The sequence below is a fragment of the Eubalaena glacialis genome, chromosome 8, assembly GCF_028564815.1.
Source record: "Eubalaena glacialis isolate mEubGla1 chromosome 8, mEubGla1.1.hap2.+ XY, whole genome shotgun sequence".
NCBI classification, from domain to species: Eukaryota; Metazoa; Chordata; class Mammalia; order Artiodactyla; family Balaenidae; genus Eubalaena; species Eubalaena glacialis.
The window spans coordinates 98,830,107-98,938,430 of NC_083723.1; the positions used below are offsets into that span (position 1 = coordinate 98,830,107).

A 108,324-nucleotide genomic window follows, 5' to 3' on the forward strand; every position below is an offset into this window, starting at 1 on the left:
TATATTATATCAGACAGCTACATTATCAATTAGCTCAAAAACCAAACTTGAAATGTAAATGGGCACCTCTTTGTCATTTCTCAGTGAAGGCACATACTCTTATAGATTACTGTTGGATTTTGGAAATAGTTATTATTACTTTATTCAATCATTTCTTCTCATATTTTCCCCGTTGCTAATATTTTTGAATGGTGAAAGGGCTTACAATGTATAAAAATTAGACACAGACAAATTTTTACTCTCTAGAAAATATTTATTGACACGTTTTAATTTTCTTTCCATTTTCTGAGAAATAAACATAATACACAAAATACAGTAAAATGCACTTTTCCCATTTCAAATAAATATAGTTTACTCTTATAAAAAATTTAATAATCTGTGTAATTCACCATAGTATCTTAATCAGTGAAATAAGGCAAAGAAAATCTCTAGCTAAACTGTCACTTATTTTTATGATTCTCTCAACTTTTTGCTGGGGAAAAGGAAAACTATTCTCTGTAGAATTATATTGAGACTTGGAGACTGCCACTTCTTGTTTGGAGAAAGCAAAGATAAGTTCCTTTACAAAGTGTTTAGTGTCAAAAAGAGTGTCAGTTTGGCAGAAAGATAATATCCAGGTCTTTGCTGAATGAACTAAGTTATATGTAAACTTTTTTGTTAATACTTCCTAGAGACCAGACTACATTCTGAATTATAATGATTCCTTTGTATCACACTAGTCATTTTTCAAAATTAGTGGTTAAGTATTTAAATTAACAGTTATGCATGTAATATAAACCCAAGACAGAATTTTAAAGCTCTATTAACAGGAAAGGTTAAAAACAATGCTTCTATACAGGACGAATGTATCCATTTCACAATTATTATGCTTAATGTTATAAGAACTGAAATCTACTGAATTATACAGACTTAACACAGACTCATATACACATATATCCCTGATCAGTTTAAGACAATGTTGAAGTTTGCTCTTGTAAGTAGTAAGAATATTTTTATTAACCAGCAAAAATCACGTTTAGGTAGTCACCAATCTTCAGAGTGTACTTATGTATAGTCTATTTACCCTCAAAAGAATATATCACCAAGTAATAAAAGTCATTAGTACTGTCTAACTTCCTATGTTAGCAGTTATTTGGAACTTTATATACTAGCAAGCTTATGGAAGTGAATCAAATTTACTGTAGCTCCAATCCCACAATAGCATGGCTCGTTTACATGGATGCAGAAATGCTGATCAAACTATGCCAAAGCATAAACCTCAAAGCATAACTGTGTCCAGTAAAAATCTTACACAGGCTATAAAGTGGGTATTAGATCAGTCCTCACCATTATAAAGGGCATCAACTATTGTCCAGGTGGTGCCTTATAATATATATACTTTTCCCACTTTCTTTTAAAGGCTGGAACATTATGTGCTTGGGTATCCTTTTATGGCAACATTTTTATTTCTACACATTTCTGAAACAGTTAAGTGTGTGCTCAAAAAATTCACAAGTCCAATAAAATAAATTTGTGGTTTCCTTCTTTGACAGTCTCTATAATTCCTCCATCTCAAAGTGTGTGTTAAAGCTGTTTGCCATGGATGTGTGTTCAAAGATCCTTGACAGGCTTGGTTTCAACAGTTCCACTGAGTGACAAGGCAGGTGCTGAGTGGTGTCATTCTTCAGGGCCGTCATTTGGTCTGTCCCAGGCTCCCTTCTATCATAGTAGAGAGCCCAGAGCAGAGTAATGGTGAGAATCATGGCCAGGATCTGTGTCACTCCAATGGAGATCCCCAGAAACCTGAGCACCTGCAGCTGTTTGGTTCCTCTCAAAAAAGAATACATCTTCTTCCCACAACCCTGTAAAAGAAATAACACAGTCAATGTTACTTTGGATGTGTTACAGTGGGTCAAAATAGTGAAAGCAAGTCATCTGTATCAGTTAGTGGAACCAAACGACTTGAGTTATAAACTTGAAGACAGCGACTCTCAACAGGGAAACCTATGAGTAGCTGGAGGAGAGATAGAGGTGTGCACTCTTTGAAAAGCCTGCCCATGTGATTCTGAAGAGTCTACTCCTTCTGCTGGCTTCCCCACAATCTGAAATTGAGAACCACTGGTATAAAATACAACATCTAGGGCAGGGGTTGGCAAACTTCTTTTTGTAAAGGGCCAGACAGAAAATCTTTTAGGCTGTGCAGGTCACACGGTCTCTACTGCTACCACTCGTCTCTGCCACTGTAACAGGACACAGCTATAGACAGTATGTAAATGGATGGATGTGCCTGGGTTCCAATGAAACGTCACAGATAAAAAGACAGTAGGCCAGATTTGGGGCTTAGGCCACATAGATGGCTGACCCTCTGATACAGACTGATCTGAAATTTTTGAAAATAATGTGTCATTATTATTAATATTTGTATTCACTGTTTGATTATAGCTCATCTGGTCAGAGATTTTTCCTCAAAGATCAAGAATGTTTCCCCAGTCTGTTGCTGAAACTTGCCAGTGAGTGGAAATCGATCTGTTGCCTTCCTCCTACTGCACATGTGTGCACACACTTCTGTCCACTGCCTGTAGCAGAAATACACATGGGGGGATTTCTGTCATGACACCAAGTTTTAATTCTACCAGGTAGGGGTTTGAAAGGTATCTTTAGCTCCCCTTCAGGCTAGAGACAGCTGACTTCAAAAGATTAGCAAGGTTTCTGTTTGTGCTTAGTTTTAAGTACAAAGGCTAAGGAGTGCCTATGGTAGATATAGAAGAGAATTCTGAAAGAAGAGGAGAGGAGGGGGAAAAAAGTAAGAGAAAGAAGAGCCATGACTGAGGAAAATGGGGGGCAGGAGGAAGCAAAGAAAAGAAGGTAGAATGGGACTAACAATTGCCATAAGTTACCTATTAGGTGACCAATGCATGGGCTACTTGCCCTGTCTCTAGTGAGCCCACAGCATAGAAAAGATAATTCACCCTTCAAAAGGGAAGCTGACTTTAAATTAAAGTGAAAAATCTAGAAAAAGTTAAAATTATAATAAAATTCAAGAACTCTGAAGATTCTGAGATTTTTCTCTATTTGGATGGTAACAAATTAGCCTGCAACAGTTTCATGGATGCTGCAGAAGACAGAGACAAAGGGCTTTATTACTTATAGCAATAGCAATAGCCAGGGTACATGCCAGCTCCTCAAGTCCCAAGGGCAACATGAAGAAGGCCAGATGATGCCTGCACACACAGAGGATTACATTATGGGAAAGGAACCCTAAGCTTAGGGAACCCTAATATTTTATAATGGGCAGTAAGTGCACCTGCCCCTCATATTGGAGAGAGACATTATCTTCATTATACTAGACAGTAAACAAATCTGCCCTCTTCTCTGAAGGGAGACACTGTCTATCTTCAAGGCTGTTTTCTATGCAAACACCCTTGAAAAGACAGTCCAGAACAAAGGCAGCCAGTGTCTCTGCTTGTAAGGCACACAGAAATGCAAGAGACCCATGGAAAATTATCTCCCAACAAGAACTCGACTTTTTGAAGCTTTTATTCTGAGTTTGGGGTAAAAGTGACTCAGTGCTTACCCTGCTGAGGCAGCCACATGAATAAAAGGAAATTGATAATTATTAAAATAACTGCCTCCTTGTTTTATTCCCCAGATTCCATAAGTAACTAAATCAAGGAAAGCAAGACTATTGAATCAGTTGCTAATTTGTGCATTATACTGGAGGAGAGGAATGAATAATATGTAATTCTTAGATTTCCAAAGACACTGATCAGTAAGCGTACCCTAATAAGCCATTACTCTCAAGAAATAAAAATCATGTAGAATTAGTCACAGACCCATTTCAATAACTACCTTTTTTGGTATACTATGTAATGCAAATTAACAGCAAAACATTAGCAAAGTTTCATCAATTTCACCAAAAAGGAAGTTAAAATATTTATAATTAATACTACTTAACACTGGTTTAATAAAATCACTTCTCTGGTCTTCATACCTATTTAATACATACACACGTGCGTGCACACAGGCACACACACACACTGTGGGAAACCAAAATAGATATCACAATCTCCGAAGTTCAAATATTTTTCAAAGAGTTCCACTCAGGTAGTCTATCAGAGCCCATTCACTCTTATGCTTATGTGTAATTCCAACAGGCATCCTTATAGGACACCATATAGATCATGACCTGCAGAGTCAGAATTGTGAATTCAGATCCCTCCTCTGCTACTTATAAACTATGTGACTTTGGGAATGTTACTTAATCTCTCTGTGCTTCAGTTTTCTCATCTGAAAACATGAATGATAATAGTGCCTACCTGTTTGGGATGTTGGGAGAATTAAATGAACAAGCACATTTAAACATTTAGAATGTGATCTCCTATATGCTAAGAGCTCAGTAGGAATCAGATGTAACTGGTACGTCAGCCCACAGAAGATTAGAAAGCACAAATTAAAAGAGATGCAAAATCTATGAAAAGCAGGTATTAAAGGACAAGAAGGAGTACAACACCTTTTTAGAGTATAAAATACCAAAAGCACAGCATTGTGTCACCACCGAGTATTAATGAAACAGTCCTTGCCCACAAGAGCCAACGTGGTGGTCACTGTTTCTCAAGACAGTGACGTAACTATCCAAAATGATTTTTGCCACTGAGATGATAGATCATGAGCCTCGTCATGAAGCAGAGAAATCTTTAACATAGTTTGAAAAGAGACACACCAAAAATACTTAATTAAAAGGGTTTAGCTTCAGACATTTGGGAAATTAATTTATATTAACTTATCATTTAACATCATTGCTAAGTAATGCAGCACCAGATCATCAAATCCATCTTTAAAGAAATTGATATAAAATGGCTTTGCATTGTTTAGTTGATTCCTTAACTATGTTTTCAGTATTTATTACAAAGATGGTTCTTTAATGAATAAAGAATCAGCATGGGCATACCAATATGTTGGTAATAATAATAATAAATTCCACAATTAAAGCTAAACTACTCATGAAATACATATGCTAATGATTCAACCCTGTGAAATGCTGTAAGTCAATTACTGTTTGATTTCTACCTTTTCAGTAGTCCCTGGTGCTTAAATTTTACCCATATAGTTCTTCCTATTGGTATAAGATCCCCACCCCTTTAGACTAATTCACTCTAAGCTGAATGTGCAGAAAAGGTAATTTTCTTTTAATCTGTGACTAAAACAAAGCAGAGATTGATAACTAAGCTACAGTCTACTGTGTTTCATATTTTGGCATCAGGTAAAGTCTCCTTCAATTTTATTTTAAACAATCACATTTACCAAAAAAAAAAGGTACAGTAAATTATATCATCTAGGATGGTTTGGGAATGTGATCTATTAGATAACACTGAATGTTCTAGAGTGGGAGGGGAACTTGGAAGTCAATAATTCAACTTTCTAACTTGTAAAAATATGGCTAAAAAGCACTTCTACAGTGCCATCCACAAAACTGGCAGAGAAATGACCTCTGAATAGCCTCTCCCCTATATAAACAATGAAAGCACTAGCAAAAATTGTAAGAATCGACTTTTTTAGAACTCTGGAAATTAACCAAACACTTGCAGCAATCTGGGGAGCATTTATTCAAGAAAAGCACCTGAACCTCAGTAAGAACAGCACGCTTTGTGGCATTTTAATTTGCCTTACTCCCATCTCCCCTCCCCAGCTCTGCAGGAGCCTTGAAAATAAACAGCCGACGATTATGGTAAAAACCCGTGGTCTGGCAGCCACCAAAGGCAACAGAATAGGGTTGGAGCTCCTTCAAAGCCCCATTCGCAGAGAATTGTCATTATTTGTCCTATCTGGTGGTTCCCTGGAAGAGCTCACTTGCAAGGCTGTCTTTATTTGACTTGACTTGCAGCTCAACCAGGGCGACAGCCTTTTCCCCTGGGAATATTTGTCAAAAGCATTTAGAGGTAACTGTTCAACACTGAGGCTGCCTGAGGTAGTGGATAACAGTTGCACACAATGGGCTAGTCAGAAGTTTAAAAGGAAAAACTGGAGAATGTGAAATCCATAGGGGGTTTGGCAGAGCTCTAACATGTTTGTGGGGATCTAGAAAGTTCCACATGTGAGTAGAGCTCTGCTCAAGCCCAGGGCTGTGCACAAGCTCAGGAAGGACCTAAAAAGGCCCAAAGATCTCACTTCTGGTTAACCTTGAGGCTCTGTACACCCTTGGCAAAGTCTGGGAGATCTACTGGTTCCAGGTATCTAAAGGAAACTTCAGTTCGTTCATTAAGTGACCACTAAGCTCAGTGAGCCGAGATTTCAGTGGTCACACAGGACAGAGAGTACAGACTTTACAGAATTAGTTCAGAAAAGTAATTAATGAACAAACACAAACAACAAACTTTGGGGAGGGGGGAGAATCTGATTTCCAAAGTTGCCACATTATATTATTTTAAATGTCCAGTTATCAACAACAACAAGAATTATAAAACATGCAAAGCAACAAAAATGTATGGCTCGTACACACACACACACACACACACACACACACAAGCCATCAAAAAAAAAAAAGCTCTTCTAAAGAAAAGGACTCCCTGCTTCTCTAGACAGCCCTTTCCACACGTGGACAACACTAATTCTTAACAAGCATTTCCCTGTTGAAAACTGTCTTCCTAATAAGGATGCACTAGTCCTAATTCTGCTCTTAAGTGACTTGTTTTCCATAAGGTAGAGAGCCGTATTTGAAGTGTCATCACTTTCCCTTTAACCACTCACTTCCCTAAGCTAAATATTCCTAGCTCTTTCATGTTTTCCAAATATATACACTTCATCATCCTGATGATCTCTTTCTGGATGGTGTTGATTTTGTCAATGTTTCTTTGAAAATAAAACTGATTTCTAACTCTAAAAAACTAGAAAATGCAATGAAATATTAAGACAATCCAGGGTGTTGTGAATGGGTTTGGATGCCAGTGAAAAAAGCTTTTCAGTTCCACCAGAAGAGTGGACATGGGATTGTATCAATATTGCTCACAGTCAGGACCTGGCCTCCTTAGAGATCACTGGGCCCGAAGATTGTCTCCATGTTGAGGTGGGCAAGGGTAGTTTATTCAAAGCAAAGGTTCTAGCTAGACTCCTCTATTTTTATAAGTAAGTCAGTCTTATTACTTCCTCATTTAGTTTACAAAGATAACCCCCAAACAAGACAGAATTTTAGTATTTAGTTTAGTACTAAGTTTGTTATCAGAATTCATTACATTATATTTTATTATTCTCTATCAGGAACTCCTCAGAAAGAGGTGTTATCTACAGATTATTTAAAATAAATGAAATCAATTGATGTCTCTAGGTACTCTAAATTGTATCCAAATGTCAAACCAGACCACCAAATTCTGCCACGCTGGAATGTATTAACCTGTGCCCTTGCATATTGTTTTCCACTGAAGTGTATTTTAATGTTACTGAAGAACACCATAAGAAATTTCTCTACAAAATTTGTGAAAAATAATATTGAAGATATTTTCCTAGATAACTTAGAGTAGTAGATATAAAATCCCACTTGAAAAAAATATTTTCGGATTTTGCTCCCTTTGAAAAATCAGAATACTTGCCCTCCAAACATTAAAATGATGCAGGTGATTATGTGTCATTTCACCTGGGCTTTCAGAAAGCTCAGGGGCAAATACGAAAGTCAACCACAGTTATCCCATTTGCCTTCACATTAAGCATGTCTAATTACTCTTTCCTTAATCCTGACTTTCCATTGTTATTTATGTAGCTTTCCCTTCCAGTTTTATCGAGCTATAATTGACACACAGCACTGTATAAGTTTAGGGTGTACAGCATAATAATTTGATTTACATACATCATGAAATGATTATCCCAGTAAGTTTAGTGAGCATCCCTCATCTCATATAGATACAAAATAAAAGAAAAAGAGGAAACATTTTTTCCTTGTGATGAGAACCCTTAGGATTACTCTCTTCACAACTTTCATATATAGCACACAGCAGCGTTAATTATATTAATCATATTGTACATTACATCCTTAGTACTTATTTATCTTATCCAATGCTACTTATTTGTATTATTCATCCATTGTATCCTTTTGTTGTATGCTGCATTAAATCCTTTAATAAAAACAGATACAAAGTATAAATATATTAAAAAAAGCACAAATTTCTCTACACGGCACACAATTTAATATTTCTTTGGTAACTTAGGAGGCATTGTAGAAACTTGCAGCATACTAGGTATCATGCTGAATTCCAGTGAACTATTTGCACAATTACTTAAGGATTAACTTTCCAAAAGAATACTCCTCTTCCCGAGAAGACAGTATTTTTCCAGATTTCTGTGTATAAAATAATTGTCTGCCTCAGCCACTCTTTAAATTCTTCGTAGAAGCAGCTTCAGGGTTTACTGTCCATTCTGCATCACCCTCTTTGAAGTAATTCAGTCTGAACACAAGTTGTGAGCTTATTCTGAGCCAGTGAAATAATCATGCATAAGGTTTACACTTTTCAGTGTAAACTCGGATGTTTTTGTTGAAAAGCAAGACACTAAGTCTAGAGAAGAAAAAATGGAAATATGTCTCTAAAATCTATTGTACTGTTCATAGATATTTAGTTGCATAAACAAACATTTCTGTTGAGTGGGTCAAAAGGGGAAATAGAAATGTTAGAGTTCAAAACTGCATTCCATTTCACAAAGGTTTTTTTATTCAAAATAGGAAGGAACAGAATTGCATTTATTTCCTTTTCTCAAAATAAAATACTCTGAGTTGATTTATCCTGAATATGTTTTCTTCCTAGATAAAGCCACATTAATAACCTCAGATAATTCAAAGGTACGATTAAGACAAGTTAGCTAGTCTACTTTACTTGCTGCAATATTAAAATTCTGGTCAACTGTAAATAACAACACTACCTTTTTATCAGAGAAAAATCACTAAACCCCATATTTCCTGGAATCTAGTTGAAGGCATGTCAGGATGCCTCATTTCACTTGAGGAAATTATACACTTGAAATTATTCTCTGATCTGTCTCCAAAATGAGTTTCTAAAATTAGAAGAACCCCCGTGGCTTTTCGGTACTCAATATTCACAAGCCACATCAAAAAATTAGGCAGACTTCTAATGTGCTTATGAAGATAAAGTATAAATAAAATCTAGGTGCCAATATATGCCAGTATTGATATTCCTGTCATTGATTTTTCATAATAAACATAACTCCCAAGTTTGAAATGACTGTGTTAATTATCAGGTACAAATATATAATATTCAGACCTATTTATTTGAAAATTGAAAGCTGAGTGAGAGCAGTTCATGAGTTCATGAGCTTTAAAGAGGTTGGAACAAAAGTCCTCCACTGATAATCATAAGCTCTGCAGGGAAATAAATCCTTCCTTAAAAAAAAAAAATTCAACAGCAAGTAATAAAATTCACTACAGGATTTTCTGTTCTCTTAAGAGCAAAGTTAGTCAAACCCATACATAAGAAATGCAGTAGAAAAAGTCTTCATGTATCTCAAAAAACAACAGGCCCTCACATCTCATTTAATCCTCACAAGTTCCCCATTAGAGAAGCACAATCCTCAAGTTTAAATGACTGTGTTTATTGAACATTTGTCATTTTCACCAAAGATATGTGGTTATAAAGAAACTAGCTTCAGCAAACTCAAAAGGTGATATTCTCCCTAGGGAGGTGAGGTCCAGGGGCAGGCGTTCCCTGCCTCACTGAGCAGAACACGTACAAAGCCCTCATCAGACGTCTCTCACTGCGCCCTTCTGGCCCCTAAATATTTGTCCTTAAGAAGTGGGAAGGTGTGAAAACAAGCAAAGTGGGAAACCACGTGAAGTCCCCAAAACCTTGACCTAAATTCTACCTTCAGCCAACACAAATAGAACTAGAAAATGCGTATTTTCCTGCATTACTAGCAAAATTCAGGGCAATTTGGTTAGTTAAAAATCTAATCATAGATCACTAATTTTTCTATTTACTCTAACAAATAAGTTAATAAGTTCCTGTTATTGTCATTAGCTACCACCATGCATTGAAGATTTGTGTTTATTATGTGCCTAGTGGTTTGCTAAGGGTTTCTTAAGTAGCTCTATTTTTATAAAACCATAACGAGGTAGGTACTATTATTATCTCATTTAATAGACAAGAAAATTATTGAGGTTTAGAAGTGAAAAAAATCTATAAACACTCAGCTTGCTCCTCACCATGTACTCCACATCTTGAAATTTTAGTGCCTAACTGAAGTATGGGCTTTGGAATCAAACAGATCTGAGTTTAGACACTTACTACCTCTATGAAATTGGACTAGGTACCGAGTCTCTTTGTGCCTCACTTTTCTCATCTGTAAAATGGAAATAATAATACTGTACCTTCACAGAAATGTTTTAGGGCTGAAATGATGTAATGTATGTAAAATGCTTGCTCACAGAGTTGTGTATGTGTCTCCTATTTGAAAAATCCAATGTGTACTTTTCAATCCCTAATTTACTTTAACTCTCAGCTATTGCTGTAGTAGATACTACAAACCCGCACTATTCTAAGGGTTGTAAACATGCTAATTCACTCATCAAACAACCTGAGATGGGTACTCTGGTTATCCTCACTTTACAGGTAATAAAAATGAAGCACAGAGAGGTTTAAAACTTGCCCAAGGTCACACAGCTAATAAGGAGTAGAGGGAAGATTTAACCCAAAGAGTCTAGTTTTGGAACCTAGCCTTAACGTCTGAACCACGTTTCCTCACTAAGGAAAACTCATTCTTAGAATCCTCTCCTTTGACTTTAAGGACACTGCTTTCCATTTCTTCTCTACCTACAATAGGTGCCTTCTCCACTGCCCTTATGGGTTTCCATTTCCCAACTTCTGTCCTCTGCTGCATACCTTACACCATCTCTTTGTGTGGTCTTACCTCCTCCTGTGCGTGTATTGCCTCGTACACACTGATAACACCTGGAAACTGTCAGTCCCCCCACCTGCTCTAGGCTGTTCTCTGCTCTTCACGGTAGGTAGCATTTTCTAGGGGAACACAGTCTCCTAGCCAGAGACCACATTTCCCAGCCTCCCTTGCAGCTAAGCACAGCCATGTGAGCCAAGAGAATGTGAGCAGAGGTGCTGAGGGCAGAGCTTCGTGCACTGGACGTTCTCCTTCCTACTTCCTCCTCCTCCCAATTGACTGGATCTGGAGGAAAACAGGGGCAACTTTGGAAGACAGGTGTCATAAAAGGTGACGCTATCTCACCCCTGGGTCCCTGGGTGAACTTGTGCAGCAGGGCTGTCTGGCAGCCTGGACCAGCTGAGTGGTGCATGAGAGAGAAACAGAGTCCTACCTCATCCAAGCCATTGTATCTGGAGTTAGCACTTTCCCAATTAGTGCACACAAAACCCAGATCTCTGGCTGAGTTCCGTCTCCTGAGCTTCATACTTCCTACTGAGTTTCTGCACATGGAGGACTTGACAGGAACCTTAAACCCAGCATTTTCAAAATGGAACTAATCAAATCCTATCACTCCCCTCAATGAACAGCTTTCTCATCTCTCTAGGGTCCAAGTCAATGTCAGGTGTCCTTGTCCTTGCACCTTCCCTGTCACTCGCTCCCCACACCCACCCCAATCATCATTCAGTTCATTCTCCCTCTTAAATATCTTTCATATTCATCTCCTCCTTGCCCTCCTCAGTGGCACACCTGAATTCCAGCCCTTATAATCACTCACAATGAATTACCTGCACAGTTTCCTACCTGATTTCCCCCACCCCCCGTCAAGACCCAATTCTCACCTCAACTCATGCTCCACAATGCCGACCTAATGACTTTTTAAGCACAAATCTAAAATTGTTACTTTGTGCAGTACTTTTTCAAGTCAAAATATTATAATGGCTTTCATATCAGTACCTTCTAAAGGCAAAGTTTGCAAGTCTCTACTAATAAAGCACAAGAGGAAAAGTTGTTTGAATACTGAATAGGTAACAGGAAGCTCACAACTGAACTATGTTGAGAAAGAGAATGAAAGAAAAGAAGGCATTTGTATACCTGAAGCAAAACGGGCAGAATAGTTCAAGGCCTGATTAGATCAAGTGAAGCTTGAATATAAAAGGGATGCATCCCCCCTCCACCAAGACCAAACTCGTCCTACAGGGCTTCAGATGATAAAACAGATATCACCCCAGGTCTGAGTCACCCTGATCCCTGCCAGCAGTTACGCAGGAGATAATGAAGTCAGCAGAGAGGCACGAGGGAGGGTCTTTGCCTTTATACAAAAGAACCCTGAGAATGGAACTTCTTAGGTATATTCCATCTAAATAACCACTGGGCTTGAAAGCTGCCTATAGTTCACTATCTGGGCAGGAGATTCTTTGTGTGTTTATCTGAGAATGGAGCTTCATTATTAATAAATCAGAATCCCATGACAACTCCGTTCTCAGTTTTACTTTCCTAACAACGTCTCAAATTTGTGAACCTGTTTGTCGCTCCATTCGGCAACGACTCACAGACTTCAGGATAAAATGCCTGCGTTAGCAGGACACACAGGGCTCTTCATAAGCCAGCGTCTGCCCTGTCCAGCCCTCCTCACGCCTGTGCTCCCGCTGTGCTGTCTTGCTTCCAGCTCTAACTCTGCACCATTGCCTCTGCCTGGAATGCCCTTTTGGGCCCCATACCACCCAAATGATTTCTGCAACTGGCTAACACCTGCTTAGCTTTAAGATCGGAGGCCCAGTGAACTACTACCCGCTCTGTGTGCTCCCCCGCACATCTCAATCACAAAGACAGCGGCCATGAAGGACTGCCCACCCAGTGTCAGGCTCCTTCCTGTGTCCCAATCAAGATCATCTCATTCCTACCTCTTCTTTTAGCCACTGATGTGAGGATCATTTCTATGCAGATGTGATCAAGCTCACATCAGTGCGACTGGATGGTACCTGGCCAGGGGCCTAAGCTGTTACCTCTTGCTTCCTGCCTTGGGCTTCTCTTTCAACACTTGCCCCTAATTTTGTTTGTTTGGGGTGTGGAAATTTACTTGGTCCCAAGAAGAATCTCACTAGCAGCTTAAGAGCAGGATTCCCTGGGAGAAAAATAATCCGTCCTACAACTAGGTAGAGATTGCCATAAGGCCACACCCCCATTTCCCCACCATGTCCTTTTGTACCCACAATACTCTGTCATGTTTCTTCCTCTGGCTCAGAAGTGCTGAGATAATATTTCTACGTGTAGGATGTTGTGTGTGAAAATTATAAAATAAAAGTTGTTTCTATTAGTCAAAGCAGACATATAGTACTGACTCACCTTTCTAATTCTAACAACGATGTTGACAGGGGAAGAGTATTAATAAAAAGTGTTGAGGGCTGAGATACTTCCCCCCAAAATTGTACATGGATTATAAAACAAATATCATTTGCCAAGGACAGTAGCGTGCAACGGAGATGGGTGAGGAAGGACCTCCAATCTGGGTGAGGGCTGAATTCTTAACTCTCAGCTCACAGAAAGGTTAATACACAACTGAGAGAATAAAAACCTCAGACAAGCCATCCCACATGGTCACCATGAGCTGCCCCAGCTTTAACCTGGGGGAGCACCCCTGCATGTCCATTTACTATCTGTGAGCATTGGAGACCTATACACACCATCACCATCTGGGTTCTTCATCTGGCAAGTCAGGACTCAGAAAGATCGCATCCCCTTCACATTCATACCCCTGCCCTCTTCCATCTCTTTATTTGTATGTAGAGGTTTTCTGTTACTCAGAAAAGAAATAAACAGCCTTCTAAAGAGGCAGAAATGGTGTGGAGCAAAATCATTTGCCGCAAAGGAAATTATTAAGAGTATTTGATATTCAAACCCAATACACCATGGAACATATCAAGACTAAGCGTCCAAAGAAAAAGTGTCCCAAAGGCACACAGCTTCGTAGAAACCATCTTTCTGTCCGGCCCTTACATAACCTCTGTGAATAACTATTCTGAAGAAGCAGTCAATCTCTTTTAACAGTAGTTTTTCTCCTAACTACAAAACAAAGAAATGTGGTTTTGGAAGTATATTTTACTGGACTCTCTCCCTCTTGGTTTTACATTTTGAGTTGGTCCATTTGAAGTAGGGCCTGTTGTGAGCTTGTTTACATCCACTTATTTTTCTTGAGATGGCATACAGAGGAGGAAAATGCCATTTCAGTTTCTTTCAGGAGGTGTTTTCGCTTCATTTCCTATCTTAGAGCAAATACTGTAACTTCCCTACAACTGTGGTTCTTCACACTTTTAGGTGTGGAGCCCCAAGAAAAGCTGATGAAAGCTGTGGGTCCTACTCACTGAAAAATGCATATAAAATATCAAAAAACAAGTTCAACAATACCACTTTTCTCTTGAAGCCCATCCAAGAACACAGGTCCATGGGCAAGGGGTTAGAAGTCCCTGTTCTACCAAAACTTTTTTTCTACCAGCCTTCTTTATTCTTTCTCTCTTCTTATTCTCCAATCAAGTCTAGAACTTTAGTAACTGATAGGATGGAAAACTCGGCAGGTGAAAGAAGGAAGAGACGCATCTCAGTCCTGTATTTTACCAACTTAAACTCTGAGTCTGAGGTTTTCTGAAGCCAAGTCTCATACCCACTATTTAGAGAGTGTGGTTACACAAACAGTCCCAAAAATTGCAGGGTAGGAAGCAGTCAGGAATCATTGGTCCAGGCCACCTCCAGGGGGGCTTTTACACTGTAGTTCCCTAGGCTAAAAAAATACTCTTCAATGGATCTTTGCATGGCTGGATCCTTCTCACCAACTGGTCTCGGTTCAAATGTCACCTCCTAAGAGAGCCTGTTCCTAACATCCTATCTTAAATAATTCCCTCACCAATAAAGCCATTCTTTAGCACATGACCCTGTTCAGAGTCTTCAAAGTGCTTACCGCCACCTGAAATGATTTTTTATTGCTGTTCTTTTCTTGTTAAATGCCTATATGCCTAACTAGAACATAAGTTATACTGGAGGAGAGTTTTTTGTCTGAAACATTCTCCATTGTATCTTCAGCGTTCACAATAGCACTTGGAACCCAGTAGGTACTCAAAACTGTTTGAATGAATGAATGGGATAGAACCAAATTGAGGGTCAGAGATAGTTTTATCTATGGATTTTTAAATCTGTACTTTTAAACAAGTGGATAGCTCACTATGGATATTTGAGGAGCTGTGTGCCAAACCCAACAATACCACTGATGGAAATGTTTTTAAAATGTGCGATTGTTGCTATATTTCCGCTCTGTCATTTTTCACAGATTTCAAATATGTCATAAAATATGACATATGGGTCAGGGACCATGCAGGCCACCAGATGGTTGAGAATGATTTATTTCCTTGATTTCAGACTACTGAAGAAAGACTGCAGGAAGAAAGTCAGTTCTTATCTCTAAGCTTACAGAATATGAAAGATAAAAGGGACCTTGAAGTTCATCTAGTCCAGACTCACTCTTAATTTAAAAATCCATTCTACCCACCAATGACATAGTTATCTGACCTTGACTTTAATATTTTTAGTGATGAGACACTCACGATTTTACAAGAGAACCTTTCTCACAACTGGAAGGATTTTGATGAGCAAGGTCTTCCGTCTATTGATTCAAAATTTCCTTCCTGTAACTTCTGGCCCTTGGAGCAACAATGAATAAGTCTAGTTCCTGTTCGGAATGATGAACTTTGAAATATTTGAAGACCTCTAAAATATCTCCTTTCAGTGCTTGTTACTTCAGAATAAATTTCCCAAATACCAACAGCTGTCCCTCACTTGTTCACCCTTTCAGACCCCTCATCTTTCAGGTGGATGATCTCTGGGCACACTGCAATGAGGAAACGTAAGTTCTCCTGAGCAAAGTGGAATTAAGTCTTATTTTTAATGATGGATCTAATTGTACTTCTGCCATAAAGCTACTAAGTGATCCACTTTTGTAAGTCAGCTGTGCATATAATTATGCACTATGTTACCAATATCAGCATCTGTTATTAGTTGTAAAATGCAAAAGCAGATTACTCTGATATAATGAACCTCTGTCTCTGCTGGAAGTCTGTCTAAAGAACATCTCGTAACTGATAATGTCAGCTTGCTTTTCAAAATCTTTTGATGAAAATATGAGAAAACTTTTAAAATAATATGGGCCATCAATTTGTACTTGCACAATAGTGCGGTTTCTTTTCATCTTAAAATTCATGCAACAAGCAATTATAGACATCCTGAAATTAAAGTGTTTCATTATGAATACTACTAGCAAAAGTGAATTGCATTTTTAAACAAAAAAATTTTATTAAATGTTTAATTGACTGCTTTTCAACTAAATAATAAAACTGAAGTGAATCTGTCCACACTCAGACTTTGTGGGAAGATATGGTAAATTCATTCATGTTTTGTCATTCTCAGGATCAATGTTGGTTATAATCATGTTACCAGTATTAATCACTAAAGAAAGTAGAAATTATTATATATGTAGCCCAATAATTCCCCATATTGACTTGCCACCCCTAAAAACTAACAAACGGATTAAGTTCACACTAGGAAAGTGGATAGGTTTCAATTCACATGTCTACACTTACATCTATACTGTAATCCTCTGGGGTTTTTTGGTTTTGGATTTTTCTGCAAAATGGTTTATTATCCCAGGAGGAGGCTCTCTCTGGGGCTTACATCTTAATAAATAAATGTCTGTCTGCAATCATCTGTTTTTTAAAACCTAGTGGTAAGTTATAATGTATTTGAATATCCACAATTACATCTGCATCTAATATTATCTTAGAAATATTAAGCTTGATTTCCTGTTTTATGAAATCAATAGGACTTTAACTGGTGAATTGTTAGGTGACCATCCCTACTACAGACACCAACCAATATTTACCTTTCACTCAGAAAAAAAAAATGTAACATAATCACTGAGGAACTCAGAGACACTGACTCAATAATTCTTCGTTTAATATACAATATCTTGTATATTCCTTTTCATTCAAAGCCAAAATGCTACTAAGCATAATATGTTTAAAATGATAACATCCAAACACAATACTTCCCAGTAGTGTGAGGCATGACTATAAGTATTTTGATTATCTTTTAAAATAAACACCTGAGTTATTCAGTTGCTTCAACAATTCTTGTTATGAGATAAATTTCATCCCCTCTAAATTCATATGTTAAGTCCCTAATCTCCAGTACCTCAGAATGTGATCTTATTTGGAAATAGAATCCTTGCAGATATAATTAGTTAAGATGAGGTCATACCGGAGAAGGGTGGGCGCCTAGTCTAATATGACTGGTGTCCTTATGAAAAAGGGAAATTTGGAGACAGATGCAAACAGGGAGAATGGCATGTAAAGACAAAGGCAGAGATCTGGGTGATGCTTCTACAAGCCAAGGAACACCAACGATTCCCAGCAAACCACCAGAAGCTGAGGGAGAGGCATAGGCATAGATTCTTCCTCATATGCCTCAGAAGGAACCAACCTTGCTGACACCTTGATCTCAGACTTATAGCCTTTAGAACTGTGAGACAATAAATATCTGTTGTTTAAGTTACTCACTTTGTGGTACTTTCCTGCCCTAGAAAGACTAACACAATTCTGAATCTCTTAAAGATATTTGGCACTCCTCTTTGTGGCCTGCCTTCAGAGCCCAAAGCACTTTATTTTGGGTATCCTTAAATGTAGCAAAGGCTTGTCCTCTAAGATGAATTTTTTAACAGTCAAAAGTTATTCATCTCTAAGACATGAATGAAATGAAACATTTGTGTGGGTAATCCAGCATCTTTTTCAAATTCATTAATTTACACTATAAATTAATAAAACTGATTTTCGTGCATCTCTACAACTGACTTTGGCAGGCAGCCTGAAAGATGTTTTGAACAATAACAGTATTTCTAGGGAAAAACAGATGTGTGTGTGTGTATTATATTATGAATGGTGTAAATTGTTACTTTATGTTAATATGATTTGTGGTACCCAGATACTTGACTGGTGATGTATCTGGGAAATGATCCCAGCCCATCAGTCTGAGCAGCTTGCCTTCCACCTGATGTACATTTTGAGCTTCCATTCTAGATCAAGACTACAATAAAACCTTCTATAATGATGGAACTGTCTTATATCTGTGTTGGCCTACACAGGAACCGCTAGCCCCAAGTGGCTGTTGAGCCCTTAAAATGTGGCTAGTGCAACTGAGGAAATGCAATTTTTATTTTATTTTATTTTAATTGAAATAGCCACTTGTAGCTATTGGCTACTATACTGGAATGGTGTAGTTCTAGATTTTAATTTGAAAATAGGATTCCCCTGCTAACAAAGTTTGAAAATCACCATTAAAAATGAAGGAATAGGAAAGCTTCTGCTAACAAAGGAATAATGGATGATTCTGATGAATTCTCCCGGAAAACATAAATATGCAAGTTTCTTAGCCACTTGATAACTGACTTTAATTCCACTGAGCATCTAACTTCATTAAATCAGCTAAAACTAACATCACTGATCATTAGCCAGCAGGGGGACCTGAAGAGTCGAGGACAGCATTTTCTCTGGAGAGTGGAAGGGTTTTTTGGGGTTTTTTTGGGTTTTGGTTTTTTTGGTTTTTTTGTCCACCCCCCGCCCCCATGTTTTAGTCTATATGGAAGCCCTAAATACACATTCTGCTCAAGAACTGCAAACCTTGTCTTCCCGAATGTCCAGAGTTAGTCACACACTCTGCATGTCTGTTTTTAAAGCGCTCTTAGGAAGTGGCAATAGGGCTTGGTTCTAGACAATACAGTTCAAAATCCAATTAATTCTAAAACCTAGTCTTTCCAAATTTACTTTGTTAAAATGTGATTAGTATTCAGATTTTTGTATTAACTTTTAGCTTTGTCCTCTTTCTCCACATTTCAGAGGAAAAAAATTTTCGGGTCCCTCATATTTAGACAGAAGAGGAAAATTGCATTGGCATGTTGTTGATTCTTTACTGCCATGATAAGCTAATGACACATGGCCTTACCTCTTGATAAAGGTCACTGAGATCTTCCTGGTGGGCCTGTTTGGAACATCCTGGGAATTCCCTAACACAACAGGAATCTGGGGGCCAGTCCATTTCTGTCATTTCCAGCCAGTCGGTGAAATAGACAACTCCACAGCACTTGAACTGCAAAAGAATGACTGGTCAGGCTCAGAAACAACAAAAATATTTTCTTAACTTATGGGAGACTGAACGTTAGATTTCTTAAATATTTGCACCCAGAACTAAAGTCACTTCTGTCATCACCTAATGATATGTGCACATTTTATGTTGACAACAGAAATGTAAGAGAGGACTCCATAATGGAACACTTCTGAACAATAATGCCCATAACACATGAAGACAGATCAGGCATGACTGAGTCTTACCTCCCCCCGAATGTAAAATCCTCTATAAGTGATCATATAGCAGCAAAGTTAATACACACTAACAAAACAAATAGCTGAAATCTTATATTTAACATTAAACCTCTAGCTACTAGGGAATAGTTGATCAATCTATTTGCATATTGCCTAGTTACCAACTTAACCGCTTAACAAATTCAAATATTATATTAAGTTTCCACAATCTCTGTAGAAAGATTTTTGGCCAACAGCCCACATCACAGAGATTACCCAACTTGATTCATTAACCAGTAAATTTCCAAAAATTTCTGAGATGTAGACATAGGTTTGGTCAACAAATTTTTATTCAACTGAGTGAGAATCTTGAAAAAAACTGTCATATTCTATCACCATAATCTCAGAAGAAATGATGTGTCTTTAGTGTCAATAAAGTTGGATTTAAGACAAACTATGTTGTCTTTGTTTCTTTTTAGTCTCATTTCACCAACTATTAACAAAAACCTTCTCTGGCCAAAGTTTAGAAACCCTGCTTAAGGACATATGTAGATTAGATTCAGAGTAATTAACTACGAAAACTTTCTGTCGTTGGGTAGAGGGTGGTTACTCTTCCATATAGTCAAAAACAAGGGTTATGTATGGGCAGTCACTGAGAAGAATTTTGCCAGGAGTGACTGGCTTTGCAAATTACGTAGCCTAACAAATCAACCTGTGTTCAGGATTAACACTGTATTGTAAAATATCACAATCCACCATTTCAAAATTTCAACTAAAATAAACTTTAAAGAATTCTGAACTTCTTATGTAAAATGAAACAAGGAAATACAAAAAATGATTTTACATTTTTTCACTCGCTTAAATATCTAATTTTTAAAGAGAAAAAAAAAATGGTCATGAAGAACCTAGGGGCGAGATGGGAATAAAGACACAGGCCTACTAGGGTATGGACTTGAGGATACGGGGAGGGGGAAGGGTAAGCTGGGACAAAGTGAGAGAGTGGCATGGACATATACACACTACCAAATGTAAAATAGATAGCTGGTGGGAAGCAGCCGCATAGCACAGGGAGATCAGGTCTGTGCTTTGTGACCACCTGGAGGGGTGGGATAGGGATGGTGGGAGGGAGGGAGACGCAAGAGGGAAGAGATATGGGGACATATGTATATGTATAACTGATTCACTTTGTTATAAAGCAGAAACTAACACACCATTGTAAAGCAGTTATACTCCAATAAAGATGTTAAAAAAAATAAAAATAAATAAAAATAAATAAATAAAGAGAAAAAAATCATCTTGAATACTATAAATGATGAAATACTGATGCTATGAGTAATACTAAAATTTTCCAAGAAACTTAAAATAATTTTAGTATTTCCCTCTTATAAATTTGTTCTAAAATCCACAAATATACCACAAACATCACCAATTAAGTCCAACATAAGTTAACATCATGTATTTTACATAAGTCATTGAGTATCCATAAAAAATACATGTAGTAAAACGACCACTTTCTAAAGATCATAAACTACTACCTTTCCAAGCCAGTCTTTCTAAATCCTTGCACACAGAAGAAACCTACTTCTCATTTCCTAATGTCATGTGTTTTTCTGTGTTGCTGACGGAAGGACAGTTCTTGGAACACGTTCACTCCGTCCACAATAGAACAGCCCATTTATCTGGCCTTGTCAGGAAGTGAGGTGCTCCACACAAATGACTTTTCCAAATAACTTATGCATAGCATGTTCTGTGCCAAATGCTTTTTTTATTTTAATAAGTCACTGAGATATTGTTGCTTTTTACATGGTTGTTTTCCTTCATCAATAGAAGATACTGAATTGATACTGAAAATTTTCCTGGAAACTCACTTAAGCAAACTCATTCTTCAGCCACACATGACTATGGTCTACATCTCCTTGGAGTCTTGCTGCCTCCTTTTAGAGCCACATTGTGAGATGGCGCCACTCTTCTAACATGCTGTCAAATCGGAAAATTCCACCACCATTTTACCTAAGCAGGACCTGAGGCTCTAAGGAACAGCACAAGTAAGTTGCCAAGATCACAGAGCAGCCAGCGGTGGAGGCTATTTGTTCTCAAGCCTATACTTCAACCTCTATGTTAGAATCAATAAATAAATACAGTTTTTAGCATCAGTTTTTTAAAAGGTATTAAATAAACATCACTAGGGCTTAAGTGAGAGTCCACTAAAGTGAAGTACATGCCCAGAACTGCACCAAATGAGGAGTCAGGAAAACTAAAGCCTGACAAGGCTGCTCTACAATTTATTTTGGGAGAAGGTGGTTAGCTGAATTGTGTCCTTCCGCCCCATCACCAAAATTGACGGTGAGGTTCTAACCTCCAGAATGTGACCATATTTGGGAAGAAGGTCTTTACAGAAGGAATTAAATTAAAATAAGGTCATAAGGGTGGTCCTAATCCCATCTGACCTATGTCCTTATAAGAAGAGGAAATTTAAACACAGACACAGAGGGAAGATGACGCAAAGACACAGGGAGACGACTTCGGCTGTCTACAAGCCCAGGAGAGAGGCCTCAGGAAAAAAGCAATCCTGCCGACGCCTTGATCTCAGACTTCCAGCCTCCAGAGTTGTGAGACAATAAACTTCTGTTGTTTAAGCCACCCAGCCTGTGGTACTTTGTTATGGCCGCAGCCCTAGCAAACTAATACAAGGGGCTTTTAAAAACTCTTTCAGGAGGCCCGGAGGTCCTCACCACCTCCTTTGGAGTGAAATAAGCCTACGATGTAGAGGAGGGAACTTACCATACAACAAATCTAAAAATATGTGCGCTATCATTTGTAGCGCTGTACATTGTCTACCTAGGGTGGCGCCCTCTTTCTACCATTAGAAAAAAACTCATTTTGTTTTTTAACCTGGATTATCATGGTCCACATCACAATTGTCAGAAAATAAAGAGCTCTGGGAAGCTTCCACTCTGGGCAGTAGCTGAACACAGCTTATTATAAATTCCCTAATGCTTCACTTATTTTCCCTTCACGTTGTTTTTAGTACAAATGAAGAGTAAACAAACAAAGTCAGGAAGCAGTTAAATAAACAGGAAATCTGTGCTGTAATGATAATTTTCACCATCTCAACAACTGTAACACAAAGAGCCAGATTTGGAGATTATCCTGGACTTGAACCTCTGCCTGTATCCAAGACAGAGTAACTGAACAGGGAGCAGGACATCTATTGTGCAAGACCCTGATTCTCAAATGCTTTGGAGCCCAGCTTTAAATGCCAGTAAAAGAAAGAGATAGACTTGGTCATCTGGGAATGTCACTCCAATCGCAAGGAAACTGCTTGGGAGAAGAACTTAGTCTGAATCAATGGTTAACTTCAAGTCACCAGATTTTAAACATCTAAATATAGTCCCTGTTTGAGAAGATAATGGGATGCAGTGCTATATGGAAGGTGGGTAAGAAAAGCCAAAAGTACTTAACTTTGTAATGTTACTGTTAATAACTATCAGCTAAATGAGATCAAACTTATGATCCCATTTAATCTTCTCAACACCTGGAGGAGATAGGTACTTTTATTATCCCCGTTTTATAGATGAGGAGACTGAAGCTTAAGGAAGTTAAGTAAATTACAGAAGCTCATGTAATAGTAAGCAGCAGAGCCAGAATTTGAACGAAGGTCTTTCTGACTAGAAAGTTCATACTTTTAATGATATACTGAGTCCTAATTCCCAAATGAGACCCATTATTTTAAATTTTCAAATGATGTTTAAATTACAGATAGCTCTAAAAGTCATGAAAAATTATCCATTCAAATAGACCTTGGGTAATTATCAAGGAATTCTCATTAAAAAAGGAAAATGTAGTTTAGCAAAAGGGCTTTTAAAAAATTCTAAAATATATGTGAACCGTGGGAAATGAAGCGGAAATGGTGGAAGAAAAGCAGGGCATAGAGCTACTTAAAGTATTTCTCAATAAAGAATTACACCAGTGGTAACTGAATCATCGGCTTAACTTTTCAGCACAGGGAAAATGACCAAAGCCAAAGCTTTGAACACTTGTTTTGAAAGTGTGCCATTTATTCCATACCCTCTACCTCAGAAAAGGTAGCACTTACCTCTCTCTGAAAAAAATTCCAAGCATGAGTAAGCCACCGGTATCTCGGTAAGCCATAATTTGTCATTCTGGCTTTCAAAGTGACCATGTCTGACCACTGTACTGGAACCTAGAGATAGAAAAGACAAAGTATCAACAACTGTAACGTGCAAACAGCCACATTCAGACACAAATACATTCACACAGACACAATCACTCATAGACTCATCCACATACTCACACTTACTTGGAATGTACTGCCATTGCCAAACACTACCTTATATTTGTATTTGTTTGTGGCTTAAATTAAGCTCAGGGTTATTAAATACTTATCAAACAATCTCTACTTGTAGATTTTTGTACTAAATGAGGAGGTACTTCATATTAAGCAAAATAATGCGAAATCACTTAATGCCGATATCAAGTTCAAGGAAATCACAAACAAGTAAGCTATATGTTCTATAGATACACCTGAAGAGCTCCTCATAACAAGTGATCCCTGCTGCAAAATGCCCTTTCATTTGATTTCGTAATGCTATGAAATGGTTCTTTGAAGTGACTGCAGATTATGGTACTAAAATAAAGGGAGAAGAATTAAGGGAAAGAGTTCAGCTCAAGCCAAGCCTCACTCTAGAATAAGTCTGTAAACTTTTCAAAAATTGGATTTTAGAGGCATGCTAGAATTCTAGAAAAATTGTTCTGAAATTAAAGCATTTTTTTGTGCTCTGCCTCTCAAGGCACCTAGCACCATGTCCCTGAACAGTGTTTAATCATGACAGAGTTTCAGGTACACAACACAACAGTTGGCAAGAAATCTAATCAGCATATCATGCTATGTTTTATGTACAGTGCTACAGGAGAAATGGGGTCACACAAATCCTAGTCTCTCCACACGTGTGGCATTTATTAAAGTAACTCTTGGGAAACTAGACAGACATCCACACCTGATCTATGGAGCAATACTGACTGGGTTAAGTCAAGCAAATTTGACACTAACTTAAGATTCATATTATTTTGAAATCTTATTTTTAAAAATAGTAATATCAATAGTAGTTTAAAAATTCCTGGCCACAGAAAGTCTTCATTTTGTTCCTTTGTTAATTTTCTTTTTCATTACTTGGAAATGTACAATACAAAAGAAAACACCCCAACGCCTGGGCACACAACTTTGTTCCCTAAATAATGGGCTGACTGGGTATACTGTGTGTTCATCTGGTTCCAACAAAGTTCAGAGAACTAACCAAAGTTCAAGCTATTCACTATAAATTCTTATTATCTCATATCCTTTTGAACATAAAATAAATAGAAGTGAAATAAATTCTCTAGAAATTTATAATCTGAAACAGTTAACATTATTGACAGATTTCATCTAGAGAAGGAATGATGAATGGGAGGTGAACATGTATACAAAAAACAGAAATAATGGGAAAATAGGCTGCCTGATGCCCAATCTCTTGATTTGATTACTAGAACAGTCTTATTTTTAATTTATTTTCCAAAATAAATATAAGTTGTTTCCCACTTGTGACCACAATTGATCTGAAGCCAAATATAGCAAGAAACACAGGCAGTCACTGAGGTTCTGGCACAAAATACAGTGCTCTGGCCATAAAGGAAAACACACATGTATTGGCTCCTTGCATGGAACAGAGAAGAGCACAAAGCCCATTCTACGCAAAGGCTGGATTCTGCAAAATTTGGCAGCTCATAAACTTTAACGGCACTTTTCATTCACGCTGCTATTAGCACAAAGGCAACAACAACGACAAAATTCTGACAAACGTTTTCCCTAAAGGACTACTTTCCACATTTCACTTTTAAACAGCCCTTGTTTTATCCTGGTGACTTAATGGGGGAAGATTTACACAAGCAAAACAGTGATGTATGCCTTCAGCGGGCACGGCAGTGTACACCCATCTAGTACCACTATGATACTAAAAAAATACTTGCAGATCGCCCCTTCACAGAATAGAAGCAAGTATCTAAAAAAGTATCAATTCCTTTCTGTTTCCTCAAGTTCCTTAGAATTATATTAGAGTCAAAATATTTCCTTTCAAATACCTTAAATTAATTCATTTCAAACTTGTTATAATTTAGGAAATTTATCAAACATTAGTATGATATAAACACTGTTCAAGCCATTTTTTAAATCCACTAGAAAGTAAACTCATTTTTAAAAACCTTTTAATTACCAAAAGAACACAAAAGCTGAGATGAGGAGATCAAGAATTAATTATACAATTTACTACTCATTGCTTGAATGTTAGGGAGATCCATGTGTTTATTGAAATCAGAAAAAAGTAATAAGACACCGAAACTGAGTCCCTGGAATCAATCATTTTTCATTCCCTTAATATACCAAGTTTCTAGGGATGGTGTGAAAATATGATTCTCAAAGACAACAAGAGCATTCCTATTGTAATAGGAGATTTTGTTTTAAAGATAGTGTTTAACTTTATATTAAACTAGTTAGAACCTGCCCTGACTTTTCAATTTTTAATAGAGAAAAAAATAACCATAAATTCTCTCTTCTTACTAAGAGTTGTCACACATTGAAAGCATGAGTGTTTTCAGAGGGGTCCAGCTGTGTAGCAGTGCCAAAGCATCGTTTACATGTAAACTGAAGTATGTAGAGTACCCACTAGTCTGTAATTACCACTTAGTATTCAAAACGGTGTCACAGTGCAGTAGCAGATTCACCGTAGAATCTTTAATAACTGCATCAGTACCAGAGATGTCTTCAATTTTCTTACACAACTGCCAAAATGTAAAAGAATCTGCTTCATGGGTGGTGGTGATGTGATGAATTGGGAGATTTTGATTGACATATATACACTAATATGTATAAAATAGATAACTAATAAGAACCTGCTGTATAAAAAATAAATAAAATAAAATTAAAAAAAAAAAAAAAGAATCTGCTTCGCTTCTTAAGAGCTCTTAAATTTTAAAATGTTGAAGACTGACCTGGGGAACTTGCCACAAATGCAAATACCCAGTCCCTGCCTTTTCCTCTACTCCGATCTAGCAGCTCTGGCCTAGAGCCCTATAATGTGCGTTTTAAAGAATCACCCTGGTGGACTCCTGCTGTAGACAGTCCGAAGACTACATTTTGGGGGAAAAATAACATCGTCTTCCTGAAACAGAATTACTCTACGAAGCTCACAGTGGAAAAGTCTGACCTGCCACCACGAAAACAGCCAGACTTCACAGACATGCAAAGGTGCTCGACCTCATTGATAATCAATGCATCAATTTTCACCAAAGAAGTGAGCAAACATTAAATAAGTAATAATGCCCAATAGAGCAGAGGTGAAGTGTGAGTGGTAAACCGAACATGACTGGTAAAATCTTAAGATTAAGAAACTCTTATTCTCATTCATTCTAACACACACTTCTTAATTTGGAAGATGGTTCGGCTTGCTGCAAACAGAAGGTACATGTTTCCTAGTCATCAGTGTACAGCTGCAGTCAGCATTTTATAAGGTTTTCATGTAGATTTTCAACTTTTCTCAAGTCCTGTTGCAAATGTGAATATTTCCTATTATACACTCAGAAGATAGTAAAATTATTTTAGAACATATATTATTTTTAGTCTATTATATCCATGTTTAAGCAATCTGTGGAATTAAAGATATATATAGGAATAGAGGAAACAAAAAATTACAAATTATGCTTTGGAACTATGCTTCAGACACAGAAAAGAAAATGCTACATTTCAGAAGTATTGGGAATATTCATTGTTACCAGATAGCATGAACATTCAAATTAATAATCATGTGCCTAACAACTCCAGAGTCTCTGATTTAAAAGGCTGAACGAATATTGTTTCAGACTGTGGTTATATCCCATTTTGAACTCACCATAATTTCCTGCTCATATGTCCAAACACCACAAGCCAGTTCTACACAGAAAATGACAAGTAAACTTCCAAAATACTGCAGAAGAACAGAAAATGAATGCTGTTAGGATAGAATCAAAGTAAAATATGGTCATCAGAGACAAGCTAAACATTATTCAGTGTTGTTTATCCAAAGGACCAGAAAACGGAGGCACATATTCAAGAAGCGCCCTCCCTTGGGAGCAGATGGGGAAAATTTCAGCAAATTTTGGGACATCGGCAGACGACATTCAATACTCACCTAAGTGGGTCGTTTGGAGAGTGCTCCATTTATCCAATGCTTTCATAACTAATTCACTCAATGGATAAGACCACCTCATTTTACAAACGAAGAAATTAATGTGAAAAGTATACAAGATGACTTGTTCAAGAACGTGCATAATAAATTTTAGAGCCCTAAAGTGACCACTGCAGCCATGTTCTTTGTGCTCTCCCTTGCCACTTCTCCAGTCGTGGAGGTCACTTTCCAGAAGTAAACAGTAAAAGGGTGAGAAAGAACAGGCTCTCTGAAAGTTCACTAATTCCAGCAGAATTAAAACAACTCCACTGCTGTCAGGAACCCTCCACTCCATTTATGGTGCCAGTCAGGGTGGGAGGATCGGGTAGTGATGATTATTGATTATTCCTCTTCACTGGAATGACAGCTCTATCAAGGGCAGAAATTTACTGTGTTCCTTGTCACAAAGTAGGTGCTCAATAAATTTTTTTACATAATATATGAATAGATAAGAATATATGAAAACAAAAGCAGAATGAGGTGTGGAGAAAAAGGAACCCTCCTACACTGTTGTGGGAATGTAAATTGGTGCAGCCACTATGGAGAACAGTATGGAGGTTCCTTTAAAAACTAAAAATAGAGTTGCCATATGATCCTGCAATCCCCCTCCTGGGCACATATCCGTAGGAAACCATAATTTGAAAAGATACATGCACCCCAATGTTCATAGCAGTACTATTTACAATAGCCAAGACATGGAAGTAACCTAAACTTCCATCGACAGATAAATGGATAAAGAAGATGTGATATATGCATACAGTGGAATATTAGCCACAAAAAAGAATGAAATAATTACATTTGCAGCAACATGGGTAGACCTAGAGATTATCATACTAAGTGAAGTAAGTCAGAAGTGAAGTAAGTATTTGTCTAAAGACAAATATCATACGCTTATATGTGGATTCTAAAAAAAAATGATACAAATGAACTTATTTGCAAAACAGAACTCGACTCAGAGACATAGAAAACAAACATATGGTTACCAAAGGGGAAAGGGAGGGAGGGATAAATTAGGAGTTTGGGGTTAAAATATACACACTACTATATATAAAATAGATAACCAACAAGGACCTACTACATAGCACAGGGAACTCTACTCAATATTTTGTAATAACCTATAAGGGAAAAGAATCTGAAAAAGGATAGCTATATATACATATATATGTATAACTGAATCACTTTGCTGTACACCTGAAACTAACACAACATTGTAAATCCACTGTATTTCAATAAAAAATTTAAAAAAGAAAAGTTTAAAAAAAAGCACAGTGATACAATGGAAAGAGACTGGGAGCTGCCTTGGACTGTGTGATCTGGAAAGGCCTCCTTATGAAGGTGATCTTGAAGATGACTCAGTAGCGTCAAGGAGAAGGCAAAGCTGATAAGATGTGTGGCAAAGCAATCCAGGAAGAGGAAAGATCAAGACCAAGGCCACCTTTCAGGTGAGCTAGTTAATTTAAGAACTCAGTGGTAACAGAAATGCAGAAGCAGGTGGGATGGAGACAGTGGGTGAAGCACAGGACACTGAGAGGTCCAAAGAGCCAGATCTTCGTGGGCCAGAGAAAGGCTTTTGGATTTCATTCTAAGTGTATTCTACGCGAAATTCACTAGCAAGTGACATGGTGTGATGTACATTATGAAAACGTAATTCTGGCTGTTTTGTGGAAAATGACCTGTAGGAAAGCAAGGGTGTGATCAGTGCAACTAAATAAAAGATTGCTGAATTAGGATGGTAGCAGGGAAATGGGAAAAAATGGACTGATTTAGGATTGTGAGCCATCAAGACTTGAATGTCGTTTCTTTGCTCATAATTTTTGCCAAAGAAGGGGAGGGAAAAATAAAAGAGACAGAAATTTGAGCCGATTTTCTACTACTTCCATGATATATCCCTTCTGATTTAAAAATATAAATTACTGTTATTAGTTTTAATATGCTTCCTTCATATAAAAAATAAAGAATATATAGCTATAAAATCTCTTAGACAAAAACATGCTTAAAAATTATAATTTGATACAAAAGATAAAGTAATATTCTTTTTTTTTCATATTTATAATCCTTGTATTATTTAATCTAAATGCGTAGTTACATGAACAAACGTATATTTTTCCAAGTATATTTTCGAAAAGTTTTCTGTGAACTACTTTTTTTTTTTTTAAACATCTTTATTGGAGTATAATTGCTTTACAATGGTGTGTTAGTTTCTGCTTTATAGCAAAGTGAATATCACTATCCCACCCCTCTAGGTGGTCACAAAGCACCGAGCTGATCCCATTTTACAAGCCCTTTTACTTTCAGCATATGTAGTACTCCTGGTCAGCTTCAGTCTACTCAGATCTTGTTTCCAAGTATTGCCTTATTTTGAAGATTTTAGCCTTAAAATAATTAGAAGAAATTTCGTGAACACAGTACTCCAAGTCAGTTTTTCTCCAAATTCACCTTAATACTTAAGAGATGTCTAGACATGAACAATACTATATCTGCAACTTATGTTACAAAAAGTCCAAAATGTTCAATAACTATATGCTAGATAAATGTTCTTATCTTTGTTAAGACCCTAGGAAAGAGTGAGACTCCAGAAAAAAAAGTTACACTATGGGATACTTTTGCTTTCTCAGATCTCCAACCTAAATTCTTTTCAAAATTGACTTCTGATTACAATGAAAACCAAAGCAGCCTGAAAAGGCAAGATGTCTCTAAACATGAAACATGGACATGGGTGAGAATTATGTGTGCTACTAGTAGAAAAAGGTAGGACATACCCTGACTTTGCCTTGGGGATAACCATGCAGATTTCTGGATTGACTTTGAATCCTTTTAAATCCCATTTCGGTCATCTCTCTCACTTCTTGCCTGCTGGAGTTACTGACTGGCTTACAATGCCTGTGCTACACCGCAGAAAGGCCCCCAGCACAGGGTAAGTGCCCTGATGTACACAATACATGCAATACCTGAGTGGCTCTCCAGGCTAGTGGATGCAAACAACAGTATAATAACTACAGGCATGATGTCACCTTGACTTCCTAGAGTGAGCTTTACAATGGACTAGCAAAACCATAACTTAAGTATCTCCAGGGATGTATACGTAAAGCATGTATATCTAAAACAATTTCTCATTACAAACTCAAAACTGAGATTACCAATCATGGGAGAGAAGGGGTAAGATCCATCCGAGTTGGACACTACTTCAACTGGGGAAATGCATCTTTCAGATTTGATGGTCTTATTTGATACAAGTTCTGCCATATAAAACAATTCCTCTGTCTTTATTCCACTTATACTCGGGGCACAGATCTATTTGACCTTGATATTGAAAATACAAGTTTCATCAACATTAGAAAACTTTCTTGGAGCAAATTAAATCTAAAATGTAATTCAAATAAAATATTTTTTTTACAGATGGTTCTGCAGCTTCCTGGTCAGCTGTCTTTGCTTTGTTGTCACTGTATTAGCCTCCTACATCCAGTCTAAGTCCAAGGAAAACTTTAATTGTCAAATCTATCCTTAATACAAGACACACAGATCAACTGCATTTACGCCTACATTTTCTTTTTCAGTGAGCTCTGAGTCCTAGTCATCCTCACGTTCACCACTGCACAGAGAATCACTCAGTCACTAGTTTAAGAGCTGGATCTGAGTGAGGCATCTATAAAACTTGGTGTTAATCCACAGTTTAAATAAAACAAAGCCAGCAAAGAATTAAGCAACAACTCCCGTTGAGCTCTGTTATGGTAGGTAGTGTACATACATATCACATTTCACTACAAAACCGTCTGCTGTCTTCAGCATTATTGAAACGTGTGTATATCTCTCCTAATGCTGTCAGTATGTGTCTGTCAAGTCCTTACTTTCCCAACACACGTGGTTTGCTGAGATGGTCTGTACCAATCTAGTCTGCAGAGCAACTCACCCCTCTCCTCCATGATTGCTGTCCTAGAACAGTGGAAAGAGCTCTGAATTTGGAGTCAGCAGACTGAAGTTCAAAGCCAGCTCTGAAACACACTCTGTGATCTCTGGAAAATCATTAAACTGCCCTGACTTCAGTTTGCTCATCTGTCTGATGAAGATAAAAATAAAGTCTTCTTCACTGTTATCATCAAGGCTGACTTGACACATGGGAAATTGTTTTGGAAAATTTAAAATTTTGAATTTGTAAAGCATTATACAAATGCAATTCTGAACTAGTTTGTGAAATACAATCCAATATGGACTTGTCCTTTCCTCCTGAATTTGACCTTCATTCGCTGCCCTGTGCCGCAGTTTCTTCTTCATCGTTTTCCAGTATATCATCTCTTGTTCTTTACCATTTTACCCTTCTCCTTCCCCTTGTGTGTCAGGGTATCTCTGTCTCCTGTATATCAAGCTTCAGAGGCTTCAGCTTTTAAACCAGTTGGCTGCCTCACACACAATTCACTGCGCTCACTAACCTGCCAGACCATCGGTTCTGACTGGCAGGGATCTTGTTCGTAAACATTATTTTATTCCCAGTGCCGAAGCAGGACCTGTCACACAGCAGGTATTTAATAAATGTCAGTGGAAATAATGATCAGCTTACCAACTGAAAAAACCAACTTCAGATTTCCTTGAATTTCTCTGACTAATTTGAGCTCTGAGTTTCTTGTTAACATTTGACTCCCCTTGACTTTGCTTACACATTTCTGTTCTATATTGCCTCTCTGTTTTATTATGTGTCTTTCTGGAGGATTATAGTATGATGGTTCAGTGTGCCTTTAAACATATAAGACAATTTACATAGTTAAAGAAAAGGAACAATATGCAGACTCTCCCCATCTTTCCTGAGCTACTATCAACTGAACATTTTAAATAAATAAAGCCTGAGAAAGTGTGTTTATACAAGGGACTTAGAATGCAATTATTTGCATTAACAATTTTATTTGCTTTAAAAATTATTTGATACAGACTTTCTTAAAATAGCTAAGTTCTTCTACTGTAATTAAACTAAAATTTGTGTTCTATGAATAAGTTTTATCCCTAAACATATGTTCATGAAAAAACTGCATCAAGTAAGGCAAGCTGATAATAAGATATACCTTCAAAATGATGCAATTAATTAGTGATTTTTTTTTCACCAAATCTCTCAAGCTGAGAATAATTACCTTTCAGTTCAAAAATGAGTGTCCTCACTGATTTAGATAACAGAAGATTAGATAAAACACTGTAGGTGAAATTTCTTTGTTGACTTTTTTCAACTATACAAATGGAAGAACATGAGCTTTGAAATAAAATAGACCTGGCTTCAGATTCTGGCTCCTTTACATACCAGTTGGATGACCTTGGGCAAACCACTGAGCCTCAATTTCCTCATCTGTCACATGAGAATGTTAAAATTACCTTGCTGTGTTGCACTAAGGATTCAACCAGGTAGAGTGCTGTCCCACAGGAAGCATTACCTAAAGGGTAGCCGCTATTAACCATATCGTAGTATCTATTAGAATATAAACTCCATGAGTACAAGAGATATTATGTTTTAAATACTTAACATACTGCCTGGCATAGAACATGTACTCAGTGAATATTTCTTGAATGGATGCAACTATGACTGGAGGATGACAGCAAGTAAAACTGTTCATTTCTTCCTAAAGACTGTTAGTGTCACTCACGCTAAAGAGTCATCTAAAGCCACAAGTTATTTGGTAAAATCTTTAGTAAAATCCTTGTCCAGTGAGAAAATAGCTGGTATTTTTCAAAAGATCTTTATTAGGAAACTAGGGCAGGAAGGGCGTGGAGGGTGGGAAACCAAATTCTTTTTTAAAAATACTGAAATCAATTCGTCTGTTATTTTAAATAAAGGTTGGCCACAGAACGGCAAGAATGGCATAGCTTAACTAATCCCTTTGTCCCCTGGATGTATTTGAGGAGGAAGGTAAAGGCATGAAATCCCACCTTCCTATTTAACCCTTGGTGACTTGTAAGTCAATGCATCCTCCAGTAGAAATAAGGGGGATTCATTTCCAGTATTAAAGATTATTTCATCTCGTTATATGTGTACAGACAAAATAATAAAATCTCCAGGAGGTCTTTTCTGAAAGAAACGTTCATTTATAAAAATGAGCTGCTTCCCTGACACCTCCCCCACTCCCCAGGATTTCCCACTAAAGAAAGCAGATAACCAACAAGGACTTACTGTATAGCACAGGGAACTCTACTCAATATTCTGTGATAACCTGTATGAGAAAAGAATCTGAAAAAGAATGAATATATGTATATGTAGAACTGAATCACTTTGCTGTACACCTGAAACTAACACAACATTGTAACTCAACTGTACTCCAATAAAATTAAAATTAAAAAAAAAAAGGAATTAACCTGTAAGGGTATTTAAAGCCATTTTTAGGCATGCAGGCTTTTTAAAAAATGTATTTCCTATGTGTGTTTTTCAGGAAACTACTGGAAGATACGCTACCTCAAATGAGAGACTAAACAGAGTAGGACAATGACTTGGATTCCAGGAAACAAGGGATCTAAAACAAAAGGGAGGCAAAGGAAATCTCAGAATGGTAGTAAAGGGGATATCGCATGACGGCAGCAGCGTCAGCAGTCTAGACTGCAGAGGGTCTAGAACGTGCTGAGAGATTTCTTAAAAAAAAAAAGAAATCATCGATAGAATACCCCAAATATTTGAATATATGAAGCGAAAACGTACACCAGGGGAAGTTTAGAGTTGAAAGGAGAGTTATGAATTCCAAAAAAAAAAAAACCCAAACCCAAAGTATTATTCCAGAAAGAAAAAAGTAAACCTGGTAATTTACCTGGCCCATCTGTGAATAACATTTACATAGTCATGAGCACGTAAACACTGTTCTAACCAAAATGATAATATATCTGTGTCGAGCTGAGACAGGAAGTATGCATGGGGCGGGGCTGGGGGGTGGTACGGCACTGAGGGCAGGAAAAGATACCAGTTCCTCATCTTCCACAGACGTCAATGGATAGGGCTTAAAACTAAAAGAATGAGAAGAGTTAGATAAATATGTGATTTAGAGATATGGAAGTAAATTCCAAGGGAATCTGCACAAAACAAAAATTGAAAGCAGTTGCCTCTTTCTTAGCAGTGGAAAATGATAAAGGTGGAGGACTACTATTTTTCATAAGAAGTATTTTGGAATTAAATTTACTCTACATTTTGTGTATGAAGCACTCTGATAAAAGTAAAAATAAAATTAAAACAAACAATAGCCCTGCCCCAAAGACTCGACAATCAAGAGAAAGACGCTGGTAGCTGGAGGATTTTATATGTTTTACACAGAAAAGGGTATTCAAAAAGGCTGAAAATTATAAGTAGCCCAATTACACTTCATGGTTATTGGGAGTAAAGGAGGGGGGTGGCAATTGGAAACTTATACTCAGGTGCTGTCATCCTTTTGCTAAATGTACCTTCACTAGCTGAAAATAGGGATGCCATAACAAAATACAAAAAGTTGATACTTAAATGTGATTTACAGACCCGCCCCCCCCGCCCCCCGCCGAGGTCTCTTTCACTAGACCCTATTTGGAAATTTGAATGTCTCCTGCAATATTGCTCATAAAACCACACATGCAGTCTGCTCAAATCAATGTGAGCTAGATTATTTTCCAACTTGGGGAATTCACTTCAGTCACAAAATTTTGAAGTTTAGAACTCTATGTTATGGGCAATTTCGTTCAAGGAGGGAGGCTTGGATTTAGTTTACTTGCTCAAGAAACACACATGTTTGTATATATAATCAAGTATTGTGAGTATACAAAATTAAAAGTATATAAAAAGTATGTAAAAAATCAAGTATTCTTATAGGTATATATGTGTATGTGCAAATGTATGTATGTGCGTTTATTATGTCAAAGATATATATACATTGTATAAGTTATTCCTCAAAACATATTACAAAAATATCATTAGCTGTATTTTTGAAAAGAGAAAATGGAGCTAGGTACATTGAGAGGCAACAGAACACTAAGTTTTTGGGAGCACAGTTCCTGGAGCCAAGCATCCTGGATTCAGATCCCAGCTCTACCACTTCGTAGTTGGGCAAATCACTTAATCTTTCTGTGTCTCCGCGTCCTCCTCTATAAAGTGGAGATAACAATCGTGGCAACCTTATAGTATAGTTGGGAGAATTTAATGAGCCAATACATGTAAAGCACATACAATGTGGCTGGCACATAGTACATATTATATCATGGATGTTGGCAGTGGTGTTAGCAACACCTCATGATCCATCATCTATAGACCCCCCCCCACTACTGAACACAAATGCACACAAGTACATGTTCACATGGGTATTTACAAAACCTTCCTTGTCTTTGAATTAAAACACCTACATTCCCATCTTTGACCTTTTCCAGTAGGAAAAAAAAAAAAAAGACTACCAGTAATATCAAAATGTTAAGGATGGCAAAAAAATTCCTTTTTCCCTCCTCCAAATAATGCCTAATTAAAGGCACAAATGCTGCTTTAACTACTATATCAAATTCTTTGACACTTTATCTCAATAATTCCATCTCTTTTTATGTTTTGAACTTACATTAAGTCAGTCAGATCAGCTTCTTTTAAAGTTAATAGTAAAATTAACTTTTGTTCTTATTCATATTTTACAATTTTTAAAATGAAATATAATGTCATATAGCCAATGAGTGCTTAACAGTTCATTAAATTGAACTTTCATAAAAACACTAATAAATGAAATAAGTATTACTTATGTACTGTTAATAATTGATTTAATAAAATTTCAAAGAAAGTAATATTTGTTTTGTACAAAATATTTCAAATAATTTTCACTTTGGGGAAAATAGATTTATTTAAAATTTTTCCTTTCTAACTTCTATCAATCTAATGAAAAGAAGAAAGCAATCTGCCCTAACAAAGCCAATCAATTTATTGAGAATATTAAACTTTATAAGCAGTTGAGAAATATAGGAAAAGATACCTTCAATTACTAAGAGCTTTTTAATAGGCACTATGTTCTATTGATATAAAACTTATCCTCATCATATCCAGCTTTATGGATAGAGGACTCTGAGATATATACCATCTAAAGGAAACAAAAAATCCTATATCCAACCTACGATAAATAGACAAAACAGTTATTCTCCAAACTGTTTTCCTGTATAAATGCCAACTGGAAAAGAATTTTTACATTAAAACAAAATTGTAATGTCTTCCATGAAACACTTATATATATAAGTTTCTCTGTGCGAGCAAAGCAGATAATAAACCACATATCACAGTACCTCCTCAGTGAGAATATATTTCACTGGGTGAGAAGTAAAAAGTATAAACACTGTAAAAGTTATTTTAATCCTCTAGTCTCTTAATTCATAACTAAAAACTCAGATTGTTTTTTCATAAGTAACATTCAACATAATTTAAAACCACAAAAGTCAGATTTGCTTATCTTGGAACATTAATACAACCTGAGACTCACCTCTCCACAAATAAAAACTATTTCAAAATATAACATACTTTACTGGACATTTGAATATTTTAAAAACATGGTGCCTTTTGACTCCTACCTACATGCTACATAACCAACTCTTTTAATAAACAAAAAGTTTGATGAAAGGCCTGCATTCACTAAATGATAAATGATAAACTCCAGTCTCTACCCTGTCAAATGCTAAACTCTGCAAGCTTTCAGTGCTATGTATCTCTATGTCAGTTGTTTATTTTTCCTTTCCCAGTGATTGGAGGTTTAAAAATATTATATTACTTAAAGTTAGTAAATAAGAGAATTCCAGTGCCAAATATTTGTACAAGATAATGGAACGGCTGACATTCTGTTAAGAATCCACCGGGACTAAACTACTAACAGTCCAAGAGCACTTGCGCTTAGAACACACACCCACACAAAGCCTCTGTTTTAGCCAAGTCTCAAAACGATGTCATAGCAGACACAGGCTTGGTACTTTCTGAAGGCCAATTATTTACCGTGTTCTGTGTGTCTTTACAAAATTTTCCAAGAAAAGGCAGCATTAAATTTCCTTTCTTTTAAGAATTATAAATGAGATGAGTTCAGTCTAATTTAGAAAAAGCTAGAACTATAAACCAGTTTTTGAAGAAACAAAGTCTTGTCATTCCTGAGCCCATGCAAAAAGGTGAGCTAAAGTAAGAAAGTATCGGTATGCTGTGGTCCTTTGTTCATGCTTACATTTGAATCAATACATAGAAGAATCTTTGTAATAATGTATCTTAATTTACTCCCCTTTTCCATTTTATTTACACTGGTAATTTGCTGAGCTAGTTTCTCTATCAAAGATGGTGGTGAAGTTCAGATTAATAAGCGTTTGCTTCACACGCTGTTCAAACTCTGAGACAGAGAAACGTATTATGCCAAAACCAGAGGGACTTAGCCAAGGGCTACGGGTTCTCGGGGTCAGTGATGTATATCGTGATAGGTAACACATTAAGGGTGAGGCAATAAAGCAACTGGACACGCTAGACAGGTCACCATGTATATAGCTTCTGTTGCTTTGTAAGCCAGGTCAGCTAAAGTCTGCATGCTCGGCCCCATTGCAAAAGAGTTACAGGGTGTTTCTGGTCTCGGAAGAGGTTGTCTCTATGTATTACTGGGCTATTCCTCAGAACGCAAGACAGAAGTCCCCATCACCAGAAGCTCGGCAGGAAAGTACAGGGGAAGTATCCTAAGCAACACAGTCAAAGAACACCAGACTCAATTCTGATCTAACTCATGCCTCTCAGACGCAAACGTGGCCAGATACCCCACAAACACAAGAGCGTGAGTTCATTACCACCGGCGTCTTTAGGACAACATCATTTACAAGACAACAGGTTAGGGAATTGGAAATTTTAAAGGATTTTATTAGGTAGAAAGGGAATTCATACTTTAACATCTGCAATAACTTTTGAATCATTCTATATTTGTGAAAGTATCTTCTAAATCACTTTCTTTTGTTTTACCTTTATTTTCAGACAAGATATACATTTTAACTTACCTTTGTACATTCTCCAGAAAAACCTCAAACCTATTTGTTAAAAGAGTATTAAAGGGAAATGTTTCCATTAAATTTTATAAATCCACGAATACAAATATTTATTATAAGTGAAGAGGTTTATTCTTTTCTTTTTCTTCTTGATAAATCTATTCAAGCGAAAGCACTTTCTTCCTGAACCAAAAATATGTATTTTCTTTTTTAAAATAATAAAGTAGAAGAACACAAGCCGATCCACAGTCATGCTTAATGATCAGGGAAAGAAAACCATATGTGAATAATGATAAAATCACTAAATTGTCACCAAAGTTGCCCAAACATCAGTAATTCAGTCTAATTGGTAGAAGGAACAATTTGAATTAAATAGCATGAATTACAGATCAATTTTAAAGAAATGCATGTTTGTTACAACAAATATTTTAGCTATAAGAATATTGAAAAGTAGAGATCCTTAAAGACCTGCTTTTAGAAACAGATTAATGATGATTTGAAAGGAGCATATCCATTATCTGCAGGTAAGTGCTTCTAACACGCTTAAAAAGTTTGTTCTCAAACAAGTTAAGCAGTTCTACAACAATCCTCTGCTACTAGTCAATTGTTTATGGAACGTTTTTTTCCCCTGAGTCTGGGAAATTGTGGCAGCATTCCAAAGAACTACTGTTCTAACCATTCCACAAGAGCCCTTGGCTGGCTGGTCTCCCTAAGGGCATCCTAGCCCCACACCCAGTTTCCTGGTGCCTACTTCAGCTTACTAACTATAATTTTGCTATTAAACCTGAATTAAACACATCCAGATTAATAAAATTTTGTTTACAATGTACATCTGGGAAAAAAATTCTAAAGCATTAGCTAGACTGCCCCACCTGAAAACCTTTATTCCTTCATCAGTAAAGGCACATTGTTAGAATAAAATACGTCTTCCATTCTCTCTTCCATCATTAAATAGGGTTCTCTAAATGTGAAGCCCCCTTAGCCCAGAGTGGCAGGACCAGGTAGCTATCTTCTCCCAGGTAAATGAGAAAAAGGCCCAGAAGAAAGCAAGAACAGACACTGCTTCCTGGGTTATGTAGCAAAAGAGCATATCACATCACTCTGCAGCTCCCAAAACTTCACACTGCAGAGTATGTGCACAAGATATATTCAAGACATCTCCACAATTTGGCCCTAGGTCACACAGCCAAGTCTCAGCCCTGCAAGCCTGGCACACATCTATCCAATGACCTATACATGCCCTTTGCCAAGCACTCCATGAGCTTCTGAGTCTTATCACAACTGCTCCCTCCACTAGCCTTTCAGTTCCTGAAAGTCCCTTGCTTCCCCTGCAAAGGCCCTTCTCCCACCTCTGCCCATTCACCAGCCACCCAAATTCTGCCCTCCCCCTCAGATCTCAGTTCAAATGATTCCTCATGTCCCTTTATTAAATGCTCTTGGTAGAACAAGGCTATCTATTGTTCCTTCCAGTTCTTTTAAAGTACTTTAATAACACAAAAGAGAACTTTTAGAATTAAAATATTTTAATCACAAAAGGCAAACTTCTCCAAGTCTTGTTAAAAGTTATCAGTCCGTGTCTTCAACTCAGCTGTGTAAACCCTGCACAGAACCTGAAAATTTACAATATTGTAAATGCTTGTTTCCTAGAAGAGGCACTGAAAAGATTCATATTTTTACTTAACTAGCAACAATTCTTACATTGGCACGTATCATCTAATAAAATTCCAACTTTCTTAAAGATGTTTCTAAAATGTCTTCATAGTTGTAACCATATTGCGGAAATTTGTAGTTTCCAAATTTTAAAGTTTTAAAACTAAAATAATGGTAATCTAAAGAAAGTTCAGGGATAATCACTTATTTCCAAATAATTCAAATGTAGTGCTTAAGAGGAATACTAAGTGATACAACTACAGTGTTTATACATTTTAAATAAAATTTAAATTAGTGTTTCTGTCATGTGAGCTGAGAAGATTCATCTTAATCTGAGCATATAATTGGAGCCTGTAATAACCCTTTATCTGAATAAAGGGGGAAATGGGGACTTCCCTGTTGGTCCAGTGGTTAAGACTCCATGCTTCCACTGCAGGGGGCACGGGTTCGATCCCTGGTCAGGGAACTAAGATCCCACGTGCCACGCAGCGAGGCCAAAAAAAAAAAAAAAAAAAAAAATCCCTTCTATGAATAAAGGAGGAAATATATGGATCACAATTCTGAAAAAGTAGGTTTTTTTAATTTATGAAATTTCATGGAAAAAACCTTTAATTCATAAGCTATTATTTAGTCATCAAATTCATCAGATATTGCATATTAAGTAAATATTCAACATCATTTTTCTATACAGGTTTTCTGAAAGCTACTTTCCTCATTATAGCTTAAACGACTTAATCCTCTCGTCTTTTACATGTGTCATTTGCTTGTCTATTGATTTAACTCTGTTTCCTGAGTCATCTAGACACCGATATGATTTTGAATGAATAGCTACTGTTTTACCTTGGCCAAAGGAAGTCAATAGACGCTGGACCCAGATGTGAAAGCAAAAACTCTACACAATTGCTGAATTAACCTCAAGGTAGCATTTGCTGAACCTGTAACCAGCATCCACAGCAGAATCACCCTTTCAGAGCACGTGCTGCCAGAGAAATATCTGTCACTGAACTCTGCACAGACTAGGTATATTCACCAAATCAGTGGGTATAGATTTATATGGCTTATATTTAACCAAAGCTATCGCAAATGTATATAATAAGAAACAATATATAACAAAGCTTAAAATGCTTACCATGACAGAGTATACCTAAATTATACCAAAGTCAGAAATACAAAACCTTAAGCCATTCATACTTCAAACCCTAAAGTAAGCAAAAAGTCCAAAGAACACTCAAGATCCTGTCATAAAGACCCACCACTAAGGGCATGAATATCATGACATTTCCTTTCAGAGACATCTGCTTATGTGCTTTTCCGGGGTATAATTAGAGACAGTCAAACCAACATCACTTAAGAAACAGAAAGGTTAATGGAACTCTGTCCTGGGCTTTGTGTGCATACAAAACCGAGATGTGCAAGCTGAGCCTCCGGATGCAGAAATGCCTACATCATCTTCAGTTTCCCCTGCTTGTAATTTTTGTGAGTTTAACAACTCAATTTTAAAGCTATAGCTCTAAAAGAATTCTAGTTAACATGTCAAAATAAAATGCATATATTGAAGGGATATGTTTCTATTAGATGAAAAACACATAAATATTGAATAATACCCCGTTTCCTCATGTCAAGTAATACAAACATTACTATCATGTGCAAAAATTCTATCTCAGCAAAGTCTGCTGAATTCAGCTGCCTTCCACTCAGTCCCCAAAGTCTTAGTCCAGACCCTGTGCATGGCTTCCAAAGACTAGGGTATAACCACTAACCAGCCTTCCCAATGCCTCCAGCCCTTAATGTTATCATTTCATTAAACGCTGGAAACACCTGTTGACTCTGTATAGTCCAAGGGAGAACATCAGACTCTCCTACAAAGACCTTCATGGTTGGACTACCTCATGCGCTTTTCACTGACACCATAGCTACACGGAACTTCTGAGTTTTGCCTAAACTTGCCATGTTCTTTCACTCTTCTGTATCTTTGCACATACTCTTCACGTGGCTTCCCTCCTCCACCAGAAAACTCGTACACATTTTCAACATCCAGCTCAAATAAAGACTCTCCTGCAAAACCTACCGGAAATCTCCAACCGCTCCTTGTTCCGGGTTCCCACACTAATTTATTTATAACCTTAATACTGTATCGTGCTGTGATATTTTCTTTGCAGTCTCCCATTTCATCTTTGTATCTCACGTCTATCACAGACTGAGTACTCAGTATATGTTTACAGAGGGAAAAAGGAAAGAGAGGGGAAGGAAAGAGGGCAGAAAGGGAAAGAGAAGTTGTTTGATTCTTGGACAGGATAAGGGAGAACGATGGTCGAATTTTTAGAGTTCCTTCCTTAATAAGGACATTAAAAGATTATATTTTTAAAAGTTGAATGACTACTGAATACCTTGGATTGCAGATGAAGCATATTTAAGTTTTATAGAAATAGTGCCAGTAATTAATTAAATGTATTCCAGTCATTGGGTGGTGGAATGAAACACGTATAGACTTGGAGCATAAATTGAATCTGAATGCTAATGAAAGCAGCTAGCAGGTGTGTATCTTCAGGCGTCCTACTTCCCCTCAGGTGTAAAATAAGTCTAACCATAAGAAGTTGCTATAAGTATTTTCTGAGAAAACAGAGTGAAACTCTGGGCAGATGCTGAACATGCAATCAATGATATGATGGACTTTGATTTAGAAATAAAGGTGCTAGGCTAGCAACCAAAACTATAAATAGCAAATAATAAAGATATTTAACTTAATAATTTAATTTTAACTTAATGGGTTATAAGGAGCTGTATAATTATTAAATGTATAACTACTTAAAAGAAAGACTTAAACAGAGTCAGTAGAAAATTAACTTCTATTTAAAGATATTCCCATTTTGCATTATGATTTTAAACAACAGAAAACTGAGGATGGTTAATTTCTCCATGGCCATTAAAAACGTACTTGATTTCTCTTAAGAGAATCATTTCAAATCTGGTTCAACCACTGGATATTTTAAGAAAGCTTTAAAAGTGCTTCCACACAATCACTAGCTATGTGCAAATTCTCTGGGATAATAAAAGTGAAAAAAAAAAAAAACCTTCCCTTTTAAATACAAGGTACTGATCTTAAACATATAAGGCACAGGCAACTTAATTTCTGACCAGTGCCTGACAAGTTGTGGTTTGCTGGCAGCTGAGCATATATTAGCATCACACTCTGACAAATGACGATCTCCTGACGGTGACACTCAGCTGTTGTCGATATTGTAAACATGTCTGTTCAATCTGTTTACATTCCCCCTGAGCTGGCACTGCTTTCCTAATGCCTCTGTTAATAGCAAGGTAGAATTGCGATAACAAATGAATTTCATTTAGTCTACAGCTAAAAGCCTTGGGAAGTACCCATCTAAAGCTTGAAACCAATTTCCATTTAGCTTCAATTTCTCTTGTAAAGAGAAAAGGAATTTCTGTTACCAAAATTACTTTGAAAGTGATGGCACATTCAAGCTTATCTTCCTATTCATTTTGGCTTGTTTTCCCAATATAATTAGAATTTAATTACTTGTAATATCCTCCTATATGTATACAAAAGTTTCTGTTCTGTGACAGTTTCATATTTATTAAGAACAAATCTGGTTAGAGTAGGGTTGCCAAATTCAGCAAATAAAAATACAAGATGCTCATTTAAATCTGAGTTTCAGATAAAAAATAATGTTTTAGTAGATGTATATCCTAAATATTGCATGGGACATACTTATACGAAAATATTATTTGTCGTCTATCTGAAATCCAAGTTTAATTGGATGTCCTGTAGTTTATTTAGGAAACTTAAATTAGGGTGTTTTAACAATCGGCATCTATAATTCAATAAAAGGGTCAACTTCATGACCAAGATTCACCAGAAATGTTTTCCTACAGGTGGTCTCTTAGCCTGCAGTTGTTTTTTTGGAGGGGTGAGAGTGGGAAGGCAGGTCGGTTATAAAGATCTGTTTTCAGCCTCTCTCACTTTTTCTTGATCAGTCTGATGAATAATGGCATTTTGACTTTTGCTTAAACAGCACCACAGCCCAGTTGCCAGACCTTTTCTTAGTAATCATTCAAGAGCTGTGGCAGCTCTCAGAGATACTGGTGGTCTTTAAAAAAAAAAAAAAAGCTTTCTTCTCTAATCTGGTTTACAGGTCTTAAAAGTGAAGCGCAATTTTGAGTACAAGGAAATGGACCAGTTGGATTGAATGCATTGGGCTTATTTAAACATTTACATCCAAAATTAAGGAATCTCCTAATTAAAAAAAAAAAAAATTAGGATAAAAAGCTAAAGGACACAAAGGAAGAAATCATGTGAGTTGCATTGCAAATATTTGCCAAAGACCTAACATCCTGTCATAGCCTGCCTTAGTGCTCACCCCTTTAACAGGCCACTGTTGTCGAAACCCATGTAAGAGCCAGGCTCCTCCCTTAAAATCTCACCCTCTTCACTGCCTTCCAGACACCATCCTCCCTATCTGATGTGCTGGCCACTTCTACTCACACTGTTCTAATTTCCTGTCTATTACTCGATTTCATAAAAAGTTATTAAAGCAATAGGCAAGATGAATGGTTCATATTATCAAGTTGTTTGTAGTCTGGCAGTTTGGGCTGGTTATAAAAATAAGGGAAATTTATAATAGGAGAAATGCACTGGACTTCAAAAGTTGAGACATGTCTGTTGGAGACATCGGCAAAGGCCCAATGAGAATGGGCTTGGCAGTCAGAAACACAGAGGTCTGAATCAAAGCTTTACCTGCTAGTGTTGAGTGACCTTAGACATATTACTGAACCTCTCTGAACCTCATTTGTAATCATCTATCTTAGATGATTGTTGTTGAGTTTAAAATGAAAGATCATAGGGAAAATGTTTTATACAATGTGAGATACCTAATCCTTAAGATATACTAAGTATTAATAATTAAATAATACTAAGACACTTAAGCATTTAAGAAAAGGCAGCAATTACAGAGTAAAATAGTGAAGTTGTTGCAAACATGTTGTTCGAACTAGACTGTGATGATCTGAATACCATATACTCCGTTTACTAGCTACGCAAACAGGCAAATCACTGAGCCAATCTGTGCTTCATTTCCTCATCTATATTATGGGAATAATAATAGTATCTATCTCGAAATTGATTAACTAATGTAAAGCCCTTCATATAAAAATCTCATTTAAACCTCTACGAGTCTGACAGCATTACAGTTTGTAAACACATGAGAAATGTTAACTACTTTGATTATCATCATCATCTTTGTCATTATTACAATTTCAGGAGGTAGTATTTCAGGCAAATTGTAATGGGCTGGTAGTACTGAAACAAAAGCATTGAGAAGAAATTCCCAGCTAAGGGACAGCAGGAATAAGAGCAGGAAAGAACAGTCAGAAAATGAAGTAGGTAAGAAAGCTAAAAATGGCAGATGAAGGTTTGATTGCAGAAGAGCTTGATGCAAGATTGAAGTGTCTCTAAACACTTCATTACCCAACCAGAAGTCTTTCAAGGTTTCAGAACAGAGGAGTAATGTGATCACTGTTGCATTGTATTAACCGGCCGCACTGGTTTGGGGTAAATTAGGAGACAACAGAGGCAGGAAGTTTAGTTAGGGGGCTCTGCACTGTTTCAGGAAGAAGTCAGGAGAGGGACCTCCCTGGTGGCGCAGTGGTTAAGAATCCGCCTGTCAGTGCCGGGGGCATGGGTTCAATCCCTGCTCCAGGAAGATCCTTCATGCCGCAGAGCAACTAAGCCCGTGCGTAACAACTACTGAGCCTGCGCTCTAGAGCCCGCGAGCCATAACTGCTGAAGCCTGCGCGCCTAGAGCCCCTGCTTTGCAACAAGAGAAGCCACCGCGATGAGACCCTTGTGCACTGCAATGAAGAGTAGCCCCCGCTCACGGCAACTAGAGAAAGCCTGTGCGCAGCAACGAAGACTCAACGTAGCCAAAAATTTAAAAATAACTAAAATAAATTAAGGGAAAAAAAAAAAAGTCAGGAGAGCCTGACCCTGGGCATTCCAAATAAGAAACGAAGGGATGGGATCCCGAGATTGTAGAACTAGAACCTACAGGATTTGACAACTGTTTAGAGAAGGAGGCTATGGAAAGAAAGGCAGAGAAAAAACTGCCTGAGAAGCAGATCAGATGCAGATCAGTTACGAACAACAGGTAATTGGGAGCTGAGACCACAGATCATTCTTCAAGCAAAGGAAAGGCTGTGCTGGGTTTAGACAGAGTAACATCTAGGAACTTACTAGGAGGAGACAGGCAGCCCGATGGGAATGGGGAACAAACTGCCACAGATAGTCAACGGGAAGGAACAACCAAGAGCTGATGGCAGCCAGGGACACATGGAACAGCGATTCACCAAAAGCTGCTTTGGAAAAGAGTACATCCACCAAAAGGGGTGGGGATGGGATAAAGCAGTATCAATCTATGCCAGTCATCCTCCTGGAGGAGAGGCTGACCCCTTGGGACTGAGCTTGGAGCTCTTCTCTAGCCTCAGTACTCAGAGTAAATCTCATTAGAGGTCTTGTCAGACAGTAGTGAAATTGTCTGTCTATCCACTGTGTATACACTGGTCTGATGGCAAAGGCTAATAGTGCCTATAGTCTCCATAAATGTTTGAAGAATGAGTGAATGAACAAGTTTCTGGCCCTTAGAACCTCAGTTCTCCATGTCACCTTTGCATCATAAGGTTCTTTCCAACATCACAAACTAGCTCCCATGCACAAGTCTCTATGACTCATCCCGCCCCAAGGAGAGCCTAAATTACCTCCGTTATTTGTCAAATTGTTTTACTTGCATTCAAGCAATCTAATGGAATGCGTAAATGGTTTTCAAAATATGTTCCTAAAAGTCTTCGAAGTTCCATGAAATACGCTATCCTACCCCACCCCACCTCCACAGTCCAGGGACCATCCAGAATCATACCAGTTGGGAGGAGGAAGAAGAACAGCAGCCATATTTAAACTGGTTGTATACATAGGACATCATTGTAAGATTGTGGTTTTAAAAAAGGATTCTGAGATTTTTTTTTTGAGTTTCAATACCATATCCATCCTTTAAACTGTAAGTTTCATATAAAGTAAGTCCTTTAGTTTGTTTAAATTATTGTCCAAATTTCTTGAATTGCAACATAGGATTCCAAACCCTTCCACCTCCTCTCCCCTGAGAGAAGAAAATTAACGACATATTATAAATAAAATACAGTCCAAAGCATTGTATACCAAAGTGAACAGAAGTAAGGCAATGGGCATGTCCCCTTTCTCTGAGAGTGGTTTATTTTCTGCAGCATTTTCTGTTTTCCAATCATGGACCTGAAGAGCTATCCTCCACGAAGCCAAGTAATACATTAACACAGGTTGCTCCTGTGAAATGCAAAGCTTTAGCTCAGCTTCACACTAAGAGTCTGTTTTAATGGGCTTGGGACGGGAGCTAGTCGAGCCCTGGTGTGCAGGAGCTGGCTCCTGAGAGCCAATCTGTGCTCGTCTCTCCCCAGCTCTGCATTCAGTAATGGCAAGTTGGTAGCCTGAAATCGACCATGCTGGGAGTATTTACATCGCAGAAATCTTCAAATGCTACAAATCAGGGCTTTTTTTCTGCTCAGATATCCAGCTTATCAGCACACCATAAAAAAACCTTTTTTTAAGTTCCCTACAAGAAATGAGCGCACAGATACCATTGAGAACTACTGCGAAGAAAGGAATATACTCAATGAATTACTTTTTAGGAATCTGATATGTCTGCAATTACATGTTAGCAGCCTCAACCCCCTGGTGCCACTAACATATAATATTTTATACACGCAGTGAGCTTCAAAAATCTATATGTAAACTGTATTTTTAATTGACTCAAGTTTTTAATGTTAAAAGAGGGTTTGCTAATTTTTGAATTAAACGCATAATCATAGATTTTGGAATCATAGAGTTTGAGTGCTGAAGGGAATTTAAGAAGTAATTTAGTCCAACTGTTCCAGAATTTTTAAAAAAACAAAACACTAAAACTATAGAAACTGAGACTCATATCCACTAACCTAGGTAAAGGCAGTGCCGGGATTATGATGTCTGTTTGCTACCTCACCACCTGAATTTCCACATGGGTTTAAGTGGTGGGTTTGCTTAAAACAAGAAAAGAGAGAAAGAAACAGAGTTCCATTATGACGTCTCAGTTCTAGTCCCGAGGGGTCTGTTGGAGTGGTAATAAGGTCCGTGACACTAGAAAAAATTCGTACTTTCAAATGAAAATGTCAACACATGGCCTGAGTGAAATAATTAAATAGTGTACATATTCCGCACCTCATTTCTGAGTACAGCAAATACCTGTACTGAAATCGTCTCTCATGGAAAGAACACTTCCCTTCTCACAGGATGTTGAACAATGACCACAGATTAGGGAGCTGCTATCACAGTTCCCTAAGCATGTAATCTTGTGCACTGATGAACCAATAATACATTACTGGTTGGTCTTTTTAACCACAATAAAGAGAAGATATGAACACCGTACCCATGCAAGAAGCAAGAGATTTCTTTTTACTGTTCCGCAGTATCCTAACATCCCCACGATGATCAGGAAACAGCAAACAGCAATCATGACCGGATGAACCACAGGAAAATAAGTCAAGATGACAGCCTCCTCTACCCTGAAAGAAGAACAATAATGTCATATTATAAATAAAATATAACCAAAATGCACCCAAGACACAGTACAAGACACAACTGACTTGTGTTAATAATCCTTTAAATCATCGCGCCTCAAAGCTGATGACTGGATTTCTATTTTCAAAATCACTGAACAATCACCAATTTGCTTGCTTGTTTTATTTTTTGTCTTGTTTGGTTTAGTTTTTTATACAGGTGGTAGCCTTCCTACCTCAGCTCATTTAAAATATAAGATAGGGGTCGTCAGTAAAAAGTCGATCTAATATTTGCTCTGAAGCCTTAACCTGAGGAAACCACATGAGACTTTTCACTATTTCTTTTTTTGTTTATAAATTTATTTATTTATTTATTTATGGCTGCATTGGGTCTTTGTTGTTGCGCACGGGCTTTCTCTAGTTGCGGCGAGCAGGGACTACTCTTCGTTGCGGTGCACGGGCTTCTCATTTTGGTGGCTTCTCTTGTTGCGGAGCACGGGCTCTAGGCGTGCGGGCTTCATTAGTTGCGGCGCACGGGCTTAGTTGCTCTGCGGCATGTGGGATCTTCCTGGACCAGGGCTCGAACCCGTGCCCCTGCCCTGGCAGGCGGATTCTTAACCACTGCGCCACCAGTGGTTTTCACCATTTCTTAACTGAGAAGACTCTCCCTACTCTTCTGTGGTCTGGGACTCCATATGCAGTGCGCACTTTCTCCCCAACAAATGACCATTCCCAAAGATGTGAAACACTGCTATGGAAGGGAAATTGGTCTGAATTAAAAGGAAGGGAGGAAGATGCTTTCTGCTAAGACTATGAAAAAATTATTAACTAGAGCCATAACAGTAAGAGTAATAATTAAGATAACAAAAAACAACCATTACAAAGTGTTTACTAAGCTCCATCGTGTTAAGGACTTTATAGAAATGTATCTCAGTTAATCCTTAGGAAAATTCAGAGTGGTATATAATACAATCCCCATTCAGAGATGAAGAAACTGAGGCTCAGAGAAGTTAAGTAATTTGCCCCTTGAGATGTCAGTGGGTCAATCCTTGAAACTGGGTAAGAAAATGACATTTGGGGTTTGGTTTTCACTAGCTCAGGAATATGAAGGCAAGAAGAAGTTGGCGATCATTTTCTTAAGAAAAAGTAGCTGTGTCGTCCTTTATACACAAATATGACATGGCTGGCACACTGTCAGAAGGACAGGCGAGCGGTATTACCATAACCAGAAGTGTGCTCTAGAACCAGTGGCACACCTTAATGAGAATGCTGGAAAGTGCAAGTGTTGCCATGGGCAGGAAAAACTTTCCAAACGATCGTGGATGAACACTACCATCTAAACAGCCTAGGGCAGAGTTACTTAGAAACTAGTGTCTGAGGAAACCCTGATGAAAGAAATCAATCATTAATTATAAAGCCTACCTTGTTTCTGCAGTTAAAGTCAGAACATTATTTAGGTAGTCCCTCATCCAAGCGGAAACTGCCAACACGCTGATGGACATCAACTGGGGGGAAAAAAATACAAACTGGTGACGAAGGATTTATGCACCATGCTCTGCAGGACTCACAATAAAAAATTAAGGATTTTATTTGCATAATCATTATGTTTTTTCCTAATTACCATTTACCACCTGTTGAAATTTACTATTACTATAAATATCTGCCATTCTGTTTTGTAATCATGTCATAGCTACTAAATAGAATGTCACTAAACAGTATACAGATAGCGGAACTATTAGATACAGTAGTTCAGGACAGGAATTGTACAGAACAACTAAATTATCCAATGTACAACATGAGCTTAAAACACGTCATATGTAAAAGCAAGGGAGCAATCAAATACTACTGATGCTGTCCAAAAACGTCACAGGACCTAACTTCAAGAATATACCCAGAACTGGGATGGCTGGGGCGTAAGATATAGGTTCATTTGATAGAATTAAATAATGCCAGCTTGCCCTCCAAAATGCCTGTATCAGTTTCCATACCCCCACATAGGCCAACATTTGACCTTTTCCAGCTGTGACAGGTGAAAAGTGTTATCTTGCTCTTGCAAATAGCTCAATTTGTCCTCTCTCTGTTAACTTTATCACAGTGTTATTTTTTGATTAGAAATCTTCAATTCATTAATCAAATTAATTTTTCCATATGGTTCCTCTTTGGGGATTTAGTTTCAGAAATCCTTTCTTATCTCTAAGTCACAAAGGTGTGCTTCTCCATTTTTTTCTATTACCTTTATAATTTTCCCTGGACATATAAATATTTAATTCAACTAGAGATCACCTCGGATCCAGTTTTTTTCTTTTTTTCTGAATATTCCATTCTCACGGGCTAAAAACTCATCATTTCCTATGAATCTGACATCACTTTTGTTGTATAAGTTTCCATATGTATATGGAGCTGCCTCTGATATCTCTATTTGGTTCCAGTTGGCCCACTCTTTTTTATTATTTTGGCAGTATAAGTGTGTCTTCATGCCTGACACGGGAGGTGCCTCTTGTCTACTTTTTCTTTTCAAGATTGTTAACTATGTGGTGGGCATTTATTTCCTCATAAACATTTTAGAATATCAATTACACTTTTAAAATCCTACTGGATCCACCTGCTAGAGTAATGGAAATAAAAACAAAAATAAACAAATGGGACCTAATGAAACTTAAAAACTTTTGCAAAGCAAAGGAAACTACAAACAAGATGAAAAGACAACCCTCAGAATGGGAGAAAATATTTGCAAACGAATCAACGGACAAAGGATTAATCTCCAAAATATATAAACAGCTCATGCAGCTCAATATTAAAAAAAAAAAAGCCCAATCAAAAAATGGGCAGAAGACCTAAATAGACATTTCTCCAAAGAAGGCATACAGATGGCCAAGAGACACATGAAAAGCTGCTCAACATCACTAATTATTAGAGAAATGCAAATCAAAACCACAATGAGGTATCACTTCACACCAGTTAGAATGGGCATCATCAGAAAATCTACAAACAACAAATGCTGGAGAGGGTGTGGAGAAAAGGGAACGCTCTTGCACTGTTGGTGGGAATGTAAATTGATACAGCCACTATGGAGAACAGTATGGAGGTTCCTTAAAAAACTAAACATAGAATTACCATACGATCCAGCAATCCCACTATTGGGCATATACCCAGAGAAAACCATAATTCAAAAAGACACATGCACCCCAATGTTCCTTGCAGCACTATTTACAATAGCCAGGTCATGGAAGCAACCTAAATGGCCATCGACAGATGAATGGATAAAGAAGATGTGGTACATATATACAATGGAATATTACTCAGCCATAAAAAGGAATGAAATTGGGTCATTTGTAGAGACGTGGATGGATCTAGAGACTGTCATACAGAGTGAAGTAAGTCAGAAAGAGAAAAACAAATATCGTGTATTAACGCATATATGTGGAATCTAGAAAAATGGTACAGATGAACCAGTCTGCAAGGCAGAAATAGAGACACAGATGTTGAGAATAAACATATGGACACCAAGGCGGAAAGCTGGGGGGAGGGGGTGGTGGAATGAATTGGGAGATTGGGATTGACATATATACACTAATATGTATAAAATAGATAACTAATAAGAACTTTCTGTATAAAAAAATAAATAAAATAAAAAATATTGACATCATAAAATAAATTATTGTTTATTATTTTAGATATGACAATAGTATTACTTTTTTTTAAGAATCCTTACCTTTTACAGATACATGCTGAATGGCTTAATAAACAATCATGATGCATGGGGGTTAAGTGAGAAGTGGAGGCTGTGTTGGTAACTGGGGATTAATTATACTGTGCTTTCTACTTCTGTATGTTTTTAATTGTCCATAATTTAAAAAAAAAATTTTTTTTTAAACAGCAACTATCTAGAACACATTCAAAATGAGTCTTCCTGGGAGGCTTTTCTAAAAGCTGCAGGTTAACCTTAAGTTCTGAAGGTCTTTCCTATTTTGATGGAAATTTTTCTCAAATGTGCCTTATACTTATCTTCTTAAGTGCAGTATAATGAATTTCATCTTAATTTGATTTTTAATAATTTCTGGCATCTTAATGAGCATTGATTACCATTATGTTACAGGTTTTCTGTAAATGCTGAAATAATGAACATACAGGATAGGAATGAGTCTTTACTGACTCAAGGAGTGGCTGTAAACATGTTTTCTGGATAAGGGCTCCTAGGTCAGCAGAACACGTGGAGCTCTGTGACCTCTTGTACAGTGAAACATGGCCACCTGCCTGGAAAAGCAGCTAGTGAATTCCCGCATCCTTCATCCAGTTGCAAATACAGTAGATCCCCCCCTTATCCGAGGGGGATATTTTCCAAGAACCCCACTGGATGCCTGAAACCTTAGAGAGTACCAAACCCTATATATACTAATGTTTTTTTCTATAATAATGGGCGGGTAGCATCTACACCTTGGATACAGTGGACAAAGGAATGATTCACATCCTGGGCCTGACAGTGGGAGATTTCATCACGCTTCTCAGAACTGCACACAATATAAAACTTACAAATTGTTGATTTCTGGAATTTTCCATTTTATATTTTTGGAACACTGTTGACCGTGGGTAACTGAAACTACAGAAAGTGAAACCGAGGATAAGGGGAACTACTGTATTTACTCAGCACCAGCCATCTGCCTTGTACTGTCTGTGCTAGAGTCACAGACCCAACAATGCATAAAAGAAGCAAGATCTCAGCCTTTGTGGAGCTTCTTACCGAACACAAGGAATAAATATGTAAACCAGATAATGACAGACTGTAAAAAGTGACATGAAGCACGGAAAAGTGAAGTAACATGTTCAAGGTCTTGCAGATTCTAAATGGCAGAGCTGGATTCAAATCCAGGCCTTCATCTTTGAAGCTTCAGGGTTAGTCACTAACTGCCTTCCAAGTTTAGAAACGAGCATTATATTCCCCAAACAGCGAGGAGATGCACCTGCATAGCATGCAGGGTTCCTTAAAACAAGGGAGGTGTGGGGTTGCAGGGGGAGGTCCTCTGTAGGGGTCAGGCTCAGTCTGAATGTCTGAACTACTTTCTTTGCTGAACGAGGGCTCAGGGCTCAATGGCTTAAAACAGGTTAAGAACCCTGGGATCACAGTTCAGAGGAGAATCAGGCCACTTATTACTATCCTCATTCCTGTTGGGAATGAAGAACAGATTGTAAACCTCATAAAAGTTACCCAGTGGATCAGCCACAGTGTATTAAACATGCTTCTAGCTTCTGTAAACTTGATGCTTTAACATCTGTTCTACATGCTTATGCTGGATACACCTTGGTCTGGACAAACTGATAATATGCCTGAGTCACCTTGCCTTGGCCACCTTCCACCCGCCCTTGCGAGAAGTCCATCTTCAGGGCCCACAGTTTTCATTTTCAAATACAAACCAACCAATCCGGAGCCCACACTCCCAACCACCCCTTTATTGAGCTCTCTCATTCCAGGCCACTCTACACCTGCCTGAATCACCGCAAGGCCCAGATGCCAGACAACTAGGGACAGAGGCTGCTGAAATTATTCAAACTACCCAAAACCTACTTATCCTGCCTTGCCAGTTCCTCCTTGAAGAAGCCCCAATGAAAGCATTTGCTCAGTCTCCCTCTCTCCCTGCCTCGCGATGGACCCCACCATGAGGAGACCTGTACTCTATCTCTTGGGATCTGTGAGTGTAACAGACTATCTTTTCAATGGCAGTTGTCTCCTGATCTGTTGATCTTACCAAACCTCAATAATCACAGTACCTATTACAACACACAGGGCTAGCAGGGGACCATGGGCTGCTTGATTAAATCTGAGGCTAAATGGTCTCCCTCTACTTGGCTATATGTGGGTCTTCAAATACCTTATATGTTTCAGGGGAACAGGAAAGTCTACTAATGTGCTATTTTATTTAATTACCTTACTTCTTTTGCAGTTATAAATAATTCTCCCCTCTCTTTATCATTCTTTGAAATAATAACTGATCTTGATTTCTCCATCCTTTAATTTCTCACAGGCTGTTTAGCCAATTTTCAATATCATAGCTCTAAGACAGCTATCAATAAATTATCAGATTCTTCATTTTGCATAATATAGTATCAGTGGTTGTCATTATATACACAGTACTTCCATTCATAACAAAAATGTCATTTTTTAAAACGGCACATTCCAAAACATTTCTAGTACTGTAGAACAGTTAAGAGCATGGGTTCTGAAGTTATTCTTTCTTTCAAAAAATATGTATTGATCAGCTGCTCTTTGTCAGGTACTGTGCAATGTGCTAGAGATACATACTGATTGGCAATAATAGGCACCAGCTCAAGTCTATGATGAAATTGACTAAGTGAAGAGATCACGTGTTAGTCAAGTGTTAGTCAACTCATCAGAGACACAAATGTGTAACTGCAAAGTGTAATAAGTACTGGGAAGGAATAATACAAGTTGCTGTAAGAACTTCTTTTGGGGGACTTCCCTGGTGGTCCAGTGGCTAAGACTCCATGCTCCCAATGCGGGGGGCCCAGGTTCTATCCCTGGTTAGGGAACTAGATCCCTCATGACGCAACTAAAAGATCCCGCATGCCACAACGAAGATCCCACACATGCAATGAAGATCCTGCGTGCTGCAACTAAGACCCAGGTCAGCCAAATAAATAAATAAATTTTTAAAAAATAATAAATATTAAAAAAAAATCCTTTGGGGGTGACTGACCTATTCCATGGGGCCAAGGGGACTTCTCCAGACAGCTAAGATCTGAAAGATAATTATCAAGTTCATCAGGGAAAGGGAGGTTGAAAAGAACATTCCAGTCAGAAAGAACAGCAAAGGTCCCAGGGTGGAAGGCAGCATGATATGTGCAAGGAAGGGAAACTGGCACGGGGCAAGAATGGAAAGCCAGGCAGGGGCCAGAACACACGGTCTTAGAGATCATTGTAAGGCATATGGTCTTGACCACAATGACCATAAGAAGCCATTGAATCAAAAAGCCTTGGTTTGAATTTGAATTCCAGCTCTGCTCCTTTTCATCTATATGACTTTGGGTGTGTCATTTAATCTTTCCTAAGCTTCAGTTTCCTCCCACATAAAATGTTATAATAGCAAGTCCAACTTCATAGAGGATTCACAGGATGAAAAAAGAGTAGGATTCTTACACATATTCCCTATTACTATCTTATACATATTACCTATTCCTTTTGACCTCAGGCCTTTCTCTTAATCTTTCTCAGTTTAGGAGACAACTCTTAAATCAGTTCATAAATGTAATCTTCGGATATTTGAAGGTCTAACAAATGGACGGGAAAGGCCGCTCTGGATAGAACTATCTATTGGACTTCCATAGCCATTCTTATTTTTGACATCTCTAAAACTGAACTCATTTTCATTCTTCTCGAAACCTGTGTGTCCCTCCCACTGGTTTTCCTGTCTCGGTAAATGGTATAATCAATGCTTCAGTCACATCCACTGGCACCTTGGCAAGCAGCCTGAACCTCTCCCTCTTCCTCAGTCCTACATCTAATTGCTTTCAAGCCCAACAGATTGTTCCTGCAACACACCTGATAAATTCCTCCCCCTTTCCTGCCACTCTGGCTACTTCAAGCCCTCAGTCTCTTGCCAGGCAATTATAATCACCTTATAATAGAACTCTCCAGCTCACAGATTCCACCTCAAATTCACCCTTCAGTTAGCTTTATAAAACACAGATCAAGCTCTTCTGCTTATAAAGCTCTAATAGCTGCCCCTTGTGGCTCCTCCCCATCTCTCACTTCCACTTGCCCCAACTCTCTCTTAGAGAATAAGTTTAAACTCTACAGCAGGACACACAGGCCCTCTTCAGTCACCCTTTGACCTATCTCTTCAACTTATTTCCTGCCAACTCCTTCCCACACACATTCTGTCCTTGGATGACAAAAGTTCTGCTTGTGTTTCTCTGATATGCACCACGCAGACCTCCCAAACCTATGTCTTTGCCCATGCAGTTCCCTCTGCCTGGAATGCAATCCTGCCCCAGCCTTTCCATATCATGAGCAGAGCAACCTTATCCTTAAAGACCAGCTCAAACATCAGCTAGAATGTAAAGTTTTCCTCCCAGCTCCCTCCTTACCCAGAGTCAAAGCTCTTGTCTAGACTTCACAGAGCAGTTATCTACCGTCTCCTATTTTTACCCACCCATCTCACTCCACTAGAGGACACAGACCACTGCCTCTAGCCCCATCTCACAGCACAGTACCAGACCCAGTAGTAAGACCTGATACATATTAGATGAATGAATGAGAAAATAATTAAAGAAAGATGATTTCAACTTGCCAGATAAGCTAACTATTGGAGAACTTTAGCAAAATTAGGAGATGCTTTAAGTAGAACTGAGCTTTCTATCACTGGAAGTTTTCCAGTAGAGAGATGCTTGCTGAATTACATGATGAAAAATTTATATATCAGGTCAGAAGCTGGCTTAAGTGTTCTCAAAAGTCCTTTAAACTACCAATGTTGCAGTCTACTTAGCCCTGCTGTTTTTTTCACTGTAGTCACCGAAGCATTGTAGCTGTGCATAGAACATCAGTAGAAATAAATAATATCAACACAAAGCTTTATCTCACAGTAAACAAGCAATTCTGAAAATACACTGCTTTTTATTATGACCTTATTTCCAGCCGCATTAAATGGCTGAGAACAGTTCAGTTCTCAAAGAGTGATTTTACTTACTGTTGAGAAAATAATAACAGTAACAACAAATACAGTGCATGCTATAGCAAGAAACTAAGCTAAAATGAGACAAGGTCACTTCAATAACTAATCCTGATGTTATTAAATCTAGAAGGACAAATTATGCAACCAATTCCGGACTCCTTACTAATAATGGTATTTTCTACTAACTTTCCAAATTAAAATAAAATAATTCTTCAACTGTCATTCATGATGATTAAATTATTAGGACATTGTAGTTATCACATGTAACTAGGTTTATAGCTCCTTACATCTTCTCCAATATTGCAAAATATTATCTGTAGTTCAAGGAAATATTTAGAAAATAACACAAAGATTACTTTAGAGAAATATATTTAATATACTACTTGGCAGGACCTCTGCCACCTTCTGTCTTGCAAAAAACATTTAGAAAATGCTAGCTCTCAACAAATATTTATAAAAATGAAATTTGCTGTGTTGCAGATATATTCTGGTTTTGCTTGAATTTAATCATGGAAAAAAAATAACAAGAATCAAGTCGTTTCCTATATCAGAATTTATTATGAAATGTATACCTATAGTTTCCAGGAAGTAAGGTTGCAGTCCAAAAATAGACATTTACACCCTTCAACTGTCTGGCATATATAATATATAGTCTTATATAAGGTGACAGTAACACTAATCATTTCTGCTCAAGGCTGACAGAATTGGCTGATGTCTAAAGCCAGCCACCTAAACTTTTCTTTTTATGTCAAATCTGTTAGCAAAGAGCAGCATGTGGAAGAGAGACCAGGAACTTAGTTACATTTCTGTCTCTACAGAGAACTTGGACGAGTAATTCAAACTTTTAGAAACTCTTTTTGCTCATGACGAAAATGGAAAAATTGAACTAGATGCTTTTAAAATTCCCTTTTTTTCTTAAAAACAAAAGGATTCCAATTGTTATTTATTAAAATGTAAAGGTAAATCAATTTTTGATAATTTGGAGGCTGGCAGCCCAAGGCAAGTACTTCCCGGGAACATGTCTGTCTCAGTTCCCAAGCCTGCTCCCATCCACCTTTTAATCAGTTCATGCCTCAACCAGCTTCCCTTCTGGGGGGCTGGGGGGGGAGCTAGGAGCAGCAGAAAAAAGCAAACAGATCAGACTATCTGCCTGAAAGCACGGGCGCCGCAAACGATGGCTGAAACAAGTTCCGAAGATTCCTTGTGGGTATCATTTAAGCATGAACATCTACTAATTAGGGATGAATAAATCAATAGCAACTTGGAGCTGTGCTGACTAATAGTTTTTATAGATCATGTTGCCCTGCAGACAGGGTGACCATACATCCTGCTCTGACCAGGATGGTTCCACTTTAAGCCTCTGTTGTCCTGTCATCATTATTAATAGAGACAACCCCTTATAACTTCACTCTCAAAATTGTCCTGATTTCCACAATAAATGATCTGGTCACCCTATAGGCAATGCAGGCAAAAGAAGGGTGAAAGGCCTCATTCTACACCGTAGTTTCTGTGCAGCCCAATGGCCCAGCCTGTGACTGTTCTGAGTGGGGACGATGCCTGAGGGGCCTGTGAGTCCCAGTTGGCAGCAGGGCTGGGCCCCAAGGAAGCCTCCACACCCTTCTTCTCCTCGAAATGCTTCCTTAAGAAGCGTGCAGTGGCCTGTCTTTGCTCCGCTGAGCCAACTGCATTAAAAAAAAGTGTATTAGCTTTGCCCCTGAGACTAAAGCTTATTTAATGTTTATTTTTAAAAAGCACTAACATTTCTCGGAGGGCTCTCCTTTATTCCTTAGGAAGAGTTAAAGTAAACTGGAATGCCTTTCATAGTACAAAGTTGGGGCGGGGGGGAGAGCATCAATTTAAAAAGTAGTATTTTAACGTGACTATATAAATGCTGTGTGAATGCAAATACCCACTTGCCAAGAATCTCTTTAGGGTCTGCATGGGTCAGACGCCTAAGGTTCACTACAGAAAACCGGAGAAAAAGAAACAACCCTGAGTCTTCCGTTTTCTTCCTCTAGCTTGCATATATCCCAAAAGTGTGAACCAGATTTCCTGTCTGCTTTTTAGGCTTTCTTTTATAAGCTTCTTTTCATATTTTGTCGAGGGTAGTTCCTCTCTCTTGCTACTCTTTGGTAATGGTAAGTGAAAGACAATGGCTCTTATCTGCTGGTGAGAAAAGAGAGTTTAAAACTACAGGTGGGATATTATACTTTCAGAAAATAATAAACAAACGTGATGAATGTTAAGTGTTCACCAATTTCAGGAATTTCCAAAAAGAACCATATGTATCCATTTTTCCAACAGCAGAAAATTATCATCTAAGAATGGCAAACACTCACATCATAAAGCCACAGAAGTTGTCTTTAAAATGGAGGAAAGCTTTCATTTATGAAATACTATGGCATTTAAAAAGTAAAAGTGTGATACATGTGAAGTAAAAATAACCTATTTCCTTGCTCTATCGTGGCCAGAATGTGAATCATGGTCTCCAAAGAGCTCTCAGGGCAGTTTACTCACGTGCACTGTGTCTCATGTGCCTTTTCCCATTACAGATCCATAAAACTCATGACAAACCTCAAAGGTCCAGTATCTGTCTACCAGCCCCAGTAGAGCTGAACCGGGATCATGCTTCTTTACAAGTGAAAGAGCCACCTCAACAGGTGGCAAATCAAGGTGACCGGATCCACAGCAATGAAAGAATGCAGTGCATCTGTGATCTTGAATATTCTGTGGATTGTTTCCTCTTAGACAGGTCTATACCTCCCACTTAAAAAAATTAAATATGCAAGATACACGTTTTTACTGAAAAAAAAAAAATTCACTGTTTGATATTCAACTCCCAGAACAGAAAAACAAAATTGTATAGGTCCTCAGTGTTTTTCCAAATAAGATTTATTTTTCTTTCCCTAAAATCTTTGTTGGGTAGAGAAAGGGAGAGGGTACCAGTATAGTAGAAATAGATAAGAAAAAGTCTATTTCAGATGCTAGGAGAAGAGTAAAAGGATACAGCTTTTGATCCTGTAGGTAATGAGGGCAGGTATCTCAATCCCACAAAACTAGAGGCCAGTACAATCGCCCTCTCCATACTCAGGATGAGCTCAGGTTCACGCCCACTGGTTTGTTCTCCTTCTAATTCCAATGAGAACTAAAAGCAAGGACTAAAGCCTTGCTCCTCCAGATGGGGCACTCAGACCAGCAGCAACAGTGTCACAGAGGGGCTTTTGAGAAATGCAGACTCTCAGGCCCAGCCCCAGACATACTGAATCAGAATTTGCATTTTAACAAGATGCCCAAGTGGTCTGTATGCACGTGGAGGTTTGAGAAGCACTGCTCTAGGGGACTTGGAATGAGCGGGTGGACAGCTAATCCCTTCCTACTGAAGATGTTTCTTTCTCTGCTGCAAATAAATTCAGCACCGTTTCCAATAGTACAACTTCTGCCGCACTTCGAGAAAAAAAAAAATTGGACTTTGCATCCCTGTTCTGCTCCTTACTAGCAAGTTAATGAGCTTCACTGAGTAACTTCTCTTTACCACCCCCCGTCATTTTCCAGGGCTGTTATGAGAATTAGATGAGAGAGTAGTGTAAGGATGCCCAGGAATGTATGAGGCACAAGTAAGGAAATATAGGCTCTGCAAACATTGCTTTAACATGGAAAGAATAACACCAATGTCCCCAAAGTTAGCATATACATTTCATACAATTCCAAAAGACTCCTAACAGATATTTTAATTGTATAAAATGATCTCAAAGAAAAAGAAACCTTAATCAAGACAAGAAAGGCAGGTGCTTTAAAAGAACAGAAGAATAAAAAAAAGATTATATAAAATTCTAGAGAAAAATTCTACCGAAAAAACATATAAAAATTTGTTTATATAAAGTGATGCGCAAGCTGACTGATAGTGGGGGAGGTAAAGAATAAAGTAACAGTGAAATAACACTTTAAACCTTTTAGATTGGTAAAAATTTAAAAGTTTCATAACACCAATGAGATGGCAGCAACATTATATGTATATGATGTACATATAATGAGGTATATTGGTGCTTCTATTTCTAGGGGATAGATTCCCAGGACAGGATTACTGGGTCAAAGGAATGGAGAAGCGGTAGCAATAGTAGCAGTATTAATCACAACAATAACCATTACTACTATTACTACTACAAGGATTCCTTTGACTCATCAATCCATCTCCTGGTAATCTACTTATTACAGTAGACTATTAGTAAGCATCATTATTGTAGTAGTAGTAACGACTGCGGGTACTACAGCTACTATTGCTACTGCTACGACATAGATAGCGCTTATTAAGTGCCACTGTTCAAGCACTTCACATATATTGACTCTAATCCCCCAACAACTCTAAAAAACTCTAAGAAATAGGAACTACCATTCCTATTTTGCAGACTAGGAAACTGAGACACTAAATGTGCCTGGCAAACATAGTAAGAACTACAGAAATGTTAGCCATTTTGTTGTCATCATTACATATCCTCTGACATAGCAATCCCACTCCTGCAACTCTAACCAAATGAGAAAAACAACCTAACAAAAAAAATCATGAATGTCTACATGAATGTACATGAATGGGTATACGTGGACAGGTATGAGTAAATACATCTTTGTATGAAATAAAGAAAAATACAGAGGGATGCTGAGTAGGCAGTAAACTCAGATTATTTTGTTGGTGGGGAGATGATATTTGGAGAAGAGGAGGGCTGGAGAAAGGGGGAAGCAATTTTAATAAATCAGAACACGCAGAAAGTGAGAATGTTGAAGTACAGGATAACAACAAAGAAATAACATTTTACATTCTTTGGGGACACAAAGAGCCCTGGAGGAGTTTAAGGAATAGGCATTTTTAAGCAAATGTCGTTACTCAGAAGAGTAATATTTTTGTTAAGTGATTTGGGTTCCCCTCCACACACACACACACACATAATACAAATTATTGAGAAAATTTCCAAAACATTATTCTATGTTGCACAAAAAAAGTCCTAGTAATTCCAAGGTTCGAACACAGTAATCGGCCACGTAAAGGCACTGTCTAGGGGCGAGAAAGCTGAGGTCTGCTCCCGGCACTGTCAACATTGGGCCATCTGAGCTTTGGCTTCCAGTCACTAACCTACACTTAGTTTTCTCATTCCCAAAGTAAGGAAGTTTGACCAGATCATCTTAAATCCCCTTTTAGTTATAAAAATGTGATGATTCTGTAATTAAACACAATAAAGTAGAAAAGTGAAAAACTAATAAACAGAAGTGACAATTATCACACATTTTAAAGAAACAAAGTTCAAAATCTTAATACCTTATAGCTAAGCAGGTAATTTAATGACCTTAATTAAATTAAGTTTGTACATTTAAATTAAATGTACATTTAACTTGTACATTTTTAGAATTAAAAACTGCAATAAGATCAGTTAGGTATTTTATATTTCCAAGTGGTGAATATAACAACTCAATGCTTTAAGTTTCATGTTGAGAAAAAAAGTTGCCAGTTTAGATATCTTTCAGATTACTTCCTGAAGTAAGGCTTAATTTGTCACCTTAAAATGGAGCCATCCATAAGGAGTAGTTCAACCAAAATGTCATTCTCTAGAGACCACATGTCATAACCCTACAAAAAAAAAGCTGGTAAATGCCAGCCAGTCAGCCAAATAAATAAATTACTCCTTAAAAATTCTAACAGAACATTTTGAATATAAATTATTAATTGAACACAAATTTGGCAAAAAAAAAAAAAAATTAACTGCTTAAGCAGGACAGCTTCCTGAAGCAACATTCAACGTTTAAATTTTTTCAGTTTCCATAAAAGTTTTGTAAATAACAATGTGATTATTAATAACACTTAATGAAAATTTATGCCTGGGTGCAATGCATAAAAAGTCACTAACTCATAGGGCATAAAGATTTCCATGAGCTTGTTAAATTTTATGTATTTTATTTCCTTAAATGGTTATGGGATTTTCCAAAAGCATACACAAAATTCCTTAAAGCTTTGCCAACTTAGAAATAGTTACACGGAAACCACCTTTTCAGACTATATGGAATCTCCCAGAAAAATCTACTTAGTCTTTTCATAGGATATCTGGGTATGAATTCCTACAAAAACATAGTAAGACTTCTGCCCCCACCAGATTTTATAGGATGACGTAAGGAAACAATTTATGGCTTGCACAGTTATCTGAAATTCCTGAAAACAAGCAGTTCCCTAAGTAGTATGTCAAAATTTTCTTATCTACAAGCACAAGCACGTGCATTTATTTATATCCCCAGATTAACTTCAAGTCTAATTTTACTGCCACTAGTATCCAGCGGTGGATTTCTTTTTTCTAATTACAAATGTAACTTGAGCTAGATCAAAGGCATTTTAAGGTCAAAATTTACTTCTCTGAAAAATAGAGGGTGTGATCCCATGTAATTAATTAATGCTTAGCCATGCCCTTTGGCGCATTATGTGGTGGCTCTAGGAAACCGAGTCCAGCCGTCCCCACCTGTTGGTGCAGTGGACTGCTTGACTTACCCAAAAGAGCAGATTCAGCGCGTAGAGCAGGCAGCGCAAACACTTCACAGAATCTTCTCTGGCCATTGTGAGCCCCGGGAGGGAGAAGCCCCATCCTTTCACCACATCCTACCCCCACGGGCAAAACAGCAGCGATCTGCAGAGGGCGGGGGATAACAGGGGACTTCTCACCACCGCGCTCCTCACCCCCAGCCCATCCCTCCTCTGCCAGCCCTCAGTTGGGTGCAGGTCTGGTCCGAAGCCTAGTTCATTCGAGACATTGCTTCATCGAAAATCATTTGTTAAAGTTATAATAGTAACCTAAACTCCCCAAAGTTCCAAACAGGCTTCAGATAACACCTGCTGGGAAGAGAAAAGATTGTCTCCCCGGATGAATGAAGGCGCGCAGTAAACTCGGGTTCTCAGGGGACACGCGGCGGTGTCCTCTGAATTCTGATGAGACGCTCTTTAAAACCTCCCTCAGTCCACGCCCCTCCTCGGGGAGAGCTCTGCTCGGAACTGTCCCGAAGGTTGGAAACCACACTCCCGCCCCCCCCCACCCCCGGAGATGTCACAGACGCCGCCGGCGACACCGAAGGTGAGAGTGTCCCTCTCACTGGGACAGTTCCTGGGCCCCCCACCTCCGCACCCCCTTCGCCATCCCGCAGCTCGGGTGTGAACGCGGGGCACTGGAGGGGGCGCAGCGCTGAGCTGGGATTCCGCCCGGCGACTAGGGTTTCTCCGGGAGAACACGAGAAATGATGTTTGGGCCCCGGAATGATGGATTAGCCGGGGGCGGGGGGCGGGGAGCTGGGAGGGGCGCACGGGAATTAGGGCCGGTGCAGCTGTGCAGACGCCGGGTTAGTCATTCACGTCCCCCTCCCCCGGCCCCGGCCCCGGCCCCGGCCGCGACCCGGCTCTCCCAGCCGCCCGAGGAGCACAAAGCCGAGCGCGGTCAGCCGCCCCGCCACCCGGGCGCGCGCCCCCGGCAGGGCGCGCGGGGAAGCGCCGGCGGCGGGGAGCCCCGAAGCCAGCACTCTCAAGTAGTTTAGCACACAGCGCCGGGGGCAGCCGCCGCCGGAGGGCTGGCGGGACAGCGGGCAGGAAGGACGAGAGACGCGCGGCCACTCACCGTCGGCGCTGGGCTCCGCGCCCCGATCCCGCCGGGGGACAGTCGGGGACGCACTGCGGGGGCTCATCGGGGCAGCGACGCTCCTCCTGGAAAGCCGCAGGGCTGCATTGACTCAAACTGGAGAAGCTTCCTTCTCTTCCTCTCCCCCCGCCGCCGCCGTCGCCGCCTCCTGGGAAAAGGGGGAAAAAAAAAAAAAAAAAGTCCTGGGCAGCAGTTGCTGGAAAGTCTCTGCTAAGCCACCTCCCAGCGCCGCTGTCCCTCCCAAGTCCTCGCCAAGTCCGGACGAGGCAGCGGCGGCAGCCAGGGCCAGCTGCACGAACTCTCAGCGCATGCTCGGGCCGCCGGCTGCCCGGGTTGGATCCTAGTGGGTGTTTCTGGTCCCCTCACGCGGCGTGAGCCCCCGAAGGGACGCCTCACCTCTGCAAGGGCCAGAGGGAGAAAAAAAACCTAGGGACTTTGGAAAAGTCCGCGCAGCAAGCCCCTTAAAAATGGTGGTGTCGGAGGAGGGGAGGCTGGGTTATAACCATAGGGAACAGGCTTTTATTATATGAAAATATTTGTGTTTGAGAAGGGGGGTGAAGGAGTGGCCCAACCCGATTCCTGCAATGAGAAACTAGTTTTCACAACCTTTCTAGAACCACCTCCTGCGATTTGTCACTAACATGGTGCCCTGTGCTCCTTCTTACTGCTTTGTTGCCCTCCCTGATTTAAAAAAAAACAGTTCTTTCCCACTTCCATGGTGCACTAATAGCATTTACTTACACCCCAGGGTAGACATGTGGAGATCTGACGGCCAGAATAGGAAGAACATGTTTAACTCTTTCACAAGGAATGCAAAGTTTCAAAAATTTTCCCCCAATAGGATTGTTTGAGTTTTAACTGGGTAATTTATCTTGAATTGTGTATATGGTAATGGGTTTTGAATTTTTTTAACAAAAAATTCAGGAAGTATTAATAGTAGGAGACTATACTTCTAAAAGTACCTTCCCTTTTGAAAGTAAGAAATTTCAGACATAAAATATGGTCGAGTTTTGATGTTTTATGCCTTGTGAGAGTCCACATTTCTGATTACTTCTGTGTGCATTGTGTGGCAAATAAAACTTCACTAACAAATATGAATTACTTAAAATATAAACAACATCTTTGAGAAAACCTAATAATAGGAGTCCTCCTTAAATTTCCTTGGGCGGGGGGAATAAAATGGAGTCCTGTGTCCATCACCGCCTGTCTGGAGTCAGTTGCTACAAGATCAGGGTGACGAAGAAACACACACTCTCATTTGGAGAGAAGTAAAATTAAGACCTAAAGAGAACTTGAGTGTCCTGGGTCATGGGAGGAAAAGTCTTGGCAAGCAAGTCACTAAGCTGTGTGCAAGGCAGCAAGCTCCAAAGAGCACGAAAGCCATCAACTCTAAATACCAAGAAAAATGTCCAGTCATCCATCAAATGATGCTACCTCTGGCAACAGAGTATCTTCTGGAGTCACAGAGAAGAGCAAAGAAACCCACTTTTATCCTCAGTTACTGCTCAATTTAGGGTGTATGCCAGTTACAAGCAGAGGGCTGCTGAAACCACCCACCATCTGAATGCTGTTGGTGCCACACATTCCTCTGAGTGACAGAAACATCCCCATTGAGGGCAGTCTATGACTGCCATTAAAACCGACAGAAAGAGTGCAAATCATTCCCAGGTCTCTGAACAGAGATCCTCTTCTATTTCTAGAAAGCAGTGAAGTACCTTTTAATTCATAAACCTTGAAGGGCCCTAGAATAATAAAATTTTAGAGGAAGATACTATAGAAGTACATCTCCCACCGCCACCCCTGCCCGCTTTTAGTAAATGAGGAATATAGAGCCAAGAGAAGTTTTAAAAGTTGCTCATTTACACCTCTAGTTAAATCAGATTCCAAGCTAAAATCCAGAATCATACTCTCTAACTAATTCAGTGATTCTCAAAATTGCTGTATATTAGAACCACTTAGGGAGTTTTGGACAAATCCTAACGCTCAGGCTATAACCCACACCAATTAAATTGGAATCTCTGCAGATGTGGCCTGGGCATCCAGATTTTTCGAAGTTTGCAAGGTAATTCTAATCTGCAGCAAAGTTTGAAAACCACTGCAACTAACACTTTACAGATGCCTTAAAACTAGCAAAGGAGTTTCTTCAGGTTTAGTTGGATCAAATCCCTCACCTGTGAATTGATACCTGGGATTATTCCTATGTTAGAAGTTAAGAAGAAAACAAGAGCTGCAGTTACTGTTCTAATATTCCTGAAGAATGGTATATCAAAGTCTGTGATCAACATCTCAGCAGGGGAGACGTCACCACATTTGAGGCATTGCAGAACTGGGTAGTTTTAATAGCTTAAACCTGACCAGTACCACTCAACTCTAGTTCTTCTGCCTTTTGGAATCCACAGCATGAGCAATCCTTCTCCCATATGACAGCCCTTCAACTCCTTGAGGGCAGCTGCTAGTCTCCCACCTCTCCAAGTCTTCTCTAGGATCACAGAAGCACAGTAAGACTTGACATCACAGCTGTCATTCTGTCGGCTCTACATTTTTCTCTGTGAGAATAATGTTTTTGTGCACAAAGGTAGGATAGAAAAATCCCCAAATGGGCATGACAGTTTGAATGTAGAATAACACATTAGGAAGGCGGAATGGTCTGTTCATTGCCCATGAAGTAGGAACCCAGTTCTCTGGCCATGTATACTTCACTCAGTACCTTTGAGTGTGTGGCCACATGCTGAAGATACTAAGAATAAGATGGGTCCCTGTCCTTCAAGAAAAGGCAAAACTCTTCTTTTCAGTTTAGAAAACAATAGCAGCTACTATTTACGAGCAATCTCATGTGTGTCACTCCTACAGTCAGGAGCAAAACTCAGCTAGCTAAACAGGAATGTAATACAGGTTCTTCACAAGGCAGCCTATTTGTCTACATCTTACTGCACTCATTCTGCTCAAGTCATGCAGAGGGAAGGAGCCGCATAGGTATTTGGTAGGATGACTGAATTTCTATTGCTTCTTGGTATAATACCCTTACAGTACACCTGCAACGGTTCTTCACAATCAATACAGGAAAGAGACCTAATATGTTTTGAGAAATATTGTGTGTCTGACATAATAGGTGCTTCTCATAAACTGTCTTATTAATTCCTCATAACGACACAGTTGGATACTGAGACTCGGAGAGTTGATTTCTCCAGGGCCATACTGGTAGTAAGAAAAGAAAGTGAGATTCTAAGATCGGTCTGACTCTTTCCACTGTTAATCTGCATTACAATAATATTTCAAATCTCGGTGGGAATTCACTGACAAGCTTCAAGAATAAAAATATTCTAGGCAATTATTATTACTTCTTGAGCATATGAGGCTGAATTTCAAATATGTATACTCAAACTATGACTGGTGAATCTACTTTCACCTTTTACTTCTGAAAGAGTATACTCAGTCAGACCTGAGAAAAGCCTTTCAGCACTGAATTACGTAGACTTCACTCAACTACAAGCTTAAGGTTGGCAAATATAAAATGCAAGATGCCCATTTAGATTTGCATTTCAGATCAACAACAAATAATTTTTCGGCATAAGGATGTCCCAAATATTACATGGGACAAGTATAACATTGGACAAACACATACTAAAAAATTATTCATTGTTTATCTGAAATTCAAATTTAACTGTGCATCCTACATTTTTATTTGCTAATTCTGATAATCCTATGCAAACTAGAAAATTCAACTCGAAGTACCACAACAATAATGATATAAGTAGATATATTATTTCACATAACAGTGTGTTCAAAAATAGCAATCCGTCCAGTCAGCAATGACATCAGTTCTTTTTCCAGCTTGCTCTTTTGATATGCACAGTGTGTCAACTAACGTCCTTGGGCTACATCTTCTCATACTCACAAGACAACTGTGCAAATCCAGGCACTATGTACAGTTATCACTTCTTCTAGAGAAGGAAGAAACTCTTCCCACATATGGCTCTCCCTTATGATCAAGGAACCCTCTCCCAGAAGTTTTGCAGCAGGTTATCTGTCATGATTCATTAGCTAGAACCCTGTCACATACTGATGTATGCATGGATTATTGGCAAGGCTATGGGTCAGCCATGACTGGTTTAAAGCAATCAAGATGACTTCCCTGTGCCTGGAGCGACTCTTCTCTGAAGCACACGGCCAAACAGAGGAGGGTAGATAATAGAAAATAATCAGATTTTTGTTTGAACTGCGGGGTAGAGAAAAAAATGGGTGCTGCCGTCTTCTCTCCCATTCACTGCTGAAACAACCCAGCTCTCAGCCAACAATTTCTGTGGCACTACTCAGCAAAGGCCCTTAGTTCCTGAGAGAACCACTGAAGCAGGAACCTCCTGGCAACAGCGAAGAACCCTAAGAAAACCCAGATCACGTCATTTCCATCCCATGCCATCAGCTTACATTCTGTACCCACATTTGCCTTTGTACACCATATGATTGAATAGAGAACTGTCCAGGAGTGAGCGTGAGGATTTGAATGAGAAAGCAGGTTTTGGCAGCGGTGCCCCACTCTGCCCAGCCCGTCCCGGGGGTTCTGCAGGCTGGTGTGGAGAAGTGCCCTTCTGGGGTGCTCTTCTGCCCCTCGACAGGGTTTTGAAGTTGGAGTCACAGGGGCCAATAACTCATCACGCCAGCACTTTGGAGGTTGCTGCTCTGCCGGTGACTCTGAGGAGTCCTTGATCTCCCGAACACTCAAAGTTGAGCAGGGAAGGAGTGTCAGGGAGGAAACACGGCTGGACAGAGTGTAGCCCTTGGACTGGGACAGTGGATTTGGGTCAGAAGACATGAATTTGCAACCTACTATTTTCTATGAGCCTCTTTGAACTCATGCTTAATGATGCATGACTTATAGGGCTATTGTAAGGATCATTTTTTAAAAAATACAAGATATAAATGGAGAGAGACCTTCAAGATGGTGGAAGAGTAAGACGTGGAGATCGCCTTCCTCCCCACAAATACATCAGAAATACATCTACATGTGGAACAACTCCTACAGAACACCTACTGAACGCTAGCAGAAGACCTCAGACTTCCCAAAAAACAAGAAACTCCCCATGTACCTGGGTAGGACAAAAGAAAAAAGAAAAAACAGAGACAAAAGAATAGGGATGGAACCTGTACCTCGGGGAGGGAGCTGTGAAGGAGGAGAAGTTTCCACACACTAGGAAGCCCCTTCACTGGTCGAGACGGGGGGTGGCAGAGGGGGGAGCTTCGGAGCCACGGAGGAGAGCGCAGCCACAGGGGTGCGGAGGGCAAAGCGGAGAGATTCCCGCACAGAGGCTCGGTGCCGACCAGCACTCACCAGCCCGAGAGGCTTGTCTGCTCAGCGCCGGGGCGGGCGGGGGCTGGGAGCTGAGGCTCGGGCTTCGGAGGTCAGACCCCAGGGAGAGGACTGGGGTTGGCGGCGTGAACACAGCCTGAAGGGGGCTAGTGTGCCACAGCTAGCCGGGAGGGAGTCCAGGAAAAAGTCTGGAGCTGCCGGAGAGGCAACAGACCATTGTTTCCTGGTGCGCGAGGAGAGGGGTTTCAGAGCACCGCCTAAACGAGCTCCAGAGACGGGCGTGAGCCGCGGCTATCAGCGCGGACCCCAGAGACGGGCATGAAACGCTAAGGCTGCTGCTGCCGCCACCAAGAAGCCTGTGTGCAAGCACAGGTCACTATCCACACCACCCCTCCCGGGAGACTGTGCAGCCCGCCACTGCCAGGGTCCCGTGATCCAGGGACAACTTCCCCGGGAGAACGCACGGCGCGCCTCAGGCTGGTGCAACGTCACGCCGGCCTCTGCCGCCGCAGGCTCGCCCCGCATCTCCCCCCGGCCTGAGTGAGCCAGAGCCCCCGAATCAGCTGCTCCTTTAACCCCGTCCTGTCTGAGCAAAGAACAGATGCCCTCAGGCGACCTACATGCAGAGGCGGGTCCAGATCCAAAGCTGAACCCCGGGAGCTGTGCGAACAAAGAAGAGAAAGGGAAATCTCTCCCAGCAGCCTCAGGAGAAGCAGATTAAATCTCCACAATGAACTTGATGTACCCCACTTCTGTGAAATACCTGAATAGACAACGAATCATCCTAAAATTGAGGCGGTGGACTTTGGGAGCAATGATATACATATTTTTTTCCTTTTTCTCTTTTTATGAGTGTGTATGTGTATGCTTCTGTGTGTGATTTTGTCTGTATAGCTTTGCTTTTACCATGTGTCCTAGGGTTCTGTCTGTCCATTTTTTTGTTGTTGTTTTGCTTTGTTTTGTTTTGGTTTCGTTTGGTTTTTTAATTTTGTATAGTTTTTAGTGCTTGTTATCATTGGTGGATTTGTTTTTTGGTTTCGTTGCTCTCTTCTTTCTTCTCCTTTTTTCTTTTTTTAATTACTTTTTAATTTTTTATTTTTAAAAATTATTTTTTATTTTTTAATTTTTATTTTAATAACTTTATATTATTTTATTTTTCTCTTTCTCTCTTTTTTTTCTCCCTTTTCTTCTGAGCTGTGTGGCTGACAGGGTCTTGGTGCTCTGACCAGGTGTCAGGCTTCTGCCTCTGAGGTGGGAGAGCCGAGTTCAGGACATTGATCCACCAGAGACCGCCCAGCTCCACGTAATATCCAATGGCAAAAGCTCTCCCAGAGATCTCCATCTCAACACTAAGACCCAGCTCCACTCAACGAGCAGCAAGATACAGTGCTGGACACCCCATGCCAAACAACTAGCAAGACAGGAACACAACACCAGCCATTAGCAGAGAGGCTGCCTAAAATCATAAAAAGGTCACAGACACCCCCAAACAAACCACCGGATGCAGTCCTGCCCATCAGAAGGACAAGATCCAGCCTCATCCACCAGAGCACAGGCAATAGTCCCCTCCACCAGGAAGCCTACACAACCCACTGAACCAACCTTAGCCACTGGGGGCAGACACCAAAAACAACGGGAACTATGAACCTGCAGCCTGCAAAAAGGAGACCCCAAACACAGTAAGTTAAGCAAAGTGAGAAGACAGAGAAACACAGCAGATGAAGGAGCAAGGTAAAAACCCACCAGACCAAACAAATGAAGAGAAAATAGTCAGTCTACCTGAAAAAAAATTCAGAGTAATGATACTAAAGATGATCCAAAATCTTGGAAATAGAATGGAGAAAATACAAGAAATGTTTAACAAGGACCTAGAAGAACTAAAGAGCAAACAAAAAATGATGAACAACACAATAAATGAAATTACAAATTCTCTAGAAGGAATCAATAGCAGAATAACTGAGGCAGAAGAACGGATAAGTGACCTGGAAGATAAAGTAGTGGAAATAACTACTGCAGAGCAGAATAAAGAAAAAAGAATGAAAAGAATTGAGGACAGTCTCAGAGATCTCTGGGACAACATTAAACGCACCAACATTACAATTATAGGGGTCCCAGAAGAAGAGAAAAAGAAAGGGGCTGAGAAAATATTTGAAGAGATTATAGTTGAAAACTTCCCTAATATGGGAAAGGAAATAGTTAATCAAGTCCAAGAAGCACAGAGAGTCCCATACAGGATAAATCCAAGGAGAAACACACCAAGACACATATTAATCAAACTATCAAAAATTAACTATAAAGAAAAAATATTAAAAGCAGCAAGGGAAAAACAAGAAATAACATACAAGGGAATGCCCATAAGGTTAAACAGCTGATCTTTCAGCAGAAACTCTGCAAACCAGAAGGGACTGGCAGGATATATTTAAAGTGATGAAAGGGAAAAACCTACAACAAAGATTACTCTACCCAGCAAGGATCTCATTCAGATTTGACAGAGAAATTAAACCCTTTACAGATAAGCAAAACTAAGAGAATTCAGCACCACCAAACCAGCTTTACCACAAATGATAAAGGAACTTCTCTAGGCAGGAAACACAAGAGAAGGAAAAGACCTACAATAACAAACCCAAAACAATTAAGAAAATGGTAATAGGAACGTACATATTGATAATTACCTTAAATGTAAATGGATTAAATGCTCCAACCAAAAGACATAGACTGGCCGAATGGATACAAAAAAAGACGCATATATATATATGCCGTCTACAAGAGACCCACTTCAGACCTAGAGACACATACAGACTGAAAGTGAGGGGATGGAAAAAGATATTCCATGCAAATGGAAATCAAAAGAAAGCTGGAGTAGCAATTCTCATATCAGACAAAATAGACTTTAAAATAAAGACTATTACAAGAGACAAAGAAGGACACTGCATAACGATCAAGGGATCAGTCCAAGAAGATGACATAACAATTGTAAAATTTATGCATCTAACATAGGAGCACATCAATACATAAGGCAAATGCTAACAGCCATAAAAGGAGAAATTGACAGTAACACAATCATAGTAGGGGACTTTAACACCCCACTTTCACCAATGGACAGACCATCCAAAATGTAAATAAATAGGGAAACACAAGCTTTAAATGGCACATTAAGCAGGATGGACTTAATTGATATTTATAGGACAGTCCATCCAAAAACAACAGAATACACTTTCTTCTCAAGTGCTCAAGGAACATTCTCCAGGATAGATCATATCTTGGGTCACAAAACAAGCCTTGGTAAATTTAAGAAAATTGAAATCGTATCAAGTATCTTTTCCGACCACAACGCTATGAGACTAGATATCAATTACAGGAAAAAATCTGTAAAAAATACAAACACATGGAGGCTAAACAATACACTACCGAATAACCAAGAGGTCACTGAACAAATCAAAGTGGAAATCAAAAAATACCTAGAAACAAATGACAATGAAAACACAACAACCCAAAACCTGTGGGATGCAGCAAAAGCACTTCTAAAAGGGAAGTTTATAACAATATAATCCTACCTCAACAAACAAGAAACATCTGAAATAAACAACCTAACCTTAAACCTAAAGAAATTAGAGAAAGGAGAAGAAAAAAACCGAAAGTTAGCAGAAGGAAAGAAATCATAAAGATCATACCAGAAATAAATGAAAAAGAAATGAAGGAAACAATAGCAAAGATCAATAAAACTAAAAGCTGTTTCTTTGAGAAGATTAACAAAATTGATAAACCATTAGCTAATCTCATCAAAAAAAAAAAAAAAAGGGAGAAGACTCAAATCAATACAATTAGAAATGAAAAAGGAGAAGTAACAACTGACACTGCAGAAATTCAAAGGATCATGAGAGATTACTACAAGAAACTCTATGCCAATAAAATGGACAACCTGGAAGAAATGGACAAATTCTTAGAAAAGCACAACCTTCTGAGACTGAACCAGGAAGAAATAGAAAATATAAACAGACAAATCACAAGCACTGAAATTGAGACTGTGATTAAAAATCTTCCAAGAAACAACAGCTCAGGACCAGATGGCTTCACAGGCGAATTCTATCAAACAGTTTGAGAAGAGCTAACACCTATCCTTCTCAAACTCTTCCAAAATATAGCAGAGGGAGGAGCACTCCCCAACTCATTCTACGAGACTACCATCACCCTGATACCAAAACCAGACAAAGATGTCACAAAGAAAGAAAACTACAGGCCAATATCACTGAGGAACATAGATGCAAAACTCCTCAACGAAATACTAGCAAACAGAATCCAACAGCACATTAAAAGGATCATACACTGTGATCAAGTGGGGTTTATCCCAGGAATGCAAAGATTCTTCAATATATGCAAATCAATCAATGTGATACACCATATTAACAAACAGAAGGATAAAAACCATATGATAATCTCAATAGATGCAGAAAAAGCTTTTGACAAAATTCAACACCGATTTATGATAAAAACCCTCCAGAAAGTAGGCATAGATGGAACTTACCTCAACATAATAAAGCCCATATATGACAAACCCACAGCCAACATTGTTCTCAATGGTGAAAAACTGAAACCATTTCCACTAAGATCAGGAACAAGACAAGGTTGCCCACTCTCACCACTATTATTCAACATACTTTTGGAAGTTTTAGCCACAGCAATCAGAGAAGGAAAAGAAATAAAAGGAATCCAAATCGGAAAAGAAAAAGTAAAGCTGTCACTGTTTGCAGATGACATGATACTATACATAGAGAATCCTAAAGATGCTACCAGAAAACTACTAGAGCTAATCAATGAATTTGGTAAAGTAGCAGGATACAAAATTAATGCACAGAAATCTGTTGCATTCCTCTACACTAATGATGAAATATCTGAAAGAGAAATTAAGAAAACACTCCCATTTGCCATTGCAACAAAAAGAATGAAATACCGAGGTATAAACCTACCTAAGGAGACAAAAGATCTGTATATGGAAAACTATAAGACACTGATGAAAGAATTAAAGATGATACAGATGGAGAGATATACCATGTTCTTGGATTGGAAGAACAACATTGTGTAAATGACTATTCTACCCAAAGCAATCTACAGCTTCAATGCAATCTCTATCAAACTACCAATGGCATTTTTCACAGAACTAGAACAAAAAATTTCACAATTTGTATGGAAACACAAAAGACCCCGAATAGCCAAAGCAATCTTGAGAAAGAAAAATGGAGCTGGAGGAATCAGGCTCCTGGACTTCAGACTATACTACAAAGCTACAGTAATCAAGACAGTGTGGGACTGGCACAAAAACAAAAAGATAAATCAATGGAACAGGATAGAAAGCCCAGAGATAAACCCACACACATATGGTCATCTTATCTTTAATAAATGGGACAAGAATATACAATAGAGAAAAGACAGCCTCTTCAGTAAGTGGTGCTCTGAAAACTGGACAGCTACATGTAAAAGAATGAAATTAGAACACTCCCTAACACCATACACAAAAATAAACTCAAAATGGGTTAAAGACCTAAAGGTAAGGCCAGACACTATAAAACTCTTAGAAGAAAACATAGGCAGAACACTCTATGATATAAATCACAGCAAGATCCTTTTTGACCCACCTCTTAGAGAAATGGAAATAAAAACAAAAATAAACAAATGGGACCTAATGAAACTTAAAAGCTTTTGCACAGCAAAGGAAACCATAAACAAGATGAAAAGACAACCCTCAGAATGGGAGAAATATTTGCAAATGAAGCAACTGACAAAGAATTTATCTCCAAAATTTACAAGCAGCTCATGCAGCTCAATATCAGAAAAACAAACAACCCAGTCCAAAAATGGGCAGCAGACATAGACATTTCTCCAAAGAAGATATACAGATTGCCAACAGACACATGAAAGAATGCTCGACATCATTAATCATTAGAGAAATGCAAATCAAAACTACAATGAGGCATCACCTCACACCAGTCAGAATGGCCATCATCAAAACATCTACAAACAATAAATGCTGGAGAGGATGTGGAGAGAAGGGAACCCTCTTGCACTGTTGGTGGGAATGTAAATTGATACAGCCACTATGGAGAACAGTATGGAGGTGCCTTAGAAAACTAAAAATAGAACTACCATATGACCCAGCAATCCCACTACTGGGCATACACCCTGAGAAAACCGTAATTCAAAAAGAGTCATGTACAAAAATGTTCACTGCAGCTCTATTTACAATAACCAGGACATGGAAGCAAACTAACTGTCCATCAACAGATGAATGGATAAAGAAGATGTGGCACATATATACAGTGGAATATTACTCAGCCATAAAAAGAAACGAAATTGAGTTATTTGTAGTGATGTTGATGGACGTAGAGTCTGTCATACAGAGTGAAGTAAGTCAGAAAGAGAAAAACAAATACCGTATGCTAACACATACATATGGAATCTAAAGAAAAAAAATGGTTATGAAGAACCTAGGGGCAGGACAAGAATAAGACACAGACGTAGAGAATGGACTTGAGGGGGAAGGGTAAGCTGGGACGAAGTGAGAGAGTGGCATGGACTTATATACACTACCAAATGTAAAATAGATAGCTAGTGGGAAGCAGCTGCATAGCACAGGGAGATCAGCTCGGTGCTTTGTGACCGCCTAGAGGGGTGCGATAGGGAGGGTGGAGGGAGACACAAGAGAGAGGGGATATGGGAATATATGTATATGTATAGCTGATTCACTTTGTTATAAAGCAGAAACTAACACACCACTGTAAAGCGATTATATTCCAATAAAGATGTTAAAAAAAAAAATTGTCCAAATTAGCTCCCTTGTATAAAGTCCTAGAAGAATTTCCTCTTAAAGTTTTTCCAAACCCATCCTCTGTACAAAGTTCAGAGATTTGGATTCATTTCACTGGCTAACATTTGCACAAATAATCCAGTCCTATTCAGTAAATATTTATTGAATTGTTACTACCAACTCAGAACTGTGCTTGGAGATAGCAAAAGTTCTAAAGTAACTTTGACTCTCAAAGAACTTATAACGTCATCAGCATACTTTCTCTTCAGAAAGTGAAACTTACAGAACTTAGGAACTCTTTCCCCTTATAAAAAGTCTTAATTGACAGTTCTTTGAAACAAACTATAAAGAAAAGGAAGGAATATAGCTTCCATTTACAAACAGCTGCCAAACCCTACTTTTCTTAGAAAGATTCCTCAGGAGTTACTCCGTTATCTGATGACATCAGCTTCTTATCATGTCCCCAGTACAACAGCTAGGAGAAATAAACCAATATTTACCATGAATATTAGACATTTGTCTTCATCTGCTGCCCCTTCAATTCACTTGCCATGTTTTAAAACTTTTAGTTTACTCCAACAGGGCATTAATAAAACATTTATTTATTTATGCTAGATACAAATATTTAATTTTTAAAATTATTTGCAGTCAGCTTATCCAAACTCTCGAGTGTCCTCAACCTACCACATATAAACTATTTTATGTAACAAAAACAACTGTGATTTTGTGATTATAATTCAGCCTTTACAGAAGTTCTATCGTTGAAATTTAGACTTTCCATTTTTATGTTATTACTGTGTGTATGTGTATTAGCCATAACCACGGGTGGCAAACTAGAGATGTAGTGAATTTTCATTTCATATTTCATGGTATGAATGTGTGAAGGATTGACTGATGAATAAGAAAAAAAGCTAGCATTCCTGCTCTCTTTCAGTGATGATACTGCTTTTTCTTTTTTCATTCCTAAGAACTAACAATTGCCCTTATGTTTTACTATCTTTGTATTGTCACTATTCTTTCTTAGAAAGTAGTCTCAAATGGTTAGTGTTCACAGTAATAAAGGAAAAGATATCATGTCAGGGACATAAGTCATCCATACATAACTCATACAGGTAGTTTTAATAACTTACAAGCATTTCTATTATCTTAATATATTTCTTAGCTTTATCAGGAGTATTACTCACTGTAACTGACTAGAAAAAAAGACTTGGGATGTAATATGTTTGTTTTAGAAAACGTATACATATCTTCCAAAATGACTAGTAGGAATCGAATTATGTGTTTTTCTTGTGAGTTTTATACTGATGGTGTTTTATGAGTCCCAGTCACCTTAGCATTGGGTCACAGAAAGGAAAGTTCTAAGTCTGCCAAGGTGGAAATGAGTTGGTTCTCACTTCAGAGAAAGTGGCTTCAAATGTGGCAGCAACCAGCATGGGCTGCAAGGCTGACCATATGTTAACTTAATTAACTAGGTCCCAAGATCCATTCCTTAGATCAGACATAAAAATGAGAATGTAACAACTGAAAGCTTATGTTATTTAAGTTTCCTCTCTGTCTTGATCTTTTCTTTCTTTTACGGTCCCCAACTTGCACATGTACTAAGAACATTATAATCATTTCTCGTCTTCCCTCCCCTGCACAACCTTCACTCTATTCAGGCCGGTGCTGCCAACTATCCCACGAACTTAACGTATTTGCTGTACGTTATCCAAAGTTTCACAAACGTGCCTCATTCAGTTATGGGAGTGGATGGGGATGGCCAGAACCTGAAAATTAGACCAATCAATTAGGGTGTGACTGGAACTTGAGTGAAGAACCATCAAAGGGCAATGTAAATTCAGGCAGCCAAGCGGAACCAAGAATGAGGGGAATGTATTGGCAAGGGCGAGGTGGAAATCTCAGCAGGAAGACAGATGGCAGCATCAGAGAGGCCCAGCAAATGGTAACAGGCAGGTGCCTTGGCAGACAGACAGAACCCAGTGGCACAGGAGTTGGGCAGCAAAAACACGAAAAGTTTCCCAGAACAAGAAGAGGACCTGCCTCCCCCCACATATCAAGGTGATTTAGCTACTCTCTGCCAAGGCCCAGTCGGTGAGGCTGGTCCACAGAGATGAACGCAGGTTCCTAGAAAAGCATGATTCAAGAACAAGAACCACAGTCCCAGAGAAATTCCTCTAGTTTCTACTTTTAAGAGTCATAATATTAAGATTACAAAAGCTTCTGGTTTCCAGATTAAGGAAGATCTTAAATGCTGGGCTAAGGAGTTGGCCCTTTATTCAGAAGCAATGGCAGCCACTGAAGGGTTTTGATGTGATCAGAAGAATAATATAACCAACAACAGCAGGGGTTTAGAGTCAGACCCGGATTGGAATGCTGGCTTCTCACTCGCTGGTAATGTGATAATGAGCAAATGACCTCACCTCCATAAGTCTCAGTTTCTTTATCTGTATACCTACCTCCTAAAGTGGTCATGAGTATTATGTCATATGTGAGGGGCCTAAATTTAGCTGGGGTCACACCGTCCTTTGAGGTTTAAGTAGAATAGGCTGAGCCTCTTTCCCGCAAGCAGTGGGTAAACTTGTTTTCCCCTTGTCATCCCTCTGGAGATTCTTGAGATGGGAAAAGAATGGGAAACAGTCCTTCTAGAGTTCTGAATCAGTTTACGGGTCACCTTGTCACCCCACGTATTCTTTTCTCTAAAGGGCGACAACCTTCAGAAAAAGATCCCTTCTCTCTCAAAGTATCGCCAGTACAAGCCTCCATTCGTAGCTGCCTTTGAAGTCTCAAAGAATCTGAGAGGATTTTTGTAGCAGCATCACATACAACTCAGAAACAAATATTAGAAATCCTGTGGCTATTCTAGTACTACTTATTTCTTCCTGGTTGACTTTTCCTGAAGTTTCCATGTTGACTGACCCCCTCTTCTCTATTCTGCTCTCCCTCTGTTCATACTCCAACCACAAATTCCTAGTCATTTCCCATGCAGACGACATAGCTATCTTTTTTGTTTTATAGTCTTCTATCAAACTCTGCTCTAGAGGTCTCAGCTTTCAGACAATGCTCTTCCTAAGAGAAACTCTGATGCAAGGAAATTAGCAAGAGATTAGCAGATCAGATTAAGATACAGCCTGGAGTATAGACAGCTAGTTTTCGGAAGAGAACCTGGGATTAAGATAGCTGGGAGGAGTCATTCTGGGATCAGAACAAAGAGCAGACCCTGACCTTGGAAATTTCCTTCCAAGAAGCTACATTTTGATTGGATTACGTTATAGAGGAATATTTGCCTGGTGGCATTACTGAAAACAGTATAAGCAACAGCAGCCAATTCGTGGAGTTTACCAGCTGTCTGTGGTCAAGGACAGAGTAGAAGAGAGCCCTACCCGTCCCACTGTCACCCCAGGCTGGCGGGGGCACACCCAGAGCTGTGCCATCCTGAGAAGCAACATGAGAGGCTTAACACCATGCCGGGGAATGGACTTCACTCAAATGATCCGGGCAATCGCTCAACAAATAAACAAGCAAATAACAATAACAAGCCCCAAAGTGGGAGGCAGTGAGCAGAACCTAGAGTTGCACAGTGAATTATCTAAAATACCTAGTTTCCAACAACAACAAAAAATGTTGAGGCCTGAAAAGAAACAGGAAAGTGTGACTCATACACCAGGGGAAAAAAGCAGACAACAGAAACTGCTTGTGACAGTGACCTGATGTTGGGTCTAACAGAAAAAGATGTCAAAGTAGCCATTCTAAGTATGCTCACGGCACAAAAGGAAGTATGACTAGAGAAGTACAGGAAGGAGTGACGGCAGTGTCACATCATATAGATAACATCAATCAAAAGATATAAATGATAAAAGCCAAATGTTTTTAAGTGTTCTAGACTCAATGATACATTTTACATTTATACATATAAATACATTTCATATAAACAAAAATATATATATCAAACAACACATTATATCCATGAAATGTGTTGTTGGTCCCATAACATATAGAAATATTATTGTAATATGTTGGCCAATAACAGCAGAAGGAGGTGGGTGGGAGCAAAGCTATAACAGGCTAAGGAAATGACTATAGGTGATAAAGTAATTATTTTATAAAATAGAAAGGAAAGAAGGAAGGGAGGGAGGAAGAGAGGAAGGGAGGAAGGGATTCCCCTGTCTACTTCATCAAAGATATTGACACCAGCCCCTATCTTCCTTAGCAGTTCCTTGCTAAGTTCCTGATGCCCCTCTGAGTGCTCAAAACCACTCTGGTGCTGAAACAAGCCTGAAGTCGCGGTGCAGATGGTATAACAGGAAGGCCAAGCCTATTTGCTACCAGGGCTTCTGAGATTCCCTTTGTCCCCCAGCTGTGGCCTGTCCCTATTGCCTGACACTGCTGGTCCAGTACTAATTATGAGCTCCTGCCTTCTTTCCCTACCTGACATTCCAATTTTGATTCTTATTTAGAGTCAGAAATCCTTCCCTAAACCCTATCTTCTTGGCTAGGCCCTAATACTATTCTTAATCTCTTTCTCTAGAGGCTAGACCTAGCTCCCTATATTTCATTTGCTTTCTTACTTTTCTGGGACCCATTGGGAATGGACCCTTAAACCACTACAGTGCTCCAACCTGCTCAACTTGGAATTTTCTTGATGTTCTTCAAGATCCCCCCACCCCCATCAGCTCCCACCACCATCACCACCCTCCAACACATACATACATACACACACTCACACACACACATTGTTCGACCTTCTTGGATACTAAAACCTGCAAGAAGCAAGTCTGGGTCTGCCTTGACCCCTCAGACATGTACCTCAACCCCTAGAGCTGGGGCACTGTCCCCAGGTCTTTCTGATATTGACCTGTAAAGATTTGATGGCTTCTGTGTCTTTGTGTTTGGCCTAAAGTTGCATGAGTTTAACAGTGAATATTTTAAAGTCTCTTTTCAGGACTGATCTCACAGCTTATGGAAGTAAGCAGGTTATTAGCTTCACTCCTGAGTGAGTTTGTGACATAACTGTCTCCTTACTGTCAGGCTGGTTTTTGTTGGTTGGTTTGTTATTTTTGCTGGTTGTAGCAGGCTTGCAACAAGCTACATAGCTCTCCCCTTGCCTATACCTTGCTTTCTTTCCTGTCAAAAGCAAAGGAAGAAATCTTCTAATCTACTTTGAGCAGAAAATCAGGAGAAGCAAGATGATAGAATGGAACTCAGAGTCAGAGGAAATATACTCTAATGGGAGTCTAGAAAAATGCATGAGCTTTAGTGTAAGGATTTCATGTTGTCTGTTTTTGCATAAGGAGTGTGCGCGTGCATGTGCACATATATGTGTTTTATCCATCTATGTTCTGTGTAGTTAAGGTTCTAAAATCAGTAACTCTGGTCATGTCATGAAAGTATTACTGAACTAACCTTTTGAAAAAAGTCTCTGAGAAAATATTTGAAGGAAAATTTACTTTTCGCAGATTGTGATATTCCAAATCTAATTTTGTTCTGAGCTACTTCAAGCCTATCTGGTGAGTGAAACGACCAGTGAACTGGGAAGCAGAAGACTGAGGTTCTCATCCAGATTTTTTCTGAGCCAGGAAGCCTAGAGTTGTTTAATGGCTGTCCACCTGGAGAGGTAGAAAGAGTTTTTCATCCCTAACATTCTATTAACTTCTTTCATTTTAATATTATAGTTCCAACATCGAGCAATTGGACCACATATTTTAAAATTCTGTCCTTTTGAGTTCTGACAAAAATTACTAGCAATAGTAGGTGTTTTAGAGGCAAAATATTCATGACCTAACATCCTTTACTTAAATCTAAACACAAAGTGCTGATATGGAGAATGTCCTTCAATTCTATTGATAACAATAGTTCAGCGTTCTGATATTATTATGACAAATCACATCTCAATTGTTAAAGTTCAAAGTTACAACATTAGTTTACATGTTATCTTTGGTTAAAAAAACAAAAAACAGTCTCCTGCTTCTAAGAGGTTTTAAGATGGTCCTCGTGTTACATAAATCAAATACTTATATCCCCTCTAGGTGTATCTAGCATTTTAAGTGTTAAATTTGTTTTCTTTCTATTCTTTTATCTTTCAAGTTTGAAGATGGCTGTGAATTAAAACATACAATTGTATTATGCACCCACATTCATACTTAATCTTATAATTTTTTTGAACATTGGACCTTCATAGAAGGCATAATGGTAGTTTATTAATCTGTGCTAATTAGTAGTTACTAATTTCCTCTGTTCATTCAGATTCAAGACCATAAATCATGATTCATTTTAACCCATTATTCTTTCATCTACAGGATAAAAATGACAATATTATATGATTTTTATGAGTTAATAGTCATCAGAAAATAATTAGTACAGCAGTAATCAATTATAGTTCAGTATAAGTACATTTGAGATTCTCAATTGAATAGAATGAGGGAAAGTTCTGATTTTCAAAAGATATGTTTTCTGCTAAAACGAATGGTAGTGCCAAATGTTTTAGAATTTTTTGCCATACAGATAATAAAACTGCAATGATTGGACTAGAAATATCAAACTCATTTCAATAACTGGCTCATTCTTAAGACACACTTACCACTTTGCGTTCTGCATCCTCTACATGAATACTGAAAAGGAAACACTTAACGAGCCCTGATGAATACAACAATTATAACACAAAAGAAATCATTAATGCATCAGAACAGAAGAGTATGGTTAAAATTAGGCTTTGGCTGTAATTATCCTCCATTTGAGAAATTTTCTTAATGTAAAAATGATAAAACAAATCATGAGTATTCACTTAGTCTAATTAGTTAGCAGCACTAAGGCACATTTAATTTAATCTGTGCCCTTTTTATATACTCTGTTCTAGTGATCTTAACTATAGAAGATCTGAATATTTTACGACTTTAAACCTTTTACAATACCCACATCATAAAATCTTTCTTATACACCCTTAGCTCCGATCCCCACAAAACTCCCCCAGACCAATTTCCCACATTGTGCTTGGTTATTTGTGCTGAAGCATTAAAAGAGGAGGGAAACGATTAAGGAAGCATTGTGTGACTGGAGTTAAAACAGAAGGGGAATGAGGGAGGGAAGGAAGCAGGAAAGGGGGAGGGACACGAGGAGGGAGGGGGAGAAGAGGAAGAGATATTGAGGGGAGAAGGAAGAGAAGGAGAGGGGAAGGGAGGGTATGGGAGGAGGGAGAAGGGGAGAGAGGTGAGGAGGTTGAAATAAAAAAGAAAGAAAGAAGAATCAGAAAAGGAAGAGTTAATGAGATGGCTGAACTGGAGAAAAGCAGAAACACAAAGACGGTTTTGCACTCATATCGCTCATCCGTGAGCCAAGCCTATTTTTTAAAATTATCTGTCTATCTACTTATCTATCTATGTTCCTGGCAGCAGATTTTTTTTTTTTTTTTTAAACATCTTTATTGAAGTATAATTGCTTTACAATGGTGTGCTAGCTTCTGCTTTACAACAAAGTGAATCAGTTACACATATACATATGTTGCCATATCTCTTCCCTCTTGCATCTCCCTCCCTCCCACCCTCCCTATCCCACCCCTCTAGGTGGTCACAAAGCACCGAGCTGATCTCCCTGTGCTATGCGGCTGCTTCCCACTAGTTATCTATTTTACATTTGGTAGTGTATATATGTCCATGACACTCTCTCACCCTGTCACATCTCACCCCTCCCCCTCCCCATATCCTCAAGTCCATTCTCTAGTAGGTCTGTGTCTTTATTCCCATCTTGCCACTAGGTTCTTCATGACCTCTTTTTTTTTTTTCCCCTTAGATTCCATATATATGTGTTAGCATACTGTATTTGTTTTTCTCTTTCTGACTTACTTCACTCTGTATGACAGACTCTAACTCCATCCACCTCATTACAAACACCTCTATCTACTTATCTATCTATGTTCCTGGCAGCAGATTTTTTTTTTTAGTCATCCTTTTTTTCTCTGGGATAAAGCACCTGAAGATAGGACTAAATTCTACCTATAATTCTCCAAAACAGAAAATTCTCCAAGTTCCCTAATAATTTTTTCTCTCCTTCCATAACCAAGGAAACTCCGGGCAACCCAGTTGGACTGAGAGTCTATCCTGTTTCTCAGGATCATGAGTTCTTGCTGCCCTCTGGAAATGTGGCCCTTAATCAACAGAGGGCTAGTAGGAGGGTAGGAACAAACAACCTGGGTGCTGGAAAGCAACTTAATGTGTGTACTCTCTTTTGGATATCCACTCCATTTAGATAGGCAGGCAGAGTTGACTTGTATCCAAATCAGTTTCTTCCCCTGTTCGCATCAATGGCAAAAAAAATTTTTTTAAATCAATCTTTCCTATTAGTACTTTCAAAAATAATTTATGGTCGGCAGTTTATTTGCTGATTACCTTTTTAAAAACCATGCTTAGAAAAGCTGTGCTAAATGAGTTCTTCCCGAATCTTTACATATAATGATCCCGAGATAGTTCAAGTGCATGCGTACACTAAAACGTTGTTTCTATATACGAATGAAATCTTGATTTGGATCTATAAAAACCATTTGATAATAATTCGATTTTGATTAGAGATCTGAGGTAGAAAGTAACTCTCAAAATAAGTAGCTCCAAAATCTTTTCTATCACCAAAATTAATGTGTAGTAAAATAAATACCTGATGAACGATCAAGGAAGCATGCTCAGATTCATTATTGAACCAAAATATAAAAAAAAAATATGCTGCACACCATTGATTCAAGTTTTCAAGAGGAAGGGAACATTTGGGAACTCATCTAATTTCATCAGAGTTTATATTTATCTGGCAAGCATGGATATGGCTCTACTGGTCATTAAAATATTAAATGCTTCTGAAATAGCTGTTGCTCTGAGCCCTTGACTCCCCAGCTACCTGGCCCACTCTCCCACAATCTTTGACCATCTAGAAAATAAAGCATTAAGGTTGGGGCAGCACTTGCCCTCCAGGAACTGTGGAACATCCATTCTAGTTTGTTGTTGTCTGGACCATAATGGTATTAAGTATTTTAAGTGCAATCTCTGAATGGAATACATGCTGCCATTTTTCATCAATAAGAGAGAATATGTTTGCAGGGGAAGGAGTGATATGATAACCGTAGTCTTCTGTTTGTTTGTTTTTAAACTGCAAGCTTTTACACACTTATTTCCTTCAATGAGGGCCAGCCTATCTCACCCTGTCCCTGGATATCATTAGAACTTGTTCTCTATACAGGCACCAATACGGTGACTCAACTTCCATTGTCAATCTTGTGCTCCATTTCGGTACGCTGCTGCTCCTGGTGATGTAGGCATGACTGCACTGTCATTGTGCCTCCCTTCTTTCCACGGTTTTTTCCACTACTCCCTTGGTTGAAGTAGAAGAAGGATATGCATGTGGAGGGCTGAGCCAGTCCTCCTCCAGCCAATGTAACAATTCTTTTAAGAGGTTCATGATCAGAGCGGTTTGTGACCCCAGTATTTTCCTGTGCAAATTTTCATGTGAATATTTTATTTAGTTTCCTGAGGCAAGCTTCCTTTGGAGCTGGGTTGAAGGTAGCACTTCTAACAGAAATCAACTCTCCTCACCAATAATTACACTGACAAGTCTAAAATGGGACAGCTTTGCTCTCCCCTTTTCAAATTGAGTTCCCTGGGATGAGCACCATTGTTGAGAGAAACCCCTCCTTCCTCCAGAGGTGCATCCCAAAGGCCTTGGTTCAGTTCCACCATGTCAGGGCACCATATCACTTCCAGAAGGTAAATAAAGCCTTCTTGGCGCCATCTAGGTGTGAGATGGTGTTCAGGAGATGAAAAGCCGTTTTGGTCTCCACCGCATGCACACAATGGGTCAGGCTACAGGAATGTACTTCCTTTCCCTATCTTCCTTACTACATTTAGCATCTTCTCAATTATTATTCTTAATTGTTCCATCCTAATCCAAAACATATCCAAAATAATTGTTTGAGTTTCTGTTTTACATGAAAAAGTACTGAGGTGCTGAATAAAATAGCACCATCTCTTCTTTCTCCATTTTGTGGAAAAAAAAAAAAAATTTGCTGATGTAAACTCTCCTCATTTTGAATTCATTATTTTGTTTCCTCCCTCTTCTCTGAGGTAAAAGGGCTTTGGGTGAGAAGTGATCGAACATTGATGTGTCACATGAAACTTTCCCTTTTCCACTCAGCACTAATGAAAATATTTGCCTTCTACTTAACTAACAGGTCTTTTCTTTAAAACTTGCTGAACTTGTTTTTTAACGTAGTAACCTCGGTGCAGACCATAACAGGGATGCTTCAGATTTTCAACCCTTTCATTCCTTAGGGAAGAAAGAAAGAAAGAAAGGAAAAAAAATCCCCAAGCTTACAGGCTGAATAAAGAGAATGAAAAAAAGATTCTTAGTTTATAAAATAATCATTCAAAACTCTCACTGGCTTATTAAATTCTTGCTTTCCATTAAAGACCAAACAAAAAAAGCACTTACTATCACAGACATAATAGATGCAAATTGCCAATATAATTTTATTTTATTTTATAATCATGTGGAAAGCACAAATAGAAGTGATCACCCATCATTAACAGGTATATAGTGCTTTAAAATTTTAACAGTAATATTTACTCATTGGGCTAACTCAAACTGAACATATGGCATACCCAAGTTTTTTATACCCTTAAAATATCTCAATTCTACCTGGAAATGCCCTTCTGTAAATCTAGCCATGTAATTTTTAAAAATTGGTGAGACATAAAGTTATATACAGTCAGCATAAGAATATTTTAAATTGTTTCATCTATTCCACAAAATTATTCCACTGAAGCTAAATAAATAGTCATCAAATTACTACCCAGAAGAGTCAGCAGCTGCTTCTATTTAAGGCTTTCATATATGTCTCTACTGTCCCCTCCCTACTCCTCTAAATTAACCCTGGAAGGAGACAGCAGGATTAGTTTCAAGAGTTCTTTCTCCCTGCAGGGCACTGGGAGATGACGGAATGGGGAACAGCTGCATTTCCTGAGCCCACTTGTCCCTTCTTGTTATTTTTCTTCTTTTTCTTTCCCGCCAGTCTCACCCAACCTTTGTACCATCTCAATTAGTTCTCAAGCTTTAAATTACATTGATATCTTGATGACTCCTATAAGTACATCTCTAGATGTACACTTCTACTGGGAACTCCAGATTCTAGCATCCAACCAGATACAGGTTATGTCAAGCTCATGTGTGCAAAATGGAACTCTTAGCAATGGAACACTACACCACTTCTGAACAAGTAGTAAGTGGGATCACCATTGATTCGAACCATTTTTCAACCAGAAATCTAGATTTTATCCTTGATTCGTTCTTTTATATCTACACTGTATTCACTCTAATGGAAAGTTCTATCAATTCTACTGCAAAGCATACTGCAAATCCATCTCATTTTCTGTCCCCATTGCCACCAACCTAGTCAAAAAAACTGCAGTCTCTCAACTGGACTACTCCCTCAGCCTTTGGCATATTAATATTTGCTCCCCTCAATCCATTCTCCATAAAAAAAACAGTAGGAATTACTGTCCTATTATGACAGAAAAGGGAAGTGAGGTTCCCGTTGGTAAATAAATTTGCCCAAGGCTACATGGCAATAAAGGATAGAGCTAGAATTTTAAGCCAGGTGAATCACGCCAGAGGCTCAACAATTTATCCCATTCCATATAACTACAAAATGGATCTAGCTAGTTCAAATTTTAAATTCTTTTTACTAAACTATACTGCTACTCTATATTTAAAGGAAGAGTGACCAGAGGAATACTTTTCATGTCTCTGAAATTGAAATGGACCAGAAAACTCATACATGCGTATATACATATATATATATATGTATGTATGTATGTATACACATCTCTGTTATTCAATTTAAAAGGTGCTTTAGACAAAGACTTAATTGAAAACGAGTGAATTTCAGTAAGACTGTCGATGGAGGAGATCTTTTCCCTTTTATAGAGCTCTCTTTAAAAACCTCAGTCTTTTTGCATCCAAATATTGTCACCATCTTTGACCTCTCCCTCTCTCTCTCTCTCTCAGATCATCCTATTTGATTCTTTTAACATTGTTTAGAGTTGGAGCCTGATATAAAATGCCTCTTGCAGAATTTCAGCAGCCACAACAGTACGTAGAAGACAACCCTTTTTATAGTTTCCACAAGTTTTAAAGTCTGACCTTTTGCCTCAAATAATCATGGGGGGTGGCGGTTAAAAAAAAAACAAGCATCTACTGGCTGTATGAAAAAAATGAACACTAGGGCATGTGGCTGGTGAGTGAAGGAGACCTTAAGGAATTAAGTAGGCAACCCAAAATCTATAGGGACAATTGCTGGGCTTAGGGATTTTTCTCACTCCAATGGGGCATAGGATATGTGATCTCTGAGAGATTGTATGAGGGCAGACCTTCAATCCCACGAAGTCTGAAGTTCGAGTTTTTGCAGGGTATCATTTACACTCTGCAGATCATCGCCTAACTTTGCACAAGGGTCTTTGGAGCCTCTGTTTGGCAGCCAGCCATGGTTCACCGCAGCAGCATATTGTCAAGGCAGCTGGTCCTTGATCTGCACACACACATACACACACACTCAGCCCACTGCAGAAATTAACCCTTTCTCACCTAACAACACATACACACCCTTGTTTTTACACTACCTATAAAAATCACATCTGTTATTCCATTGAGAGCCAGTTGTGTACCAACTCTTTTCATATAATATCTCTAAGCTTTTCAACAACCCTATAAGATAGATATCATCATTTTCAATTTATAGATGAGAAGACTAAGAGGTTGAATATCTTTCCCAAGGTCTCAGATCTAGTGTAAGGCTGAACTGTAATTCAAACCAAGATCTGTCTGGTTCCCAAACGCTCTTGCCATTGATAACTAGAGATCTATTCATGCATCACACAATAGGACTTAGAGAAGGGGCAAAAGCTCTTTTGAAGTGCAAACTCATGAAAAGTCATTAGGAAGTTAGGTAAATTCCATTATTAAGGTTACAAGTCTGTCTTCATTATTACCAGAGCTGACTTGCTTGAGAAACATAAAAACCAATGTTTACTTACAGTGTGTGCTTTAATCACAAGGATATGTCATATTTTAAATATTCAGTACTTTAAGGAAACAGCATATTTTAATAAAGCACTAAAAAAGTTATAGATGTTCCAGAAAAGGGAGGGAATTGGCAATAATGTGGTCAGACTGTAGTAGATTCAAGGTCAGTTGCTTAACTCTCAACGGGCCATTCTAGATTGGCATTCTCTAGTGAATTTACCTAATCTAGACACTGACAGCGACTTTTTGATATCACAATTTTGATCTGTGTCTAATACTACAAGTGATTCCTACTAAATGAGAATTTGGGTTCCTCCAGATTGGTTTTCATGTGGAAAAAAAATCATTAATAGATTATTAGTTAAAAAAATATTCAGTTTAGTATAGTTATATGTAAAAAAGGATTAGTTCTTCTTTTCAGTTTTCAGTCATTTTATAAACCTTATTATCCCATGTAGAAAGCTAACACATTTTCACAGTCCGTTTAAAGGAGGTCTTTGGTTACTGTCTGGAACCAGTTATAAGTCTTGTTAATTAAACTCCTTTTAAACATTTTAAACTGCACTAACGCATTTAATATGCTCATTTTTTTTCTGTGCATACATGAATTATCTAACAAACTTAATCAAGTATTTGAGGAATACTTAGAAAATTAATAAATGAAACTTTAAAAATGGTTTCAAGTTTTCTTAAATCTTCAAATACTACTGGGTCGGCCAAAAAGTTCGTTGGGGTTTTTCCGTATCAAAAAGTTCGCTGGGGTTTTTCCATATGGAAAAATCCCAACGAACTTTTTGGCCAACCCAATATTATAAAATTGATTATATTCAGTCTAGGCACATGATTCTATATCACTTCTCAGTTAGACATTTTAAAACAATATTACAAGGTTGAGCTGTTTTTCTAACACGTAATGCCTCTAAGGCATTACAGATACTTAATTTAGCGAATATACACACATTAATTAATGTAAAAAATTAATATTACATTTTGGTTCTCTTGAATATTCCTACAATTAATTCTAAATCTTTCAGATATGAAAAATTCTTTCCCACAAAGGAAACATATCATCTCACAAAATTTTAAGGGTTATTTCCCCATATGACTTTTGGAGCTGTCTTCTAATCTGCTCAGTGACCTCAGGTGAGTCCTGGGATAAACCTGGATCCTGTCTGTGACAGGGCTGGAATGTACCGAACCCTGTAGATTATAGCAGTCTATAATAAGGACTTCCACTGTGAAAGAAGAAAACTTCATGTGGCTCATATCCATTAGAAGTGAATTACATCGTTATCTAATTTTCAAGTCAGGTTAGGGTCTCTAACTCCCACCCAGGTGGCCATACCTCTTAACTGGATTTTACTTTCCTGAGTTCTTAAGACAAGTAAATGTATTCACATTTACATGGTATAATGACATTGGATTGTAAGGCAATCCTGCATTTTCTCACATTAATCAAACCACCCAACTCTTCCCAGTATGAAAACACATTAAATTGAATTCTGAAATGTCCTGGAGCCTTGTCTGACTCTATTGCTCACAACTTCCAAGGTCATTCTATTGACGGACTCATCTCTTAAGGGCAGATGCACATTAACCAGGCTCACAAAAGTAAAGTGTCAAAACAAAATGCCAATATATTCATTTACAAGGAGAAACAGAACTGGTAAGGAAGCCATGCACGTAAAATCCTCTGGTGCACACATTATTTTCCTATAAACAAGCCTCGTAAAGAGGTGAGCTTTCATCTGAAGGCTGCTTGGTGAGTACGGAATCAGAACAAGAGGAATTAAATATATGATTTGGATAACTAAGGACATCAGCACAAGACAATCTGATATACCTGCCAGGGTTTAAAGGAGCCTAATAGATAGCACCCCTTTCTACCCTGTAAGTTTGGTACCAAGTGAAAGGCAAATATGGAGTCAAACAGATGGATCTCAAAATATCAGCTCTATTACTGATAAAGGCTAGAGTGGAGACACAGCTTTAGCTATGCAACTAAGTGCACTTGATAATATTTCTCCATTGAATTAGACCAACTGACATTGTCACTGGTACAGCTGCTCAATCCTAGGTACCGCCACAGCCAGGTGTCTGACTACAAGGAAGTAGACAGACCAAAATGCATGTATCCTATGGGAAGGTTGGTTTCCATATAGGGAAGAGAGATATAGAAAGACAGAGAGATGGGGACAAAGAGAGACATCTTTCTCTTCCAAATTTCACTTATTAGGTAAGACATTTCTTCTCCTGTGGGAAGAAGTAAACAAGGAAAAGAAGGGCCAACAGGGTTTCTCTTAGGGAATCCTTCTCAATTCTACATACGGAATAGGGAATAAGTGCCCTGCAAGCCCTGGCAATACCCACCTCCATGTGAGGGATTGCTCTGCTCTGCTGAAGGGCCGGGAAGGGGTTGTATAGCTGGATCAGGACAGTTTCTACCTCTGATGGAGTCAGGATGGGCACAGCCCATGAGAAAGATTCTCATTTTCCCATCCTTCTACTGAAGATCAATCACTTTTCTCACCTGTAGTTTTTTTTTTTAAGTTCTTTTAATATAAAAATTCAGGTTGATGTCAAGCTTCATGGGCCTGAAAGCTAGTCTGCCTTTCAAAATACTCTGCATGTGTCTGCTCTGACCTATTATTATATTTCAATCTTAATTCCCTCAACTCCAAATTCAGGAAGGATGACCCCATCCCCCACTGCCCCGAATCATAAGAGAAGTACTGAATAGACTCTGTGGAGATAAAACTCCACCACGAGATGGAGAGGTTCTTTTCTGTTTACATGCTCCTGGGAACCTTCATTTAAGAGCAGTAATTGCTTTCTTTTTACAGGTAAATCTGGCTTGCTGCTCAGTTTTTCAAAGCTAAAAAAATAATTGCTTAGGAATAAATACATGGGTGCTGAGTTTATATTTTAAGCAAGGGCAGATTAATATAAAAGTTAAAAAAGTGGTTACTTCTGGGAATAGAGGAGGAGAAATGCAATTGGTAAGGAACCCAGGGGACTTTCAAGTACAGTTAAATGTTACATTCCTTAATCTGAGTTGTGGGTACAGAGGTGTTTATTGTTATTATGTATACACTAGTTATATGTTTTAATATTTTATATATTAATAGTACATTTCAAAATTAAAAATAATTTACTCATAATAAAAATGGTAAGTGTAACGATTCCATTTATGTAAAATTTTATGTATGAGTGTGTATGTATAAAAATAGAGATGTGTAAAATAACAATCATTAAAATATCAATAGAAGATCTCTCCAGATGGTGAGACTTCAGATGTTTTTGGTTTGTTTATGTTTGGAGGGTTTTTTTCTCAATGTTCTTATTAAAATAATTAGAAAAATCAATAAAGCACAATTCTCATTGTGAACCAAGAAGAAATATAACTCCTGCACACAAAAATTATTAAATAAAATTGTATATGTAGCATTGTTTTTTCACATATATTATTAAATTGTATTCCTAAACATGTATTTTTCTCAGGTTAAAGAAAAAATAATATCTGGTATATTGTATGCTACATGGGTTCAAACCTCACTCTTGGTACCAAAATCTGTATTGTTTTTCTATTGCGGCTGTAACAAATTACTACAAACTAAATGACTTAAAACAGCACCAGTTTATTATCTTATAATACTGGAACTCAAAAGTCCAACACAGGTCTCACGAGGCTGAAATCAAGATGTTTGCAGGGCTGCATGCCTTTCTTGAGGCTCTACAAGAGGATCCACTTCTTTGTCTTTTTCAACTTCTAAAGACCATCCATGCTTGGTGGCCTATAGCCTCTTTCCTCCATCTCTCTAACCATTTTGCCCTCTGATTCTCTCCTCAGTCTGAGAGGGTCTTACAAACACTCAGATGATTAGGTTGGGCCCACATGGATAATCCAGGTATTGTCCCCACCTCAAGGTCCTTAAGATTAACTATATCTTCAAAGTGACTTTATCCATGTAAGATAACACAGATAGTCACAGGTTCCAGGAATTAGAACAGGGACATCTTTAGGTGACCATAATTCCACCTAGAGTAGCTGGCTTGCAGATACAGAAATGTAATTCTGATCATTCTATGTTTATCCATATACAATTTTCCTCTAATTTTTAAAAAGATATATTGAGAAATTTCTTTTAATCTTCAGAAAGCACATCAACAAATGTGACCATAATTTGAATTTATTCAAAATAACTTCTAAATAAAAAATGGAAAACATTGTTTATGATAATGACCCAGTCGAAAAATAGGTACTTTTTTTAATTGCCAAAGAAAAATTTAGTCACAAAAGTACTGAAAGCCCAAACTTTATAGATAATTTAGGGATTTAATAAAATAAAGTTTCTTCAACAAACTTTTAAAAAGATGATATAACAAAACTGCCACAAAGCTGAAGTAAGAATTATTGTACATATTACATATATACTTCAACTAGGGTTAGCTTTCCAAATGGGTGACAAGAAAGCCAGTGAGAGCTAATTGCTGCACCCTATTCAGACCACTTCATACACCTCATCTATTACTTGTGTCGAAAATTCCTCCAAGAGAGATTCATTCCTTTGGGTTCAAAACGTCTATTAAAATGCCAGTGCTAAGAATATAAGTTAAATATTAGCAAAAACCTTGGCTTGGATTTGTTAAAAACTAGTATAAAGATTGACATTTGAGGAGGGAAGTGAACCAGAGGAAATCTACTAGAAGCTAGGAGTGAGTCATTAAAAAGGAAAATGCAACAATGTAACTTTACCAATTTTCTAATTTTTAATGCACCATCCTCTACCAATAATAAGACAAGTCATGTCAACCAGCCAGGGGATGATAAAAATGTAAGAATATACAGGAATTTTTATTAAATTAAAAAAATGTAATGTCCTGGCCAGAGAGAAGAGTGACAAGGAATTCTTGATGAAATTATATGAAAGCTAGATATAACTTTCAAGAAATGGAAACAAACATATGCAGCCTATCATAAATCATTGATCATATTTATGCCTAATGTTCTACAACATTTTCCCAGCAGTACCCATTGTTTATTCATATTAGTAAAAAATCACCTGAAATTAGTTCCAAATGCCCTATGAAAATACTGCAAAGCAAGGACATTACTTACAAGATTACTTCCGCTTCTGCTCAAAAGAGTTTGAAAGCTTTACTTCGCTCAGCGGCATATTTCATTTTAAGCAGCCTTGTCTACTTTCATCTCTGTGCTATGTATAGCATGCTGGACTATCTTCCTAAGATCAAAGGGAAACTCACTGTACTTTATTTACAAAGGCAATTTTAATGGGTAACAAGGGTACTTATTTTACTACACTGACTAGTCCCTTTGAACTACTATCTTCACTGATCCATAGACCATGCTCAAATGTGGAGAAGGCTTCCTTGAATCTGGAAAATGTTCTTAGCCTAATTGGTGCACTTTCTTTGAACTGCATGCCATGGATTTTACCAGGTGGTAAGTGCACAACAGAGGTTCCTTCAGGACACACAAGTGCTAAAATCCTTTTGAAAACAAAAACCAGAACAATAAAAAATACACCAACACTGCAAGATCGAAAATATTGGATCTCAATATCAAAGATGGGTAAGAATAACTCCTTCCAAAGTCTATGATTATGATATTAGTAGTTTTTACAGTAATTGGCACAGTTCTCTGTGTTATCTGGCTACGGGATAACTTATAATGCTCACTTCTACTTTGATGTAAGTAGAAAATATGTTTGTTCTGTGTGTGACATTGATACCAATGTGATAGTGAATATATGTGAGGCAAGGCGTTGCAATGGAAAGAATATAGATTTAAGAATTTTGCATTCCAATATATCACATAGGAAGAGGGTGATTTTGCCTAAGTTGTTAATATCTCTGAATCTCAGATTCCTTACGTTCAAAATAGGAAGTCTCTTTTTGTGATAGACATCAATGCTGCTCACCAGAATTTCTGGCTCTCCTGCTTTGAGGCACATGAGGAAGTTACATTCTGTTCCTCACTGAAGTGACACATGCTGCTGTAATTTTCTTTGACCAATGAAATGTGAGTGGAAGTAACATGTCATTTCTGGGAAGAAACATTAAGTGGCATTATGAAACGTTACAGAAGTATCTTTGTTTTCAATTTTGGAAGGATGTATTGATATGATATGGAATTGCAAGTCTGAGCAGTCACAGGGAAAGGAGCTGCCTTTGAGAATTACCTAGATCTAGGCTGTTTTAAGCCACTGAGAGTTGTTATTATAGGATAACCTACCCTATCCTGACTAAACATCTTTGTGAGATTAATGAAAGGATGAAATAAATTTTATATGTATATACAAAGCACCTAGCTGAGTGCTTAGCACATTTTATTTGATTAACAAACACTGCAACAAAAGCCCAGGACCAGATGGCTTCACAGGCGAATTCTATCAAACATTTAGAGAAGAGCTAACACCTATCCTTCTCAAACTCTTCCAAAATATAGCAGAGGGAGGAACACTCCCAAACTCATTCTACGAGACCACCATCACCCTGATACCAAAACCAGTCAAAGATGTCACAAAGAAAGAAAACTACAGGCCAATATCACTGAGGAACATAGATGCAAAAATCCTCAACAAAATACTAGCAAACAGAATCCAACAGCACATTAAAAGGATCATACACCATGATCAAGTAGGGTTTATCCCAGGAATGCAAAGATTCTTCAATATACGCAAATCAATCAATATGATACACCATATTAACAAACTGAAGGATAAAAACCATATGATCACCTCAATCGACGCAGAAAAAGCTTTTGACAAAATTTAACACCCATTTATGATTAAAAACCCTCCAGAAAGTAGGCATAGAGGGAACTTACCTCAACATAATAAAGGCCATGTATGACAAACCCACAGCCAACATCGTTCTCAATGGTGAAAAACTGAAACCATTTCCACTAAGATCAGGAACAAGACAAGGTTGCCCAGTCTCACCACTATTATTTAACATAGTTTTGGAAGTTTTAGCCTCAGCAATCAGAGAAGAAAAAGAAATAAAAGGAATCCAAATTGAAAAAGAAGAAGTAAAGCTGTCACTGTTTGCAGATGACATGATATTATATATAGAGAATCCTAAAGACTATACCAGAAAACTACTAGAGCTAATCAATGAATTTGATAAGGTAGCAGGATACAAAATTAATGCACAGAAATCTCTTGCATTCCTATACACTAATGATGAAAAATCAGAAAGAGAAATTAAGGAAACACTCCCATTTACCACTGCAACAAAAAGAATAAACTACCTAGGAATAAACCTACCTGAGGAGACAAAAGACCTGTATGCAGAAAACTATAAGACACTGATGAAAGAAATTAAAGATGTTACAAACAGATGGAGAGATATACCATGTTCTTGGATCAGAAGAATCAACATTGTGAAAATGACTATACTACCCAAAGCAATCTACAGATTCAGTGCAATCCTTATCAAACTACCAATGGCATTTTTCACAGAACTAGAACAAAAAATTTCACAATTTGTGTGGAAACACAAAAGACCCCGAATAGCCAAAGCAATCTTGAGAAAGAAAAACGGAGCTGGAGGAGTCATGCTCCCTCACTTCAGACTATACTACTAAGCTACAGTAATCAAGACAGTATGGGACTGGCATAAAAACAGAAATATAGATCAATGGAACAGGATAGAAAGCCCAGAGATAAACCCACACACATATGGTCACCTTATTTTCGATAAAGGAGGCAAGAATATACAACAGAGAAAAGACAGCCTCTTCAATAAGTGGTGCTGGGAAAACTTGGCAGCTACATGTAAAAGAATGAAATTAGAACACTCCCTAACACCATACACAAAAGTAAACCCAAAATGGATTAAAGACCTAAATGTAAGGCCAAACACTATCAAACTCTTAGAGGAAAACATGGAAAGAACACTCTATGATATAAATCACAGCAAGATCCTTTTTGACCCACCTCCTAGAGAAATGGATATAAAAACAAAAATAAATAATGGGGCCTAATGAAACTTAAACGCTTTTGCACAACAAAGGAAACCATAAACAAGATGAAAAGACAACCCTCAAAATGGGAGAAAATATTTGCAAATGAAGCAACTGACAGAGAATTAATCTCCAAAATTTATAAGCAGCTCATGCAGCTCAATATCAAAAAAACAAACAACCCAATCCAAAAATGGGTAGAAGACCTAAATAGACATTTCTCCAAAGAAGATATACAGATTGCCAACAAACACATGAAAGAATGCTCAACATCACTAATCATTAGAGAAATGCAAATCAAAACTACAATGAGGTATCACCTCACACCAGTCAGAATGGCCATCAACAAAAAATCTACAAACAATAAATGCTGGAGAGGGTGTGGAGAAAGGGGAACCCTCTTGCACTGTTGGTGGGAATGTAAATTGATACAGCCACTATGGAGAACAGTATGGAGGTTCCTTAAAAAACTAAAAATAGAACTACCATATGACCCAGCAATCCCACTACTGGGCATATACCCTGAGAAAACCATAATTCAAAAACAGACATGTACCACAATGTTCATTGCAGCACTATTTACAATAGCCAGGACATGGAAGCAACCTAAGTGTCCATTGGCAGATGAATGGATAAAGAAGATGTGGCACATATATACAATGGCATATTACTCAGCCATAAAAAGAAATGAAATTGAGTTATTTGTAGTGAGGTGGATGGACCTAGAGTCTGTCATACAGAGTGAAGTAAGTCAGAAAGAGAAAAACAAATACCGTATGCTAACACATAAAAAAAAAAAGAGGTTCTAATGAACCTAGGGGCAGGACAGGAATAAAGACGTAGACGTAGAGAATGGACTTGAGGACACGGGGATGGGGAAGGGTAAGCTGGGACGAAGTGAGAGAGTGGCATGGACTTATATAAACCACCAAATGTAAAATAGATAACTAGTGGGAAGCAGCCGCGTAGCGAAGGGAGATCAGCTCGGTGCTTTGTGACCACCTAGAGGGGTGGGATAGGGAGGGTGGAGGGAGACGCAAGAGGGAGGAGATATGGGGATATATGTATATGTATAGCTGATTCACTTTGTTATAAAGCAGAAACTAACACACCATTGTAAAGCAATTATACTCCAATAAGGATGTTAAGAAAAAAACAAAACACTGCTTCTTTTCCTTCTCTGTTTCTTCAATCTTGTGCACTCTTAAAAAAGTGAGCCTGCTGTTATAAACTTATTTATAACCGAACAAAGTTAATAAAGATTTCCCCTCACCCTTTCCATATTTTCCTATTACCTTATCACCTCTCCTGCCTCTTTTCCCTGATTCACAACAACCAGGCATTAGAGGCAGAGGTAGAAAAAGTACTTCATAACAATTTCCTCACTCCTCATAGTGGCAGTTTCAAGAAAGAGAATTTAAAGATTGTTTAAGGGCTTCCCTAGTGGCGCAGTGGTTGGGAATCTGCCTCCCAATGCAGGGGACACGGGTTCAATCCCTGGTCCAGGAAGATCCCACATGCCGCAGAGCAAATAAGCCAGTGCACCACAACCACTGAGCCTGTGCTCTAGAGCCCACGAGCCACAAATACTGAGCCCACGTGCCACAACTACTGGAGCCCACGTGCCACAACTACTGAAGCCCACGCACCTAGAGCCCGTGCTCCACAACAAGAGAAGCCACCACAATGAGAAACCCGCACACCGCAGCGAAGAGTAGCCCCCGCTCGCTGCAACCAGAGAAAAGCCCACGCACAGCAACGAAGACCCAATACAGCTAAAAACAATAAATACATAAAATAATAAAATAAAATAAATAAATTTATTTAAAAAAATAATGATTGCTTAAAATTACCTGCAATTGCTATTTCTGTCTTTCAGAAGCTGCAAGAGTAGTCCTCTCTGGGTTATTATTTTCTTTTTTGATGCTCTCACCTTTGATTACTTCTTAAGAACCATGGCAGTTCTGAAGAGTATTTTCCATTATGTTTACTTCAGGGTCACAATTTCCCTTGGTCTAATTGGTCTGAGAATTAGCTATCATTTTGTTTAATTTATCTTGGTCTTAAATCGATTTTCTTAAATTTACTGCTGGACCTAGAAAATGGAAGCATACAGAAACAGAATAAAACAATTTTTCTAGCTCAGTGGATTCAAGAAATGGCCCTGAACATAGTTTATATCATTAATGGCCAGCATATGTAGACCACTGACTTTGTGCCAGGAACTTTGCTGAGTATTTTGCAAGCCACCCTTTATGTAATCTTCTTCGCAATCCTATGAAGTAGGCACTGCAATCAAGAATGATGAAGTTGAGCTTAGAGAAACTAACTCATCAACATCTCTATGTAGTATTGAGTGGAGCAGGTGTCCATATGATTAGAGTCTCCCATCAAGCCATTCTGTAAGTTACCAACCCATATGGTTGTAGGCGTACAGAAACAGATCATTCTAAATTGGTTTCTTATATACCAAGCACTACTTGATAACTCCACCACATCCCACATTCATCCATAATAAATGGAATGCCTACATCTACATACAGGAATATCACACACAGAGAATATTTGTATCTGTAAATTTCCTGGAAAGCAGAGGGAGGAACAAGAGGAGGGTACTTTTATTTTCTCTTTGTCATCCAAGGCTGAAGTAGCAATTATTTGTTTATTGTACTTGGGTTATTTACAGAAAATATTTACAAGGAGTTATTTTTAATCCATATTTATTGAATTACTGAATATGGTTAGATAAATGATATTTATGAATGAATATTTATGAATTCATGAATATCATGAGTATTTATGAAACATAGAAGTCTGATCCTTGTCTCTCAAAGCTCAGTTTCAGAAGGGGAAATGGTTGAAATATATACTAGATTTTTGCTGTTGTGTAGCTGTGGTCACCTGGTGTGATGGGGAAGAGAGGAATACAGCTCTAGTTTTCTTTGCAGAATACTTCAATTTCATTCCATGGTTAAGTTAATTTAAACTGCTATGGAAAAGTATCTCTAGTGCCTTATACTTCCTAACCTCAATGTTAATTTTTTACTGTAAGGAGGCTGCTTACAGCACTTCGAAAGTTTTGAAATAGAAAGAAAATTTTACATAAAATGAACCGAGAGAGCACAGGGAAAAAATCAAGGAACAAATGAATAGTTATAAATGTAGTTTTCAGATTAGCAAACAATATTGCTTTCAAATGGCAACTAGCTTCTTTATTTTCTCACATCATCTTTATTTCTACCTCAATTTGTACATATATGTATTCATGGAAATTGTCTAGATTCATGGAAAATTTCTTGCAAGTCCATCATTCACTCGATTCAGTTGTAAAATACTAATTCTACAGAAACAAACAGAGTTAAATGGGAGAAAAATATTGGGGGCTAAAATGTGCCATATAGTTTCATATAATATAGTTGAATAAATGTTCATATGACTATAAGTATATGTGCCAAGTCAGAAGGAACTTGGGAGGGCATCTCGTTCATACCATGCCTCTAGGTAGGGGAGTCTTTAAATTACCAAAGGCAGACAGTTATTAAGAACTTTTCCTTGATTAGCCATAAATTTGCTGCAGGGAAAAGAGCTAGAGTGATAAGGAAGCTGATGGTTCCTCAGACAGCGATTTTAAATTTTAGTTTTGTTAAGTGTCGGTAAATTACAACAGGAACACATGTTAATTATAGCCACGGAACCAAGCAAAAGTTATACAAAGATAAAGGAAGATACACTACCCCATGTTTTAAATACCCTTCCACCCACGTAACAGGGATAACCTGCATTTCCACATGACCACTCAAACCAGTGTATACTCACAGCCACTCTCTCCCTTTCCTCTCTCTCGCTCTCTCTGTCATTCTCTCTCGTTCTCTCCCTCTCTCTCTTTTTCATTCACACGTTTTGTTTATTGTTTTACAAAAAATGGGGTAACACTATTGTATATATTTACATTAATATGCAATCTGATTTTTTCCTTTAAAAATACATCATCTACATCCTTCTGAGTCAATAAATATAAATAGAATTCATACTTTTGAATAGCTACATTGTGTAGATGTACTGAAATTTACTTACCCATTCTTCTATTAATAACACTCAAATTTTTACAGTTTTTGACCATTAAAAAATCTTTCAATAAATTTTCTTATGTGCAAATATTTACAAACTGATTACCTTTATTTCTATATAATAAATACCTCAAGGTGATTTTGGCCTAATAATTATTTTTTGTAATAAATACTTCCAATATTAATCTCAGATCCTGAAATCAATGACTTTCTAAGTAACTCATCTATAGCTAGTTTGCTTATAAGCATTTCCTTTAATGATCAATTTGTCTAAAACAAAGTCATATTGAGGCACATGGTAGACCATGTAAGTGCCTCATTTGGCTCCCCTTCTTAAATATTTCTTCAATATTAATTTTGTGGGAGAAAATATCAACTAATGGTAACTAAATACCAACTTTAGGTTCAAAAGAAACATTTATATTATATATCCTAAATATCACAAAGCATCTTAATTTTTTGTAACTTTCATTTATAAATCTCTTTCCCATAATTCTTTTAATTGTATTTTTTTTCACTGTGAAAGAACTTCTCCAAAATAATCTACTCATCAGGAGGCATGTTAAAGGTTTGTAAGCTTAGATAATAAAATATATCACTTTTTTACCTGGACTTAGTATGTGTCTGTAGAATTAGAGCATGGAAAATTAAAATAGAAAGAAGATAGAAAAATGTTTAGTAAGTCAAAAGGTGTGACTTCTTAATGTAAGAGAAGAAGTGGAGTGAAGGATAGTATGGTACACTGATGTTTCTTCCTTAGAGTCTTGCTGTATATATACACATATGCATATTAATGCATTATTTTTTTTTTTTAAACATCTTTATTGAAGTATAATTGCTTTACAATGGTGTGCTAGCTTCTGCTTTACAACAAAGTGAATCAGTTACACATATACATATGTTGCCATATCTCTTCCCTCTTGCATCTCCCTCCCTCCCACCCTCCCTATCCCACCCCTCTAGGTGGTCACAAAGCACCGAGCTGATCTCCCTGTGCTATGCGGCTGCTTCCCACTAGTTATCTATTTTACATTTGGTAGTGTATATATGTCCATGACACTCTCTCACCCTGTCACATCTCACCCCTCCCCCTCCCCATATCCTCAAGTCCATTCTCTAGTAGGTCTGTGTCTTTATTCCCATCTTGCCACTAGGTTCTTCATGACCTCTTTTTTTTTTTTTTTTTTTTTTCCCTTAGATTCCATATATATGTGTTAGCATACTGTATTTGTTTTTCTCTTTCTGACTTACTTCACTCTGTATGACAGACTCTAACTCCATCCACCTCATTACAAACACCTCCATTTCATTTCTTTTTATGGCTGAGTAATATTCCATTGTATATATGTGCCACATCTTCTTTATCCATTCATCCGATGATGGACACCTAGGTTGCTTCCATGTCCTGGCTATTGTAAACAGAGCTGCAATGAATATTTTGGTACATGACTCTTTCTGAATTATGGTTTTCTCAGGGTATATGCCCAGTAGTGGGATTGCTGGGTCATATGGTAGTTCTATTTTTAGTTTTTTAAGGAACCTCCATACTGTTCTCCATAGTGGCTGTATCAATTTACATTCCCACCAACAGTGCAAGAGTGTTCCCTTTTCTCCACACCCTCTCCAGCATTTATTGTTTCTAGATTTTTTGATGATGGCCATTCTGACCGGTGTGAGATGATACCTCATTGTAGTTTTGATTTGCATTTCTCTAATGATTAATGATGTTGAGCATTCTTTCATGTGTCTGTTAGCAATCTGTATCTCTTCTTTGGAGAAATGTCTATTTAGGTCTTCTGCCCATTTTTGGATTGGGTTGTTTGTTTTTTTGTTATTGAGCTGCATGAGCTGCTTGTAAATCTTGGAGATTAATCCTTTGTCCGTTGCTTCATTTGCAAATATTTTCTCCCATTCTGAGGGTTGTCTTTTGGTCTTGTTTATGGTTTCCTTTGCTGTGCAAAAGCTTTTAAGTTTCATTAGGTCCCATTTGTTTATTTGTGTTTTTATTTCCATTTCTCTAGGACCTGGGTCAAAAAGGATCTTGCTGTGACTTATGTCATACAGTGTTCTGCCTATGTTTTCCTCTAAGAGTTTGATAGTGTCTGGCCTTACACTTAGGTCTTTAATCCATTTTGAGTTTATTTTTGTGTATGGTGTTAGGGAGTGTTCTAATTTCATACTTTTACATGTACCTGTCCAATTTTCCCAGCACCACTTATTGAAGAGGCTGTCTTTTCTCCACTGTATATGCTTGCCTCCTTTATCAAAGATAAGGTGACCATATGTGCGTGGGCTTATCTCTGGGCTTTCTATCCTGTTCCATTGATCTATATTTCTGTTTTTGTGCCAGTACCAAACTGTCTTGATTACTGTAGCTTTGTAATATAGTCTGAAGTCAGGGAGCCTGATTCCTCCAGCTCCATTTTTCGTTCTCAAGATTGCTTTGGCTATTCGGGGTCTTTTGTGTTTCCATACAAATTATGAAATTTTTTGTTCTAGTTCTGTGAAAAATGCCAGTGGTAGTTTGATAGGGATTGCATTGAATCTGTAGATTGCTTTGGGTAGCAGAGTCATTTTCACAATGTTGATTCTTCCAATCCAAGAACATGGTATATCTCTCCATCTATTTGTATCATCTTTAATTTCTTTCATCAGTGTCCTATAATTTTCTGCATACAGGTCTTTTGTCTCCTTAGGTAGGTTTATTCCTAGGTATTTTATTCTTTTTGTTGCAATGGTAAACGGGAGTGTTTTCTTAATTTCACTTTCAGATTTTTCATCATTAGTATACAGGAATGCAAGAGATTTCTGTGCATTAATTTTGTATCCTGCTACTTTACCAAATTCATTGATTAGCTCTAGTAGTTTTCTGGTAGCATCTTTTGGATTCTCTATGTATAGTATCATGTCATCTGCAAACAGTGACAGCTTTACTTCTTCTTTTCCGATTTGGATTCCTTTTATTTCTTTTTCGTCTCTGATTGCTGTGGCTAACACTTCCAAAACTATGTTGAATAATAGTGGTGAGAGTGGGCAACCTTGTCTTGTTCCTGATCTTAGTGGAAATGGTTTCAGTTTTTCACCATTGAGGACAATGTTGGCTGTGGGTTTGTCATATACGGCCTTTATTATGTTGAGGAAAGTTCCCTCTATGCCTACTTTCTGCAGGACTTTTATCATAAATGGGTGTTGAATTTTGTCGAAAGCTTTCTCTGCATCTATTGAGATGATCATATGGTTTTTCTCCTTCAATTTGTTAATATGATGTATCACGTTGATTGATTTGCGTATATTGAAGAATCCTTGCATTCCTGGAATAAACCCCACTTGATCATGGTGTATGATCCTTTTAATGTGCTGTTGGATTCTGTTTGCTAGTATTTTGTTGAGGATTTTTGCATCTATGTTCATCAGTGATATTGGCCTGTAGTTTTCTTACTTTGTGACATCTTTGCCTGGTTTTGGTATCAGGGTGATGGTGGCCTCGTAGAATGAGTTGGGGAGTGTTCCTCCCTCTGCAATATTTTGGAAGAGTTTGAGAAGGATAGGTGTTAGCTCTTCTCTAAATGTTTGATAGAATTCGCCTGTGAAGCCATCTGGTCCTGGGCTTTTGTGTGTTGGAAGATTTTTAATCACAGTTTCAATTTCAGTGCTTGTGATTGGTCTGTTCATATTTTCTATTTCTTCCTGGTTCAGTCTCAGCAGGTTGTGCATTTCTAAGAATCTGTCCATTTCTTCCAGGTTGTCCATTTTATTAGCATAGAGTTGCTTGAAGTAATCTCTTATGATCGTTTGTATTTCTGCAGTGTCAGTGGTTACTTCTCCTTTTTCATTTCTAATTCTATTAATTTGAGTCTTCTCCTTTTTTCTCTTGATGAGTCTGGCTAATGGTTTATCAATTTTGTTTATCTTCTCAAAGAACCAGCTTTTAGTTTCATTGATTTTTGCTATTGTTTCCTTCATTTCTTTTTCATTTATTTCTGATCTGATCTTTATGATTTCTTTCCTTCTGCTAGCTTTGGGGTTTTTTTGTTCTTCTTTCTCTAATTGCTTTAGGTGCAAGGTTAGGTTGTTTATTCGAGATGTTTCCTGTTTCTTGATGTAGGCTTGTATTGCTATAAACTTCCCTCTTAGAACTGCTTTTGCTGCATCCCATAGGTTTTGGATCGTCGTGTCTCCATTGTCATTTGTTTCTAGGTATTTTTTGATTTCCCCTTTGATTTCTTCAGTGATCACTTCGTTATTAAGTAGTGTATTGTGTAGCCTCCATGTGTTTGTATTTTTTACAGATCTTTTCCTGTAATTGATATCTAGTCTCATAGCGTTGTGGTCGGAAAAGATACTTGATACGATTTCAATTTTTTAAAATTTACCAAGGCTTGATTTGTGACCCAAGATATGATCTATCCTGGAGAATGTTCCATGAGCACTTGAGAAAAATGTGTATTCTGTTGTTTTTGGGTGGAATGTCCTATAAATATCAATTAAGTCCATCTTGTTTAATGTATCATTTAAAGCTTGTGTTTCCTTATTTATTTTCATTTTGGATGATCTGTCCATTGGTGAAAGTGGGGTGTTAAAGTCCCCTACTATGATTGTGTTACTGTCGATTTCCCCTTTTATGGCTGTTAGTATTTGCCTTATGTATTGAGGTGCTCCTATGTTGGGTGCATAAATATTTACAATTGTTATACCTTCCTCTTGGATCGATCCCTTGATCATTATATAGTGTCCGTCTTTGTCTCTTGTAATTGTCTTTATTTTAAAGTCTATTTTGTCTGATATGAGAATTGCTACTCCAGCTTTCTTTTGATTTCCATTTGCATGGAATATCTTTTTCCATCCCCTCACTTTCAGTCTGTATGTGTCTCTAGGTCTGAAGTGGGTCTCTTGTAGACAGCATATATATGGGTCTTGTTTTTGTATCCATTCAGCCAGTCTGTGTCTTTTGGTGGGAGCATTTAATCCATTTACATGTAAGGTAATTATCGATATGTATGTTCCTATTCCCATTTTCTTAAATGTTTTGTGTTTGTTATTGTAGGTGTTTTCCTTCTCTTGTGTTTCTTGCCTAGAGAAGTTCCTTTAGCATTTGTTGTAAAGCTGGTTTGGTGGTGCTGAACTCTCTCAGCTTTTGCTTGTCTGTAAAGGTTTTAATTTCTCCATCAAATCTGAATGAGATCCTTGCTGGGTAGAGTAATCTTGGTTGTAGGTTTTTCTCCTTCATCACTTTAAGTATATCCTGCCACTCCCTTCTGGCTTGCAGCGTTTCTGCTGAAAGATCAGCTGTTAACCTTATGGGGATGCCCTTGTGTGTTATCTGTTGTTTTTCCCTTGCTGCTTTTAATATGTTTTCTTTATATTTAATTTTTGATAGTTTGATTAATATGTGTCTTGGTGTGTTTCTCCTTGGATTTATCCTGTATGGGACTCTCTGTGCTTCCAGGACTTGATTAACTATTTCCTTTCCCATATTAGGGAAGTTTTCAACTATAATCTCTTCAAATATTTTCTCAGTCCCTTTCTTTTTCTCTTCTTCTTCTGGGACCCCTATAATTCGAATGTTGGTGCGTTTAATGTTGTCCCAGAGGTCTCTGAGACTGTCCTCAGTTCTTTTCATTCTTTTTTCTTTATTCTGCTCTGCAGTAGTTATTTCCACCATTTTATCTTCCAGGTCACTTATCCGTTCTTCTGCCTCAGTTATTCTGCTATTGATCCCATCTAGAGTATTTTTAATTTCATTTATTGTGCTTTTCATCGTTGCTTGGTTCCTCTTTAGTTCTTCTACGTCCTTGTTAAATGTTTCTTGCATTTTGTCTATTCTATTTCCAAGATTTTGGATCATCCTTACTATCATTATTCTGAATTCTTTTTCAGGTAGACTACCTATTTCCTCTTCATTTGTTAGGTCTGGTGTGTTTTGACCCTGCTCCTTCATCTGCTGTGTGTTTTTCTGTCTTCTCATTTTGCTTATCTTACTGTGTTTGGGGTCTCCTTTTCACAGGCTGCAGGTTCGTAGT

The 108,324-nt window shown here is 38.2% G+C and overlaps 1 protein-coding gene across 4 annotated transcripts; it reads right to left on the minus strand.

The window, feature by feature from the left end:
• Positions 1–255: 255 nt before the first annotated feature.
• On the minus strand, positions 256–65,510 carry TSPAN12 (tetraspanin 12). 4 transcript variants are annotated; one of them, XM_061197979.1, is made up of 9 exons: positions 65,493–65,510; positions 65,076–65,244; positions 63,965–64,100; positions 50,183–50,265; positions 48,631–48,766; positions 27,233–27,307; positions 23,392–23,499; positions 18,940–19,083; positions 257–1,841 (listed from the first exon to the last, which is right to left on the minus strand). In XM_061197979.1, exons 3-9 carry the CDS (start codon positions 64,028–64,030, stop codon positions 1,536–1,538), a joined length of 918 nt encoding a protein of 305 aa, XP_061053962.1. In that variant the 5' UTR covers positions 64,031–64,100; positions 65,076–65,244; positions 65,493–65,510; the 3' UTR covers positions 257–1,535. The 4 variants fall into 4 exon arrangements, with proteins under 4 accessions (XP_061053963.1, XP_061053964.1, XP_061053965.1 ...); XM_061197980.1 differs by lacking the exons at positions 65,076–65,244; positions 65,493–65,510 and adding an exon at positions 64,585–64,690 and having other exon boundaries at positions 256–1,841; XM_061197981.1 differs by lacking the exons at positions 65,076–65,244; positions 65,493–65,510 and adding an exon at positions 64,593–64,674 and having other exon boundaries at positions 256–1,841.
• Positions 65,511–108,324: the final 42,814 nt, after the last annotated feature.

What these genes read in the sequence shown, in the direction of transcription:
- TSPAN12 (XM_061197980.1), bottom strand. Translation starts at nt 64,030, where the DNA reads ATGGCCAGAGAAGATTCTGTGAAGTGTTTGCGCTGCCTGCTCTACGCG. An exon ending in GGAATTTTTTTCAGAGAGAG is followed by an intron (nt 19,084 to 23,391) that starts GTAAGTGCTACC and finishes ATTCTTTTGCAG; the next exon opens with TTCAAGTGCTGTGGAGTTGT. An exon ending in TCAGTGACCTTTATCAAGAG is followed by an intron (nt 1,842 to 18,939) that starts GTAAGGCCATGT and finishes TTTCTTTTACAG; the next exon opens with GGTTGTGGGAAGAAGATGTA.